The sequence below is a fragment of the Phacochoerus africanus genome, chromosome 2, assembly GCF_016906955.1.
Source record: "Phacochoerus africanus isolate WHEZ1 chromosome 2, ROS_Pafr_v1, whole genome shotgun sequence".
NCBI classification, from domain to species: domain Eukaryota; kingdom Metazoa; phylum Chordata; class Mammalia; order Artiodactyla; family Suidae; genus Phacochoerus; species Phacochoerus africanus.
The window spans coordinates 197,021,794-197,165,972 of record NC_062545.1 but is presented as its reverse complement, the minus strand read 5'-3'; the positions used below and the strand labels follow the sequence as shown (position 1 = coordinate 197,165,972).

Sequence of the window (144,179 nt, the reverse complement as noted above, 5' to 3'; positions counted from 1 at the left end):
GAATAGATTAAGAAGTTGTGGTACATGCGTACAATGAAATATTACTCAGCCATTAAAAAAACAATAAATTTGCTGAACAAATTTTCAGCAACATGGATGCAACTAGAGATTCTCATATTAAGTGAAGTCAGAAAGAGAAAGACAAATACCATATGAGATCCTTATGTGTGGAATCTGAAATATGGCACAAATGAACCTATCTACAAAACAGAAACAGACTCACAGACATAGAGAATAGACTTCTGGGGTCAAGGGAGAGGGGGAGGGAGTGGGATAGATTGGGAGTTTGAAGTTAGTAGATGCAAACTATCATATTTAGAATGGATAGACAATGGGGGCCTGCTGTTCAGCACAGGGAACTATATCCAGTCATTTGCAATAGAACATGATGAAAGATAATATGAGAAAAAGAGTGTGTGTGTGTGTGTGTGCACGTGCACGTGTGTGTGTATAAAAAACTGGGTCACTTTGCTGTACAGCAGAAATTGACAGAACAACGTAAATCAACTATAATAAATTTTTTTAAAAAGAATGTAAATGGGATAAACACTCAACCATTCCTTCCTGTATGTCCTGAACACTTTATAACCCTGCTAGAAAAAGATACCTTACATAAATCGGAGGCTACTATATCCACCTATTGGGAGACAAACTGGAGACTGGTGTCCCCTTAGACAAAAGGTATAAGATAATGTGAATGGCTGAGGACAGACCTCCCTAGACAGAGCAAGTCAACCTCCCCAGTATAAATTCTGAGGTCTGGCCAAGGAACAGGTAGGACAAGCTCTAGGAGCCTGTCCTGTGAGCATCTATCTAAAATCTAGACATATATGGCACCATAAAAAAAAAAAAATAAGCTCTCCATTAGGAGGCCTTGTTGGGCACTGCCCCTTCTGTATAGGGCTAACTCACTAGAGCCTTATTAGACCATGCCAATCAGCCTGTAAGCCCCCATTCTTCCATAAAGAAATTCAGTGGAGAATAAACAGATGGTATATGACCTCAGAGCAGTCCATGAAGCCACTGAGGATACACATCCATGAGTCCCTAATCCCTACCGCTGCTGGCCACTCCACTGTCCACCAGGACCTGGTTTTCTACATTAGATTTAAAAGATGCCTTCTTCTGTATTCCATTAGCCCTGGAGCCACAAGAAATTTTTGCTTTTGAGTGGGAGGACTTAAGTATACAACAAAAACAATACTGCTGAACAGTCCCGCCTCAAGGATTCAAAAATTTCCCTACCTTCTTTCAGGAATCTTTAGCTAAAGACCTAAAAAGCTAAAGACCTAAAAGACCTACATCTAGAGCAGAGAAATCTTCTCCAGTTTGTAAACGACATTATGATTGCCAGCCCTACTAAGGAAGCCTCAGACAAAAATACTGTAACCACTCTGAACAACCTAGCTGATAAATGATGTCAGGTATCTGAGAACAGGGCTCAAATATCAAACTAGGGTGACCTACCTAGCCTTCATTCTCACAGAAGGTCAGAGAAACCTACCCCAGGAAAGGAGAGAAGCCATTTGCAACCTCAGCCTCCTAAAACAAGACCAGCTATGGTCTGATAACTAGGCCTCTCTATGCAAAGTTGAAAGGAAAGGGTGATAATCCTTTTGAATAGACTTCAGAATTTGAAGGAGCATTTTAACAACTTACAAACCAATTACTTCAGGCCCCTGTCCTGCCCTACTAGATTTAGCTAAACCCTTTGACCTTTACTTTCATAAGAGAAGGGTTATTGCCCTTGAGGTACTAGGACCCCTTACTCAGGTGGCTGTTTATTGCTCTAAGCATTTAGATCAAACTGCAAAGGGATGGCCTCCTTGCCTACAGGCAGTAACAGCTGCTACAACCCACTACAGGAAGCTGAAAAGTTAATGTTTGGTCAGCCAATCTCTACATGGACTCCACACTAGCAGGAGTAGTAAGCTCTAAGGGGACAGAATGGTGATCCCCAGAAGATTGATTCAAGTTCAGACTGTGCTTTCAGACAAGCCAGGGGCCACCATAAAAACATGTCATACATTAAATCCTGCCACCATGCTACCCACAGAAACGGGGCCCTGGAGCATGGCTGTGTGTAAACCATAGAGATGATCTGGTCCAGTCACCTTGACCTAAGAAGTGAGCTTCCCCAAAGGCCAAAGAGGGATGGTTCACAAACAAGAGTGATTTTACCAGAGAGGGAAAGAGGCTGGAAGGCTACATAGTAAGCTCCCAGACTTGAGTCATGGAGGCAAGAAGCCTAAACCTAGGGATTTCTGCCCAAAAGGTGAAGCTGACTGCCCTTCCCTGAGCCTTACAGCTCAGGACAGGGAAGTTCTTAAATGTTGACACAGACTCCCGGTAGGTATATGCCATCCTACCTGCACAAGAAAGGAAAGAGGTGTGCTTGCTCCAGAGAATAAACAGGTGAAACATGGCTTAAGTATATTAAAGCTCTTAGCAGCAGTATAGCTTCCCAAAAAAGGTGGCAGTGATTCATGGTAGGGTCACCAAAAGGGGGATGCAGAGGTAATAAAGGGGAAACAACAAGGCAATGCAACTGCCAAAAGAGTGGCCATAGAACCAGTAATTTGGCTGTTATGCCTCACACCTCAAAGGCCAAATCCATCCAATTATTCCCAAATCTACACAGAGGAAGAATAATATAAAGCCTGCAAATGGGGCTTCAGTGGAGACCTAGGAGGCCATGTTTGGCTAGTTAATGTATATATACAATTCTTTCCCCAAATGCAGCCTGTTAAGACATCAGGGAGGCTTAACCACGAACTCACCAAGGGGGGGATGCCCTATGTTATTAGTCAGCTGAGGTCACAGTAACTCCTGGCATGAAAAATGTAACCAATTGGATAGTTGAGACCTGGCCCATCTGCACAATGAACAACCCCAACACCAGACCTCCTAAAGGTCCCTAGAAAAGGCCCATTCAGACCGGAGGGCCATATCCTGGGGAAGACTGGCAGATTGATTTCACATGCCGAGAGTACCAGGCACATTCAATTATTTCTTGGTGCTCAAAGACACATTTTCTGGGTACATAGAAGCATCGCCTGCTAAACTGAAATGGCAGCTGAAGGGGAAGGCAGTACTAAGAGAAAGAATCCCCAGGTTTGGGCTCCCAGGATCCTCACAAAGGGATAATGGTCCAGCACTTGTGTCAGTGACAAAGCTGATAACAAGTGCCCTCGGCATGATGTAGACCTTGCACTCAGCTTGAGACCCCAGTCATGGAGGGAAGCAGAGATCCAATCAGACGTTGAAATGGGCCTCAGCCAAGCTATGACAGGAAACTCAAGAAAACTGCATTAATTTGCTTCCGATTGCCCTGTTCTGCATGCAGTTAAACCTAAGGGATAAGTTAAAATGCATCTGAACTCACATGAGGTAAACCCATTCCCCACGCCCAAGAGACAGAGCACCCTGTTCTCATGGAATATGTAACTATGTACCGCCAGCACCCACTGACCTGTCCCTGCACCCCTTCCAGGCAGGAGACTGGGTGAACCTAAAAACCTGGAAAATCAGCAGCCCACAAGACCAGCTCATTCCTAAGTGAACTGGCCCCACGTGGTGAGCACCACTCTGCCCTGAAGTTCATGGGGTCACTCTGTGAAGACACCACACTCCAGTGAAGAGGCTCCAACCTCTGGAGACAACCTGGGGCAACTGATGCCCTTGAACACTCCTGTGACCTCTCTTTGACCTGAAGCTACTCTTGCAAAAAAAGAACCAAATTGTTAAACCTCAGAGTAAGACACACTTTTGCCTGCAGGCAAAAGACTTAGATATCTGCATTTTTAGGGAAAATGTTGACATATGACTGTTATTCTCTTATCAACATTTGGGCTCGGCATCTGAAACTGTCTGGTGTCTTTTGTCTCCAAGGTTAGACAAGTGGTGTGGCTTAGGGATACAGCTGTTTGGATGAAAGCCTGGGGACAATCACACACACCGAAAGGCATCCAGAAGTTTTGTTCTACCACCAGGGCTTATGACCTGTGCCCCTCAGTGCCCCTGAAAAATGAGGAGCAGGACAAAAAGCACAGGAGGAATTGGTCACCAGCAAAGCTCATTAACAACTCCTGGGGATGAGTTCCCATTGTGGTACAGCAGAAACGAATCCAATTAGGAACCATGAGGTTTTGGTTCCATCCCAGGGCTTCACTCAGTGGGTTAAGGATCCTGCATTGCTGTGAGCTGTGGTGTAGTTCCCAGATTTGGCTTGGATCCTGCGTTGTTGTGCCTGTGGCATAGACTGGCGGCTATAGCTGTGATTCAACCCCTAGCCTGGGAACCTCCATATGCCACAGGTGTGGCCCTAAAAAGCAAAAAAAGAAAAAGAAAAGTACTGAAATAGGGACCCTATAATCAAATGAACATATTTCTTCATATAAGAAAAAATAATTTTAGTATACCCTCATATATGTCACTACTTATAAAATCCATTTCATTGATGGAAATTTAACTGGAATAAAATGAATATTTGCAATTATGGTGATAAAAGGATGTTGCCTTAAAGAACATCATGAATTGTAAAGCAGTCCAAAAAGAAAATCAAAATTCTAAAAATAGTTCTTTTAAGTAAATTCCCATCACTTTTTTTTTGTTTTTATGGCCACACTGGGGGCACACGGAAGTTCCCAGGCTAGGGGTCAAATCAGAGCTGTAGCTGTGGCCTACACCACAGCCACAGCAACACCAGATCCAAGCCTCCTCTGCAACCTATGACACAGCTTGCAGCAATGCTGGGTCCTTAACCCACTGAGTGAGGCCAGGGACTGAACCCACCTCCTCCTGGATACTATGTCAGGGTCTCAACCTGCTGAGCCACAATAGGAGCTCAGCATGACTTTTTGTTAACAGAATATTTTTATTGTTTAGAGATATAAAAATATAAGTGTTTGTTTTTAACAATAAAAATCTCTCAAAAAGGAAAATTAAATAACTATTGTGTTTAAGTCTGGGCTCTGATGCCTACTGATTTGGGTGGATATTAGACAAATCAATTAATCTTCTAAAGATCAGTTTCTTCACCTGTAAATTAGAGAGTAATCATAATATGAAGTCACAAAGTTAAATATGAAGATTAAATGTGACTTGGTAAATAAAGCTGATCTCTAAACTCTAACCTGCTAGATCACCATTATAACCACTGCTAATATGATTCCTATGAGGCAAATAGCTTTCCAAAGAATGACCCAGTCACTTTATGATTTCGGTCCTTACTCCCTATATCTCTTTATTATTGGAGCTGACACTGAAAGATAAAGTTTCAAGATAGTATTATCATGACAGTGGAGAAGGAAACCTATAACAAAATGTATATGCAGATTAGTATTTGGGTATACAGTGTATTTGTGTTGGACATTTTAATGATTTTTAGAAAACAAAGCCATAGGAAACTAATGCTTCAAGTTTCACCTTTAGCCACTAAATAGTATACAACAGGGTAGATATTTTAGGCTTTGCAAGCCATAGAATCTCTGTTGCAACTATTCAACTCAGATATTGTGCAGAAATAACTATAAACAATATACAAACACATGGGTATGACTGTGTTCCAACCAAACTTTATGCACGCTAAAATTTGAATTTCATATAATTTTTGTATATCATGAAATATTATTCTTTTGATTTTTTTCAGTCATTTAACAATGTAAAAACCCTTAGCTCATGGAATATATAAAAGCAAGTGTCAGGCCAGATTGGGACAATGTGCCAATATCTAGTAAAAAAAAAAAAAAGATAACATTTCAAATTGAAGATGATACAAAGAAATGAAAAGATATTCAGTGTCCATGGATTGGAAGAATAAATGTTGTTAAAATGGTCATATTACCCAAAGCAATCTACATATGTAATGCAATCCCCATCAAAATACGCATGACATTTTTCATAGAACTAGAACAATGATCCTAAAATTTATATGGAATCACAAAAGACCACAAATTGCCAAAGCAATCTTGAGAATAAGAACAAAGCTAGAGGTATCACACTCCCTGCTTCAAACTATGCTACAAAACTACAATCATCAAAACAGTATGGTACTGGCATGAAAACAGACACATAGATCAATGGAACAGGATAGAAAGCCCAGGAATAAACCCAAGCACCTATGGTCAACTAATCAGTTAATCTACAGCAAGGGAGACAAGAATATACAATGGAAAAAAGACAATATCTTCAATAAGTTGTGCTGGGAAAACTGCACAGATATATATATTTCTTGATTGTTCCTGTGAACATCATCAGAGTAAATTTGAAAATAGCTATCCCAAGGGAGGTCACTATCTAATTTAATTCAAGTTCCACCAATATGTCCTTATGTATATCCTATACCATATCATCTGCCTTCAGGTGGCATAGCATGTAACCTGGAAAGATTTATATATACTGACTTCTCATTGTAAATTTGCATCTACAAAATCCTTGCATCCTGTTTATATATTCTATTTCCCACGCAACGTAACATGAATGTGGTTTGTAGAGCCACTCAAACCAGGTTAAATCCTAGCTTCCCATTTAATATCTGTGTGACTTGGAATCTGTCAAATCCTTTAAACTTAATTCCTCATTTGTAGAACAAGAAAAATGACAAGAATATTTTCAGAGTTAGTGGAAAGTGAAAGGAGATCACATAGGTAAAGCACCTGGGGCAAAGTATGTTTCCTTTTCCTTATTCTACTTCCGATTTCAAAAAAGGGTCAAAACACATCTGCTACTCTAAATGAAGGTACGTTCCCATCTTTGATTTCTCTTTTATCTGAATCATTATGATCATACAAGGAACCACCTACGTTTCTAAAATTTTTAACAGGCATTAGTATAAATTATCACATTTTATCTACCTTTTATTTTCTTAAAACACTTTCACAATGAAGCTGAGTGCTCATTTTATGGAAACTTTTGGATGCCTCTGTTTTTAAAGAAATTCACAAGAATATTTGGATGCCTCTGTTTTAAAAAAAATCCACAAGAACATCCAAGCATTAACCTCAAACATACGAAGTGTCAAAAAGTTTCAGAAATCACTCATATTTTCCCTTGTAAAACATTAATATCTTTAAATTTCTCAAAAAAATACAAGTCTACTTTGTTTCCTTTTTAGACATACAGATCTTTAAAATTGTCCATCTTTCCATCCTATTTTTCATCAAACAAAAAATCTCTTGAGAATTTTCATTTTCTTTTTTTAATATATGATGATTTTAATTTTTTTCCATTATAGCTGGTTTACATTGTTCTGTCAATTTTATACTGTACAGCATGGTGACCCAGTTACACATACACGTATACATTCTTTTTTCTCATATTTTCATGCTCCATCATAAGTGACATCATAGTTCCCAGTGCTACACAGCAGGATTTCATTCTCAAATTAGAAAAAGCTGAGGAAAAAAAAATTCTCTTGACATTGAAAGGCCAGCAATGTACAGATATCAGAGCCAATCACACATTCTTGCCAGTTACTCTATTGCTTGGCCCTTAGATCGCTGTTTTGGCAGACAGAGGTTCTGGAGTTGGACTGCCTACGCTCAAATCCCATCTCAGTTTTGCAACCAGCAGGCTGAATAACCCCAGGCAAGTTTAGTAACCCTATCTGTGACTCGGTTTCCTCTCTATAAAATGGAGCTAAGGCTTGTGTTAGCTCACAGGAAGGTCTATAGAGAGAATTAACTGTGTATGCCTCAATCTGGGTTCTCCCAAAGTTGAGACTGAAATAGGTTTGAGTTCAGGAAGCTCCCAGGGGGCAGGGCTGTAAGGAAAGGGAGGGAGAAATCCAAGCCCACTGAGGGTGCATTGTTGGAGTGGTGACTACTCTGAGCAACTGGAGCTCCATCATGTGGGGAGCCTTCTAAGGGGCTTAGAGGATGGCCTTCAGAGCTACACCTTTAAAGGATGGGAAACTGGGGCATTAATCCACAAGTCCCAACCTCATTTGCTGAGATTCACTTCTAAGAGCTTAATTTCCCCATCGCACCCTGGCTGGCTGGCTGGCTCACTGACTGAGCAGCCTTTCCTAGTGCCAGAGAATGCCCTGAGGCAGAACAGCAGAGGCATGACCTTGATAAGGGATAGGGCATCAAGCACAGAACTTTTCATCATAGCTGCTCTCAAAACCAGTGGAGGCAATAGGTTCAGAACTTATCTGGCACAAATGTAGGAAACACCAAGCACAGCATATGGAAAAATAGTAACTGCTTCATAAGTCATAGTTCTTAATATTAATTTTGCTGTCAGAATCAACTCTGTGCTGTAGGAAGACAAACACTATTAATCCTTTGGGTCCTAAATACGGAACAATAACAACACATACCCAGATGCCAGCAAGAGTGCAAGTACTGGAGGGGCACAAAATAAAAAGTTCAGTTAGGACTTCACAGGGTGGCTAATATGGGGAACTGTGGTGCAGATAACCAATAGACACACAGGAATTTGGTCTGGAACTTAGGAGAGAATGGGTGAAAGCTGGAGATGGAGACTTTAGAAACACTAGCACCCCCACGAGTATTCATATATCAGTATGTGGTCATAGAGGAAGACAAATCAGATGGAGAAAAGAAGAGGGCTAAGAATGCAACCTTAGGACACAGTAGCATTTAGGAAACCACAGAAGGAGGGTGACCCTGGAATGCCAACACGAAATAATCCTGCTAGGGATATAGGAAGCAAGCAGGAGAGGGCAGTGTCATGGAAACCAGAGCAGAGAGGAGAAGTTTTCAGAAGGAAGGAGTATTCAACAGTGTCAAATACTGCAGAGACTAACATGAAAACAGAAAGATGCTCATTACATATGTATTTTTTTAAATGCAAATTTTAATGGAATATAATTTTAGTTGGGAAAAGTAGAAACAAGAGCAGTTTAAAAATGGAGGCACAGGGAAGCTATCAAATTTAATTCAATACAAAAGGCTTTTACTGAGCACCTAGAGTATGCCCAGACGGTAATTGAGACTGATTATTCCAAAATCACCTGAAACTAATAATTTAAACTTCTTTGAATCTCTTCTTATCTTTTTCTGTTCTTGAAAAATGAGTTATATAATGTGACAGTTGATATTATGAAATTGTCCTCAAGCTTTAACTCCTTTGTGCACATTATCAGCAAGCATTCCTGACTGCTCTGTCTCCACTAGAATGTAAAGCATGTCAACTGAACAATGGTAGCTATGCAAGCCAACTTAATTATTAATACGCCTACTGGTTTTCCAAACATATGCTTAAATATCTTCTTCATTCTAGGATTTTATAGCCTAGTGTTGCAGAGTAAGAAACCTCATTTGTTTCACTGCCATAATAACCAATTGTCTTTTAGCTTTATGGTCAGGAGCTATTGGCCACTAGATGGAGAAAGATACCCAAGTGACCCCAGTAGGCAAAGGCATGAACTGAATTTTTCGTTCCCCAGACTCACTTAGTGACCTCTCTAGATAGTAAGTTGGATTCAGCTGTGAACAAAAGAAATCTCTGTGAATGGTGATGCCAAGTATTCCATGCACTTGGGGGTCATTATTCTTTTCCCTGGAATCTATGCATTCACTTTCCAAGAATGAGTTCCTTACCCTTCTGATCAAGATAACCCTCAGAATCTGAATTAATGAGTTATTGTTCTGCCTCTCGGCCTTTAGCCCTCCACAGAGCACTGGTAACACAGTTCTTGCTACACGGGTGACATAGTGGAGATTATGCCCCTACAAGAGCCCCTCCAGGCCCTGAGCCACACTCAGATACTACTCTTTCCCCCAAACACACAAACGACCAACCATAACCTCCAGATACATTTGAATTTTTACTGGGGACCTCAGAAGAACAAAAGGTCTTCTGAATCTAAAGAAATAAAACTCTCAAGGGTAAAATTTGAGAACCATGACTGGCACACCCATCACTTACCTTAAGATCTATCTTGAACTGGAATCATAAAAAATTTCCCATCATCTTTGAATAACTTATGCAAATAATATTTTATAGAGAAATCTGTTCCTCTAGCCAAAAGACTTCTATCCAAGTAAACTTTTAAAATGTACTCTATTAAGTGCCTTTATATTCTTTATCATTCAAACGACGTTTTAACTTTGGCCACACCCACTGCACATGGACGTTCCTGAGCCAGGGATCAAACCTGCACAGCACAGCACTTGTGACCCGCATCACAAGCTGTGGGAACATCAGATCCTTAACCTGTTGTGCTATAAGGGAACCTCCCAAACTTTTTAAATCACAGCATAATGTTTGCTCTTTTTCTTTCTAATGTTTTCCTCTGAATACACGTCTCTCCTAGTTTTAATGAATTAATCACTCTCACAACTTAAATACAGATTTTTAACTTTCTCTTCACATATTTTTTTTTGTCTTTTTAGGGCCACACCCACAGCATATGGAGGTTCCCAGGCTAGGGGTCAAATCAAAGCTGTAGCCGCCAGCCTACACCAGAGCCACAGAAATGTGGGACCCAAACCTACACCACAGCTCACAGCAACGCCAGATCCTTAACCCACTGAGCAAGGCCAGAGATCGAACTTGCATCCTCATGGATACTAGTTTGGTTCATTAACCGCTGAGCCATAATGGAAACTACTTCTTTTTAATTTTTTAAATTTTTTTTTAACTTTCACTTCAAATAAAATTTAACATTTATTTTCTTATCCCTCATCTAAACATGTCCAAACATATGAGTTATTAACTGAAAAATATTTTCCTGCTTTCTAACTAATCACTGTTTTTAGAGAGGAAAAATAAATATCATAATTGTTTAATAGTTATGATTTTCTTCTTGCCCAAGAATTCCAGCATCTGCCAATTTAAACCTTATATAAATTTTAAAATGTAAGAAATAGATCTTAATTGTTGTTATCATAAGAAAAAAAGTTTTAGGATCTATATGAGATGATGGATCTTTTTTTCTTTTTATGGCCACACCTGTGGCATATGGAAGTTCCCAGGCTAGGGGTACAATCTGAGCTGCAGCTGAGGCCTATGTCACATTCTTGGCAACACTAGGTCCGAGCTGCATCTATAACCTATGCCACAGCCTGCAGCAATGCCATAACCTTAGCCCATGGAATGAGGCCAGGGGTTGAACGTGCATCCTCATGGACACTATGTTGGGTTCTTAACCTGCTGAGCCACAATGGGAACTTCAAGATAATGGATTTTAACTTATTATGGAATAACTTCAAATATATATGTCAAGTCATTATGCTTACACCTTAAGCTTATTTAAAAAATGAAAAGATAGAAGTTCCCTTTGTGGCTCAGTGGTTAGCAAACCTGACTAGGATTTGTGAGAATGTGGCTTCAATCCCTGGCCTCGCTCAGTGGGTTAAGGATCCAGCATTGCCATGAGCTGTGGTGTAGGTCGCTGATGCAGCTCAGATCCTGCAATGTTGCTGTGGTGTAGGCTGGCAGCTACAGCTCCAATTCAAGCCCTAGCCTGGGAACTTCCATATGCCACAGGTGCAGTCCTAAAAGGAAAAAAATTTAAAAAGTAAAGAAAAGGAAGAAAAAAGTGGAATTGTAGATGGACAAAAATAGAGAAGTTAACAAAGCTAAAAAGAAAACTGAGAAAACGAATGAAGTAAGGACTGAATGGAAAAACATCCAATGGGGTCCTGAGGTTGTGTCTGAAGATTTTGATGTTGATTTTTTTATCCCAGGCTCCTCCTTTTCTAATCACGTCTTCTCAAATTTGATTCCTTATTTTACTCCTTCCATCTCCAATACTGCTTTCCTTAATGTTTTAAATCTTGTAAAGATAGCAATAGACCTAAAGATAAGCATTAACTTTGATTATTTAAGGAGAAATCCCTACAAGTAAATTAATAATTAATTAACTACCAACCCATTACCTTTTGTAATTAAAGTAGTTGGTCTGAAAATTGTGAGATCAAATCTTTTACTCTGCTGGATTATCTCAGCTTTTAGGAAAGCATGCCCCATGCACATGTGCAAACTCCCTATTCACACAGGATCGGGGAATTCAAGAATGGAGACCTGGGGAAGAACTAATCCCAACCCCATCATTCAAATGACAGGACCCTGAATCTTCCTTCTTACTCCTGTCAGTGGATTCAAACCTTAAGGCAGAGCTCCTGGGCCAGTGCTATTCCACATTATGATTTTTCCTGAAACAAAGAGGAGTTCAAACTATATCTCATGTGTTGGTTACACTGACTGGAGAACTGCAGACACTCTCTGGTTTCTACCAGTGGAAATAAACAGAATGTAGTCTGTGCAGCTCAGATTTCTCTAACTGCTGGAGCTTCCCACATGGGGGGCAAGAAGGCCACAAACCAAGCCTCAAATTCAGACTTTTCACTTTACTTCACTTTATATCCATTTAATATTAAACATTCAGTTACAGAAAGATGCAAATGGAATGGAAAGACCTTCGCCACACAACGTTAAACTTGGATTCCTTCCAGAGTACCACGTAGGGCCTGAGGATCATCTGGATAAAGAGTCATATCCCTTGATACTTTTTGTGTGTGTGCATATGTTACCAACATTTATTTGTTAAAAACAATCATATATACTAGTATTATTTGCTTTTGTATTTCACTTCTTCCTATATCAGAAGGTTCAAACATGAAAGTTACCTCTTTGGACCTCAAAGAAGATCTGCTGACAAGAATACCAGATTGTGTTGTGAGAAACTAGGGAATTCCTCCCGACAGAGGCACCAGCCACCACTCACACTCATCCTCTGCTGGATATTTCTGTCTAAAGCTTTGTGACATCATATCACGTCACAACATGATATGCCCTCTGATGTAGGTACTTTTTAGCACCCGGTTTACAGAAGAGGAAAATAAGCTTAGGTTCCTCTCTCTAGCACAGACAACTAGTCAGTGGTTGAGCCAGAACTACAGAGAACTCTTTCCTGGCTCCACCAAAGCCATGTTCCAGCCCCTCTAGACCACCACCTCTCAGGGTGGGTTATTTCCATGAAGCAACTCTAGTGATTCAGGAAACTCAGTGGAAGGTCTTTAAACCTGACTCAGTGAACTGACAATCAAGAATAAGCTCTTCCCCTCAGCTTGCACCACTCTTATTATCATGGAGGATGAGACAGTCTGTGAGAGTCTGAGCATGCATATTACATTCAAAGCTTACAGTTAGAGACGTGAGGACCCACTGCTAGTTGATTGTCCTGTAATCTTATATCCTTTCCCTGACCTGTGTTCCTAACACATTTCTGACACTAGCCATTTTTGGACCTGTTTTACATGATAATCTATTGAATGGGTGCTATTATGGCATATTCCTCAGCTTTTCTGCCATTTCCAAATAAGAACCAAATCTCATTTGTTTCTTTCTCTATTAACCCCAAAAGACAATGTTTTTGTCCAGTATGCTCTCAGTGTCCATGATATGCCCAACCACATCAAAGTCTAAGTTATATGAATATTCTCCCCGGACTGGGACATGGTAAAGGCAGAAAAATGGGGAATTTGTCCTCAGTGGACCCTCTGCTTGCTCCCTATAATCGTCTTTTGCTCACATAAAGTTGGCCCTTCCCGGAGATATTGCCATATCTCAGAGGATGGCTAGGCATGTGTCCCCTTTCCTGAGACAGGATGAAGCAGCTTAGGAAAGAAGAGACAGAGGGCCAGACCCACCCAGTGAAGAGAGCCAGGCTTCAGGGACACGTTGGGGCCAAGAAACAGAACACTATGTTCAGAGGACTCACAGCAATGGAGAAAGGAAATGGCCAGGCAGCTGTGGACTTCAGGAACATAACACAACTTGGCAGGAGCATCCACACAGGCAAGTGGAACAGCAAAGGAAGATTCTCCCTGGGTGGGTCACATTCTAAGCTCCAAGCAGGATGGAGCCCTGGGGCAGCGGCCATGCTGGGGAGTGGGAGCACCGCTTGAATCCCTGGCAAGTGGAACCACAAGACCAAAACAGGTCCCTCACTAGAAAGGGACCAAGATACCAGGCACATCACTGAGATATCTATTTGGTTCAAACATTAACACAAGACTTCATCTCTTAAGTATAAATGGGAAACCTGGGTGTCAGGGCAGTCTCCTTGATCAGAATGCAGACACAATTCAGAGCTAGACTTGGTGCTCTGGCCCCTGGATGGAGTCCTACAAGCTCTCCATTTGCAGTCAGGAAGAAGATGTGGATGCTGCTGGCCCAGCCACTGAAAGGACAGTGGTCCCAGTTTGGAGGTGAGGATCCTCAGCCACACATTTAAGCCCACATGACACTTCATGCTAATGAGAAAAAGGCATCTTGTCCGTGCAAAAGGTAAACCTGCAAACATGCAGGCACAGCTCTTCGCAAGCATCCTTGAATCCTTTATAAAGAGATGCCCCTCCCAGGTGGACACAGACCTGTGCAGGGAACAACCTGGTGTCTGGAACACAGGCTAGATTCTAGCTCCCTCCTTATTCCTCAATCAGCCACCTTTAGGCAGTAAAGAATCTGTCCAATCATACCCAGCTGACTTGGAAAGCCCAATAACTTAACAGCAGGAGAAGGTCTGTTCTGAAAAAGTCTAGAATCAAGGGCAAGGAAAGGGTTTTCCATCTCTCATCTATGGTATAACCAAGCCTCTTCCACATACCCTATGGGCATGAAAAGTGGGATCCAGAGGAATGCACATCAAGCAACTGATCAAAACTCTTTTCCTCCCAGAAAGGACATTTCAATATGAATCCAAGCTAATAAATCTGAGAAACTCCAAAGTAAGTGCTTTGGCAAAAACATGTATTTCATGATTTTATTTTCATAGACAAGTTATGTTCCTTCTTTGTTTTTATCCAGGCTTTCCTCACAGAGTTTTAATTATCTATGACCAAGTGGAAGATAAGTTGGACAGATGCACGATTCAGAAGCCAAGATCCGCACAGCAATTTTTTTTTTCTAAAAGTAACATCTGGTTCTATGGCTCTTTTTTCCTTAGAGACTGAGCGGCTATGGACGTGGATGGCTGCTTGGTTTGCTTTGCAGCTGTAGAACTATGTCCCAAGTTGTTTCTGGCATAAGCTGCAGCTGGGCAACATCTGACTTTGCCTTCCACCTCCCCCTTCTGTCCTTTTACAGAAAGCATACCCCCAAAGGAGTTAGGGCAAGGTTCTGGGTGGTGTCAGCATGCTGGCCCCAGGCCCTCCATAGCCAGTTGTCATACCCAGTTGTGTGAAGACTAGCATTCTGTTCCATGTTAAAATTTAGGAAAGAGGTTAATCCCTTCCATCAGGCAGAGGCAGGGGGGTGGGGGGGGAGGGGGAATGAGTTCCTGTTCACAGGGGAGATGAAATGAAAAATCTTTTTGGAGAGTGAGGACTTTCCTATCAGTGAAGCCTGAAGATAAAGAATAAAGAGAGAGGCCTATAAAGACACTTATGAGAGAAAGGAGGCCAACAGTACCTAAGGGCTCCAGAAATACCTCTGCATGGGAAGGAGTCCAGTCTGATAAGTCTTCAAAAACAATGTTTTCATTTTCCAAGTTATGCATATTCACTAAAGAAACTATAGAGAAAGAAAGGAAAAAATGCATACCTGTAGAGAACCATATTTCTATCATCTAAACTCAGCCCATTTGGGGCATTTCCTCCCTACCCTTTTTTTCCTGTATATAGAATGAAATACAGGGATCTCCATAGTTTCACTCATACATGATACATGCTTTTATATTCATGATATTAGAGTATATAAATTTTGTCATGTTAACATTCTTCCTAACAATTTTAATGGCTACCTAATCAAGCAGTTATGTAAATTTTCTAAGTTATTCAAACATAATTTAGGTTCAGAGGTCACTGAAGAGACATTTTCAAAGAGGAAATAGAATAAGTTTTAAAAAAAAAAGATTGGATTTAGACAATGGAAAGGAAGGAAAAAGTCGATGTAAATTGCAAGATTTAAATAGCCTGAGAAAGTAGCAGAATGGTACCAACTAGATCTTAGAGCTTGTATAATTCTTTACCACTCAAAGTGTGATCCTTGAACTACCAGCCTGACACCACCACACCTGACAGTGTGTTAGGAATGCAGACTTTCATCCTCCACCCCAGAACTACTGAACCATAACCTGCATTTTCCAAAGATCTTCGGGCAGTTCATATGTGTGTTAAAGACTGAGAATCACTGGTTTAGAATAAACACTTTCTCTAATCAGAGAAGTAAAATCTGGTCACAGTTACACAGCTATTAGCAGCAGACCTGGTTTCTGCTTCTTTCTATTAAACCAAAATGGATCTTATTCAACTAATAATAATAGATATATAATATTTATCAACAACTATGTACCAGGAATTATTCAAATTGTTTTATAGCTAACCCTCACAACAACCCTATTAGTGTTTCTATTTTGTAAATAACTGAGTTTTTTAACTTAATTTTATTGAAGTACAGTTGATTTACAATGTTACGTTAATTTCCACTGTATAGGAAAGTGACTGAGCTGTACATTTATGCATATCCATTTCCATATAGGTTATCACAGAACATTGAATAGAGCTCCCTGTGCCATACAGCAGGCCCCCGTTGATCATCCATTCCACATACAAAGTGTATACAAAAGCCTTTGCCATTCCCAAACCCCCAATCCATCCTTCTCCACCCCTACCCTTCCCCTTTACTAACTTTGATGAGTTTGAAATAACTGAGTTGTAAGTAACTTGACCAAGGTCACATAGCACTTGGCAGAGCTGAGACTGAACCCTGGCCCCATTACTTGTGCTCCTAAGCCCTGAAGTGGATGGATGGATGAGTGGGTGGATGTAATGGTGGGGAGTAAGGGGGGGAGGGACAATTTTGCCCAGCTTATCTGCCACATATCACATTTGAGTATGTCAGAGATAGACTCAAAGGACAGTATGCATAGCCATATGGATTTGAGTCAGAGAAGTCTGGTTCCAAAGCCCCCACCTGCTCTGAGTCATTCACCATGCCAGCAGAACAGCAAAGAGGACAGTACACCCTGCTGGCTGAAAATCACTACAGTCAGTGTGAGGAATTTTACATCTATAAGAAGATGGCTATATATAGGCTTCTCTCCTTATTGAATTTTCTATTATTTTTTATTTACCCACCATCGACTTATTCTCCCAATTTATTCATTCACCTTAATGCTTATCAGGCCCATATGTTCTTAAATAATTATTATGGTACTTCTCAGAAAACTATAATCTTTAAAGATCTCTGCCCTCGTAGATTTTGCAATCCAGAAAGAGCATAAATAATTACACATAAATATAAATATATTGATAATATAGAACATGTTATTTATATAAATATGTATTTAACTTCAAGTAGTGCTATGAAGGGAAATTATAAGCCCTGAGAAAAACCAGCAGGGGGTTATGGCTTCATCTTGGAGTCAACCTTATTCAGTTTGACCCACTCCCTGCAGTTTCACACATACATTACCTTCCTCCATCACTGTCTTTCCACCCAAACATCAAACTCGTTTCGCAAACATTCTGTTTCTTTCAAATCACATAACATCCTATCTCCCCCCATTAATTTCAGCACCTGCACAACTTTCCCACTGCTGCTATAATAATTACTACAAACTTAGTGGCTTAAAACAAAACAAATTTATTATCTTAAAGTTCTGGAGGTAAGAAGTCCCAAATGGATCTCCCTGATGGCTAAATAGCAAAAATCAAGGTGTTGGCAGAGCTGCATTCCTTTTAGAGGCTCTGGGGGTTTGATTTCCTTGCCTTCCCCAGTTTCCAGAGGCTGCCCAGCTTTTAGTCAGCAGTCACATAACTCTGACCTCTACCCCTGTTGTCACATCTCCCTCCCTGACTGTGATTCTTCTGCCTCCCTCTTTCACTTCTAAGGACATCTGTGCTTACATTGAGTCCACCTGGATAATCATCTCTCTAACTCAAAATTCCTAACTTAATCACTTATGCCATATGTGATAATGCAGGTTCACTCGATGGGGACCATACCCCACCTACCACAGCAGGCTCGTGCTGTCTCCCTCACCCTGTTCTGAGGCCCTGTCTGTACCTATTCTCTTCATCCTATCATCCCTATCTCCTTCTCATTATTTCCCCTCGTAATGCAACCACATAACGATTCCAGTAACACACCAACCAAACAGGAAGAAGGAAGCAGAATGGGTCAACCCCTGGAGCCACACTTTTCCACTGGAGCATAGCCTTTCTTCTGTTTTTTCAAACAAAGCTTTTGTCTTGGACTCAATTTTCTACAAATCAAAACAGCACATTTCCTGGTTCAGAATGTGCCTACAAAACAATAGAAAGACTATCATTTTTTCCAGGTAACTTTTATAAAGGAAAAAGTTACACTGCAATAGTTCATTGTATTGCAACAGACCTTAGGAAGGTCAATTAGTATATAGCAAAAAGAACTTCAATTTCAAAAATCTATCCCAAAAATAACTAGGGATGAGCACAAAGATGCACAATCATTTCTAGTGATTAAGAGGGGAAAAAAAACCCTAAATATGCAAGATTACAAAACTGAATTATTGGTTGTTTGTGAAGTGGTTCACTATGCAGCCTTTTAAATGATATTGTGGTATATAATAAATGACATGGAAATAAAGTAGTTATATTACTTTTCAGAACAGTACAACATGGTTAGTTAAGGTGCATGATTATGTTCAGAATAATATAACCACATATAGGAGATAACCACAGGGCTTTTTAAAAAAAATCATTTTTGCTTTATCTGTAGTCTTCTATCTGTTCCACTATAACTTATATTACTAAGCAACTGCAAAGCAGAGTTTTTACAAGTAGAGTTCACTGATAAAAACATACAAGTATTACTTAATAATTAAAAACAATAGCAGGAGTTCCCTCAATGCTCAGCGAGTTAATAATCCAGCATTGTCACTGCTGTGCCTCTGGTTACAGCTGTGGCATGGGTTCCATTCCTGGCTCAGGGACTTCAATTGCAAAAATCTATGCCACTTGCCACTGACAATGGCCAAATCACAATCATCATCATCATCATCATCATCACAATAAGAACCAGAAAGCATTTAGCTACTTTCAGTTTGCAAAGCATGTTCTCATGCAAATTCTATATCAATAAAATGATCTGGACACCAGTCTGGAATGTTTATATTCAAAAGAATCAATGACAATCCACATAACCATAAATAGATATAAGATCACTCTCACCATCTCTCCCTCTCCCCATTGCAAACTATGCTCTTGTCACACAGACTATTCTTTCAATGTGCCACACTTACTGTCACCAATAGGACCTGCAGAGTGGCTGTCCCTTCTGCCTGAAATACATTTCCCACAAATCTTCACACAGCTGGCTCTTTCTTATCATTTAAGACTCAGCTCAGGAGTTCTCGTCGTGACACAACAGAAACAAATCCAACTAGTAACCATGAGGATGTGGGTTCGATCCCTGGCCTCGCTCAGTGGGTTAAGGATCCAGCATTGCCACTCACTGTGGTATAGGTTGCAGACACAGCTCGGATCCCATGTTGCTGTGGCTGTGGTGTAGGCCAGCAGCTACAGGTCCAATTCAACCTCAAGCCTGGGAACTTCCACATGCTGTGGGTGCAGCCCTAAAAAAAAGCAAAAAATAAGTCAGAAAGAGAAAGACAAATACCATATGATATACTTATATCTGGAATCTAATAGGCACAAATGAACCTTTTCCACAGAAAGAAAATCATGGACTTGCAGAATAGACCTGTAGTTGCCAAGTGGGAGGGGGAGGAAGTGGGGTGGTTGGGGAGCTTCGGGTTAATAGGTACAATCTATTGCCTTTGGAATGGACTAGCAATGAGATCCTGCTGTGTAGCACTGGGAACTGTCTAGTAACCTATGATGGAGCATGATAATGTGCAAAAATAGAATGTGTACATGTATGTGTAACTGGGTCACCATGCTGTACTGCAGAAAAAAAAATTGTATTGGGGAAATAACTATTAAAATAATAATAATAATAATAATAATTTTTAAAAAAAGACCCAACTCAAACATCTCCTCCTCCTCAAAGAAGTTTTCCCTCACCACCTCATCTAATGTATCTCTCCCTTTCCTCTCTGCCCGGTCAGTTTTCTTCATGGCACATATCTGAAATTATTTTATCAAGTTGTCTGCTTATTTATAGTTTGTTCTTCCCTTCATCAGCGTCTTTTACTACCCCTAAAATGTAAAGCACTTGAAAACAAGGCTAATTTTTGCTCTGTTTACCAATTCCTAGAACATGCCTCATACACAGGAAGTATTCAATACATTTTGTTAAATACAATAAAGACCAGCCCAACAGAAGAAACTGTATGCATTGCATTAAAGAACATGTGCTACAGGAGAGTTTTCTTTTGTTTTTCTTTGCAACATTCAGTTCCTTACCATGATTCTGGGGTTTTTTTTCTTTTTTAAAAAATAGCATTAACACTTACATAGAGTAAATGCACAGATCTTAAGCATATAATTTGATGAATTTCTACAATTATAATACACTCACTTAACCCCAACAAATACATAAAGCTTTTTAATCACCCTAGAAAAGTTTACTTTGCCCCTTCTAGGCATCTCCACAGAGGCAAAAATTATTCTGATTTCTATCACTATAGATTTGTTCTCCCTGTTCTCGAAAGAAATAATAGGGTACTGTGCTCTTTTGTCTAGCTGCTTTCACTCAACATTATACCTCTAAGATTTGTCCATATTGTTGCATTTAGCAGTAAAATACTCATTTTCAATGCTATGTAGTATTCCATTGTATGGATATCCTTCTATTTCATTTTTTTATTCTTCTCTTTATGGACATGTGTCTTAGTCACAGTTTGGGGGTATTATAAATAAAGCTGGTATGAACATTTTTTGTACAAGTCTTGTGAACATACATTTTTAACTTTTCTTGGCTAAATACCCATGAATAGAATCACTAGGTTATAAAGTAGTTATATATTTAACTTTATTTTAAAAACTGTCAAACTGTTTCTCCAAAACAGTTCTGCCATTTTACATTCCCACTAGCAAAGCATGAAAGTTCCAGCTGATCCACATTCTCACCAACATTTTGTATTGTCATTCTCTTTAATCTGGACCATTCTGATAGGTGTGGCATGACACCTCGCTGTGGTTCTAAACTGCATTTGTCCTGATGACATATGGTGTTGAGTATCCATCTTCATATCTTCTTAGTAAAATACCTATTCAAATATTTTGTCCATTTTTTTTACAGCCACACCTGCGGCATGTGGAAGTTCCCAGGCTAGGGGTCACATCAGAGCTGCAGCTGCTGGCCTATGCCACAGCCACATTAATGCAGGATCCAAGTTGTGTCTGTATCATATGCTGCAGCTTGCAGCAACACCAGATCCTTAACCCAGTGAGCAAGGCCAGGGATCAAACCTGCATCCTCATGGACCCTATGTCAATTTCTTAGCCCACTGAGCCACAACAGGAATTCCTTGCCCTTTTTTTATATAGATTTGTAGGGCCTTCTTAGTTATGGCAGGACCTTGACATATTCTGGCTGAGTCCTTTGTCAGTTTCACATATTACTGATACCATCTCCCAGTCCACAACTTATCTGTTCATCTTTGTAATGATGCCTTCAGATGAACTGAGATTTTTAATTTTTCTGCAGTCCAATTTATCAAATTTTCTTCTATAGCTAATGCTTTTTGTATCCTGCTAAGAGATCTTTGTGCACCCCAGAATCACAAATATCTTCTCCTATTTAGAATCAATTTTGTGTATGGTGTATGGTAGAGATTGGTGCTCATCTTTCTCATACAGTACCTAGTTCTTCTAGCACCATTTCCTGAAAAACCATTACTTCATCTATTGAATTGCTGTAGTGACTTTGGTGAAAATCAATTGACTATTTTTTTTAAGTGGCTCTATTTCCAAACTATTCTATTCCATAGATCTATTATTTTCCTACTTTTAGGTTAATATCATGCCTATCTTGATTACCATATCTTTACAGTTAATCTTGGAATCAGGTAATGTAATTCCTCCAATTTTGTTCTTTATTTTTCTAAGGACTATTTGTAATTTCTATTTCTTGTACAAGTTTTCTAAGTTGTGTCTTTCAAGGACTTTGTTCTTTTCAGTTAAATTTCCAATGTCTCATCATAAAGTTGTTCATAATATTCTCCTATACTTTCAATATCTAAAGATCTATTTTTATGTCTAAACTTTCACTCCCACTAATAATATCCAGTATTCTTTTTTTTAACTTCATCAGTTTTGCTCGGAGTACATCAATCTTACTAATCTTCTAAGATTCGATTTGGCCTTTGTGGTTTTTCTCTATTGTTTAGCTTTTTTTCTGGTTAAAGATTTTCTGTTTGTCTTAACTGGCTTTTAGCAGTTTGACTAGGATTGTGTAGGTGTGGTTTTCTTTGGAGTTCGTTAAGGCTTGTGGATCCATGAGTTAATGATTTGCATCATATGTGGAAAATTCTTGGCTTCATCTTCTCTCTCCCCAAATCTTATGTTCCAAATACATCATTATTATGCACTGCCTAGTATTATCCTAAAGGTCACACTTCTGAAACCTTCTTTAATCTCTCCAATTCATTCAGGTAATTTTATTGGTATGGTTTTAAGTGCACTGATTTTTTTCTTCTGCAGTGTCTAATCTGATTTAAGCCCATATGCTGGTTTGTTTGTTTGTTTGTTTTTTGGTTCAGAAACTATATTTTTCAATTTGTTAATTTTCATTTTCTTTTTATTTAGAATTTCTAGTTCTCTCCTAAAACTCCCCCTCTATTCACACATTACACTCACTCTGTCCCATAAATTATTTTAAAAATTTTTAATTTTTTTGTCTTTTTAAGGCTGCACCTACAGCATATGGAAATTCCCAGTCTAGGGGTCAAATCAGACTACAGCTGCCAGCCTACACCACAGCCACAGCAACTGGGGATCCAAGCCAGTATCTGCAATCTACACCACAGCTAATGGCAACTCCAGATCCTTAACCCACTGAGCAAGACAGATATCAAACCCATATCCTCATGGATACTAGTTAGGTTTGTTACCACTGAGCCAAGACAGGAAATCCCTATAATGGTGTTTTAATGCCTTTACCTGCTAATTTTTATAGCTGGATCATCTACAGGTCTTCATCTAGTGGCTCTGTTTTCTCTTAATTGTGGATCAAATATTCCTTTTTTTCATGTCTTAGTTTTGTATTGTATTCCAGACACTGTGTATAAAATAACAGTGATGATTGAGTATAATATTTTTGGTTTGTTTAGGTTTGATTTTTTTCCCCAAAAGTAAACTCTCCTCTATCAGGTAGTTGAGTTAGAAGTTGATTTTCAAATAAGCTAGGCTACAGAATTATTTAGTTTATATTCATGATTATACTGTGTTTGGCCCCAACCCCTACTGCCTCTTTAGCCTCTGCCTTTTTGGTCATCGGTGTTGGGAAACAATTTTTCATGAGTCTGTAATTCTTCTTCACATTTTCCAAGCAGGCACACTGTCTTCCACACTGATAGTCTCTCAGACTATTTGTTCAAGGACATTTATATAGCAAACAGCCTTGAAAGATAAGGGTAGCTTCTCTACTTGGGACAAAGAACAAGTATGCTTACAGCCCAACATAAAACATTTGGGTTCCCTAAGCTCAGTGTTACTTTCCTGTAACAGAACCCATTGGATGTTCAGACATCACCCAACCATCTTTGCACCATCCTGTGGGAACTGGGGCTTGTGGAACCAATGCAAATATGTTGAATCTCTGGCTACTGCTCTAGCTACAAGTAAGAAACTATCCATTATCTGTGATCCATGAGTTTTGTGTCACTCATCATCCACAGTGACCTTTATCTCCCTCTGTTGACTGCCTTCCAGATACCTGAATTTTCCTTGGAGCAACAAGGCCACTCTACCTTGCCCATGAGAGCTTATATTCTCTGCTTCTCATCATCTGTCCCTCTGAATTGAGAAGCATCCTAACCCCACTGTCCAGATCTTTTTTATTCGAGAAATATCTCCTCCTGGTTATACCACAGAGGAATTCTCGAGTGCTCTCTAGTGAACACAGCTAGCATGTATTCACTTTCTAAGCCTCCACATTCCTTGAACACACACCAAAATGTAACACATTATACCACAGGAAGGTAATGGTAGGTATTAGCCATTCAGAACCAGATATTCCTCCTTGGTCTTTTAGTCTAACCCTGCATGCTTCCCCTAGGCCATAATGAAAATGGAAAGACCACAGAGCCCATGTAGCTCTTATGCGAATTTCAGACCTGGATCAGAGAATCTCTCAGACTATAATTTTCCTAGGTGCTCTCCAATTCTATATTTTCAGAAGTAAAATTGCCTAGTATTTGCAGTATATTGCTTAGAAAGATGGACACAATAGTATCTCCCATCCCATATACTTTTTGTAATTAGAGTTTTCCACTACTCTCATAAAGCCATGGAGCCTCCCATTAAGACTGCACTGGCTCTCTGACTTGATTTTACTAAAAGGACACAGTACAAGTGAAGATGTGTGCCTTCCTGTGCCAGGTTTCAGAAACTTTGTGGATTCTATTTCTATGCTCCTAGAATACCTCCTGCTGGAATCCTGTCTTACACTCTATCAGGAAGCCTAAGCTGGTCATGTGGAGAAGCTACAAGAGAAAGAATCAAGGTGCCCCACTTGCAGTTTCAACTGAACCCAGCCTTGAGCCAATCTGCTAGCTGAAAAGTAGCCACAAGAGTGATTCCAGGCAACAGAAAAACCACCCAGCCAACCCACAGAATCATAAAAAAATAACCACATTATGGGTTGTTATACAGCAGTTAAACAATATTTAAGGCCAGTATTTAAGGAACAAAGACAACTTGGTTTTGAATCCCACTTACTCTTTCTCTTACTAGCTTTGTGGCCCCTGACAAGTTATCCAACCTCTCTACAGAGCTAAATGTCCACCTCTTCTTTCATAGGAAGACAATTTTCACTGGATACACAACTGGCAGGCTGTACCACATTCCCAGACTCCCTGGCATTTGGGAATTATGCAGCCAAGGAACATGAGCAGAACAAATGTGTGCCACTTCTTGGTCTGGACCCTAAGACATTGGACATACACTTCTTCATACTCTTTCCTTTCTGAAAGACTGGAACACATATGTGCCCATAACCTAGCTTCAACCATCAACAACAAAGACAACATACTAAAAAAGAGCCAGAGACAAAGTGACAGGAACCTGGTTTCCTGAATGATCATATGGAGCAGAAAGACTCACCAGTCTACATGTACTAAACCATAGCACAAAAGAAATAGGCTTCTGTACTCCTTTTTTTTTATAGTTGATTTATAGTGTTGTGCCAATTTCTTCTGCACAGCATAGTGATTCAGTCATACATATATATCCTTTCTTTTTCTCGTACCATCTCTCACAATGGTCTATCCCATTAGATTGGAGATAGTTCCCTGTGTTGTATAGTTGGAACCCATTCCAAATGAAATACTCTTTAAGCCTCAGTATTACTCGGTTTCTTTTTTATAGTACTTTAGCCTTTACCCTAACAAATATACCCTCTGTATCTTAGTTGTAAATAATGCTTGAGATCAATTTGAAATTGTTCAATATTCTTTCCATGAAGGAGAAATAAGAGGAACATTATCAAATTATTAGGGTCTTTTGATATTTTTCCCACAGGAAAATTGTCTTGCAGCAATTGAACACTATAAGAGAGTCTAAAACTATGTTGTGCAAGAAAATGTCTTATAATTTATTATAAAGTACAATGTGTTCAAGGCCACAAAAAAAATTTCATAATTTTTATTTAGTTGAAAGTATTCTAAGAGCACTCAAATTACTCAACCTGCTATTGGGCTAGGATTAGTTACTCATGTCAGCAATGTGTATTTTTGAAGTGTCCAATCTCAGTACTTGACCAAAGGAGGTAAGGGTCCTGTTTCAAAATGGATATTAAACATTTTGATTTATTAATAATAAATAAGGCAATTGATTATTACCAGATGTGATACACTACTAAAGAGCATTAGATGTACTTTTCTTTCTATTTTGTGATCCCTTCCATTACTGTGGGGTCAAGCATGGAGACTATATGATTGAATGGAATACATGTCCTGTAATTATTTTTAACCCTTGAGGAGATCTCTCAAGGGTGAAGCAACCAGAAATACAGGACTAGGAAAGCCAATTTCTATGGGAGTGGATTAAGCACAAATCCTTTATTTGAATATTCATGCTTAAAGGGAATTCTCTCTGAAATCTCATTTAGAGCAGTCCTTATACAACAGGAATTTTGGTAAACTTGTAAGCTTTGAGCAGATGTGGAACAAGACAAAATGTAGCCCGATGTTATCAAAGTCTGAAAAAAAATCACAGAACTGTACTACTTTATGTGAGTCTGCCAAAATTCATACTAGATGACTCACTAGAAGTTTATAAAATAAAAATATGCATGATTCCTTACACAAGTATGTTATTTTTCATATTTATGGCTGTTACAGAATTTTTGTTAAAACTGGTGACAGTATGTCTATGAAAATAACCATTTAATTCAAGAATAAGATGAAAACAAGCTTTGTTGCACCTTTCTTCACAAATACATGAATAGATTCTTGATGTTTTAAGGCCTGTTTTGGCATTCTAGGATTGATTAGTATCGGGTGTGAGAGACAAGGATAAAAGCCAATACCCACTTCCAGGACATTAGGAATATTAAAGTCCTCATGTAGGGGGGAGTTAAGGCAATGGTAATTTATGTAAAATAATGTGGATAAATGTTGAATAAAAATCAGACAACCTTGTGGTCCAGTAGGGGTAGTACAAAGACCAGATGTCTCCTTCTGTCTCCCAGATGGGCCGGAACCACAGCAGGAATGTGATCTCTACCACCAGCCTCCAAGTTTAACCCCCGGTGTGATGGAGAAATTTCAACAAATACATATTAGAAGCTGAAAAAATTAGCACTGGTCCCATATCACGTTCAGTGAGCTTGCTTCTATCTTCCTAGTTGCACCTTCCTCCTAGAGATCTGGCGATTAACAAACCAAATTTTGAGTTGTAGATGCAGATGTTCAGGGAAAAGTTTTACTTTAAAATTTAACTCTTTCAGATTACTTAAGATAAAGGGACCAATGACAGCTTTATTCTGAAGAATCCTGGCAAATACCACTTTAACCCAGTGACTAAAGGTACCATTACCAATAATCAGGTAAATTGGCACCATCTGCCTCCTAACATGATGCACTGGAAATAATGCAACCATTATTATATAAGTTACGTTATAACTTATATAGTACTCCTACCCAAAATGCATAACCTGAATCTGATCCTTAGAAAATATCAGCTAAACCTAAAATGGGGAGCATTTTATAAAACACTGATTTATATTCTTCAAAAATTACAACTTGAAAGACAAATAAAGGCTAAAGGACTATCCACACTAAAGATTTAAAGAAACATGATGACTAAAGGAAATGCAGAATCTTAGGTTGGAACCCCTGGGGAGGGGAAGTGGAGAAGATTACTATGAAGAAACTTAAATAGAGACTGCAAATTATAAAGTAGTATAATAAATATGCTATTATTTACTGAATTTGACCACTGAACTATGGCTATATATGAAAATGAGCTAATTCTTAGGAAATATATACTTAAGTATTTAGGGGCAAAGGAATATGACATCTGCAACAGTATTCTCCAAAGGTCAAAGAAATATCGTGTGTATACAAAGGGAAAAGGCATAACAAAGTAAATGTGTCAAGATGTTAATAACTGTTGAGTCTGGATTACAAATGTATGGGAGTTCTTTGCAATATTCTTGCAACTCTTCTTTAAAGTTATTCTAAATTTTTTAAATCTCTAAATTAACTTTTAAAACGAAGCTATTCAGACTTGAAAGATAAGTTATCATTGTTTCAATGCCCACTATATTGGTTAATAACGTTGGAGAATTCTAGAACTAAAAAACAAAAACAAGACAGAAAAACAATGTCTATCTCTTAGAAAACTAAGAATGCAGATCACTAGAGCTACTTATTAAACAGACAGTTTTACGTGTTCATGTACATGTTCAAAATGGTTATTTTTCAGAGTGCTTTTCTTTCACGTATTTTCATTGGAAATACCTGGGGAGTGAGATTGTTTCAAGTGGCCATTGTTGACCACCTATCTAGAAAGATAAACTTTGAATAAACTTTGATAAACTTTGAATAGTACAGGAGTCTGTACTATATATGGCGTACTCCAAATCCAAAGATTAATGCTCTTCTACAAACTCATTCAGCATCACTGTGTCCCCATTGTGTGTCAGGTTCTGCATCGTTTGTGGGCTAACTTAAAGCATAACCACAGTTCCCAGGAGCCACAGTTCCAAGATAGCTATCTTCAAGCCCAGATCTCTTTCCTGAGCTGCACTTCCACACAGGCCACAGCCTACTGTATCTCTTCACTTAGATGTCTGACATGCCACAATGCACCCCAAATCTATGTATCCTCCAGTCTTTCTGTTTTTGATAAATATGGAAACCTTCTAGTTGATTCAGGGGAAAACATGGGAGTCACCTCTGCCTCTTCCATTTCATCAGCACCCACAGCCAATGAGTTTCAAAGTTCTCTTGGTCCTATCTTGAAATATAGCTTCATCTACTTTTTCATCTCCATCTAAGAAAGCAAATAATTCACTGATTTAGATCAAGAAGTATGGAGTAAGATTACTTGGATTGAAATCCAAGCTCCAGTCTCCTAGTTTTGTGTCCTTAGACAAGTTACTCTGCCTCATTGTGCCTTAGTTTCTTCATCTGCAAAACTGGGGCCAATAATTGCATCTATTTCATAGGATTAATACAGTAAGTACTCAATAAATGTGAAATATTGCTGTCTCCTTTGCCGCCACCCCAGTCCAAGTAACCATCATCTCTCGGCCTCTTATTGATACCCGTAATTCCACATTTGTACCTCTATAAGGACCACAAGTAGAGGATCTTTTTAAAACACTGACAAAAGCATGTCATTCCTCTGCTTAATGTGTTTCAGTGGCTTCCCGCTGCCCGTAAATACAATCCAAACGTTCTTCTAAAGGCTAAATGTCCCCTGCATGACCTACCTAGTATTCCTCCAACTTCTGACAGCTGATGACCACACAATGGGCAGTCAGTTGACAACATACTACACAATTTTGGTTTAAAAAAAAATAAAACCCATCCCAATATTAAGTAATAAAAATATAATTTAAAAATAAAAATGATAATGATTACATGCAAGTGGAAAGTAGAATATTGCTTGTAATTTTTCAACAAGGCATGCAGCTCCAACTTAGATCAGTTTCCATCCACAGATGGGTGATTTATTTTCTTATATTTTCTAATAAACTCAAAAATCCTAAATCACAATTGTAGATATCAGGAATGGCAGTTGAGGATGGATCAGTCAGAGAGCTTACAACTAAATTAAGCAGAGAATCTAAAAAGTATATGATGATTTTTCACTGAGATCACTTTCAAAGCTCTGTCAGATGCTAAATCAAGGAGCACATCACACATAAGGGCAGAAAGTTTAGCAAATGAACCAGTTCCAAATCCCCTCTGACAGCATCCAGTTCTGAGAGCATTTTTTTCAGGCTCTGCTATAACATTTAGATATGAATTTCAAATACACTCTAATAATATATAATCATTTTTTCTGGGTCCAGTGAAGAATACAATCATGGGCTGGGAAAAAAAAAAAAAATCAGACTCTCAGCAATGGAGCCCTTTTCACTGTAAGTCAATCTTCATAACAAATTCTACCATTTTACACCCAACATTAAAATCTTCCTATGCCAGCTTCAAATTACAGATCAGGCTGTTTGAAATTCTGATATCACTAAGAGACACCACTTGAAAACCTATTTCAATACAAAGTTGTCATTATCATATCATCAAGAAGAAATATTTTTATCTCTTCCCTAGTTGAAAAAATGCAACATCCTTCCCCTCCGTCCTCACCAACAATTCTCCCTCTCTTCTGTATTAATTTTCTCCATTTTATTAGGTCATTCACACTATGCTGTTATTTCTTTCTTTAAAAGGAAAAAAATCCCTCCAATTTCTCTGACTCCTCTCTTAAATCTCCTGTCAGTTTTCTGTCCCTGTCAGCTCCACCAAAACCACTCTTGTTGAGATCACCAGTGAACTTCTAACTGCAAAATCCCACAGTCATTGTCAGCCATCCACATACTTGAACACCAGCAGCCCTTGGCACTGTGCATGGCTGCCTCCTTTGGGGAACCTTCCTCCCTTAGCCTCCTGGACACCACGTCTTCTCATGTTCTTGATTGAGGCACTTTCCTAGCTCTATCCATCTCCTTTGCTCTTCTGACTTCGGGAAGTTTCTCTTCTCTCCATCTCCAGCCCCAGCTCTCCCCTGAAATCCAGGACCAGACACACCATTTCCAAAAACCTAATCTTGGTCTCCCCTACCACCCCAAGTCTCTACTCACAGTCCCAGTTAATGGAGTTTCTCCTTTTTTTTTCTTTTTTTTTCTTTTTTTTTTAGGTCTGCATGTGTGGTATATGGAAGTTCCCAGGCTAATTTTTTTTATAGGGCTGCACCTGCGGCATATGAAAGTTCTCAGGCTAGGGGTCAAATTGGAGCTGCAGCTGCTGGTCTACACAACAGCCACAGCAACACAGAATCCGAGCCACATATGCAACCTACATCACAGCTCATGGCAACACTGGATACTTAACCCACTGAGCAAAGTCTAGGATCAAACCCACATGCTCATGGATAATAGTAAAGTTTTTAACCTGCTGAGCTGCAGTAGGAACTCCTGGAGTTTCATCTTTCTAAGCCAGAATTGTTATGGTTCATCCGTGATTCATCTTATTCTCTCATAACCTACATACAATCCTTCACATCACTGGTATACCTGGAACATGACCTCTTCTCTCCACTTCCTCTCTGGACCAAGCCACCGCCACATTTCACCCAGATTCCTACAGCTCATCTCCATACTTTCATCCTCCCCTCCTGCTCCATCTGTGTTCCTCATAGATACCAGAGTGATCCTTTTAAAATATGCCCAATACGTCACCCCTCTGCTCCAAGTCTTAAGTGGCTCATCATTACATGTGGCCAAAGTTCATACCAGGACCTAAAAGGCCCATGGCCTGGCACTCTGCTTCCCCCATCACTTTGTCCCTCACTCATTCTATTCCAGGCTCAATGGAGCACAAACATTCCTGAGATACCATCAATTAAGGCCTATTCACTGGCTGTCACTCTATCTAGATTATTCTTTCTCTACCTATCAGATGACCTCCATCAAACATTCAGTCTGAGAATTGCCCAACCCCATCCACCTCCTGAATGATTATCCTCTTCTTACTATAATCTTATTTTCCCACAGCACTTTTCACTGACTAATTTATATACTTACATGTTTATTTTTTATTATTTACCTCTTCCCACTAAAATTCAAGGTAGCAATGTTTTTTATCTAATTTGTTCATTACAACATCCCCAGCACCTGGTTGCTCAATGGATACCTGTTGCAGAAGTTAATAAACACATGGTAAATTATACTTTCAGCCATTTTCCTAAACCTACATTATACATTTAAAATCAGAGAAACAATTGATTACTTTAAATGATTCTAAACAGGCTTAAATAGGAAGTAAAATATGGCCTTCAGATTCAGGCATGGGCTTAAACCCCTTCTCCAGCACTTCATCTACCAGCTCTATGACTCGGCCTGAGCCTCCATTTCCACTGAAGAACAACGGAAATCATGGCACCTGTCTTTCTGATTTGGAAAGGATTCAACACATGATAAGTGTGCAACATTTCTCAGCACAGTACCTAACATATAATTGTTGTTCATTAAATATTAGAAGATCCAGGAGTTCCCATTGTGGCTCAGAGGGTTAAGAATGCAACATTGTCTCTGTAAGGATATGGGTTCCATCCCTGGCCTTGTTCAGTGGGTTAAGGATCCAGCATGGCTGCAAGCTATAGCTCAGATCTGGTGTTGCCGTGGTTATGGTGTAGGCCGGCAAGATGCAGCTCTGATTTGACCCCTAGCACGGGAACTTCTATTTGCCGCAGGTACCACCCTAAAAAGAATGAATGAATGAATGAATGAATAAATAAATAAATAAATAAATGTTAGAAGGTGCACCTCCCTCTTCTCCTTCCTCCTTGATTACAGGAAGAATTATTTGCTCTATCTGCTGAAGGTTGAGCAGGGGTGGAAAAGTATTTCAATTTGCATGCCGTCCAGTTTGTGGCAGGTGCCTTGAGCACCGTGTTGAGGACTTGGCAGCCATATCTAGACTCTGCTGGAACCAGCACACCACGATGACACCTATCCTGGCATTTGAGGGGAGAATGGTGGCATCTGAGCAGAATTTACCACCCAGGATTTAATAGCTTACCTTACTGCCTCATAGGAGAACCCTCTGCTTCTCCAAATACTCATTTGACTTTTCTAGCATAACTGTGAGAGAAGCTATGTAATACCACAGTGTCAACTGTAGAATTATTTCAGAGGTTAAGGACAGCTTAAGGAAAGACAGTGGAAAAATCTATATTTCTACAAAGGCTTATGCAACCAATTGAGCTGTCACTTCATTTTATGGAGTCTGCTGCTTTTATTCAGTTCTGGGTCTAAAACCACAGAAGGTTAGCTAATCAGGCTTCACAAATCCCATCTCTGCAACCAGATTTTGAAAGCTCACATTTACTTTAGGAGCTTTTCCCAATAACATAAAGAGAATTTCAACATTTTTTAAAAGATCTTCAGTCCAGAATAATTTATGATTAAGCATTATATTGATTCCAGGGCTGTACAAATAACTGCATGAGACAGATGTTAACCAAAGAAAAGAACTTGAGAAGTGGATGTTGTTATTCTCCTATGATGCTGCTATTCTTCCAACTGACTGTGTGTGGTAAAGTAGCTCATGTTATCATGGCATAGAGAATGTGACAGCTTAATTTTTTTAAACATGTATTATATACAAAATACATTTTGGAGAAAGGAAGCAAGTACATAATATTGTACTTAGTTCTTTGAAAAAAAAAAAAAAAACGTGGTACCAAAGGCAGTCAACTTATCCGACAATGTGCTTTGGTATCTAAAGTAGGAGGAAATAAAAATTTCCTATTAATAATAGTGCCAAATTTACCTACCTACCAGAAAAAAAAGGAAAACAAAAATTAGGCCAAACAAAAGATTAGATGGATCCTATTCCATATCAATTCAAGAATAATGTAGCTAAAGATATAGTCATAACATCCAAGCTTACACATTCCAATCCTATTTGGATTATTCAAGAGATATCCAGGAATACAAACAAGAGAGAAGGGTATTTAATTGCAATCTGTGATTCAGGTATGGTTGGAATCAGCTGCAGAGATAAGAGACTAAGAAGTCCAGTGCTTTATCAACACCTTCAGTAAGTGGAATGCCATGTAGATAATGGCCTGAGGTACTGAGTTCAGAAACTGATGGGCTACCTCACATGGCTTCCACGATCCCTGCAAACAGACCAAATGAGGTGTGCCTTGCAGGGCATGGCACTAAATGTTGCTGCATGTTCCAAGCTCTTCAATAACAGGCCAAAGGTTATCATTGGTGGGTGGAAACTGCATGTAGGATACTCAATGTTTGTGACTCACCACGTTTCCTTAACACAGTCAAGCAAAGAGCAAAGGTTCTGCAGCCAGAAATTCTGTGAGTTGTGTGATTTCTGGCTTTGCCACTTCTAGCAGTATAAGCAGTGCTGTGTCTTAGTGACCTCCTCTGTAAGGTGATAAATTAATGGGACCTGTCTCATAGAGTTGTGGTAAGAATTAGATATGTTAATACATGTTAACACATAGCGACCTTGTTATGATCATCACTATGATTATTGGAGTGCTATTACTATCGTCATTACTATTTTTTCCACTTCCTTTCCTGACATTGATATTTGAGGTTTCCTCCCTCCATCCCATTCCCCATCTTCAGCCCTGTGATTCCACAGGCACCAAGGGTGGAGCCTGATTGGCTTAAACCCATCAGCACATCTCACCTAATCCAAGTCAGAGAGAAACCTGGCCCTTGTGAGGAAATGCCAAGGTACCCACTCTCCTCCCTACCAGGCTGGGTGGCTGAAGAAGGGGCGCTTGCCTCCATTGTGGCTGAGAGTGGCCCCAGGATGCTGAGAGCCCATTTGCTGAACCTGAAGATGGAGTCCACCTAGAAGTAGGAGGCCAAGAATGGATCCTAGTGGCTACATTCATCCCCGGATCAGCCAAACCCAGTCAGAGCAGCCCAGGTACATGATTATAAGCTAGATCATGCCTTCTAGCTTAAGCTGGTTGGGGTCCAAGTGTGTTCCTTAAACCTTTTATATATTCATAACTACATTCGAGAGATATGAATGTAGTTTACTTTTATTTAAAAGACAAAAGGTCATTACTTAATGAAGATTCTCTTATAGTTTACACAAACAGAGGCTTTAAGTGACTTGGTCTGTTCAGGCTGCTATAAAGGAACACCATAGACTGTTATAAACAGCAGAAATGGATTTCTCACCATTCTGGAGGCTGGGAAGCCCAAGATCAAGGTTCTGGCACACCTGGCACCTGGTGAGAACCCACTTCCTGGTCCATAGACTGCTATTTTCATGATGTACCCTCACATGGTAGACAGGGTGAGGGAGCCCTCTGCGATCTCTTTTACAAGGGCACTAATGAGGGCTTCATCTCACGACCTAGTCACCTCTCAAAGCCTCTACCTCGAAACCCTATCGCCCTGGGATAAGGTTTCAACATATGAATTTGGGGAGTTCCCATAGTGGCACAGTGGTAAACGAATCCGACTAGGAACCATGAGGTTGAGGGTTCGATCTCTGACCTTGCTCAGAGGGTTAAAGATCCGGCATTGCTGTGAGCTGTGGTGTAGGTCGCAGACACGGATGGGATCCCGCATTGCCATGGCTCTGGCGTAGGCCGGTGGCTACAGCTACGATTAGACCCCTAGCCTGGGAATCTCCATATGCCGTGGGAAGTGGCCGTAGAAAAGACAAAAAAAAAAAAATCAGTCTATAGTACTATGTAAAAGCAAAAGCACAAATTTGGAGAGAAAATCAACTCAAATTACATCATAATTATCTCCTGGTGAAGCGGGCACTCACCATGTATAAGTTACCTGTATCATGTGTCCACTCCTGTGTTAGAGGGTGGGGTCAGCCCCACATGAACAGCTTGGATTGAAGGTAGAAAAGAGGTAGAAGGAAAATCGGAGTGTTATTTCCAAAAAAGGAAAGAGATCTTAGATAGGAAAGAACAGCAAATGTCCACTACAGAGTCAACACCACCCTGATTATTAAAATAATAAGTAATGGAGTTCCCGTCGTGGCGCAGTGGTTAACTGAATCCGACTAGGAACCATGAGGTGGTGGGTTCGGTCCCTGCCCTTGCTCAGTGGGTTAACAATCCGGCACTGCCGTGAGCTGTGGTGTAGGTTGCAGACGCGGCTCGGATCCCGCATTGCCATGGCTCTGGCGTAGGCCGGTGGCTACAGCTCCGATTCAACCCCTAGCCTGGGAACCTCCATATGCCGCGGGAGCAGCCCAAGAAATAGCAACAACAACAACAACAACAAAAATTTAAAAAAATAAATAAATAAAATAAAATAAAATAATAAGTAAGTGTTGTTACTGTTTTATATAGTGAACGTCAGTAGTCACAGAAAGGGACACAGTCTGTGAGCCGTGTTTAAAAGGAATAAAGAAAATTCCTTTATTGTTCCTTTCAGATTCAATGAAATTGAGATTTGGAAAGATTTTGAGACATAATAAAAAAAAGTCCAATAGAAATAAATCTTTGGATACTTGGTGTTTGTTATACACTGGAATTAACTATGAATGCTTCATAGATGTGGGCATTTTTGAAGGACTGTCTTTCTTTGATGTGGAAATATTAAATAAAGGTTGGATGTAAAAAGCATATATGAAGTTTACAAAAACAAAACCATTTTAAGCAAACTTTCAGTTTTTCCATTATAAATTCAGTAAAAATGTTATTATTTTATCATATAAAATAAAGTAAAAAGAAGTTATATTGAGACCTCCAGAACAAAGGAGATACATATCTCATAAAATTGATTATAATTTTTTAGTTTTCCAAAAAACAAGCTAAAGTAAAAAAATAATTGACAGGTATTATACGACAAACAAACAATAGATGCAAACTAGAAACCATTATTTAACACTGTTGAAGTATCCACGGTGTTTTTAATAAATCAGCACAATAAAGAGTGAATAGAAAACAACAGAAAAGAAAATTGTATAAATTTGTCCAGAATTCTCACTTCATAGGAATACTCTGTCTTAACAACTCTTATTGTCAACAGGCTGCTTTTCTAGGGCACTCAACATGAAAGCCATGTGTCCTTCTCCATAACGACTCCATCCACCCTCTGCCCAGGGGTCTCTTCCTTTCTCTGTCCTGAGGATTCTCATAGCCTTGCTTGAAGGTGTTTTCATCCCCTAACTCCCACTCCACTTATCCCACTGGGAGTCAGTTTCCAGATCTTTCCTCTCGGTCCTTTCCATGCACAAACTCCGAATCTGAGAATGGAGCTGTGATCTCATTTCAGCCTTGGTAGTCTTTATGTCCCTTTCTTCTGACGCCCATGATTTCTAGATACAAATTAATTATCAAATGGGTGTTCAGGAAATATAAGCAGACATATTAAGTCTACAAAGTAGAATTGCATTTCCCTCTGCATTTGCTAAATTGTTTCACCACAAAGAGTTGGCCAGGAATGTGCAGGCTCTCAGAAGGATTCATTTTTTGTGTTCAATCCAGTCACTACAACCAAAATGCCTCCTTGTACATATCCCCTTATATTTTGTACATATCCCATATCCTGTCATTGTTGAGAGGCCCTTCAATCCTCTATGTATTAACTTTTACATGACAATAATGCATCCTAGATAGAGGTCTAATTTTTAATTTTTCAGCAGAGGTGAAGATCTACACCAATATTTTTCACTCTCCCAATAGATCCCACATGCAAACCAGACAATAGATGGGGCGTGGTCCAGAATCCACAGAAGTTCAGCTGTGGCACTGACACTGTGATGTTTGTCTGCCCAGACAATGACCAGTTCAATGACCTTAGGCTTCTTGGGCTTATATCGCTAACCAGTTGAGACAATCATCAAGGATCTTTGTTTGATTCTAAGATGGCTATTCCCACAAGCTATTTCCTGCTCCATGAGCTCGATGAGGAACAACCCAGGACCACCCCAATTTCAAATTTCTCCATCTTCCAAAACACATCTGTTCAATATGGGGAATCAGGAATCAGTGTTTCTTTCTACACTGTTATCTGTCTTCAGATTTGCTTTTTTGTTTGTTTTGTTTTGTTTTGTTTTGTTTGGGGGAGGGAGGCGCACTGTGGCAAATGGAAGTTCCCAGGCTAGGGGTGGAATTGGAGATGCAGCTGCCAGCCTACAACACAGCCACAGCAACACGAGATCAAAGCCACATCTGCAACCTACACCACAGCTCATAGAAACGCTGGATCCTTAACCCGCTGAGCGAGGCCAGGGATCAAACCTGCATCCTCCTCGATATTAGTCAGGTTCATAACCTGCTGAGCCACAATGGGAACTCAAAGACCCCTAACCTCTGGGTTTCTATTGAGAGAGATTTAAGAAAAAAAAGTCATGGAAGTTCCCATAGTGGCTCAGTGGTAATGAGCCGGACTGGTATCCATGAGGATCTGGATTTGATTCCTGCCTTGCTCAGTGGGTTAAGGATCCAGCTTTGTTGTGAGCTGTGGTGTAGGCTGCAGATACGGCTTGGATCCTGAGTTGCTGTGGTTGTTGGCAAAGGCCGGCAGCTGCAGCTCTGATTTGACCCCTAGCCTGGGAACTTCCATGTGCCACAGGTATGGCCCTAAAAAGCTGAAAAAAAAAAAATAAGATCACCCAGAGCTTTCTGGAACAAGGCTCTAAGAATTAAGGTATGCAATAGTGAAACACAGAAGAAACACACACACACACTTTGACCATTACTGGCCAAACTGGCCTAAAGAAGTTCTTTAGCTTTGCAAGTAACCTATTTCTATCAGAATTAAGAGATTTGGCAAAGAAAATTCCTTCAAGCAAGAAAAGTGAAAGTAATCTGTAGAACTATAAAAAGATCACATCTAAGAAATCATGGCTGATACATGTACGATACATGATATATGACATGGGCAACAGCCAGAGGCTGAGTGCAGGTGGCCTGACAGATTAAAAAAAAGGCAAGGAGGAGGGGTGGATTTGAAAATGTCCCCAATGGCAATGGCTCCCTGGCCTTGGGGAGGAGCAAGTCCTGCTTAGGCCAGTCCTAGGACAACCTGGTAATGTTTAGCAGTGCTCCAACAATCTTGAGGTTTAGTCTCCATGGGAGATTCAGGTCAGAACCGCTAGAACTAGGCAGCTCTCCTGCCTCACACGGTACCCTCCGCCACCAGAGGCTGGACTTCCATGTTACCCCAAAGGGTGCTTCTTCTGGAATGGGGGTGACTCGAGGTTGGGCTAGGCATCCAACATTCCTAAGGCTGAGTCAAAACAGTCTCCTACATAGAGGCTAATCCAGAAGCAGAGTAGCTGACCCAACTGCATTATTTCCCTATGTAACTTCTAGTTTCAAGCACAAAAGAAAAAAAAATAGATGGGGGAGAAAGTCTACGCTTTTTTATTAAAGTCAGATGAAAACTGGACTTAATCAGAGGAATCAGAACTTTATGTAAAAATGCTGCTGACATTTGGGAAAATTCATTTGAAACCAAAATTCAGAGGACAAGAGGGAGCCAGGGAATTAAGACCTCTTGGAAAAAGCTGGAAATATCGCCCAGCAAGATTTCAACCACGTGCTGGTAAGTTTGTGTAAACTTGGTGCTTGAGGTAAACCAAATAATGAATAGCTACAAAACCACCACTCAACCACAAAATGTCATTGACATTTGGCCCAAGATCCTAAAGTACAGGCATCTAGTAAAGAATATTTTAGCAAGTGGTCTTCATACCACTTTTAAATTCATACCTATAATTAAAGTATATTCTTAACCATTCTATCTGGACAAGTAGTTTCAATTCTATGAAATCATGGACCTATATGAACAATGCCAAATTGCTTTTATTTTTTTAAGATTCTATTATTCTGATTCAGGTCAGTTTTTTAATATTTAAAAAGATTTATTCTCACATGGACTCATGATCCATATAATCAACAGGCTAATAAAATGCTCATCTTTTTTACCACTTTCACTAGGATGTCTCAAAGATATTCCCTATAAATAATCAATTCAGTGTGTGGGGTGGCACAGGGTGCAAGGGGGAGAGTAAACAGCAATGAAACAAGTCTATCTTGAGAATATTGCCAATATTCTCAATGGCCATGATTCACTTTTGTGTATAATCCAATCTGCCAGATCATATTTTTGAGATAGAGGTAAAGGACCCACAATTGGCTGCTTCAGGTTTCAAACATCTGTTAAATTGCCCTCCACATAGCAATAGGCATGGACTTAAATATCCTGTCTGCCGGTGCAAGGTTTAGGTTAACACATGTGTAAAAATGTTCACCCATCCAATTTCTCCTTTCTTCCTAGGCCAAGTGCTCAGTGGGCTGGGGTGTTATTTAGGCACACAGGCTGGGCTACCATGTTTGAGAACTCTCATGTCATGTTTCCTGCCTGATCTTAGAAACCTCCACGATAGTCCTCAAAGTGCCTCCTCCATCTTTGGGATGGGGGTTCTTGACACTGTCAATCACTCCTTCACCTGCATGGATTTGTTTGGTGCAGCCTTTCCACTTGAACCAATTGCAATTTTATTACTACATAGTCCAGATGTTTCAGGTAGACTAAATGAAAATACAATTATCTAAATCACATGCAACCATAGGGGCCTTCAAGTGCTTCAGAAAGGCACTAAACATAAACAACTCAGCTTCCATACTTCTTGCTTAACTTCAGCTAAACCCTCTCTGGTTGTCTACACTATCTCTAAATTATTCAGGCTGTTCACCAAAATTCAGTTCCCTCCTTCCTGGCACATGGCAGAATGATACTCCTCACCCTGGTGACCCTAGCCTGAGTATGTCTTGCCTTGGTCACTGAATGTGAGCTGGAGTATAACCTCCAGAAGAAAGCTTTAAGAGCCAATGTCACTTACTATGTTAATTTCTTCCTCTGTCACAGTAATCAATATCCTCCATGTGGCTGCTCCATCAGCTGGGATTCCTGGATAAAGACGACATACACTATACAGATACAATGAGAGCAAGATATACACATTATTTATTTATTTTATTGAAGTATAGTTAATTTACAATATTAGTTTCTGATGTACAAAATAAAGATTTGGTATTTTTGCAGATTATACTCTATTATGGGATATTACAAGATAATGGCTATAATCCCTTGTGCTATATAGTATATCCTCATTGTTTATCTATTTTGTATGTAGTAGTTTGTTAATCCCTACCCCAATTTGTCCCTCTCCTACTTCCCTCTCTCCTTTGGTAACAATGAGTTTGTTTTATTTCTCTTTTTCATATACATTCGTTTTTTAGTTATATGTCAACAAATTTGACAATTTAGAAGAAATGCACAACTTTCTAGAGACTTACAGCCTGCCAAAACTGAATCAAGTAGAAGTGGATCAACTGAACAAACTTATCACTAGAAATGAAAATGAATATGTAATAAAAACACTCCCAATAACAAAATTCCAAGACCAGGTGAATTCTACCAAACATACAAAGAAGACCTTATACCCTTCCTTCTTGAACTTTTCCAAAAGGTTGAAGAAGAAGGAACACTCCCAAAGACATTCTATGAAGCCACCATCACCCTAATACCAAAACCAGACAAAGATATTACAAAAAAAGAAAATTATAGGCCAATATCTTTGACGAATGTAGACACAAAAAAATTCTCAACAAAATTTTAGCCAACTGAATCCAACATTCTTTTTTTTTTAAGATTCTACAAATAAGTATAACATACAATAATTGTCCTTCTCTATCTGGCTTATTTCACTAAGTTTAATGTTCTCTAAGTCCATTCATGTTGCTGCAAATGGCAGAATCTCATTTTTTATAGCTGAATAACATTCCATTGTTCTATGCATCACATCTTCTTAATCCAGCTGTCTGCTGATGGACACTTGGTTTGGGTCTATATTTTGGCAATTGTAAACAGTGATGCTATGGACATTTGAGTGCAAGCATCTTTTTCAGTTAGAGATTTCATTTTTTCAAGATATATACCCAGGGGTGGAATTGCTGGATAATATGATAGAACTATTTTTAGTTTTTCAAGGAAACTCCATATGTTCTCCATAATGCCTGCACTAATTTACATTCTCACTAACATTATACAAGGGTTCCCTTTTCTCCACACCCTTACCAGCATTTGTTACTTGTAGACTTTTTGATGATAGCCATTCTGACAGGTCTGAGGTGATATGTCATTGAGCATGTTATTTTAACTTGAGCATGGAGAGTTGTTACAGCAACATAGTCTTATAGTTACACAACCTGACCTAAACACCATCCCTCTATAGGATAGAAATATTGGCATACTTAACACTATGGCAAAAGTTACTATATGCCAACACAGAAGAAATGTGAGGCCGTTATCTATTACACAGTGGCATATGGATATGGATATATATCAATAGCTGCTTATTAATACAGACTTATGCCCCCCCCAAAAAAAACACCCTCCTCACATCGACTGGATAATTTGAATTCATATAACTCCATGCTCAAAATTTCAAAGAAACACACAGATCCCCCATCAAAAAAGTACTTGACCCATTTGTCAAAATCACTTGCAGAGTGCCACTTCTTTTCTAAAACCAAGTACATTAATCAAACACAGAGCTTCAAGAGGGCTTCGTTTTGAGTGACCCAATAGACAAATAAATGAGCTGCCATGGCTCCTTTGTAACTGAAGAGGGCCAGGCTGACCAAGTGGAGAGAGAGAAGACTAAATCAAAAATAGGACTGTTCAAACAAAAGCAGCGTTTGGGGGCCAGAATCAAACCAATAGAGCCATCCCACATACTCTCATCTCCAAGAATGAATATGAGCCAAGTGCATGTGTGTTTATTCACTAATAAGAAGATGCAAACATCCTACATCTGGTTGATTTCTTATGTGCTACAGCCATAAAAATGTCTGTGTCTGGAATACACATTTGAGCACTGTGCTCCAATGTGGCAGCTTATAAACCTGATTGCACAGCTTATACCTATGATCTACAAGAATGTTTCCCTTGGAAACAATGAAACTCTGGAAGGTTTTCCTCTTCATTGCCAGGACAAACTGCCTAAAGTTTCTCATTTAAGTGTGTGAAGAACTGTCCATTTTTAATTTGCAGGCTTCTAACAGGTCGTGACTCAGTGAGGGATGACGTCAGATGTTATCCTACCAGGGTTGGTGTGGTGTTCTCCACTCATTTAAACCATCCCCTCTGTTTCTAAGGCAGACAGTTCTCTCCAGTTTCCATCCTCTCGTCAGCTTCTTCCCAGCCAGCTACAGGCAAACAGCCTCCCCGGCCAGAGATGAAACAGGAAGTCTGACAGCTTGAGTCGGCAGTGGGACCCCTAGTGTTTTCCCACTCCAGGTCCTGGCAGCCTGCCCCACAAGTACAAACACACACACACACACACACACACACACACACACACACACACAGAGCTCCCATTGTTGCAGCCTTCTCCAGCCCACTGATCCTAATATGGAATGCAGCAGGAAACCCATGATTTCCTGACACTCGGCAAGCTGGAGGAAGCAAGGGAAAACTCCATTAAAAAGCCCGGCTTTCCTCCATGTTAGATGTGAAGTGGGAAATGGGGAAGATTTAGCAAAATTCCACTGTGTCTTCAGCCAGGCTTGGAGAACAGGAGACCAGAGTGGAAACCCTCAGGCGGTTGAAATTTCTAGACGGCCAGGAAGCCACTAGAATTCGGTGAAAATGAGGGTTTCTTAGTTCTAACTGATGGGGAAAGCAGACAGATGCTTTTAATCATTCTCCCCCGTGTGTGTTACCTTTCTTGACCAGTATGGTGAGGGAGAGGGCATGTGCCAGACGCCTGGGACACGACCCCAGGTACCCAAAGTAAGACAGAGTGATCCTCAGCCTGCCGCTGGCTTCAAGGGCTTGAGGGGAAGCAGGAGAAGCCCCGGCAGCAGCAGCCTCGGCAGCTGGAGCGGCGAGAATGAACTGCCAGGAGGGAAAGGATAGGAGCTGCGGCTGCGGCCACGAGGAGAAGAAGATGCTCAAGTGTGTGGTGGTGGGGGATGGCGCCGTGGGGAAGACCTGTCTGCTGATGAGCTACGCCAATGACGCCTTCCCGGAGGAGTACGTGCCCACCGTGTTTGACCACTACGCAGGTAAGACAGTGGAAAACCTACCCCTGCCTGTGGGGTACATGCTGCGGGAGGCGACACCCCAGCTTCAGAGGGGCCTGGCTTAGCTCTTGTGTCAGGACTGGGTGCGGGCCTGGCAGGAGCCAGGTAATGGGCATACGCTCCCACCACTGTCCTTGCTGGAAGTGTAAGAACAATGTGTGTATCAACTTGATTGTAACACACTGCTCCCCCTTAACCAAATGAATAAGCTTGGGAAACTCCCTGAACTGCCCTGTAGGTTTTGGGGCCAGAGATTTTATTCAATTTTTGCCTGAAAATTCATCAACTTTTTTTCATGTGGACATTTTTAAATGTAGTGTAATTGTATCACAATTCTTTAAAAAAAAAAAAAAAAATCACCCCCTAACCACACAACTGGTTAAAAAAAAAAAAAAAGTGTTCTTGTCACTTCTCATATACACACTGTATGCTGTTGATACATGAAATGCTGATATTAATAACATTACAACATTCATTTTTCTATAACAATTGGTGCTGTCCTACTGTACTTTCATTTTCCTGTGGAGGTAGGTTGTAGGAAAAGTATTCAAAGATTTTAAATACCTATTAGGTAATCTGTTTCTTAAGGTAAAAGAGACATTTTTAATTAATTTATTTTAAAAGTAAAAATAAACAGAAAAATAAGATTTTTGGTCATTTCAAAGTATGTCCCCAAAGGATGAAACATGCCATAAAATACTTTAAGATCTGATAGTTAAGATACTGTGATCACAATTTAATTCCTTCAGGTATATATACATATATATATATATATATATGTATATATATATATATACGTATATATATATATACATATATATTGAGTTTTCTAAAGTTTATAGTGTGATAGCTTATTTAAATGTTTCCATTTTGACTTTCTTTTTCTCTTAGTCTCCGAAACAAATCTCACTAAATTTCTTAAAAGCAAATTCATAAAATGGTTCAAGTTTACAATAGCCTAGATCGTATAACTTTTTGGAATATGGTGATCCACTTGATCACTGTGAGATCAGCTTGAGTTACAGATTTGAGATTTTGCCAGAGGAAAAGGTCTCTTCCTCCCTTTGGCTTTGGGTCCAGAGCAGCAGAGGGGAAATGGCCCACAGGAAACCTGTGTGAGTGTTGACTTTGCTGTAGGCCATTTGAGATCCTTTCTGTAGGAAGGAGCTTCTTTTCCAGAGTTAAACAATCACCTTTGTCTCCTCTTACGACAACATGTACATGACTGATGGCCCTATTACACAGCAGACAGGGGGAGAACCACACTGAAAATAGTATCTACTTCACAGCAAGTTTTTCTATAGTTGGAGAAATTAAGAGCAAACTTGAACGCTGGCTTCCTTAAGTTTTTCTGAAAATATAAGACTGTGCCCAGAGAAGAATATTTCAATGAGAACAGAATAAGGAGAAGTACAAATAGACTTTCACTTGGAGAAGGAAAAAAAAAAACTAATCATAAAATCAGGTTTGCAACTTCAGAAAGTTATTAGGATACTTGACTTGTAAACATCTTTGCAAAAGTTATTTATTTTACAACTTCTTTTTTGCCAAAAATAGGGAAATGGCTCATCTAATTTCAAAAACATTTAGATCAAAAATGGAACCCAAGGAGTTCCCTCCATGGCACAGTGGGTTAAGAATCTGACTGCAGTGGCTTGGGTCACTGCTGAGGTGTGGATACAATCCCCAGCCTGGCCACAGTGGGTTAAAGGATTTGGCATTGTTGCGGCTGTAGCTGGGATTCAATCCCTGGCCCAGGAACTTCCATATGCCACAGTTGCAAGCACTAAAGAAAAAAAATAGAACCTGAAATCTACTAAAGGGAGAGGTTTCAAGTGCTTTTAAAAATTATGGGAGTTCCCTTCATCGCTCAGGGGTTAATGAACCTGACTAGGATCCATGAGGAGTCAAGTTCTATCCCTGGCCTTGATCAATAGGTTAAGAATCCGGTTTTGTTGTGAGCTTTGGTATAGGTCCCAGATGTGGCTCAGATCCCATGTTGCTGTGGCTGCAACTGTGGCGTAGGCCAGCAGCTGTAGCTCCAATTTGACCCCTAGCCTGGGAACTTCCATATGCCACAGGTGCAGCCCTGAAAAGCAAAAAAAAAAAAAAAAAAAAAAAAAAAAAAAAAAAAAAAAAGGAAAGAAAAAAAAAGAAAAAAAAATTGTATATCCTATCCTCATCTATTGGGTGAACCAATTACAGTCCAGGGTCAAGAAAAAAGAAGGTAAAACCATCTTTAGAGATAAAGTCATCCAATTAAAACAAAAAAAAATGTTAGAGGTCAAACAAAGGCTGAACTACCAGTAGATTCCACTAGGATCAAATTACTTTCTATTTCAGTCGTGTACATGCTTACTGTTATTTGAGCATCAAAGTATCTTAGATTTTGGCTACTCCATATTTTAGTGCTCAAGAAATCAGTCACTGTACCCAAAGCAATACTTTGCACGTAGGAAGCATTCCCACACGCTGTTATTTTGATTTACACTTTGTACTTTTTTAAGTACACAATTATCTCATGCTCTTTCATCTAGGTTATAAGAGAAATAAAGATATGAGCCAAATACACCTAGGAGTCCAAGGAAGTGAGTGTTTCCATAGGAGAGGGATCTTCTCATCACAAAGATGCTAACTCTCCTGCCACCACCCTCCTCATATAGGAACTGATTGAACATAAACTCTTACACTGTCACATAAGAATCTACAAGGCACTCCATAACTTGTCCCTGTTTCTTCTCCAACCTCATCTCCTTACTCTCTGCTCATCAGTATTTCTGCTCTAGCCACCCCATCTATCTTGACATTCCTCAAACACACCAAACTCTTTCCTTCCTTGAAGATGTTGTACTTGCTCTTCCCCCAGCTTGACCTTATTCCCTCTACCCAATCTTCCTCAGCTTCAGTTGATCACATTGCTTAATGCATTCATACAAAATAACACAAACACAGGCATGCAGAGTTACTCTTTAACTTTTTATACTGCTTGATCTTTCTTCATAAGATGTTAACACTATTTGACATTATATTTATTTGCTTTCCATTTCTATCCCACACTGGAATGTAAACTCCATGAGGGCAGACTTTGTGTTCACTGCTCTATTCCCATCTTCTAAAACATAACTCAATGTAAAGCAGATGCTCAGTGGATAGTTACTAAATTAATGAATTAGTCTTAATCATTTGAGTCCCACTACTCCTTAGATAATTCCTGGTCCGTCAAAACTTTGATGCATAAATGAACAAATTGCTAGCTCAAGAGATGTATCTTTGCAAATGAAAATATAAAATATTTATGTATTATAAAAAATGTATCATATTTTTGAAATTTTTGTTCACATTTCAAATAATCATTTTATCTCTACTCCAATTGTAATACAGCATTGAATTTTATCGACCCAAGGGTCGATGTCACATTTATGGAATAATGTATTTCTACAATGTCTAAGTTTCATTTGGAAATAGATGGGATGTACTTAAATTCCTCCATTTGCATTATATTCAAAAGCTTACCTAAATTTTGAGTAGCCCATTCAAACATTTATAGTTCTTAATAAAAGAGCATGTTCCCAAGAAACCCTGGGTCTAATAAGGAGGCAGTAGAAGGAAGGTAGACAGGGCCACTCATGATTTTTACAATTGTGCCTTATAAGAAACATCTCTGGGCACTACTACCTACTCCCTTCCAGGATGTCTCAAGATAGCCTAACAAGCTTTAGAGATTTCATGCTTGCTTGCTGTAGAAAAACCACATTTCTTCTTCCATCCTGTTTTCATCTTATCTTTAGCTTTGAGCTTTGTGGCAGACCACTCACTGATAAAGTATAATTGATGTTTTATATGACACAAGGATAACACTTCCGTTTCTAGTTTAGATTATATGTTGAGTTAGATTATACTCATGGTTTGTATGTTTATGTGCATGACTGTGTAAATTAATCCCATTCAAATTGAAGCCTTGCGTGACATACCTCATTCACCATTTCCATCATCCTCTATGTGAGAAGTAGTCTTATCTATTGCTCTTTCTTCTATTATCCATCCCTCTAAGAAAACCACCTGTGTTCCAAAGCTTAAATCGCTATTTGCAAACCCAGGCTGCCTGTGCAGGAAATTAACACAATTTGTGGAAAGGGGGAAAAAATCTAGTTTGTTCTATCAGCTCAGTGAGATGTAAAAGGAATCTGTCTTCACAAAGAGCTGAAAGTCAATTCTAAACTTTTTCCACCTAATTAATTGGTGGTTGGTCCCAGGTAGACTCAATCATAACCTTAATGCCCAGAGCAGGGAGGGTGGGAAACTATGTCAAATCCACAAGGAAAAAAAAAAAATAACAAAGATTGACAAAAAACAAAGCCTGAGGCCTATAAAGTTATGACATAGTTCTGCCCATTTGGGAATATTTACTCAGGAGTTTCTCTTTTGTTCTTTTTGAAGACCTCTGAAGGTCCCTAGAGAATGGATGAGATTCATCTTTTGTAAGCCAAAAGGAAACCTAAAATACCGCTCATGGGACTATGAAATAAATCACAAAGTTTTTAACCTTAGGCAAAAATACAAAGGAAATATGTGAAAAAGACAAGACAGGGCCAGTTGAATTACTCGCTCTGTTTATTCTAAATTCCATGATGCTCAAAAATCCAAAGTCTTATTGCATTTAGAATGGATAAGCAATGAGGTCCTACTGTATAGCATAGGGAACTATATCTGGTCACTTGTGATAGAACATGATAGAATATGAGAAAAAGAATGTACATATACGTATGAATGGGTCATTTTGCTGTACAACAGAAATGGACAGAACACTGTAAATCAACTATACATTAATAAAAAAATTTTCAAATAAAAACAAAGTCTTGTAAGCATTCAACCCAATATCTCTTCCTGAGGCAGTATGATGTGTATCTGATGTTTTTTCTGGCCTCTTGGATGCCACCTCAAAGGTACAGTGACAGGAACTATACAGACAGTTCCTTCCACAGTCTGCACTGGATGCCTATGAGAGCAAGTGCATTCAGGGTCTCCTGGCGTGGAAATTACACTCAGAAAGCCAAAGCATACTGCAGGGGTAAACTGTGGGCTTCATCTCTTAGAAGTAAGAAAGAGTGGAAGAGGTAAAAAGAAAATTAAGTATTTGTGACCAGAGTGACTCAAGAAAAGTCATGCTCCTGGGATTAGAAACTGCATCTGCAGTTCACAGCCCTCTTGCATTCCAGCTTTAGCTGGCAACAAACCAAAGCCTGCGACCAATTCAGGCTTCAGTGGTCAGGCTCCCTGTAACCAAGACTTTTAGTCCCACATGGCCTGGATCCTTTCACTGTCCGAGCCAGGAAATCCTTCATAAATTTTACTAACTGTCCAATGAGGTTGGGCTTCAGGTAAACAGTACATTATTTGCAGGATAGGGTTTTCAGAATCTGGCATCACTCCCTCTTCTCATGGGGCCAAGAACAAACGTGGCTCAGAGATAGCTTAGTACATTGGCTATCTATGTTTTTGGATATAGTTGTCCTGTTCTACAAAGCCAGCATGAGTTTATGCTCTGGCACAGCAGATTAAGAATCAGACATTGTCTCTGCAGCAGCTCAGGTCAGTGCTGAAGCACAGGTTCAATCCCTGGCCCCATACAATGGGTTAAGGCTCTGGCATTGCCATAGCTGTGGAGCAGGGTGCAGCTGTAGCTCAGATTTGATCCCTGGCCTGGGAGCTTCCATATGCTGCAGGTGTGGCCAAAAAAAAATAAAATAAAAATTAAAAGACAGCATGACATTGGGCAACATGAGGCTTGGGAGAAAAGGACAGGTAAGAAAACTCATCAGAAACTATCTCCCTCACCAATCCTGACCACAAGATCACAAGATCACAAGATCACAAAGGCCCTACCCTCTGTATTAGGATACACATTCTAATAAGGCTGAAAAGTTACTTTCCAACAAACAAAAATCCATGCCACCCTTTGGGTTAGTTGTCGGAATTCGAACAGTTAATTTTCCGGGTATGATGCACTCAGGATAAATTCCACCATGAATTCAGTATGACCCACTGTGAATCACAAAGTGACTTGGCATTGCTCCTGAATAATCTGAAGTCTACCAACTTTTTGGATGTGCCTAATTTTTACAAGACAAAAGGACCTGATTCATGTGTATTCATTCAGTGTTTTGTCTTGGTTCACAATACAATTTTATTTATGATGTTATCCATTTGCAATATCACTGTGAATTTCATTATGGCCATGTGTGATTCAACAAGCAGTGTGGTAGTATTTAGCTATGAAATTCAAATGCCACTAGTTGTTGTACTAACAACAACAATAAGAGCTACACACTTTCATAGTCCTTGCTATGAGTTAGCATATGTGAGATACTTTCATACATCAGATCATTGCCTCATCACAATGATCCTATTAGGTGTTATTATTCTCCCAATTTTTACTGATGTGGAAACCAAAATGCACAGTTTCTTTTTTTTTTTAACTGAAGTATAGTTGATTTACAATGTCATGTTAGTTTCAGGTATACCACACAGTGATTCTGTTATATGTGTAAACATATATTCTTTTTCGTTTTTTTTTTTCTTAGAGATTATTAAAAACATTGAGTATAGTTCCCTGTGCCCCTTTGTTGATTATCTACTTTATATACAGTAGTGTGTATATGTTAATCCCAACTTCCTAATTTATCCTCCCCCACCTTCCCCTTTAGTAACCATAAGTTTGTTTTCTGTGTTCTTGGGTTTATTTCCGTTGTGTAAATAAGTTCATTTGTATGTTATTTTAGATTCCACGTATAAGTGACATATGGTATTTGTCTTTGTCTGGCTTACTTCACTTAGTATGATAATCTCTAGGTCCATCTATGTTGCTGCAGATGGTGTTATTTCATTCTTTTTTGCAGTTACTATGTATATATACCACATCTTCTTTATCCAGTCATCTGTCAATGGACAGTTGGTTTCCATATCTTGGCTATTGTGAATACTGTTGCTGTGAACATTGGCATGCATGCATCTTTTCAAATTATAGTTTTCTACAGATATATGCCAAGAGTGGGATTGCAGGAAGCTCTATTTTTAGTTTAAGACACTGTCATACTATTCTCCATAGTGGCTGTACCAATTCACATTCCCATGAATAGTGTGGGAGTGTTCCTTTTTCTCCATACCCTCTCCAGCATTATTATTTGTAGACTTTTTGATAATGGCCATACTGACTAGAGTAAAGTGATATTTCATTGTAATTTTGATTTGCATTTCTTTAATAATTAGCAATGTTGAACATTTTTCATGTGCCTATTGGCCATCTGTATGTCGTCTTTGGAGAAATGTCTTTTTAGATCTTCTGCTCATTTTTTAATTGTGTTGTTTGGAGTTTTTTGTCATTGGCTTATATCAGCTTTTTATATATTTTGGAAATTAAGTCATGTCAGTTACATTATTTGCAAATATTTTCTCCCAATCTGTAAGTTGTCTTTTCATTTTGGTTATAGTTTCCTTTGATTTGCAAAGCTTTTAAGTTTAATTAGGCATCATTTATTTATATTTGCTTTTATTTGCCATAGTCTAGGAGAAAGATCTAAAAAGATATTGCTATGTTTTATGTCAAAGAGGATTCTGCTTATGTCTTCTTCTGAAAGTTTTATAGTATCCAGTCTTACACTTAGGTCTTTAATACATTTTGAGTTTTTTGTTTGTTCTTTGTCTTTTTAGGGCCACACCCATAGCATATGGAAGTTACCAGGCTAGTGGTCGATTTGAAGCTGTAGCTGCTGGCCTACACCACTGCTGCAGCAGTGCCAGATCTGAGCCACAGTTTATGGCAACATGAGATCCTTAACCCACTGAGTGAGGCCGCAGATTGAACCCACATCCTCATGGATGCTATTTGGGCTTTTTACTGCTGAGCCATGACAGGAACTCCTGTTTTGAGTTTATTTTTGTATATGGTGTTAGAGAATGCCCCCAATTTCATTCTTTTACATGTATCTGTCCAGTTTTCCTAGCACACTTATTAAAGATACTGTCTTTTCTCCATTGCATATTCTTGCCTTCTTTGTCATAGATTAACTGACCATATGTATGTGGGTATTTTTCTGAGTTCTCTTTTCTTTTCCAGTGATCTATGTGTCTATTATTGTGCCAGTACCATACTGTTTTTATTACTGTAGCTTTGTAGGATAGTCTGAAGTTAGGACGTCTGATTACTCCAGCTTTATTCCTTTTTTTTTTTTTTTTTGCCACACCTGCAGCATGTGGAATTTCCCAGGCCAGGGATCATATCCAAACCATGACTGGGTTCCTAACCCACTGTGCCACAGAAGGAATTCCATTCATCTTTGTTGTCTCAGGATTGCTTTAGCTATTTGGGGTCTTTTGTGTTTCCATATAAATTTTTAAATATTTGTTCTAGTTCTATGAAAAATGCCATTGGTAATTTGATAGAGATTGCACTGAATCTATGGACTGTATTCAGTAATATAGTCATTTTGACAATATTGATTCTTCACATCCAAGAACATAGTATATCTTTCTATCTGTTTGTGTCATCTTTAATTTCTTTCATCAGTGTCTTATATTTTTGGAACAAAGATCTTTTGCCTCCTTAGGTAGGCTTATTCCTAGGTACTTTATTTCTTTTCATCCAAGTCATAAAGTTATTAACCAATTCACCCGATGTTAAATAACTTAAAGTAGAGGCCATGAAATAGTAAATAAATAATATAAGCAGTGTGTAGGTTCATAGGTAATAACGTTAATCAAAAAAAACACTCTTAGTTAGGGTATGATAACCTGCTATATAACAGGTAAACAGGTAAAGGATTAACACCATGGCCAGGATGTTCATTGTTAATTTATAGTCCTGAACAGGTACTCAACTCAGTGAGGCTATTTTCCTCCATTTAGTCATTTAGTGACCCAGATTCTTTGCATCTTGTGACTCTCCCATCCCTTAAGATCGCATAGTTATCTGCATCCAGCCAGCCTAAAGAAAAAGAGATGGAGAAACCTGAATAGAAAGTTTTATGGGCCAGGCCTGGATGTGATGGACATCATTTCCAGTCAAACCCCAGAGAAGGTAACTTAGTCATAAGGCCACACCTGGGTCTAAGGGAAGCTGGGTAATAAAACCCACCTACATGTCCAGAGAGAGAAGAATGGATTTTTGTTTTGTTTTGTTTTTTATAATTATTTTTATTTTTCCCATTATAGTTGGTTTACAGTGTTCTGTCACTTTTCTACTGTACAGCAAAGTGACCTAGTCACACACACACACACACACACACACACACACACAGATACATTATTTTTCTCACATTATCCTCCATCATGCTCCATCACAATTGACTAGATACAGTTCCCAGTGCTACACAGCAGGATCTCATTGCTTATCTGTTCCAAGTGAAATAGTTTGCATCTACCCCAGATTCCCAGTCCATTCCATTCCCTCTCCCTCCCCCTCCCCCTCAGCAACCACAAGTCTGTTCTCCAAGTCCATGAGTTTCTTTTCTGTGGAAAGGTTCATTTGTGCCATATATTAGATTCCAGATATAAGTTATATCATATGGTATTTGTTTTTCTCTTTCTGACTTATTTCACTTAGTATGAGAGTCTCTAGTTCCATCCATAAGGAAGAATGGATTTTGATGAAAACTTAAAAACATCTCTCTTTGTGTCAGACCCTCCAGCCACAAAATATCCTTGCCCACCTTTTCTCACATGTAAAACAAACTCACCATTTTCCCAAGAGGGACCACCCAGAGCCCCTAGTCTTTTACTAAAACAAGTTAAAGTCCAGCATCTGTAGGTGATGTCTAGTATTTGCAAACATGGATCTTGGGGTCCAATAAAAGACACATTATGGAAAGTACTGTACTTGGGTACTTGGCTTCTTGGGGTTCAGTCGCCTCTTAGGCAATGACAGAACAGGGATGAAATAACCACAATATTCAAACCCCCTTTCAGAAAGGAAAGAATAGGGGAGACATAGCAATAACAGAATCCTGATGGCAAACATTGGGAAGATTCCTGCCCTGGCAGTGAGGGAAGTTTCTTGAATTTACCCTCATGCTATTCTCTGGGAGTAACTTCTTCATCAATTATTCTCAACTTTCCCAGGCTTGGGTTTCTAGAAAGTTTTCCCTATCTATTATTCGCCATAACACACGTCTGAATTGGGCCTTGGGGATTCTGAACAACTTTCACGGTTGTGCAATTTCAGGGCTCAGGTGTTATTTTATAGTCATAGGACTATTTAGGCCAAGTTTGGAGTTTCTTTGGAAATACAATTCTCTCAAAAACTTATTAGGCTTCTGGTAAATTCCCTGTACCAATCATCACATTCAAGACCAAAGTATGTCCTTACTAGACATACTTCTTGAACATACTTTGTCTGCTTCTTCTAGCCAATGCCTTTTGCTCTCAAAATAATAATAGCTACATAGAGGCCATATAAAGCAGAATGCTTAGCTGGGAAGACAACATCCTAGATCTTTGACAAAGAATTTTTTCCCTATTTAAACAGAGAAATGGATGTTTTTTGCTTAAATCCTTTTTAAATTATATCTACTACTTGTGGAACCCCAAAATAATCAATTTTCCAACTCTATAAGACCATTAATGTTTGTGTTCTATCAATCTCTGCTTTAAAAAACAACAATTCAACTCTTTTCTTTCTTGTAACACCTTGATAAACATAGTAATAATTAATATACTCCAATATTCTGGCTTTTCCCAATCTTTACTTTGAGTGCTATAGACCCAGTAAGAACTAGGTTTACCTTCCAGACAATAGTTTTTCAAAATGTCTTGACATGGTGTAACACAGATCTTCATCTTTCTAGTCTGTTCTGTTTTTTTTGTTGTTGTTGTTTTTTAAACCATCTGCTACTTAAGAATTAAGCTAACACCTTTTTTTTTTTTTTTTGGTTTTGTAATGATGGCACCACACTAGATAAGCTAGGATACTGAAGCAAATAGACTCAAATATATAATGATTCAAACTATTATAATTCTGTTTTTTGTTCAAACAGCAGGTGTGGACAGAGTCGTGAGATGGTTCTGCTCCATTTGGTCATTCAAGGATCTACTTTTTTCCATCTTGTGGCTCTCCTTCTGGGTAGGACTTTGTGGTGCACTATATCTAGACAGTAGAAGATGGAAGAATACAGTGGAGTGAGGGCAAGGAGGGGTGGTATTAGCCAGGTCCAAAGGCAGCAGGCATGGCTTATATTCACATTTCATTGGAAAGAAGTTAAACTGTAGGCCACACACCACTGTACGGGAGGTTAGCTATATCCCCAAAGAAACGGTGAACAGATTTTAATGAACGCTTAGTAATTATCACCACATCAACATACTCAGTTTAACTTCCTTACTTTAGGTACAATAGACCCATAAACAATATAAATTGCCCTACATGCCATATTTAATTGGATGTTTATTCCACTATGAATGACATGTTGTACTTCCCACATTTGCCTGGTCATCATAAAAACCTGCTTGTTAAAAATGCAGATACCACGGTTCCCATCATGGTGTAGCAGAAACAAATCCAACTAGGAACCATGAGGTTGCGGGTTCAATCCCTGGCCTCTCTCAGTGGGTAAAGGATCTGGCGTTGCCATGAGCTGTGGTGTAGGTCGCAGACACAACTCAGATCCTGCATTACTGTGGCTGTGGCGTAGGCCAGCAGCTGTAGGTCTGACTGGACCCCTAGCCTGGGAGCCTCCATATGCTGTGGGTGCGGCCCTAAAAAGCAAAAAAAAAAATGCAGATACCATAAATTGGTGCAGCCACTATGGAAAACAATATGGAGTTTTCTTAAAAAAACCGACAAAGAGCTACCACATTATCCAGCAATCCCATTTGGATCATTGATTGCTGGATCAACCCCATTTACAGGCATATATCTGGAAAAGACAAAAACTCTAATTTGAAAAGATACATGCACCCCAATTTTCACAGCAGCACTATTCACAATAGCCAAGACATGGAAACAATCCAAATATCTATCAGACAACTGGTTTAAGAAGATATGCTATCACACACACATACACACACACACACACACACACACACACACAAAATGGAATATTACTCAGCCATAAAAAAAGAATGAAATAATGGATTTGTAGCAACATGGATGGACCTAGAGAATACCTTAAGTGAAGTAAGTCAGACAAAGACAAATATTATATGATATCACTTATATATGGAATTGAGAAAAAATATAAATGAATCTATATACAAAACAGAAACAGGAGTTCCCGTCGTGGCGCAGTGGTTAACCAATCCGACTAGGAACCATGAGGTTGCGGGTTCGGTCCCTGCCCTTGCTCAGTGGGTTAATGATCCGGCGTTGCCGTGAGCTGTGGTGTAGGTTGCAGACGCAGCTCGGATCCCGTGTTGCTGTGGCTCTGGCGTAGGCCGGTGGCTACAGCTCCGATTCGACCCCTAGCCTGGGAACCTCCATATGCCGCGGGAGCGGCCCAAGAAATAGCAACAACAACAACAAAAGACAAAAAAAAAAAAAAACAGAAACAGACTCACAGACATATAAGACAAGCTTATAGTTACCAAAGGAAAAAAGGAGGTGGGAAGGATAAATTAGGAGTATTAAATTAACAAATACAAACTACTGTGCATAAAATAGGTAAGCTAAGCAATAAAGATTTACCATGTAACACAGGGAACAATAGTCAATGTCTCATAAAAACCTATAATGGAAAATAATCTGAAAAAAATATATTTACATGTATATATTTATACATAACTGAACCACTTTGCTTTACACCTGAAACTAACACAACTGTATACTTCAACTATACTTCAATTTTCAAAAAGGAAAAAAAAATGCAGATTTTTTTTTTGTCCATACCAGGGCTATTATTCCAGACCCACTGAGAAAAAGAGCTGTAAATATAAATTTCAACAAGCAACCTATGAAATGACCATTTTTTGTTAGTTCAAAATAATTTAAGTATCATAAGTACATATAGTTCAGTCTATTGTAATTTCGAAAGTTTAAAAAACCCTTTATGCTATAAATATGCCTTCAAATCAAGTAAAGAGGAACAATTCTATAATCAACTATTAATCAGTAAAAAGCAGTTTAAAATAGATATACATATATATATATATAATTTCTTGACTTGTTAGTTTCTAATAGGAGAAATAAAACAGAAGAGGCCTTTAAAGCCTATCAGAAACAGGTGGCAAATTCTTAAATGAGGATCCAGAGTGTGTTTTAAAAAGTTCTGGGCATAAAAGAGACCCTGGAAGAAATAGAATCTACAAGGCTGAAAATAAAAAAGTGTTGGTTGCATCCATGTTGCTACAATAGCATTATTGCCTTCATTATTGTGGCTGAGCAGTATTCCATAGTAGGTGTACCCCATCTTCTTAATCCATTCATCTGTCAATGGACATTTAGGTTGTTTCCATGTCTTGGCTATTGTGAATAGTGCTACAATGAAATAGGGGTGCATGTATCTTTTTGAATTATGGTTTTGTCCAGATATATACCCAGGAAGTCAGAAAGAGAAAGACAAATACCATATGATATCACTTATATGTGGAATCTAAATTATGGCGCAAATGACCCTAAATACAGAACAGAAACAGACACAGACATGAAGAGCCGACTTGTGATTGATAAGGTGGAGGCGGGAGGGAGTGGGATAGACGGGGAGTTTGGCATTGTCGATGCAAACTATTACATTCAGAATGGATAATCAGGAGTTCCCATTGTGACTCAGTGGGTTAAGAAACAGACTAGTATCTGTGAGGATGTGGGTTCAATCCCTGGCCTCACTCAGTGGGTTAAGGATCCAGCGTTGCTGCAAGCTGTGGTATACGTCACAGATGTGGCTTGGATCCCATGTTTCTGTGGCTGTGGCACAGGCCAGCAGCTGCAGCTCCAATTAGACCCCTAGCCTCAGAACTTCCATATGCTGCAGGTGCAGAACTGAGAAGAAAAAAAAGAGGATAAGCATCTCTTGGGATAGAACATGATGGAAGTTTATATGAGAAAAAGAATGTATATACATGTATAACTGGGTCACTTTGCTGTACAGCAGAAATTGGCATAACACTGTAAATCAGCTATACTTTAATAAAAATAAATGAATAAAAGCACTAGCAACAACCCGAAAAAGGAAAGAAAGAGAGAGTGAGACAGGCAGACAGGCAGAAAGAAAGAGAAAAAAAGCAAGAAAGAGAGAGAAAGAGTACTGGGAGAGGGCTGGTGTGAGGTGGGGAAAGCTAGGAGAGTCAGAACAGGGAGTCGTGGAAATTATAAAGCAGAGCAGAAAGAAGACTAACTAGGCAAACTCGGGTGCACCAATCACCAGCTGCTGGGAGCACAGCCTCAGGCATAATTGGCAGAGCTGTCTAAATGTGAATCACTGAGCCTGCTGTCTGCAAAACAATAATCAGCATGACTGTGAGGCCTTCAGAGCCATCACAGAGGAAAACATAGAGAACACTACTGCATGGGAAGAAGCAAAGTAGTATTAACAAAACAGGAAAGAGCCTAAGATCCTTGGGGTGGATTTGGTGCAGTTCTGTCCTGGATGCTGTTCTTACTGCTCCTTTTCCACCCAGCCCTACGATTGTGAAATAAGCATAAACATCTGTTTCCCCTCTTCAGATCCTTCTATCCCTCATGCTTTGACCTAACATTTGGAGAAAAAGAGGAAAACAACAAAAATGGAAAGATGCCTAAAATTCAGTTTCTCAGGGTCCAAAAACCTTCTACTTAGGCTAGAGTCTGCCTCCTGAAAGAGAGAACATGTAAATCCTGGAAAAGGCAGAAATTTTTAGCTGGGACTCAGGCACCCTTATTTGAACAACCAGCTCACCAGCATTCCTGCTAGTGTAGACCAAGCTTTCCTTTCAGGGTCTCTCCAGCTGTTTTAATACAAATCAGTCAATCAGGCCCCCAGGATGGGATTCTCCTTGCCAATAGAGAGAAACAGTGCTCCTTGAGGCCAGAGTGGAATGTACCATCATGAAAAAATTGCTTCTTGGTCCTTTTGGAGTAATATTTAGTTTATTAGTAAAACAGTAATTACCCATTATTAATTAGCTAAGTATTTAATATGTGCTACCCTGTGTTACTTTGCTATCTTCTTTGGGCCTCATATTAGCTCTAGTAGTATTTTCATTTCATAGATAAGAAAATTGAATTCAGAGAAGTTTCAATATCACAGAACCAGGGAGAATTGAGATTAAAATCTGTCAGCTCAAATGTTACCTCTCTAGGAGGCCAAATCAAACTACCCTGATTAAACTAACCACTCTTTCAGAACCTGTTTATTTTCTCTATAGTTATTATTTGTTTATTTACTTGTCCATTGCTTGTCTCACCCTATAATGTACACTTCCTAAAGGCAAGCTTCTTTCTGTCTTGTTTATTCTTATGTCCCAAATGCCTGGGATTAGCCTACAATGCAGTAGTCAGCCAGAATGTCTACTGAATGATTGAATGACTAAGTGACACCCAAGAGTCTCATAGTTTTAACCACTGCACTACACTGAAGTCAGCACCCCATGTGAACAGTGAGGATAATTTTGTTTTTTTAATTTTTATTAAAGTATAGTTGATTTACAATGTTCCTTCAGTTTCTGCTGTACAGTAAATGGACGCAGCCACCCACACACATCCATTTTTTTTCATTTTCCATCATGTTCTAACCCAAGAGACCAGATACAGTTCCTGTCTATACAGCAGGACCCCATCACCCATCCATTCTAAATGTAACAGTCTGCATCTACTTACCACAAACTCCCCATCAGTCCCCTTCCCTCCACCCTCCTCCCTGGCAAACACAAGTCTGTCCTCCATGTCCATGATCTGTTTCTGTTCTGTAGATAGATCATTTGTGCCCATATTTTAGATTTAGTGATATCACATGGTATTTGTCCTTCTCTTCCTGACTTACTTTACTTAGTATGAGAGTCTCTATTTCCATCTATGTTACTGCAAATGGCATCATTATGTCCTTTTTATGGCTGAATAGTGTTCCATTGTATATATGTACCACATCTTTTTAATCCATTCATCTGTAGATGAGGATAATTTTCTATGTTGAAATTTGATCCTCTCATATCCTAAAAGGATATATATCCTAAACATTATGAACATACATTCAAAAATAGTGTATTGGCTTTGTTTAAAACTTGTAGAACAATTTTATTTTTCTGGGAAAAAAGTTCCAAATGCTCTTGCTTTCCAGTCAAATTTCAAACTTGTGAGTTGAGTGGTTTTACTAGACAAAAACTGTTTCCCTAATTATATTAAAGATTTCTGCTTTATCTCTTTTTTTTTGGACACTGTATACTACAGGCAAAAAGAAAAATTTATTTCTCTAAAGTATGTACTATATAACTTTTTCAAATAATTAAGAGAAAAACAGTGAAATCAATATTCTCCTTAATGTATACCAAGTATAAACTTCCTAAAAATTACGAATGATGTTTGTAAAATGCAACCATTGATTTTCTAGAAAGTAAACTAATTTTCAGCCTCTATGTCTGTAAGAAATGTAATGAACATATGTACCAATAATGGGGCACTTTATCCCTGTTACAATAGGATTTATTAGGATAAAAATGTCTCTACTCTCTCTTCTCAAGCCTCCTCTCTGCTCACATTGGATAAGCCTGCACTATGAACCCTAAATGCTTCTTTCCTCCACTAAAATGAATTTCATATGATATTTACAATAGGTCAAGCTGGTAAATAAGAGCATCAAGAATTTTCAATAGTCCACATGTTTTTAACCAAACTTTTCACAAGAGACAGAAAGTGAATGTTAAATCTTAAGTGTCAATATTAGGCATAAACTTTGCTGTAAAGGTTATACTCTGTTCATTTCATTCACTGACCCTCCTGATAACTCTCCCCACCAAGACCTCCCCTTTAAACTGAATCTTTCAGGCTACAGATCAAAGTAATTTCCTCTCAAGTCAGCAAAGATGGAGAAATCCTTACTATCATGCTCAGAATAATGGCTTTGAATGTATGTGAAGACCAAGGAAATTTTCATCGCTATCTTCATCAGATAATATACCCACATCCTCTTATTCAATTTACATTTCAAATCTATAGCCAGCATACAGTCAGTAGCTTTTGTATTTTTGTGCTTGTTGTTGTTGGGTAGGAATGAGTGTCTTATCAATATGGTTAGGTACAATCCTAACAGGATGTAGAAATGTAGACTAAATAATCCTTTAGATCAGCCCTATCTTTTTTTTTCCTTGATAATGGGGAAATAATGTGTCTGTAGGTTGATACATTCTTTGGTTTTATAGGAGACATTTTGGTCCCTATGGTTACCATAGGTTACTGTATTTTTTTAATACTGTATTTTTCTAGCATTGTAACAGATGTGCCAGTCTTACCAGGCCTTACTATATCATAGATTGCAAATCATCCTGAGGGATTTTTAGGCTTCATTCACTTCCTACCAGTGAATACATTAAAAACATTTTAAGGATAGTGTACATCAGAAAAACATCCTACTTACCATCAATTACCACAGACTGAATTCCACCTTCACAAAAGATATTCTTTTCCAGCATAATCTATATTTTGCTGGACACAGGAAGAAATCTTCAGCTCTGGACTATAAATAAACCCTGAGGTACCTACAAAAGAGCCAGGCTACACCAATGATTAACCTTCAGCAGAGTAATTTATACAGTAAAAGAAGTTACCTTACATTGTGTCTATTTATATATGTGGCTCCTTGGATGATTTCCAAAATTTCAACTGGTATCAAAGTGTGGGAGCTTATGGTGATGGGGAAGGAGTGAGAAGGGGTTGGGGATGTAGATGAATAAATGCCTAGCTCTCAAAGCATACACATGACATTTGGAAAAACACATTTTATTTGTGCCCAGTGTCCCAAGGATCCAGTAAACCCATCATCATTTCCTTATCTAATATTACTGCTTCAACTTATCTATCTTTTACCATGTCACAAACAGTAGAGAAGCCTGTTCCCTGTGAAATGAGGAAGGCAATTTCTATTCCATTGACAAAAACACTTACTTAGCTCTACTTTTACAGCCAACATCTGGTTACTCCCACAAACCCCAAAATCACACAAAGCCCCAAGATAAAGAGCACCAAGTAAAGCATTTGGAGGATGAGAAGGATCAGCCCACAGAACAATCCATTTTTCCATTAAAAATTGTTAGCATTATTCTAGGAGTTCCCATTGTGGCTCAGCAGGTTAAGGACCTGACTTTGTCTCTATGAGGATGCGGGTTCTATCCCTGACCTCACTCAGTGGGTTAAAGATCCAGCGCTACCACAAGCTGCAATGTTGGTCACAGACGCAGCTTGGATCTGGCATTGCTGTGGCTGTGGCATAGGCCAGCAGCTGCAGCTCAGATTCAACCCCTAGCCTGGGAACTTCCATATGCCACAGGTGAGGCCCTAAAAAAAAAAAACTGTTATCACTACTATTTTTTTTCTTCCTTTTTAGGGTCATATCTGTGGCAAACTGAAGGTCCTGGGCTAGGGGTTAAAGCAGAGCTGCAGCTATCACCTACATCACAGCCAGAGTATTGCCACATCCTTAACCCACTGAGCAAGGCCAGGTAGAACCCACATCCTCCTCATAGATACTTGTAGGGTACTTAACCCACTGAGCCACAACAGGGACTCTTTGTTAGCACTATTTTATTTCTTTGTAAATGACACCAACAACCATTGAACAAAGTAACTAAAAAGGTGACTTCAGAGGATTTAGTACACATTTTTTTCTTGTCATGGTTCTTAAAATTAATAATCAGCCATTGAAAGATACGTTATATAAGGGCTTCATAGGAGTTCCCTGGTGGCACAAAAGGATAAGGATCCAGCATAGTCACTGCTGTAGCTCTGGTTGCAGTGTGGCACAGGTTCAGTCCCTGGCCCTGGAACTTCCACATGCCATTGGCACAGCCAAAAAAAAAAAAAAAAAAAAAAGGATGGGAGCAGGGAATGCTTTATTTAAAAAGAATTATGGCAAAGAAACCTCTGGTAATTACTAATGTGTGCCTTTCCATCAGAACTGGGTTTCTCAGACTGTGCTTGAGTGACAAGGCGCAGAAAGAAAAGGGGAGCTGCATCCTGCAATATCAACTCCCAACAAAACAACCCAATAACACTTCATTTTTCACATTTGAACAAAGAAGGATATATTATGAATGCCAAATTCATAAGGATATTAAAGATGAAACATGGAACTTCAAAGAAATTTTCCACTTGTGGGTGCATTAAAAAAAAAGAGTTTTCCTCCTGCTGTGAAGTACCTCTATGCACTGAGTTCTCCAGGAAAGGGGATGCATATTTTCTAAGAAAAAGGCTGGGGTATATTAACCTGACACACAGCTCCTTAAGTGCCATTTCATGCTTATAGTATTTAAATTGTATCCTTTATTAAGGAAAAAATTCTTAAGAAATACTTAAATGGTATACATGAAAATCATAGAAATTCAGCTGTGGAAATTACACCGTGATACAAGGGGCATGAGGAAGAATTGCATATTTCTTCCTTGGTGACTTAATTAGTGATTCAGAAGAAATAATGCAAATCTACTCCTGAGTGATGTCTATGAAATCTGTGGAAAGAGAAACTCAAGTACCATTTTTCTTCTTGATTCTTTAAGAACAAGGTTTCTTTCAGCTCAAGGTCTTTGGTAATTTTTCCACTGGGATCCATGAGTATCCTTTCTTTAGTACATAGGAATATCTTTCTCTTTTACTCTCCGAATTTCTTCTTTTTCTCGTTTTAACATCAAGTCTTACAGATATCATATGAGATCACTAATATGTGGAAGCTAATAAAAGATTATACAAAGGAAACTGTTCCCAAAACAGAAATAGACACAGGGATTTCAAGACAAGACTTACAGTTACCAAAGGGGAAACATTAGGGGGAGGGATGGATTGGGAGGTTGGGATTGACATATACATACTACTATACATGGAAAGGATAATAATGGGGACTTATTGTATAGCACAGGGAAATCTACTCAATACTCTGAAGTGACCTATATGGGAAAAAAAAAAAACTGAAAAGGGATGGATATATGTATGTGTATGGCTGATTCACTTTGCTGTGCAACTGAAACTAACACATTTTAAGTCAAATATACTTAAATAAAATTTGAAAAACAATCAAGTCTCAGAAATAAGAACATTCTTGTATTATAGGAATGAAGACTAGCACTGGAAATTCCTAGGGAATTCTGGAATCCCTGACTGGGTAAACCCATCTCACTGCTCAAGAGGAATGCTTTTTGAAAATAGGACCTTCCTGGAGCCCTGTTCCATTAGACTAGAGCATGCACATAACCTGAAAGAGCTAGATATTTCTAGCAAAGATCAAAGTATTCTTGAGTTATAAAAGAGTTGTGGTTTTAACTTCAATTCCCAAATTCCTTTCTTCTTCATACATGCTATCACTCAATGGCCAAAACTGGAGAAATTCAAAGAGCAGAACGAGAAATTTTTACTAAATCTGTCATTATACCCTATCTTTAAATATCTATATTGTTGTTCTTGGTCTCTTGAGACAATAAAATTCCCAAAACTTTATTACTCCTCCTTCTCTGTTGTCTCTCAGCTATGTAAATACTTCCATTAAAATACCTACTTTTTATTACTCACAATAGCCAAGACATGGAAACAACCTAAATGTCCAACAATAGATGAATGGACAAAGAAGATGTGGTACATATATACAATGGAATATTACTCAGCCATAAAAAAGAAAAAAATAATGCCATCTGCAGCAACGTGGATGGACCTAGGAATTATCATACTAAGTCAGACAGTGAAAGACAAACATCATATGATATCACTTATATGTGGCGTCTAAAAAAAGGATACAAATAAACTTACGAAACAGAAACAGGCTCACAGACTTAGAAAACAAACTTACGGTTAACAAAGGGGAAAGGGGTGGGGGAGAAATAAATTAGGAGTTTTGGATTAACATATAAATACTACTATATATAAAATAGATAACCAACAAGGACCCATTGTATATCACAGGCAACTATATTCAGTATCTTGTAATAATCTATGAGAAAAAAAAATCTTAAAAGAATATATATATGTATGTATATATATGAATATTAATTTGCTGTATACCTCAAACTAACACAACATTGTAAATCATCTATACGTCAATAAAATCTTTTATTTAATTTTTAAAAAGGTGCTTTCTCCCCCCTCTGCCAGTCTGCTCCTCCTAGGGAAACCAAGCTCTATCCCCTATCACACCTGGGCTTATAGTAGATACCAGGTCACACATGCTGATTATATTTCTAGTACCAGAGAATGGTGATAAAGGATGTAGTACCTTTTCCAGTGTCTGGAACAGAAATGGATACCCCAGGGATGAAAATTTCATGTACACCTCCCTGGACACACCTAAAGAAATCATATTAAACTACAAGATGGGAGATTTCGACTAGACAGGTTCAAATATGACCATGCTGTACAGCTTCCAAAGTAATTTTGGTATCTTCCCCTTCAAAGAATATGAGATAATTTCAGTGTGAATAAACCCACTTCATGATGGGAGCAGGCTGATGTTTTAGTGGATCTGAAGGTCAAGAGAACAGAGGCAAAGAAATGTGTCTTCTTTAAAAGTGTTTTTTTGGCTACCTCTTGCTCTCCTAGGCTCTGTGTATGCAGAGAACACAAAGGAGGTAAGGTGAGGTGAAGGAAGGACATAGCATAGCTCCTCCTGCTCTGAGCTCACCTCTCATGGTTGAATGACAAGTGATGAGAATAAAGAAGAACAGAACAGAGGGCTTGTGTGTAGATGAGTGGGCCTTAGGTTTGATTCTCAGGGAATCCACAGCTAAAAGCCATGTGTGAAGATGTTCCATCATGGAGGCACTTCCTCCAAGTCTTAGCCACACTGCTGGGTTTATTGAAAAGCCATCTGGACATCTGCCAGAGTAGAACCTATTAGTGTGAGGAAGAGATCCTTTGGTCCTGCTGTCTCTAGAGCCACTGCATCTTCTCTGCACAGAACCCCCAGCATTGATAGATGCTCTTCCCCAAGGTAACAGATCATCTCTATCCAAGTTCTGCATTGACGCAGGACATTTGTAACAACTGTCCTACTCAGCCATCATCCCAGGTGATTCATAGAGGTGCACAGAAAGGGGAGGGGAAGGCGGAGCATATTCAGTGAGTTGCTTATATTGCCAAAAAGCCTCATTCTGTCCTCCCAGGATCAGTGTTTTCCTTACAAGGAGATTGCTGTCTGCAGAGTTTCGTGAGAAAGTCGTGAAATATTCATAGAAAGTAATTTCCATACCTATTTTATCAGCTCAGTGCCAGCAGCAGTGTTTTCAATACGAGCATTCCAATCTTTAACTTCATGGACACCTCCAGGAGACTAAAATAAGAGCAATCCAACTCATTGTTGATCTTGACTGTGCATGTGAAAGAGATAGACAGAGACAGAAATCCCAACTCTCTTGATAGAAAAAAGAAGGAAGTATATATCGATATACTTCTCAGGTATTGCCCTTACAGAACTCTGCTTTTTCAGATTTGTGTTCAATCTCATCCTTACAATATGACTTCAACATGTTTTATTTGTTTTTAAGAAAAGATAGTCTTATCTGTAAAAAACTCTTTAAAAGTTTCCGTAGTTACATTTCATACTCCAATTTTACTCTATCCTGGGAGTCTCTAAAAACACTTGTTAAGCAAATTTAGTACCACTATAACTAACTCTAACATGTAATTTTACACTGAAACCAGGTATGTAGGAAGTAAACTGTCTTCTTGATAACAGTGTTATAGAGGCCCCCAAGCAGCTAATCTGTGTTAGCCAAACATCCTCAAGAAATTATAAATTATAAAATGTACATTAAAGTACTTTGTGTGCTAGAAAACATTATCAAATGTTGTTTCTTATTAGTAATAAACTGCATTATTAAATGCTCCACGAGCACAGAATGACATAAAGTGTAACTAGACACAAAGCAGAAAACCAACACATCCTCTTTCCCAGGACTGCATCTTTAAGAAAGCAGTTAATCCTTATTTGTTCCCTCCCACATGCAGAAGCAAGACAGATGCATGAGTGCCAGAAATAGGACCGGGAACCAGAGGTCTCTGCTCCATGTACTGTAACTTGTGCACACCGCCTGCTTGTTCCTTTTATGGGTGGAAATGCCTCAGAACTGTTGGCATTATCTCAGCAGCAGGTGTGTGAAGGGGGCAGGCTCCACAGCCCAGATCACCCAGCTGCAGTTCCAGAAGAATCATTTCTACTCGAGCATGTAAATCCATTTTATGACCTTAAAAAGACTCACCATAAGAACATTTGGATATTAAAACGTTCTATTCCAAAGACATAGTTGTAATTGTACTGTTTACTGTTGACAATATACCTCAAACAATTTATTGCCTGGTGAAAAATCAGAGCCTACTTCATACCAAATTCACAGAGCAGTTAATAATTAGTTGTGACTAGGATAGATCCGGAAGCTTGTTGTTTGGAATATTTTGTTTGTATTTTTCCTGATTTTCCTAGTATTCTCTCACTTCTTAAGTTAATGTTCAGACTTACCCTGTACCCCCCCACCCTAGGGACCTCTCGTTAATACCCAGCCTTGTTCCCCAGCTCCTCAACCCCATCACAATTTTTGAAGTGATTGAGGTCAATCCTCAAGGAAAAGTATTTTCTTAATTGCAGCCAAGTATGACTCAACCTCTATCACTTATACAGCTATCATTTATACATTAAATTTTTAAGCTATAGTTTGAGGTTGATGGAGGAGAAAAATTTTCCCATAGAGCAATATAAATTACCTCTAGCTTTCCAGGAGAGGGCTGTATTTGCTACCAGGGGAAAGGTGGGGAGTTCCCATTGTGGCCCAGCAGGTTAAGGACCTGATGTTGTCTCTGTGAGGATGCAGGTTCCATCCCTGGCCTCACTTTGTGGGTTAAGGATCCTGCATTGCCCCAATCTGTGGTATAGGTTGCAGATGCAGAAAGAAAGAAAGGGAGGGAGGAACAGAGGAAGGGAAGGAAAGGGGAGGGGAGGGAAGGGAGGAAGGGAGGAAGGGAGGAAGGGAGGAAGGGAGGAAGGAAGGGAGGGAGGGAGGGAGGGAGGAAGGAAGATAATTAAGGTGTAATAATCACACAACAGCCCCTGTAAACATTGAAATCTTTTACTTCTCAAGCAATTTCAGCTCTAAAATGTCTATCAAAGGTCTGTGAAAATCAACTCAATATTTTTCTATTTATCTCTATTAAAATAATAGTATTTCATTGTACTTCTGATGTGACCATTATTGCATAAATCCAGTTTTCTCCTCTTCCTGAAAACCATCCAAAAGAAAAATGGAAAACAAAAATACAAACTACATTTTCAGTAAAACTAGGATATAGATTCCAAAATATTTTGAAAAAGATGCCAAAAACAGCAGAATTTACAGAAGAAACAAAGGAAGGAAATAGAAGCTGAGGAGACAGAGCCCACTCATGACAGGTCTCAAAAACTGCCAACAAAATATAATTTTCAAAGGTGAGGGACACATCTGGAAGGGAAAATAACTATATCCCATTTATATAAAACAGTGAAACAAAGAGAATAATCTGAAGACTTTAGAAGACTCCATATATCTGATTGAGATAGTAGAAGCTAAGGACCTCATAAAGAGTCACACAGATACAGCCATGTTCAGGAGAGGTTTATCCCAAATGCTTAAGAATATAGCTCAAGATTAGGAAATTTATTAGTAAAATGTACCATATTAATAGGCCTAAGGAGAAAAATAGTATGCTCACCTTCATGGAGATTGAAAATGCGTTATACAATTTAATCATTAAAATTTGATTTAATGAGTCACAACAATAAAATAGGGAATAGATGATATGATAGCCTCCAAAAGAGGACAACTGTCAATTCCTCCCTTCCTCTATAAATCTGTCACTCCACCATCCAAGGTGAAGTTTATTCCTCAGCCCTTGAATCTGAACTGGTTCTGTGAATGTCTTGACCAAGAAAGTGAAGAGAAATTGGTTTTCTGGTACATCAAAGTCCAGGATTTACTTCCTCAAAGAACCCACCTGTTGATACTATGAAGCCCAAGTAGTATAGAAAGACCAAAGTGAGAAGATCTAAGGGACTCTGGTCCACAGCCCCATCTGCCCTCCCAGACAAATGAGTACGAACTGTCCCACACACGAGTGAGCCATCTCAGAAGCCCAACCTAGTCCAGGCCCCAGACAACTGCAGCCCAAGATGATTTAGTATAAAGTCTATCCAAGCCCAGTCAACCCAGAGAAACATGAGATAATGAAATAATTATCGTTTTAAGTCATCAAATTTTGATACAGCTGCTTATGCAGCAATAGACAACTTAAAACACATGGTTATGTTGTCTATATGTTTATCTCAGGCCAAAAGCCAGGTTAATACTTAATGGGAAAAGGCTAGACACATTTCCAACAAAGTTGGGAATAAGGCAAGGGTTCTCATACTAACATTATTATTTAACATTTATAGAAAGAACAAGATGATTGGAGTTCCCGTCATGGCACAAAGGAAACGAATCAGACTAGGAACCACGAGGCTGCGGGTTCAATCCCTGGCCTCAGTGGGTTAAAGGATCCGGCATTGCTATGAGCTGTGGGGTAGGTTGCAGGCATGGCTCAGATCTGGCATTGCTGTGGCTCTGGCATAGGCTGGCAGCAACAGCTCCAATTAGACCCCTAGCCTGGGAACCTCTATATGCTGCAGGTGCAACCCTAAAATGTCAAAAGACAAAAAAAAAAAAAACAAGATAATAAGTTTGGATAAAAGAAAAGCGTTAGAGTTTTTTAAAAGCTTCCTTTCTCTCCTCGATTCATTCTAGTGTCTTTGCTATTCCTTGAAAAAAAAGTTTCCCCTTTAGAGATTTTGGTCTTGCTGTTCCCATTGCTTGGAACTAATGCCAATTATGCTTCCAAAAGCCATATGATTAGCTTGCTCATTTCCTTCAGGGATCTACTCAAATGTCACTCTATCAGCAAGGTCTTCCCCAGTCACACTACACAGTAATGAACTACTCTCCACTCATCCTGCTTTATTTTTCTGCAGAATGTATCACCATGTAATATATTGCATGCATACGTACATGCTTTGTCATCTATCTACATTTCTTTATCATCTATCTACTAAGGTGACAGGCCATATCCCTGGCATTTAGAAGAATGCTTGGCACTCACTAAATACCTTCTGAATAAACAAATATAAGTTTATAACGGTACCGTACCTTCACTTTCTAGTTGTTCTTTTTTAAATATATGTTGGCGCTTCCTTAATTCCAACAATTATTTGTATCCATCTCTACATTTTCCCCCAGATTTTATAAGTCCTTTGTAGAGGATGTTAGGCTACACTTCTGAATAAGCACAGAAAAGTTGACCTGTTCCAAAATTCAGTGAACCCAACTCTCTTGCTTGGTAATATTAACAGCTAGTCCAATAAATCAAAATTATTTCGTATAACATGCTGTGCTTGAAATTATTATTTTTCCTGGTAATGTGGGCAAAGAACTTGTCATGCTTTTGCAAATTTTCATCTTATAATTACACTGCATAACCATGCTAGGAAAGGATACACACACATACAGAGCAATCAAGATGTACTGTGCAGTCATTCAATACTTTGTGAGAGGCTATATGGGGAAAGGATCTGAAAAAGAATAGATATATGTATATGTATGGCTGATTGACCTTGCTGTACACCTGAAACTCACACAGCATTGTAAGTCAGCTATACTGCAATAAAATTTATTTTAAAAAAATAAAAAGAGGTGCTGTGGATCAAGCATCCCTAAATTAGACACTCAGCTGTGTCATTTAGTAGTAGTTTGATCTTGACCAAGTCACTTAAATTCTCTAAGCCAGTTTCTTCGTAAAAAGAGACTATAATAAGATTTATCTCATATAGGACATATGAGGATTAAATGTGCCAATGCATCACAAGATGTATCAGTGTTGAATAAATTTCAGTGGCTTTCTTTTTTTTATGGGTGCACCTGCAGCATATGGAAGTTCCCAGGCTAGGGGCTGAATCAGAGCTGCAGCTGCCAACCTACATCACAACCACAGCAACACTGGATCTGAGCCACATCTGTGGCCTACGCTGTAGCTTGTGTCAACACTGGATCCTTAACCAGTGAGTGAGGCCAGGAAGTAAACCTGCATCCTCAGGGAGACTTTGTCAGGTCCCTAACCTGCTGAGCCACAATGGAAACTACATGTCAGTGGCTTTTCTATTGTATTTTTGGTTCATGTGGGAGAAATACTTGAGTCAACTTCTTTGTCTTATGTACATCCGGCTTCAGAGATGTATTTCCCTTGACAATTGTCAGTTTCCAATATCCAGGGAAGAGCAAACAACGCAAAAGCCTATAGACTAATCCAACATAGATTAATCTTAGTTGTTTTGGTTCCTAAGACACTGAAATGAGCAAAGGAGTTATGGGGCGTACATATATGAAGATCTCTTCAGGAGTTCCCATCGTGGCTCAGCGGAAATGAATCCAACTAGGAACCGTGAGGTTGTGGGTTTGATCCCTGGCCTCTCTCAGTGGGTTAAGGTCCGGCATTCCTGCGAGCCTTGGTGTGGGTCACAGACATGGCTCAGATCTGGCGCTGCTGTGGCTCTGGTATAGGCCAGCAGCTATAGCTCCAATTAGACCCCTAGCCTGGGAACCTCCATCTGCCACAGGTATGGCCCTAAAAAGACAAAAAAAAAATCTTCATACAGACAATAGTCATAGTACCTGTGTGGTTGGGACACTAACATGCCTGAGACAGTGATGAAATGATATCCTGAAGTCCCTTCTAGATCTCAATTTATTTTTCTTTGTAAAGCCTCCCCACCCTGTGGGTTTCATCAAAGCATTTTCAATTAGAGTATTATCATAGCCTTCCTCAAGTGCATTCTTACATTCTTGAGTATTCAGGCATACTTTCTTCCTTTCGTGTATTTGAAAAGATTAATTTTCACAAGTGCTTATTGAATTTAAATTCAGGATAGAAAGGACATCTTCCTTCCCCAAAACTATACTGTGTTTATACAACAGTCCCAAGGAAGATTTGTTGATACAGCAGCACAAAGGAAAAAGATATGTTAGGGTGCCTGCGAAGTAGGCAGTAGGAAAGCAAACAATATATTTCTTTGAGCCATGTCACTTAAGGAAGTTTGCCAGAATATAGAGACCACAGCTGATGCAGAGTTGGCCCCTGCAGAAAGCTCTTTACTGCACAGTCTACATTCAAAAGCAAGAAGCCATAGTTAGATTAACATTAGGTCAGATTATTGTTTCTCATACAACGTTGAGAGGAAATAACAAATAAAACATGTTTCTTTTATAAATATAACAATGATATAAATGCCTATATTTTTTGATCAGTGAGCTTTATGCTTTTGGTTAAGTGGTTTAAACAGCTATCATCTTGACCCATTTTCATAATGGAGTTTACTCATAACCTCAGCTGAAGGATGGAGGGACAACGAAATTCTTGGACCTACCATCTCTTAAGAAAGACGTTTTTCTGAGTTTTCTTAGTTCTTCAAAAGGTAAGGTCAGTAGCCAAAATAAAGGTGATCCATTCAAAGTTGAGAAAAATGTGAAGATCATGAAAAGTGGTATACAAAAAAAAAAAGAAATGGAAACAGTAATAAGGAATAAAAAAATAGAGAGCTTTGTATTCTCAAACAGTAATAGAGTATGGCTTTTTAGTTCATACAAAGTGAAATATGAAATAAGAAACTTCTTGCCTAATCCTTAATTTCCTTATTTGTAAAAGAGTTAAATACCTACTTCATGGATGTGTTTTAAGGAATAAATAAACTAAAATTCATAAAGCATCTAACAAGTATTCAATTTGTGAAAATATTATTACATATTGTTGGGATAAGTAAAAGTAGCATCATTACTGAAAAAGTATCTGTATCGGACCTCTCATGCAGCTCTAAGCACTTTTACCTTCTCTAAAACTTTACAGACAGGGGGAGAAGAAACCCTCAAAGGATTTCTTTTTCTTGCCTCATTGTTCTGGCCAGGACTTCTAATACTATATTGAATAAGAGTGGTGAGAGTGGGCATCCTTGTCTTGTTCCTGATCTTGGAGGAAAATCTTTCAGCCCTTTACCATTGAGTATGATGTTAGCCACGAGCTTGTCATATCTGGCCTTTATTATATTGATGCACTTTTCCTTTATCCACACTTTGTTGAGAGCTTTTATCACAGATAGATGTTGAGTTTTGTCAAGTGGTTTTTCTGCATTGATTGAGATGATCATGATTTTAAACTTCACTTTGTTAATGTGGTGTCTCACATTGATTTGTGGGCACGGAACCATCATTGCACCCTAGGACAAATCCCACCTGATCATGCTGTATGATGCCTTTCATGTATTATTAGATTCTGTTTATTAGCATTTCAGTGAGGATTTTTTGATCTATCTCCTTCAGGGATATTGGTCTGCAGTTTTCTTTTCTTGTGCTGTCCTTGTCTGGTTTTGGTATCAGGCTAATGTTTCCAAATCAAATGAAATGTTCCCTCTTCCTTTATTTTTTGGAAGAAATAGCTCTTTTTCTTTAGCCACACTTTCTCTTATAAGTCCCAAACCAGCATTCCCCACCATTTGCTAAACATATCCACAGAAGAATGATGACCTGTTAAAGAAATCAGTTCCCTTTCTTTTGATTTTAAAATATCTGAAAACCAGTGAACTTAGAACACTGTGCTCCCAAAATACTATTATGTTTCCTGCCAAATTCATTCTGTCCACTTTAAATCTCCTGGGATTTCTATATCAATATGAAAGCATTCACCACTTGGGTGACTCTCTCTTTAATAATCCAAGTTCTTAGGCCACTTATTTTGTGATTATAAATTATCAAAAGGCATATCAAAACTATTACTAGTTCCACAATGTAATGTATTCCACAAGAAAACTGGCCTAGACTTTTTGAAAAAATTAGTAACATAGCAAGGGGAGAAAAAAGATGAACAGACCACTCTAGATTAAATGTAAGGCTTTAATCTGATAGAATCCTCATTTGGGAGGGGAAAAAACTACTGAAAATATTTTGTGGGCAATTAAGGAAATTTTAATATGGAATAATTTAGATTATATTAGGAAATTAATGTTAATATTCTTGGGTATAATAACAGTACTTTGGTTTTGTAGGAGAATGCCCTTTTTTAAGGAAATACTACTAAAGTAGACAATGATAAAATGTCACTATGTTTGCAATTCACTCTCAGATTGTTCAGAAGAAAACAACTAACTTGCACATACAGAGATAAAGCATGTGGCAAAACGTTCACATTGTTAAATCTAGGTTGGGGGTGGAGAGTGTTCACGTCATTCTTTCAACTTTTTAGTGTGTTTTACATTTTTTGAAATAAAAAATTGGGATGAAAATCTTTGTTAAAGGAAGATTTTTTTTTTTTTTAATGATAGTTGTGCCCTGTGCTACAATACACACTTTTTCTTCTTTTTTTTTTTTTGTCTTTTTGCCATTTCTTGGGCTGCTCCTGCGGCATATGGAGGTTCCCGGGCTAGGGGTCGAATCGGAGCTGTAGCTGCCAGCCTACACCAGAGCCACAGCAACGCGGGATCCGAGCCGCGTCTGCGACCTACACCACAGCTCACGGCAACGCCAGAACCTTGACCCACCGAGCAAGGGCAGGGATCGAACCCGCAACCTCATGGTTTCTAGTTGGATTCGTTAACCACTGCGCCACGACGGGAACTCTGATACACACTTTTTCAAACTGAGATGATCATTTGGTATTAGAGATAAGGAGGTCTTTTCTTGGAATCGATGTTATGGCGATGGTCTTGCTTGTTACTGATTGTTAACTTTGGAACTTTGTTTAAATCAGAAGATTAAATCCTCTAATCCTAGTTTAGAACCTACCAAAAGGCTAGAGATTACAATTTTTTCTCCCAGAGAAGAAATATTAAAATGCAAGTGTATGACTTTTTTTAATACTTTTTTTCTCTTGGATAGATATTTCCCCAAGAGAAAATTGTGCATATGGGACACGTGGAAGAAATTCTCCTTCATAAATACATTTCATTTTTTGCCATGTTCCAAAAGCTAGACACAGCACTCACAAAGAGTTCAAATTGTTTATGCATTTTTCTACATGGATTGAATCTTCACTTCTACATCCTTTCTTTTCACTCTGACTCCGAAAGCAATGTGCATGCATGCACACATGCACACACACACACACACACACACACACACAGTCTATTTTAACAAACTTTGAGTAGACAAAAGGGGGTATTTCATGAGATATACTTTGCCCATGGAAATGAGAGAAAATATGAGCAAAAGGAAAAAAATCAACATTTCTCTCTTGTTAAACAGCTTGGCGCTAGCAGGAAACAAGATGACATAACCTAGAAAGTATGATCTGAAAAAAACACTGACCAGCTCAGTTTAATCACAAGAGGGAAAAAAATGTTAAAACCTAAAAAGAATAATTTTCTTTTGTTTCCCAAGTACTCGATATAACACTGGAAGCAGTTTAAATGTCAGATCAATATTGGCCCCTAGAAAAATTTAATTTTTAGCATTAAAATGCATCTTCTCTTGTGAGTCATCATTATTTCTTAAAGCCTCTTCATTTCCCTCTTAGGACAATAGCAGAAGAGCAGTGTGTGACATGGCATTCTGTTAGCTATATGTCAAAAACTCCAATTACACACTTAAGTTTCAGTTTAATTATGGCTCCAAGGGGTAATTTCCTGTTCTGTTTTCCAAAGTGTATCTAAATATGGTAGAAACAGGACATTATCACTGAGAAACACTGATGAAATCTAGGTATACATTTTGCAAGTTCAATTTTAGTGCAAATTTCTGCTGTCTTTGAAGGTGGGGCTGAATGTATCGATGTGTATCATCAGACCATCTCCATCACACCTGTTGTTGCTATCACAGCACAGTGAGATCAAGGGATGCTTCACATGCTTCTCATTCTTTAGCAAGTACAACCTAGGTGCAAAAGGAATTTTCATCTCCACTTAAGCCTGGCTGTTCTCCCACCTTGCACTGTCCTGCTGGTCCTGCAGCTGCCAAGCATTGGCAAGCTTCAGACCATATCTAATTCTCTTAAGATTTACTCTAATGCTTTCACCTCTTGGCCTTGGTTTCTACCAGCAGTAGCTCATGGCCTACCATGGCAATTCTTTCATGTAGGGAAAAAATTCTCCTTGATAACTCGTAAGTGTGAGATGAGGAGGGAAAAATTGTAGAGTTCAGGCGTATTTAGAAAGCTAAGTCAGATTTATCTTAGACGTATTATTAAAGGTAACTCCAATATGTTGCTTGCTTGCTTGTTTGTTTCCCTCAGGCATAGGAAACAAATATAGTTCAGACCAGACCACTTTTAGGAAGCCGTGGAAATTGTTAAAGCAATAGTCATCATCAGCATAATAGACAATTAACTTTTCAAAAACAGGGTCATGGGAAGTCTTGAGTGTGTACCTTTAGTTATGCTTAGGATAAGAATACAATACAATCGGCATAGAGTTTATGGAGAACTTCTTGTGTTTCAGAAAAGGTCATGAGTTGTATGTCAATTACACCATAAATTAATTAATTAATATTTTAAAAAATAAAAATCAATGGAGTCCCTTTTTTAAAAAAGGGAAAAGAGTATGTGAATGTACTTTCATTTTGAAGTAGTCTAAGTGTAGTTGTTTTTAAAATAAAGAAGCTAAAGGTCCCCTTCTTTTCTAAGGTATTGTCATCAAAACCATTATATGTTTTTGGCATGAAATATTACTACATTAGTGCTTATTTGGAGCAATTTGGACATCAATCTTCCCCTTTCCTTTAGGAATTATAGCTTCATTTATGCAAAGCCTGTTACAGCAACAATATAAAAAATAATCTCTGGTGGATCTCAGAAAAAAATTAATACGGATGAAGATGTGGAGGACTCCAGGCAGCAGAAGAGAAGTAGTCAGTAAATAAAAAGATACTGGAGTATTTGCACTGAGTACATGGCAGAAGCAGTAAGGAAGTGAGCAGGTGATCAAAGCCCAGCACAAGCTGTCAAGAAAAATGATCAAGCCCACAATCTACAGGACCACCATATAATCATCTTGTTATTAAGCCTCACAGGGCACACGCCATGCTCTATAGAACATGTAAAACATAATGAAATCAAGTTATGTTAGGATTTTCAGCCTTGTAATCGATTATTCCAGGAAAATTATTCAACTCATTTAATATAGCCTAGACATGTATAACAAGAATCCACTGTTTTCATTTTCTCATTTGCAATAATGGTTCCCTGAGATGAAAATTATATTTTGTTAAAAATATGTAGGGAGTTCCCCTTGTGGCTCAGCAGTAACGAACCTGACTAGTATCCATGAGGACAGGGGTTCTATTCCTGGCCTTGATCAGTGGGTTGAGGATCCAGCATTGCTGTGAGCTGTGGTGTAGGTCGCAGACTTGGCTCAGATCCCACATTGTTGTGGCTGTGGTGTAGGCTGGCAGCTACAGCTCCAATTTGACCCCCAGCCTAGGAACTTCCATATACTGCAGGTATGGCCCTAAAAAAAGAAAAAACAAAAAGTGTGTGGACTAAATATCTCACACTTTGGATTTCAATTTCAAAACTGTGGCTGGCCTTCTCCCAATATTTCACTTGCTTTCTTCCCAGAGTATTTGTGAGAAATAAGGACTAATATAACATAAATTCCAGATATCAAAGATATTACCCAGGAAAGTTCCCTTGAAGTGATTATCAGTTGTAGAGTATCTTGAAAAACTCAACTCAGGACAAGTTGACCACAGCAGGGCTGGGGTGGGAGTGGGCGCTGGGGGATACACACACACCATACATGTGTTTGTTCCATGGTCACTGGAGATCTGTTTTTTTTGTTGTTGTTTTTTGTTTGTTTGTTTGTTTTTTGTTTTTGTTTGTTTGTTTGTTTTTTGTCTTTCTGCTATTTCTTGGGCCGCTCCCACGGCATATGGAGGTTCCCAGGCTAGGGGTCGAATCGGAGCTGTAGCCACCGGCCTATGCCAGAGCCACAGCAACGCAGGATCCGAGCCGCATCTGCAACCTACACCACAGCTCACGGCAACGCCGGATCGTTAACCCACTGAGCAAGGGCAGGGACCGAACCTGCAACCTCATGGTTCCTAGTCGGATTCGTTAACCACTGCGCCACGACGAGAACTCCGAGATCTGTGTTTTTTTAAGTGTGGATTTTAAATAATGAGTCAGAATGCAATGCCACCCTAATAGTATTGATCATCTATCCTCTAAGGTTTCTGAGAAAGCAAGGACCAAAAATTTTGCATCCTCCCAAGTATTGGATACAGCCATAAATAGACAAAGACAGACATTTCTAATCCCATCAGTGACTCGCCAATTTTTTTTTTCTTTATTTTTTCCCTTGCCTTTTCCTCTCCCTGTGCATGGGTGACATCTGCCTGTTTTCTTTGCATGTCTCATAATACTGGTAGAACATTGGACATTTTAGCAACTCTAAGTACCAATTCCGCTTCTCTACTCTGGTCTTGTTATTTCTGCTGTTTGCTTGCTTGGTTGTTTTAAGACTGTTCTGTGGGCAGCCTCCACTGTTACTCCTCCGAGGGCACAGCTTTGGCATGTGTATGATCATCCTTGGGTGAGATTGATTTCTGCAGGGCTTTTTCCCTGATTTCTCTACTAGCTGCCTATTTCTGTTGATGGCACAGGTTGCTCCTTGCCTCCACTCATGATGGCTGAGTGTGTTATTGTTGTTGACAGTAGCTTGGGACCTATATTGCTCCACAATCTGATACAGTAAAGGTGGTCCTCTCTGCAGGGGTTGTCTCTGAGGAGCCTTTCGGAGGTTGGTTTCAACTCTCCAGTTCACCTCTCAATTGTCTCCGTCTCTGGTTCTCCCTGTTTAACCTCTAGGTCAGCTACATTATGGCTGGTTTTCCTCAAGAAGCCACCAGCCTCCTCTAAATGGCTCACCACCAAAATCTCAGTTGTTTCCCACAACACCCTTAGGCATATACTTCCCCACACTCTGTTCAAAACAAAGTTAATTATCTTACGCAGAGTTGTGCTCTTTGTTCTTTTAATATTCCCCTCTCCCTAAACAAAATTTCTGTGCCTCTGCCCTGGAACTGCAGCCAACCATGTGGCCCACTTTCCCGGAGTGATACCCTGGTCTATGAGTAGAGCTCTGAGTGGAAACAGTAGATCTGCATTTGTTCTTCCTGGCGTGGAATCTTTGCGATCTGAGCTTGGTGAGAGCATTTATTGCCAGCCTACTGATCCTGGATTAGAACTTCTCTTCTGAGTGGGATATGTGTCAGAAAGGAGACGGTTCTTGTGGCTATGTATTTCGAGAACAGTGCTTCTGCAATTCAGAACTGGGAGCTGGGGGCGAGGCTGCTGGGGGCCTGCCCCTTCCAGAGTGAAACCACATCCCTAGATGGGGAACAGGGTAGAAAGAGCCTTGCCTGCTTGGCTGCACATGCCTAGGTAGTTTTATGTTTTAAACAAATGCCTGTCCCTCTGTCTCTGGGCACACATTCAGAAGAATGACTTGCCAGTTGTTTTTGGTGACTTCAAGGGAGGATTTAGGATTTATTGACATAAAAGAAAGCAAGTACAAGCCAAAGACACTCATATTAACTACCTTTATGTGCTTTCTGCAGCTTTGCAGATGACAGGGACATCAATATCCAGTTAACTTTGCAGAGCAGTAAGTCATGTTGTTGAGAGTTTAAGAGGAAAACACGAGCTGGAAACACTGTGGGTGGGGGAGGGGCGTGTAGGGGAATATACCTAACAATGGCAAGTGGAAAATTTCTTTGAAGTTCTGTTTTATCTTTAATATCCTTATGAATTTAGCATTCATAATATATTTTTCTTTGTTTGAATGTGAAAATGAAGTGTTATTTGGTTGTTTTGTTGGGAGCTGACGGTGCAGGAAGCAGCTCCCCTTTTCTCTCTGTGCCTTGTCACTCAAACCCAGCCTGAGGAGCCTGGTCCTTTTGGAAAGGCACACATTAGCAATCACCAGAGGTTTCTTTGCCGTAATTCTTTTTAAATAAGCCATTCACCAGTTTGGGGGAATTTTTTTTTTTTTGGCCATGCCTGCAGCATGGGAAAGTTCCTGGGCCAAGGATCAAACCCAAGCCTCAGCAGTGATCCAAGCCACAGCAGTGTCAATGCCAGATGCCAGATCCTTAACCACTGAGCCATAAGGGAGCTCCTGCCCACTCCCATTTTGCGAGAAAAAGCTTTACTTAAGCTCTTGTCCAAACTAAGCACAACTATCAACAGACCTATATAAGCAGTTATATCATATAGTTATACAAAGGAGATAACTTTGAGATGTAAGATTAAATGACCACAATTATTTGCTACGTGCAGTATTTTCATATAAATGGAAAACTCTGATAAACGATGCAAAAACAAAGGTTCATGTTCTATTGCGTTTTTCAGCTCAAATTGATAGAGGGTATGTGAGATGTCAAACCCATCACCAAATGCAAGGAACCCACCATATTCTGGGATGCATGAGAATGTATAATGTGGGCACTGACATGTTCAGAAGGATTGATGGCCAAATGGAGAACCATAGTACTTGAACCTTGTACTTTTTTTTATTTATTTAAGGAAAAAAACAAATGGAAGAAAAACTACCAGAAGAAAAAAAGTGATCAAATACTCTTTCAGGCTCTCTCAACTCCCAAAATGAGCAAGCCCTTTGAAAAGCCAAGGAAAGAAATCTGTTTCTCCCCTGTCTGCCTCAGGGTAATCCAGATGACTTTAGCTGGTCTCTCAGCTGGGCTGACCCACCCAGGAGCACCAAGGCTAGCTCTTCCCTACCCCCATCCCCCACCCTGCACAATGACATACAGCATGAAACTCAGTACTTCTGAAGGATCTGACTCAATGACGCACCTCCTATTTTGCCTGAAAGTTTAAGGATAGCCTGAGAAGTATTGCCATGAAACAGCTCCCAGCAATTAAGGAAGGCTTCACTTATGGCTCCTTTAAACATGATGTGGGAAACACAACAGTAACTACTCCGGAGAGCTGGTCTTTTGAGTTAGGCTGTGAGAGCCATAAAGTCTTTCCCAAGACAAATCACAGTCGTTTCCACAGTTGCGCAAAGGGCACATGTACAACATTCATTTCCGAAACAGATGTTTCCATTAATTTCTCATCCTCAATCTCATCGTCTCCAAGACGGGGATGGTAGAGCTCTGACTTCATAGGGTTGGGGAGGAACACGTGAGATAGAATGTGGGTTTTTGTGTGTACACAACAGCAACACAGCTTACTGGAAACAGCATGAGCCTTGGAGTCTAATAGCCATGAATGTAAATAGTGTTCAGGCTTTCCTGGCTGTGTGACCTGTGCACATCAGTGTCTTTCCTTAGCTGTAAAATGGATGTGTCGGCTTCATGAACATTGTCTCTCATCCTTCAACCCTCTTCACATTGGCTGCAGAAATCGCAGGACCAAATTTGATCCCACAGACCAATATACAGGAGCATACACAGTGCATTTTACGTAATAACATATTCTTTGCCTTCATTTTTTTCTTCATTAATTTTTTTTTTCTCCCTGATTCCTTCACTTTACAAAAATCTTGTACTGGGTTGGCAATTCCTTTTAAACTCTTTCTGGAAAAGCATAATATTGAACACAAAAAGAACATAACTGAATAGCTTATCAATTATTGCTAAATATTTTTACCAAAGTGTTTCCATCTAGTTTTACAGAACTCTGTATGCATCCAGGTACTAAACCAAATTAGACTCTCAGTGCTGTTGCTTCTGAACATGACTTTTACATCCGAGTCATCACAGCCTAAACCCAGCCATGGAAAAATGATCCAGACTGTTTTGCTTCACTGAAAAGAAGGTCAGAAGACCCCTTTGGTTACCTTAATACACCAGATATATTATTTAGTAAACCATGTATTTTTTAAACTATACAAGTATGACCTCAGTCTAGACCAATGTATAAATCTAGGACTATGATCTTTTCAGGGGCAAATGCTTATAAATGGAAGGGTCTGAAAAACTTCTAAAGTCCATGACTACCAGTGGCAGGGTCCTCACAGAGGACATTCAGTCAGACACAGTAAGTAGCTCAGACCATCAGAAACAAAAAGGAAGGGAGCAGTTAGAACCTTGGTTTAGAATTCTAAGAGACTGGATTCTAACCCTGGCTTTGTCACCTATTATCTGTGTACCTCCTTTTACTGTGATTTATGGCCTTTTTATCAGCTCAAAGAAAACCTCATAGTGCAGGGATTCCTGACGTTTCAAAGACTCATTTCAGGAGTGTCTCACTCTTCCCTCCCCCACCCCTCACTCTTTCCTGGCAAAGACCGAGGGAACTGGGCGTGAATCCAGGGAAGGGCCAGTCTGTTTCCCATCACCTTCCCCTCCCTCTCCTCCTCCTCTTCTTACTTCCCACCACTCAACTTGTCTCCACCTTTCACCTCTATCTTCAAAATATTTCTCTTTTAGTCTCTCCTCTATTTCATGTGTAAGCTAAAAGTACAACATGTAATAAAAAAAAAAATCAAAAGGGTCTTGAGTGTTTAGGAAAACTGAACTTAATAATAAGCCAGTGACATCAAGCTCTTGGTAAGTTGCCAGAAGCTGTCTTCAGAAATTCTGCAAAACCACATAGTGGGTAAAGGCTGGGCTTTGAGAGCAAACAAACCCACATTCTACTCCCAGCTCTGAGTCTTAACTACTAGTGTGTTCTTGGAAAAATCAGATAACCAGAGACGCCTTTTTCCTTAACTGTTAAAGAGAAATTAAGTGAGATAATTAAGTGCTTTCACCTAAAGCACTTAACAGTGTCTACATGGCAAGTAGGCAGGGAAAGTTAGCTCTTATTAATCCTATCACCCTCCACCTATTAGCTTTTCTTTGACAACCAGGATTCAAGATAAATTGTGTGTGTGTGTGTGTACGCGTGTGCTTTTTAGGGCCACACCTGCTACATATGGAAGTTCCCAGGCTAGGAGTCTAATCAGAGCCACAGCTGCTGGCCTACACCACAGCAACACGGGATCTGAGCCACATCTGCAACATACACCACAGCTCGCGGCAACACCAGATCTTTAATCCACTGAGTAAGGCCGGGGATCGAACCTGAATCCTCATAGATATCAGTCAGATATGTTTCCAGTGTACCACAATGGGAACTCCCAGATTCAAGATAAATTTTTAACAATTTTTTCCTGGAACAGTATATAGAGAAAATTTTCTACTGTTTTTAATACATGTTTATAAGAATTCAACTTTATTATATGGTATCGTGGGCAAGCCTAGAAATCTAAACATTGTTGGAAGGTGGGGAGTGAGGCTGGATTCTGAGCTGTTCCTTCAGCTTAACAAACTTCTGATCTACAATCTGCTTGCAGATTTATAAGAGAAGATGTTAGGGCAGCCCTTAGAGGAAAGGGACTCATTAATTCCTTTCAAATGTTCCCTGGGTTCCAGCTCCATGTCACAGGTCTGCAGACAGAATTAGAAGTGGGTGTAGAACACATCTGGTATCATGAAGAAAAGAAGCTCATCAGGGAGGCTCTTAAGAGGCATAAGGATCTTGGCCCTAATTGTTAGATGAAGTGAAGAATGGAGTAGCCAGATCACAGCCTGAGCAGAAGTGTGTGTAGCTGTGTTGCGGGAGTACACCGAAGCTTTCTCAGAGTACACATGCCTTATTCACCGGCTCCACAGACCTTCAACAAGTTTCTTGAACAGTTAGCTTGGCAGGTACATCCAATAGCCAGTATGTAGTTCCAGAGGAGCATCTCAAATGGTAGTTCAATACCTGCTCATCAAATGTATCTGAATTGCCCAAAGCATGAAATTTGATATCAAAACCTTTCCTTCACGCTGACTCTTCCCTCTTTCCATTATTCTTCTGTTACTACTTCCCTCTAGACTGTAGTCCTAGAACCTAGTGTATTCTAGTAAGTAGGTGAAAAAAAGAGGAAAAAAAATCAATAAGAGAAGGAGTTCCATAGTGGCCTAGTGGTTAAGGATTTGTTATTGTCACTGCTGTGGCATGGGTTCAATCACAGGCCCGGGAACTTCCACATGCTGTGGGCACAGCAAAAAGAAAAAAAAAAATCAGTAAGGGAAGAACGGATGACAATTTTCACTGCTTTTTGCCTGGGAAGAAACCACTTATGAAAGTGAATTGTCTGCTTCTCATGCTTGCATATGTCCTTGGGTAAAATCATCACAGAGGTTAATGGTCAATCTTTGCCTACTGATTACCTATGTGTTATGTCTGAAATGAGGCAGATTCCCTATATAAAGTATGCTTGTAGCCGCCGGGAAAGTAGCACATAAGAAATTTTGATGTAGATCATTGACTAGGTACATTTATCTTTTGACTAGTACATAAAAACATGTGAACATATTTTCTTTTATGATATAATGATTCTACAAATTCATATTTGGGCAAAATTTTAATAACATATCAAGGTAAATGTGATTAAATTAAGTAGAACTTTTGTAAAGCTAAAGAAAAAATAAAATACTTCAGTTTGGGAACTCATTGACTTAATACTTTAAATCTGAGTCAGATTTCCCCAGATACTAGTGTTATGGGAAACAGACTTTCTCCCCCGCACCCGTCCCAGTGTGTTATTTATTATTGCTTTTTCCACTTAAGCTCCCTTTATCATCGTAAGGTAATCAGAAGGAAATTCTATATTTTGCTATTTCGAGTAGATGTCAGAATCAGAAAAATGATGGGAGTTTGGCCTATTAGTAATGGTCTTTTCTTCTGTAATTACCTAAACTCAATATTGATTTCTATTTCCTAACATTGCTCTCTTTCCTATATTTACCATTCATTCATTCAACAAATGTTTATTGTCATCTGGAGCCAAAGTGAACAAGGCAGACATAGTCTTTATATCATTGTGAGTTACAGGGGTAGTCCTGGCTTCGGATGAAGCTTTATACATGACTTACACAACATCTTTCAGCCCTGCTTTCTCTGGATTAGCTCCACTCTCAAAGCAATTTCTTTTCACTGTTCCAAAATGGTGACTAGCGACTACCTCCTTACATTTTCACTTCCAGTCAGAAAGAGAGTCCATTCCCCTCCACCACAAATAAAGAACCTGGAATTGAGTCTTATTGGTCCCAAATGGTCTGACGTGGGTCATGTGCCAACCCCTGAACAATCAATGTGATCAGGGATATAGGATATCTGATAGGTTTAAGGGAACCACAGCTCACGCTTGGAACAGTCAGAGCCCATATTGCATAATGCTGAGAATCTCAGAGCACTTTTAGGAAACAGATAAGGTATGAAATTGATGCTGGAAGAAACAAACTACATCCACGGTACTCCCAAACTTATAGAGCTAATAGGCTCTGCAGAATGGGCAGGATGAAGGGAACTCACCAATTCAGTGTATGTGTGAATCACTTCTGATACACGAGGGCTGATGAGTGTGTAGCCCTGAGAATCTTCCCATAGCAACAGGATGCAGGCCAATTGTTCTGTTAAAAAACACCACTCAGCAGCCACCATATGCTCAAAATTGTTGGCCTCTGGCAAGATTTAGAGGTGAAACCTTTCATGTTCAATTAGCCTTAACTTTGATTCATGCAGTGCCTATGAATTTACCTTTATTTAGAAAATCCAAGGTTTCAGATAAATTTGACAAAAGCTGCTGTAAATTAAAGCATCTACAAAGATGTTCGTTTCCTCAGTTAATCATGCATTAATTTATTTTCCACATGTAGAGCAGATTAGGGAAAACTGCAAATGGCTGGCTCCATTCTAATCTCACACTAGTAAAAATAATCTTTCTTCACCTTATTTACAATCTTGAGTATTGGGTTTAATTCTAATCTCACGTTATACCTCATCATTAACCTAATTCTCTATGTCAGTGGTTCTTAAGTTTAGCTGCACAATGGAAGCATTTGGGGAGATTTAGAACATGTCCATGCCTAAGTCTCAGCCCCAGAAATTCTGTTATCATTGGTCAAGGGTGTGGCCAAGGTTAAGAACCATGGCTCTGAGTAGAAACTTGTTTCTTGTTAAAGATGATGATGTGTCTCCTGGGAAACTTCTCCAATGTGCACAAGCATCTAATTTAAATCCTAGAGCCAATCAGTTAAGAAACATTTGAAGTTGACAGGATTAAGTCAAATTCAGAAATAGGGAGAAATGTTCCCTATCAACAGCAAAATACCCATCTGTGCCTGCTTTTGCCCCAACTGCCATAGATACATCTCCACACCTCTCCTGCCATCCCCTGTCTAAGCCACCATCACCTCCCTGGGCCGCTGCAACAGGCTCCCAATTCTCTCTTGCCTGCCATCACACAGCGGCCAGAGTGAGTTTCTTGAAATATAAATAAGGACATGTCACTTTCTTCCTCAAAAACCTTCAAAAGATTCCCTATGCTTATGTTAAAAAATATACCAGCTCTCCAGACCACTGTCTGCTCACCCCCTCATTCATTACACAATGGCCACATTAACCTTTCGATTCTGCCACATACTTTCAATCTTAATGCATGTTTTTCCTTCTGCCTAGAATGCTCTACACACACATCCACACCCACTACACACACATTCTTTGCCTTATTCACTTAAAGTCTCAGCTTACATGTCACATCCTCAAAGAGGTTGTCCCTGACCCCTAATCTAAAGTGAATCCCCTGCTTTATACTCTTAGTGCCCAATTTTATATCTTTCTGTTGGCAGGGGTAGGGGTGTTACTTGTGTAGTATCTGGCTCCCCCTCTAGACAATATGCTCCCTGCAGACCGGTATGGCTCTGTTTTCTCACCTATGTAAGTCCCAGTACTAAGCCCTTGCCCCAACCCATAGAAGAAGCTCAACAAATATTCCATGTAAATGAAGTAAGTATGATTTATTATATCATCTACTTACAATGGGGGATATTGGAAAAATAGCTTAGAAAGGTGAGTATAACCACATTTACTCAAGATGATGTTTAGCATCCTGTTCACATTATATAAGTGTTCTCTTTACAAAGAGCCACAGGAGAAAGTTTTTCAGTTTCAGTTCTAGGAATAGTTCTGCTTCTCTTGAGTAACCATTTGGTGTTTTGCTACCAGATTCCATAAATCATTCTATTTTGATTCTGTATGATTCTATTAATCATTAACCAATTAGGCTTCCCTCTTGGCTTTGACTGATAAGAAGCTCAGAGCCAAATGTGTAACCCTCCCCAACCCCACCCCCTGCCAGCACGAGAACAGCCTCTCCTGAGGTGTATTTGCTTTTGAATCTTGCCAAGTTTAATCTAATCAGTCCTTCCTTCATTTTTGCCTCAGCTTCTCATTTTTAATTATACTGCATTTGTAAACCATCTTAAATACCCTCTGGAACTAAGCAAGATATAGCAATCAAATTAAATAATAAAAAATAACTTTTTCAGTGAAAGAAAAAATGTCTATGCAATGAGTTGTGTTTCAGATATTTGAGTAAATGACACCTTTTTTCCCTGCTTGAGAGAAAAAAAAGGAGGCAAACAGAAAAAGAGCAGAACGAGTTTAAGCATAAAACACATTGCAAACAGTATTGGAAAACAAAGGTTTATGGAGGGAGGGAGAGAGAGAAAGAGATCTTTTACATCTGTGGCTGACAGATCTCAAAGGGAGAAGTGAAGAGCTGAGTAGAGCATGCTTGGTAACTGTTCTCAGGTTTACCAGTGAGGCTGCTTCCCTGGGGGCACTCAGGTCAAGAGTGTTAACACTAAGTGATGCCTTTACATGGAAACATTAAGCCAAGGGAAACAAACATTATTGACTTTGTAACATTTATTTCAGCTCTTAGATATTTTATAACATAAGTTACTATATTAGTTTCCTATGTCTGCTGTAACAAACTACCAAAAGTTCATTTTCTTATGATCTTATTTCTGACTTCCAGAAATGTATCTCATTGAGCTACAACACAGGTGTCAGCAGAGCTGTGTTCCTGCAGGCCCCAGGGCAGAATCCACTTCTGGTCTTTTCCAGCCTCTAGAGGTGCTCTTGTTTCTGGGCTCAGGGTCCCCTTCGCATCATTCCAGTCTCTGCTTCTGTTCTCACATCTCTTACTGACTCCCCTGCCTCTCTCTGTCCCTTATAAGGACCTTTGTGTTTGAGTCCACCAAGTAATCCAGGATAATCTTCCCAATTCAAAATCTGGAATTTACTCACATTTATAAAGTTCTTTGGCTATATAAGGTAACATATTCACAAGTTTGGGGATCAGGCATCTTTAGAGGACCATTATTCTGCCTACAATTATTACATTAAAGAGTTAGGTGTCTTTAAATATCCCAAGGTATGACTTTGGGATATGCTTAAAACCATATCAAAGAACTGTCTCCAGTATCTGGTACCATCCATTCAAACCAATTCATGTATTCCAACAGTTCAGTCCAAAGACAAGATATGAAATGTTTTTTCACCCTGAAAAATAGTTCAAGGACATTCCTAAGCTGCTTTTCAGCATAAGAAAAACCTTACTCCTTTCCAGTTAAGAGGTCTCTACATAGAGCTGCGATGAAAGGAACTACTTAGTTATTCCTCCTGCCTAGAATTCACCATTCTCTCTATGGTCCCCAAGCTCTCTCCACCCTCTCCACCCCCCACTCCTAGCACTTCCTAACCTCCCTTCACTCCTCCACTCCCACTCCCTGAAATGCTAAAGTGTCATGAAGATGAGATAAGGAGTATCTCTTAAGAATAGAAACATGAAAATGAGATAATATTTAACTGAGAAATTAGGAAATTCTCCATAATTGTTCAGGAAGGAATTTATGCTTATTCCTCTTGCCTTTCCTTACCATCTTACACTTATACTTACTTATAAACCCCAAAAGGTCAATGCCTCTATAGATCTCAAGGTGAAAGCCCTTTAGAACCCAGGGTAGTGTCACGTAAAGGGACATTCATTCAACAGAGGCATGTTGTTAACAGATGCATGGTGTCCAAGAGCTGTATCATCTGCCTGAGTGTCAATTCCTAATTCCTCCATATGCCAAAAGTACACTCACTCGAATACTTCAGAAGAGTATAGGTGTCAATCTTTTGAACAATTTGTTCAATATTTTCTTTCACTGGTTTGGAGCACTGCCCCCATCTTGCCTATCTCTGCTTTTCTCTAGGCATTTCGAGCTTTAAGGAGCTCAGCATTTATTAACTTGTAAGAGTCTTCCCTTCTCACTCATCTTGAGACTATATGCGAAAACAGCTAGTTACAAATGCCATGCCTCACCCAAAGCCAAAAGACCTGATCCTCAGACCAAAATCTAAAAGAGAAACTTTTTTGTTAACAGTTGAAGGGTCAATGTGATGATTTTAAAAACACTGTTTGAATTTGTCTCAGGAGGTACCATTAGTGCTCATTTACTCCCATTAATTGCCTATTTTTAGTAAAATCTGTAACATAATGAGTACGTGTGCTTTGCTATTTTTCTCTCCGCTTCTTCACTGGGAGCCAGACTGGGAACAGAACTTACAGCTCTAGAACCCACATCCCCGCCTCCATACACAGTGCTCCTGGTAACATGGTGGTTGGAGGGATGGTACAGCCGGGATGGTACAGCCAGTCCCTGGCAGAGATTAGGGTCAAAGGTTTGGGCTGCCCCCACCCAAACAATGAAATTGACAAACTTAAAGGCTGCTTTATGTCACACAAGCCTGTGTCCAGGGTTGTCTCAACTGTCAGTGCTGGCAATTAGCCAAACACTCCATCCCTATCCATCTTGGAGTGTGTCCAAGCCAGGGGCTCAACAGCTTTCCTTGTTTTCTAAAACTGATCAGCTTCAATTCAACAATGGTGTTTCTATCATGAAAAGTGTCACCAGGGCCTCCTGCTGTGATTTCCTGGGTGCTAGGAAAGCTACCAGTCTCACAGAAGCTCTGCCCGGGCATCCACATGCTCCTGAAGTCCCCATCGGCTTCACACCATTGTCTCTACAAGTGGAGACCCTCTTGGGAGGGGCTAGATTTTAAGCTATCCATTTATTCCACAAACACCCATTTACTGAACACCCATTATTTTCAAGACACTGTGCTGGGCCCTAGAAGTTTGTCTTTGCCTGTAAGGAGTTCACGGTCTAGTCAGTTATGAATCATTTGTAGAACCTCAGTATGTTGGAGGGGGGAAAAAAGAGGATAGATTTTGATAAAAAAGAAAAGGGAAGAAGGATACCAATTACTAGGCCAGGGAAGAGGAAACAGGGAGAGGGAGGCTCACCAGAGAAAGATAAATTTGTCTGACTTCACCAGCTGCCCCTAAAGCCATGTCCACACAAACAATTATAGCGGACAGATGGACAGCAATATCAGTTATTTCCACAGATTATAGAGCACACTTGGGAAATTCAGTCACAAAACTTACAAAAGACACCCAGAAAATGCCACATAGAAGAAAGCGCATTGGTTTTTATTATACTCCAAAGTGTTGAATACAATCTACCAAAATACTGAAATAAACAGCTGAGATAATCAGCCCTTTTCATGGGCTCATTTGCCCAAATCACTTGCCTCCCTCCTTTGACCCACACTCTCATATTTTAAGGTCAATGTCCCCTCAGTAATGACCTGGGGAATGAGACAAAATTTTCCAAGCATCTAGATTATTTATAATTTCATCTTTGCACAGTCCTCTTTTTTGGCAGCAGTCCCTTGTGTACCTCAAATCCCCACCAAGGAAACTGGCAGCCCTGTTAAGAGGCTCCCCCCATGGTAGATGCTTTGGGCTCTTTGCAGGAGAGCTGAGGCGACTGTGCCCCACACTCTTAATTTCTGGAGCCCCGGGAGGAGCAGGTGAGAGTAAGTACTCCAGTGGCTATCCTTTCCACATTTCTTTGGTGGGTATCCTTCCAATCTGTCAACCACCCAAGAGTGCTCAAAAGAAGCCATGTTTCAAGAAAGGATAAGAGCCCTGTCCCTGAAAGAGTGGCCTTCAGACCAGTATCTGGGGCACCACCTAGAAGCTTATTAGAAATGTAAATTCTCAAGTCCCACACAGACTAACTGAATCAGAATGCTCATGTTACCAAGAACCATCAGCTCCACCCACCCCACCTCCCCATCCTTCCCCTCCATCCTCATGATTCAGGTGCACCTCTTGAAGACAGCAGGGGATAAAAACCGCTCCCACTCTGCTCTCTCCCCATCTCACACTCAGATGAAGGGCCACCTGCCTGTGTGCTTTCTCTCCTGTATCCATTTTGGAGCCACATTTCTTGGAACCTGAGAAGTAGTTGCTGCCTTGGCTTTACTGAAGATGCCTCCTACACCATTCTTGGAGGAATGCTCTAGGTCTCTGGTGACCAAGTCTATCACCAGCACCTTTATCTATCAACTTCACACTGTATCCCTCATGACCTGTATCCCTCTTACCACATGATACACTTGTATCAATTCTCACCTAACACACTCTGTCACAACAAATACCCATTTCTTTACTACCCATTTGTTGAATGGCTATGGTAGGCCAAACACTATGCTAGACATTTGTCCTCTAGCTGAAAGTTTGTAGGTCAGACTATGCAGTCCTACCATCTGGCCCTGTATTAGGGTTCTCCAGAGAAAGAGAACCAATAGGAGGGGAATGTATAGAGAAAGAGGTTAATTACAAGGAATTGGCTCAGGTGACTACAGAGACAGAGTTCCATATCTGCAGCGTGAGCCAGCAGGCTTAAGAACCAGGAGAGCATATGGTACAGATGGAGCCCAAAGGCAGCCTATTGAAGAATTCTCTGACTTTTTCATTCTATTCAGGCCTTCGAGTGATGAGATGAGGCCCACCCTCACCCTCACTGTGGAGGACAATCTGCTTTACTGATTAAAAGGTTAATCTTATCAAAAAACACCCCCACAGAACTACCCAGGATAGTTCTGACCAAATATATAGGCATTCCATGGTCAAGTTGACACATAAAATTCATCATCACAGCCCTTACTAGAAATTCATACTGGGAGGAGAGGGAGAGGCACAGGCATGGCAAGGTAGGGGCAGCAGAGCTGCAGCAAAGGAAACAGACCTATGTTGGTGTGGCCTTCATTCAGGTCTTCTGCAATGTCCCTGGTCTACTTTTGTCCCTTTATCAGTGTTCTCATGGAAGACAGGACCTGGTGGTGTATGACTCCATCCAAAATAGAACAGGCCAGACTGAAGTGACAAGAGTTTCTTTATCAACCCTGGTGCCACCCAGTCCTAGGCACCCCTAGGAGTTCCCATTGTGGCTCAGTGGAAATGAATCTGTCTAGTATCCATGAGGATACGGTTTCGATCCCTGGCTTTGCTCAGGGGGTTAAGTATCTGGTGAGCTGTGGTGTAGGTCACAGAGGTGGCTTGGATCTCTCATTGCTGTGGTGTAAGCCAGCAGCTACAGCTCTGATTCAACCCTTAGCCTGGGAACCTCCATATGCTGTGGGTGAGGCCCTTAAATAAAAATAAAAAGCACCAAGCCCAGGCCACACACCCTTCCTGACACAGCCAGCTCACATCAGGAGCTTAATAATCCTTGAGAATAGGTTTGGATTTTCCCAGTTGGAGAGTCATAGGTCAAGACTGAGGGAAGGACAGAAAAGCCATAAGTCATAGAGCCGTCTGGGTGATGGCATCAGTTTAGGGTGACCCTGGAGAAATCCCAGAGAGGCCCAAACAGCCTCAGTACCCAGCCTGAAACTGCCCTGGACTGGAGCATACAGTGGCTTTCAAAGACTGATGCTGATTAGAGAGTAACACGCTCTTCCCAGGTCCATTTTCCTTCTGCTCCATCTTATTTCCCATTTTCACCTCCAGTTTTTGTCCCCAGCAAATTTGATTTCTTTTTTCCCCTCTTGATATTGACATCTCTCTGTAGTTACTGGCGAAGCCTCCCCAGATTCACTGCCATACAGGGTCCTAACTTCACATTGTCCCAACCACAGTGCTAGTGGTCTGTGGTTTTCACAGCCTTCACACACACAGTCCTATCCCACATCCACGTGGCTTCCTTGTGCTTCTGACCAATAAATGATGACCCAACAGGACCCTCACCTTACCTCTAATTACCCCTTCTACCCTTGAGCCTTTAACCTTCTGGTCTAGCAGACTTTGCAGTTCTATCTGCCCCTGGTGTCCTTGATGATGTGGTTTTAAACTGCTGAGTATCTATGGGTTCCAAGAGAAAGACATGGTGCAAGAGTTTTGCAAATGACCCTTTGACTTATAAAGTAAATACATTTATGTTAAATGTGTCAGGGACACAAGAACAGGTATTAAATTATAAATATTTATTATCCTTCCCTCCCCCCCGACCCCTACCCTCACACACTCCACCTTCTGCTGAGGACAGAAAGTGCCTTTAATCACTCAGTTATCCTCTCCTCCAAAGGCTGAAGAAAAGCACCAATCAAGCCTTGGCTGTCTTATGTTGGCAGAAAGGAGACAAAAATATTTAAGGAGAGAGTACTGGTGGTGAATGGTGGGGAGAGGCAAAACTTTAAGGCTGTGGTAGGCCAGGAAAATACTAAGAAGATGTTGACTTTAAGAAGTAGTGTTGTGGTTTATAGTTTGAACTCCCCTTCAGTATCTTTTCTTTTCACTTGGGGTCAGAATGGTTTACAAGGACTTTGAGTTTTTAGTGTTGTGTGTTCTTGAATGTGAAACCACAAGACCATACTACATGGTCATGTTTATTTGTTATAATTTTAAATATTTGAAAATGCACAGAAACTCTACTAAATTAATTGTACCTTGCCTAAAATCTGACAGAAAAGCATCAGCAAAGAATAATTCAAAGCCTCAGATTGCTAATATACTGGCCCAGTTGACCTCAGATGGCAGGCATTTCATAAAGCTTCTTTCCAGGTTAGGGTGATGATGTGTACCATGGGTTCTGATGCTACCTGGCATTCAAGGCATCTCTTTACTGGCTATGAAACTCTTCTTAATAGGACCAGATTGCCATGAACAATGCCTTGCTGATAAGCATCCCCAAATTTATACTCTTATTTTTTGATGGTTCAAGGAAAGACAACTGGGGGGAAAAATATGTGAACAAGGACAAAAAAAGTGGTAGATGTTATCTTATGCAAACTCTGAGAAAATACTTAATAAAGTTATCAAGATGGCCTCTTAGATATTCATTGCAGAAAAGATCCAAGAACTGTTTTACCTCAAATTGTCACACATTCTTCCTCCTTTGGTCATAATTAATCAGCAATTATTAATATTTCTTGACAGTTCTTAAAAACTAGAAAATAAAGTTGTTATCTGAAAAGAACCCCATTTGACTAAGATAAATGAAGTAAAAGAAGAGAATACAAATACATAAAATTCTAAGATCCTGAATAATGAAGAAGCAATTGAGTAAATATAACCTAAGACAACAACCATGAACAAATGTAGAAAACAGAGAAAAATTGATTAATGTTCTCCAAATTATCTTGTAATACTATGGAAACAGAAGTACACACTCTAAATATTTGCTTGGCTAGGTTATTTCACTATGCCTAGACATTGTCAATAAAGGGCTATATTTAGAACCAAATTACTACTGTCGTCTTTATAGCTCATATACTTCTTTCAGGTTACAACTAATATATTTGGCAGATTCTAACCTCATCAAATGCACAATATTTTCTTGGCACCTCTGAAACACAAATATAGGTAGAGCATTATTGGTTCATCATAATTCTCTGAAAAAGATGAGTTCTCCGCAAAATGCAGTTCATAAACCACTGCAGTAGACCTATGCATCACATGTTTTTCCTCATAAAAATATAAGCCTAAAATAAACCTGGATAAGCTGAAGATGAAATTAGGGAATGAACTAAGAAGGAGTGCTAAAACAAGTGATATGAGACAACTTAGATGCCACAGAATCCAATCTACATATAACAGTAGTAATAACAAAATAACCACTATTGTTATGCACGCAGATACCTTTTTTTCCTGATTTACATGTTCATGGTAACCAAGTATTGAAAAAAACAAAAAGTATTTTCTAGAAATATTTTTACATATTCAGTGTAGAATTGAATCTCCTATCTAGACATGATATCCTAAATATTTTACCTCAATGTTCTTTAAAAGTTTCCATTGTAAGGTTTTTCCATAACTGATGAAGGCCAATCTCCAATTATTAGACATACAGATTGTTTCCAACTGTTACTATTATAAACTCTTTGGTGATGTATACATGTGCGTATGTACCATATATACTTACACGTGTCTGCTGTTGTGCACTTGTATGATTATCCCTGGGGATACATTGCAGAAATAGGATTGCTGAGTCAGAGATAGACCCATGGTTAGGCTTCTGATCTATATTGCCAAATGACTTGCCAGAAAATTTGAACCAATTTCCATTTCCTCCAGCAGTGTATAAGTGCTGTATTTTCACATACTCAGCAGCCCTGGGTATCATTCTCTACTTCTTTGCTAATTTGACAGACTAAAGATTGCACCTTATTTGATTTTTTTTACACCAATATTCATTGGCCCTTTGTTTATTTGTAAATTGCCTCTATTCTCTTTTGGAGTAATTACTATCCTTATTAAGCAGAAAACACCCTTATGCATCAAAGATAATAACCTTTTTTTTATAATAACCTTCTTGACCCTCATACACAGTGAGCATTTTTCACAATATAGGTGAAAATATGTGGTTTTTTCAAAGTCAATATACCAATCATTTTCCTTCTGGTTTTCTTCAATTGCTTTTATATTTTCAGAGTCCTTCCATTTCCAAATAGTAACCAACTATCTAAATACTATACATTGACTACTCCATCTTTCCCTATTGCCACTTACCATATACTAAATCCTTCCAATATAGCATAGGTTCAGTGGCTGAGATCCCTATTCTTGTCTATTGATCCTTGTGATGATGCTATACTGCTTTAATAAGTTTATAATACATGTTAACATATTAGCACAGTTATCCTGTCATTCTTTTTTAATTATTAGCTATTCTAACTAAATTTTGAATATAACTGCTATCATCACTCTATCATGTTCCCAATTAAAACATCCTATTGGAATTACTTTAAATATATTAAACGGGGACGATCTAACATCTTCACCAAAAAGAGCTTCCCATCCAAGACCATAGGCTCTTTCTCCATTCATCTTCTTTTCTGCATTCATCAAAGTGCTTTTTTATGCTTTTTTTTTCATAAAGGTCCTTCCCATTACTAGACACTTTATCGTTTTTGTTGTTATTGTGAAAAAGATACTTTCCATCATCTTTCCTACCTAGTTATAGCTAGTACCTGATAGAATTTTTATGAGCCTAATAATTCTTTGAAAATTCTTCACAAGAACACACTATTCCACTTTTATCATCACCCAAGTGTTTAAATTTCCTTAGTGACTAGTTCTAAACAAGGCAGGGAAAGTGCTGTTCCACACAGACCACCTTGTTCCTATATGTGTCAGATAGGATAGAAAAGATAATATATATGGGTAGCACTTCATAAACTAACTTTTTCCCTTGTGTTACCTCATCTAGTATTCACAAAACTGTCTAAAAGTGGATGAGATATTCTAGAGAAATTGAGTTGTTGTTATTCTCATTTTAAAGATGAAAAAAACTGAGGTTCAGATCTGAATCACACACTTGGAGGATGTGATCAAAATACAGATTTCTGGGCCCCCCTCCAGACCTATTTCCCTTGAATCCTAGGGTTAGGGTGTGAAACCAGGGAGTCTGTGGTTTTAAACTAACTTCCCCTGGTGGTTGCCCTGAAACATTTATTTTACTGAGTCCAGGTCAAGGCCGAAGTAGAAAGTTTCCACCTCTAAGTTAGGTATTTATTCCACTAGACCTCCATGGCACCTTGATTATTACAAGTTTAGTGACATACTATTGTGACTAAAGGAGCTGGCGTGTGTTTTTTTCAGTGTCTCTTTATACAAGGGATCCTGCAAAAAGCACAGCCTGGTTTGTAGACCACACACCTCTGCCTGCAGGCTTCACTTATAATTCAGACACTTCTCCCCAAAGTCTAAATCAGAAAATAGCTTCCTGGTGCTCTGTGGTTCACGCCAGGGGGGCTGGCGACCTCAGCTCACAGAGCCACAGTGAACCCCAGGATGCATTGGCAATGGTCCTGCCCCACTGGTGGAGTCCAGCAGTCCCATGGCTGATGAAAGTGGCCTGGAAAAGTGGCAAAGTGCCCCAAGTACTGATCCCACCCAGTGGTGCCACCTTTCCATGGCATCCTCTCAAAACAGGTATGCCAGCTCTAGTGTAGGACATCATTCCCAGTGATCCCATCCTGTCACTTAGTGTCCAGAAAAGCTCCTGGTAACCCTTTGGGAAAGATCAAAGACTCATCTAGAGAAAGGATATGCGTCAGAGAAAACTTCCACTTTGGGTGGAGTTTACTGCACTTTTCAGTCACTCAACAAGTACGTACGGAGTTACTTGCCAGGCCCCAGTTTGGTGTTGGTGCGAGAGAATAAGTAACACAGCACTTTAAGGCTCAAAGGACGAGGAAGTATGGAAAGAGGCTTAAAGCACGTGGGAGACAACAAGGAGGAGTTATGAAGCCAGTGTTCCAGCTTATGGAAGTTTGCTAGGCTGACAGGTGTGGGGGAAACATTCCAGAATTTCTTTTCCATATTTCCAGAGGGAACAGCTTAAGCAAAAGCATTGTGAATATAACAGATTGCAAGAAGTTTGGATTGCAAGAGGGGAAAAAATAAAAGATCTGGAAAGGTAAACCAGAGAGCAGATTACAAGGAGGCTATACACTCTTGAAAAGGATATGAGTTTTATGTGGGGAATGACTGGGAGCCACAGCTGTGGGACCACTGGTGGCAGTGAGGAAAAAGCAGCATGGGAGATGGACCCTGGAGAAAGCAGTTTGGATATTAGGGGACCATGTAATTGACAAGGTTGGGGGTGAGGGGCTGCATGGGGACAGCTGCGTGGATGGTAAAGAGGAGTCTGATTCTAAAGAAACTGAACAGGTAGAACTGGCAGGATATGGAGATGGAATGAATGCTGAGGAAGGAAGGGTGAGGCCCCAAGAGACTCTAAAATCCCAGGATGTGAGTGTTGGGCAATCATGGCCTCATCCCCAGTCAGTTCCAAGAATCCTGGAACTGCACAAGCTCCTCCTCTTCCTGCTGACTCTCATCCTCCCCCTCCCCCCTCCCATCATCAAACAAGTACTGACAAGGACAGACCTTTCCTGAACACCCACCCCACACCCAACTTTGTTCCAGCAAGCTCTGTCCCCAAAAGTATTTGCTCAGTCATGGCACCTTACAACTATCTTAGCTTTCTTGTACAGAATTTTTATATTTATGATCTCCTTTTCTCCTCAAACTTCCATTAAGAAAATCAAGACTAAGGGAAGCTGAGACTTGCTCAAGATCCCAGAGTTCATTCACAGTGAGCCCAGGCCTCCAACCTGTTTTTCTGCCTTAAAATCCGGGGTGTATATCATATCACTTCTATGTGGAATCTAAAATAGGGCACAGATGAACCTATCTACAGAACAGAAATAGACTCACAGGCATAGAGAAAAGACTTGTGGTTTCCAAGGTGGGTGGGTGGGGAGTGGGATGGGAGTTTGGGGTTAGTAGATGTAAACTATTACATTTAGAATGGATAAGCAATGAGGGCCTGCTGTACAGCACAGGGAACTATATCCAATCACTTGTGATAGACCATGATGGAAGATATATAAGAAAAAAAATATATATATATATATATAAATTCAGATGTTTTGCTGTACAGCATAAATTGGCACAATATTACAAATCAACTCTAATTAAAAAAAAAAAAATCCAAGTGGTTGCAACTCCAAACAGGTACAAACCAAGCCCCGTGTGGACACACCTGAAAAAGAAAGGAGACAGAAGATGCTCGGCAGATGTACAACACCCTGTTCAACTGGGACCCTTGTTACTGTAGGACAAACATACAGAACTAACAAAAAAAGAAGAAAACCCTCTGCTCAGAGGCCTGTTTGTTTTTGCCTCAGTCTTTGTTCTATGGAAACAGGACCTCCTGCTGACACATCAGAGGCTTGCCTGAGCAACTTTTATTTCACACGCTCACACACACACAGTCAGGAAACATAAGGCAGTCTTTGCAAAGAAGGGAAACAAGCTGGCTGTGGCGGGCCCATGTAGATGGATGAGAAGGTTTTGAAGCCACATTAAGAGGAACACCAAAGTTGGAAGGATGAACCCCAGAAGGATGGAATTCATCACCATTCATATTTATGAAAGTGTATTGTCTATTTCCATTGTCATTCTGTTTCCTAACTTATTTTGAGGGTAATCTCCTTCCGAGGCTCGGAGTTGCTTCCTTATCAAATGTACATTCTCATTTGTGGGACTGAAACCAGGTCACAAACACAAGAAGCTCCTAAAAGTAGACCCTGGTGCTAAGTCAGCTGGGATCTTCCAGAAAGAAGATCAGGGGATGAGGGTCAGTTCAGAGATGGAAATGGACTCTGCTAATGATATCCAGTGAGAAAGCCTGATGAGGGTCAGAACTGAGAGTGTTCATGTAAACACCCCTTTCTTGCAGCACCTTAGAGATAGAAAAACTTCAGGGATGATTACCCCTCACTGTGGAACAGCTTACAGAGTTTTTTTGCCCTTATAGGGTAAACACAATTTGTTCATTTTCCAGGTGAGGGATAAAGATACTGACATGCCCAAAATCTCCCCAAATGAGTAATCCAGTTTTCTTACTTTGTTTCTTATTTATTTATTTATTTATTTATTCATTCATTCATTCATTCATTTATTTATTTATGGCTGTGCCCGAGGCATGCGGAAGATCCCAGGCCAGGGACTGAAACCATGCCACAGTGGTAACAGAGCCGCTGCAGTGACTATGGTGGATCCTTAACCCACTGAGCCACAAGAAAATTCCCCCAATCAGTAGATAACCAACTATGGACTTGAATTCGGACATGAAGAAAAATTATCTGAAACTTGTATTTAAGGCCAATAGCATGCCAGCTGTCCTTTCAACATCATTCCGGAGCTATATTTAACACCCTCGCCTGGAGGATTAATAATTTAGGGGAATATACCTTTGTCTGACTCTGCTATTAACTAAAAGTTTAGATTTTCTGAAGTTACAAGTTAACTTATAAATCTTGTTGCGTCAAGTTGCCAGTAATTCCCATTTGGGAGAAAGGAGAACAACAAAGGTTGTCTTTTCCATAGGACAATACCCAGTTTTCTACTGAATTTAGCCATCTTATTCTAACATTTTGCTTTTTAAGTACCTATAAACGCCCAGTTCCTGAAAATGCTCTTTGAATGAGATTCATCAGCTTACTGATTCTCTGTCTTGGCATATCCTCATTCTATATTTGCAAGAGAGCCAGGGTTTTCACGTTCTTAAAATTCTATTTCTTGCTATGTCTATAATCTAGTATCTCTTCCACCAAAATAGTTCCTTTATGGAATTATATCCACACACCAAGTCAGGTCTGCCTCAGAGTGATACAGACACATGGCTGCCTATGTTCTGGGAACAGAGAGGCACAGGGAGGCTTCTTTGTAACTAACTTGGCATTTCCACCAGCCAATTCTCTGAATTCATCACATATTCATCACACTGACTTCAGAAGACTGCTCTTGGCCAGGGAGAGGGCCAGCCCACCACCTAACAGTGAAAGGGCTGTGAACTAGGTCCCTATAGCGCTGCTTCTGGGCTGTACTGACAGTCTGAGCTGGCTTCCAGGGAGTCCCCAACACTCCCTCATCCAGGTTTGCAAATGACATACAGTTTTATGAGGTGATTGATGTGTTCAGGTCCTGCCTGGACACTTTCTCTCAGGGTGAAACCAACTGACCCTCAGGAGAGCAAACCCGTGATTTCCATTTCATTAGCACCTTGCTCCAACTCCTAAAATGAACCATCCGGTCTGCACCAACAACAAGCACAAGGCAGCAAAGCGCTTAATGGATCTGGGAAGGAAGGCCTTCATTTTACATACTTAACAGGTCACTGACAACTTTTCACACTTTCTTGAGAGAACCATCTGAGCCATTAGCAGGTCATTTGACCCACTCTCTTTAAAACCTCTCTAAGCCAAAAAAGAAAAAAACCTCTAATAGCTCCAAGAATAGAAGGTGACCTGGGATTTTCACCTGACCACTGTCTGCCAGGCGGGTTTGCTGGCTGCAGGCACTTCCCAGCAGTTAGTGTCTATCTGGGCATCTCTGAGCTGCAGCTCTGCACATTCTGAGGGACCTTCTGCATGAGCTGTCCTAAGCTTCCTTTCTGTTCTGTGTATCATCATCTACTGTGCATGCCAGGAACTGTGCTGGGTACAGTGGGGTGTCGGGTATGGAGTGTCTGTCCTCAAGCATCTTCCTGTCCAGTGAGAGACACAAGACATTGATCTAAGTAGCTGTCATTGAGGGAAGAAAGTGACCAGTAATTCACAAATATGATGCATTTGTTGTGCCATTTCCTGTGCAGGGAGTGTGCAGGGGAGAACAAGACAGACTGGCCCTACCCTTGGAAGAGGTTTGATAAGCATTGGTTGAAGGAGGGAGAGAAATAGTTGTTCAGCCCCTACTATGAGTCAAGCTGTGTGCCAGGCATTTTCTCATTTAACCTCCTCCTCACAAGTATTGTCTTTGGTGGGTGATATTATCCCCCCTCCTTTTTTTTGGCAGTACCTTTGGCATATGGAAATTCCCAGGCTGGGGATTGAACCCACGCCTCTGCAGTAACCCAAGCGACTGCAATCGGATTCTTAACTCACTGCCCCATGTCAGGAACTCCTGTTATCCCCACCTTTTTTTTTTGTCTTGTTATTGCCACACCCATGGCATATGGAGGTTCCCAGACTAGGGGTTAAATCAGATCTATAGCTGCCAGCCTACGCCACAGCCATAGCAATGCCAGATCCCAGCCACGTCTGTGACCTACACCACAGCTCCAGGCAATGCAATACCCACTGAGAGAGGCCAGGGATAGAACCTGCATCCTCATGGATGCTAGTCAGATTGATTTCCACTGAGCCACAACAGGAACTCTGGTTACCCCCATTTTTAACAAATAGGGAAAGAAAAGCTCAGAGATGTTAGGTGACTTTCCCAAGGTCACTCAGAGTGACCAGCAAAGATGGGATTTGAATGCAGAACCATCTGACTTAAAGGATCCTGCTCTCTCAACTCACTACATTTACCATGAGCATCTGAGGGCAGACCTTCCTTCTGTGCTGATCTAATTCATTTCCAAACTGAGAAGTCTCACAGGAGGGGTGGGGTTGGCTAGCAATGATGCATCCATAGCTGGTCAAGAGAAGGACTCACAAAGCCATTTGTATATCCCATGAGGCATGAGGAAGGCTTGGGTCTGTCTCTGGCACCAATGTGTGATCCACTTATCTTCCTTCTGATAAAATGGGAGGATCAAAGGAGAGCAAAGAGAGAATCAAAGTGATTTCCAGAGAGAGGGGCACAGGCATTTCCCATTCCCTTAGGAACTGTCCAGTAGGGCTGGCTGAACAGTGAGCACCGACTCCACAGCAAAGCTGAAAGCCAACCTGGCTTCCATCCCAAAATGTCATCCTGATTCCTCCTAGGATTTTGCTATAAACCAAGAAAATTAATTTCTTCTCTTTCACTTTCTTTGGGAAAACAATTCAGGACTTTCAATAGCTTAACAAAGCCTTCAGAATAAAGCCTACATTAGCAGGTCAGACCTGCATTCATCACCCTGCATGTTCACCTGTTTGGTCCATCTCCTCCAGTGCACCCCAGGTAGCTCATGAACCATATCTATCCAACCCCAATGCATCTCGGGCAATTCTTAGCCATCCCTGGGGCTCGGCTCAGACATATCCTCCAGAAAGCTTTCTCGGACCACACTCCTGCAGAGTGTGTGTAAACAGGCAGTAGCGCCCCACTGTGTGTTTCCACACCCCACGAGTACATACCATACCCACAAACACACACATATGTGCACACACCCAGTAATATCCCTACTGTGTGCTCCCATCCCCATCCCCAAGTGTTTAGTGCATTGCACTATGCCCTTCTCTCCACCCTCCACCGCAGGAGGAGCTGCATCTGGTCTTTATGCTCCAACACTGAGGGCAGTCCCAGGACCCCATAAACCTGTGAGGATAGAGGGAATGGAGGCTGGACTCAGGCTCTCAGCACAAAGCCCAGCCCTCTGAGTGGGCACTCGCCTCAGGCCTGGTGCAGTTCCCTGCCTCAGAGCTGCCAAAGGAGAAAAGAGTGAGGCCTGAGGAAAAGCAAGCCGGCAGGCATGTTCACTCTCAGAAAATTCAAGCTCAAGCTTCAGGGCTCTGGTGCCAAAGGTCAGAGCTGTGGCTCCAGAATATCACCCAGTGGGGACATGAGCATGAGGCAGCATCTGGGGCTCACTGCACAGATGGCCCCAGGCCTGGGGGTCCGGGGACCATCCAAGGGGATCTCCAGAGCTGCTGCCCCCATCCTGCTTGCTAACAAGAGGCAAGAAATTCCATGCTGTAATGGCTGGATTTCTCCCCTTCATTCCTGACCCATGACTAGGTGGTGAATTGGCCATTAAAGAAATCATCTAGATTTCAGGGACACCTGTCTGGGCTCCAAATGTGTGGGAAGAGGAAGATACAACAGGACAAAGAGCTTGGGGTGTTCACCATCTCACCTTCATCTCCATTGTGAGCCTGGCTTTTGAAAGGAAGTAAAAACATGTAAATGCCCCCTCTTCTGTCAGTGTTTTCACCAGCATTTGATGGAACTGGGTTCACTACTTAAAAATACACATTTAAAAGCCCATCTGAGTGGCTGCTGCCATGTTACCAAGCTGAACACATGTTGATCTGAGCAGATTAGAAAAAAGCGTTCCCAGGGTCTGGGGAGGCCTTACTTTTAAAGTCCTGTTCTTCAAAGAATGAGCCATTAAGAAGCAATCTTCATACCTGTAGCCCATGAACCTGAAAACAAATAAAAGTAAAATCAGTACCAAATCAGCAACTCTGAGCAAAGGACCAGAGAATTTAGCTGGAGTTATGGTTATAAAAGGTTGCTATTCCATTTATCATTCATTTCCTGCACAGCTAATGGTAAGAGGAATCGAAAATCACTTTTACACTGGATTTGCACATTTTATTAAAATACAGTTGATTTACAATATTCCTTGAGTTTGAGGTGTACAGAGAAGTGATTCAGTTGGGTTTTTTCTGATTATACTCTGTTATTGGTTATTACAAGATATTGAATATAAATCCCTACATTTGGACCTATTTGGGTCAACTAAGAAAAAATCATATTCTCCTTCATATTTTACTTTCTTTTTCAAAAAGAGATTAAATTTTTGTGGAAATTTAGATTTGCTCTTTCCATTTACCAGGAGAATTATATTAAGCCTCACATTCGATCTGTTCCATCTCAGTTTAGTTCCAGGTTGAGACTTTATTTCATGTCCAGCCATGAAAAGAGTGGCTGGTATCCCTCTATTACCTCTCACTTTCAGACACAATTTCCTGGCGAGGCAGTAAGCCCAGTGGGTAAACCAGACCCTCTACTTTTCACTCAGGTCCGGGAGTCTAAACCCATATAACACCTTCTTTGGCAACCAAGGTTCCAATGGTAATGAATCAGCTAGGCTAAAGCACAGAGCTATTTAATTAAAAAAAAAAAAAAAAACAAACAAACAAACAAAAAACCACTTAATGAAATAAATGTTAAGATCTTCTCATTTCATTATGAGCTTTACCTTGGAGACTGTAAAATAGGCAGGTGGGTTACTATCTTGGCTTATTAGGTTTTTTTTTTTTTTTTTTTTAACATTTCAACCACAAATAAATGCCAAGAGATTCCTAACAGAGAAGTTGCTTACGTGAGTCTATATTCTGAAAAGCTGGCTCAAACCCAATCAAAGAAGAAAATAACATGGCCCAGAAAGAGTCCAGCATCCTTTTCCTTCAGGAGCTGGATCTGGTAGGGCCCTCACAGGTTTGGTGACCAGGCTGCAGAGTGTCCTGGTGACACTGGAGTGCATACCTCTCCTCAGACATTAGGACTTGGCTCAGCCCAGCTGCTTTCACTGCGGCCCATGCTTGCCTTTCATTCAGAAACCACGCTGTCAGCTTGGTTTAGAACGTACATGGACAAGGCATAGGCTTGTCCTAGCTGCCCAGGGAGATGCTGGTGGGGAGAAATGCGAAGGCTCCTGATTGAAGCTTTTGCACTTACAGACTCTCCCTTCTCTTCTTCCCTAGTTACCGTGACAGTGGGAGGCAAGCAGCACTTGCTCGGCCTGTACGACACTGCAGGACAGGTATGTTTTTATTCTTTGGTTCACTAAGGGCTTAGGAGGCTGGGGAGACTGATCCATTTGGTTAGGCATCTGGGGACGAATGGTACACATATTACCTCCTGTGATCACCTGGGGCAAATTTACAGTCTAACCAAATGACAACCAAAATATTCTTACTATCTTAAAATATTCATCATTACAAAAAAATCATTATAAGACTCAAGGTGTTGACAGGCAGATAACAATTCATTTACTGACTGATGATGGTCATGAACCAAACAGCATATTTGGCCAAGAGTTCCCATTTCTTCCTACCAATTCCAGACCCAGGATTGCTGAGTCAATTTAATAAGTTTTAGTTTCAGCCATTATTTCATTTATGTTATATCCTTTTTTTTCTTGGCTATGCCTGCAGCATGTGAAAATTCCTGGGCCAGGGATTGAACTTGCACCACAGCAGCAACCAGAGGTGCTGCACCACAGGGGAATTCCATCATATTATATTCTTTGTCTGCTCTTTATTTGAATTGCCTAACAGGCTGCGGAGAAGTACAAAAAAAAAAAAAAAGATAGGAGATAGGAATCTGGGAGTAGGAAAAAAATGGATTAAGTGTTAGAAAGAAGAAAAGCCAGGATCCTAGATGTTTTCCCAAAGTGAGGAATAACTGAGGTTGACTCTAAACTCTCTAAGATTCTTGAAATAGTCTCTTTCTGTCAGAAATAGTTCTTCAAGTTGGAGCACCTGGCCAACCAGTAATATAAGGCCATGGGATGGCACTCTTAATGTTTTATCAGTTAGCAATTGCTCTACTGGGTAAAAATGCCACCTTATCTTTATTTCCTCATGCCCCACATACTCCACTAGGAAAAGTTTCAAATGGTACAAGTTCATGGGCTAGAGGGGAAGTGGTTAAGCAATTGATGGCTGTGGCCCAATTTCTCTGACAGAGCTTTTGTAATCGTACATCCTGGGTCATTTATTTAGGTCAAAATCAGCGGGTTGCTCAGTCTGTCCAAATTCATACATCTTAAGTCCTTTGGAGTGAACGTTTGACCATGCTTATTCCCACTGTGAGCTTCCTGATAATAGTCATTTGCAGTTACACATTTTTTTTTCACAATTATCTGGAGATACGTCTTTTTGCTCAACTTGAAACCTCTCTACTAGAAAAAAAAAAACCATAATAAATAAATTCTCTTTGGGGTTTCTGTGTACATTTGCAAGGACCACTGCAGAAATGTCTTGGGATGTCAGAGGCTATGGAGAACTTGGCAAATCTAGCACCACCCTGAAGTTTCCTTCAAACTCCCTGGGAGATGGCTGGTTTAGCCAGCTCCTCTAGGCTCTGGAGAGTGGAGGAGACCTCTTACAACAATAGCAAGACACAGGACTAGGAAAGGCTGCCCCTAGCTACCCAGGGTGGAAAACTGATGTGGCCCCTCTGAGCAAAGGCTCACAGCACAGCTCCTGCCTGACCACACTCCACTGGAAAGCATTGCAGCAGCAGAGGAAGTCCTTTGGGCTGGAGTTGCCTACTCTCCATCAATCACATGGTCACTGAGGTGTCCACATTCATCAGGACTTCACAGCCTGGAAAAGAGTCAACACCCTTCTCCCCCATCATCATATTGTCTTACTATCATCCACTTTGAAAAGTACAATACAGGAAGGACTGCCATATGACTCAAACTCCTCTGCTTCCCCCACTTGCTACAATAGCCCTCTGTGCCCCATGCGCCCACCCAGCTCTCCCCAATTCCATAGCAACCCTCTGCAACTCTTAGCTTCTGTGCATCAAGTGTTCCCCAAACAACCTTCCCTCACCTCTATTTAATTCCAAATCCAATAAAACCACATAAAAGCAGTTTAATTATTCTTTTCTACTGCTCAGTCCTTTTTAGGAAATTTTAAAAAGAATACTAGCATAAGAGTCAAGCCTCTAAGGCAGTAGAAAAAAATATCTTTAAACTCCAAATGGACACAAACCTCTGACACCAGAGAAAGTGATGTGTGCAGACAGACTATAACAACAAGTGGGTTGTAAATATTGCTTTTTCAACTTAACTTCCCCTTTAATGTTTTCCACCAACAATTTTGAAAGCCCAGAGGTGGACAAGGTTGATAGGGGAGCACAAAGCATGGGGAAAAGAAATCAGAACACATCTTAAGGTTCCTTCTAGGACTAAAATTCTATAATTGGAAACTTTAAAAATGACCTCAAGAATGCCTAAAAGAACTGGAATAATTAAGCAAAACAATTTGAAGCTAGACTCAAGGGAGAACTTTCAGCAGTAAAGAAGGGTGAAATATTGAATTGCCTCCCTCAGAAGGATGACAGGTTATCCTTTTGTGGAACAGTGGTTCTCACATGTGAGCAGGGATCAGAAATCACCTGTAGGGCTTGTCAAAACCCAGCCACTGGGTGCCACCACAGAGTTTCTGATTCTACAGGTCTGGGATGGTGCCCGAGTATTTACCTTTCTGACAGGTTTCCTCATGATGCTGCTGCTGGTCTGCATACCACACTTGGAGACCCACTCTTCTAAGTCTGGTCCAGGGACCAGCATCATCGGCATCACCAGCGGCCTTATTAGAGATGCAGAATTTCAGGCCCCATCTCCAGCCTATGGAACACATTGAAAATGCTTTGTAAGAAGATCTCTAGGTGATTCGTCTGCACATTAAAATGTAAAAATCTCTATCCTGGACGTCTTTGGTGGTTGAAACATTGTTCCCAACATTAGGAGGATGCAGTGGAAAATAACCATTACCCATGGTTCTATAACTCTTCCAATAAGGCTTTGTAACAAATTTAATTTTGAAGCTTTGTCCCAAAATTTCCATTCCCAGCCTCAGAGAGAATAACCTAGCCTCTTCAGGTCTATTGTAGCAACTGCTGTTGAGGTCACAAAGCTAAGGGAAATCTATGACTAATTCAAAACTACTCACTTGGTCAGAGTTAAGAACAAGAAAGAGAGGTGGGTCTCAAAACCAATTGATTAATCCCTGAGCCACTAAAAAGAAATAAGTCTCTGAACCCAGCTATAGGGTTCCATCTTGCTGGAATGTTCTAATTAGATGTTCTTATATGAGCAAACCAAGAAGCAGTGCCCTTGTCTTTGTCTCGTACTAACTGTGGCTCAGAGTTAACATAAACAACCTCAAGAAGCATCCTTGTTCAGAAAACTAAAGGGATAGGAACTCATTCCGTCTACCCTCAGAGTCCTCCCTGGACAAAATCATTTGACCTGGTTCCCCTCACTCTGCACACCTGGTTGCCTCAGACACCACAGCAGCCCCACCAGCCCCGCCAGACACATGCTTCAAGCACTTCCCAAGCCAGACAAGCATTTGCTAAAGAGAGTTGATAACGAAATCATGTGTTCACACTGCGAGCACAGGGCAGTGCTGTCAGACCAGAGCTCTCTCCCCCAACCCCTGAAACAAACTGACATCTGGATTTGGAGTAGAATCCTCTGAAGACAGACAGAATTAAGAGCTTGGGTTCTTCTGTTAGGTAGCATTTTCAGACACTCTGTGAGGCAAGGACATGCAGGGTTTTCCGCAGGGTGATTCTGTGTGTTAGCCCTCAGCTTGTCCTGGGGAGGCAACAGGGCCAGCTCTGTGAGCACCTTGACCTGTGCAGCTCAGGCCCCTGAAGTGTGTTGGCGAGAGGGTCCCTGTGACAGGGATTCCTGAGCTCAGATCTTTGGCTTCACTGCAGAATCTGAGAGCTGACTTCTACACAATGTACTTGCAGGCCAGTTTGTTTAGACTGTGTGAAATAGACCAGAGGAGAGCAGGGAGCTGGGGCAGGGGTGTCACCGCAAGCCTGGGCATCTACCAGCATGCGGGAAGGGTCTCTCCTAGGTCAAGACTAGGGTCAGGCAGCCTCCCACTCCCAGCTGGCCATCTGAAGTGGAACCAGCCCTGGTACCAAGACACCTTACCCCGTTCTCTCATGGGCGCTGACCTAAACAGGCAACATGGGTAAAACCCTGCTCAGGCTGCAGCCTCTCAGGCCAAACTCCATGATGGACATGTCTTAAAGACAATATGTGCAAAAGGTGGCCATTAGCAGCAATGCCAGGGAGGAATGGGACCCTCCTGGGGTCAGGACCCTGGCTACTCAGCGGCAGCATAACCTCTGCGTCTTCTGCACACAAGCCCCACTGGGTCAGGCACTGTCTGCTTTCAGGCAAGCACACAATGATACCTGTCATGAGAAACCACAGCAGATCAGCTGTCCCAGAGACCATGAGCGTGTGGGAGCAGGAAGGCCATCAGCTGCACCCCCTCACTGAGCCAGGGCTGCATGATACATGTCATTACCCACCCTGAACTCTAAAGCCTGTTTCTCTCCCCTTTCTCCCCAGGCAGGGAGGCAAGGATATTGGGGTGGGGGTGTCATTAATAACAACTCAGGGTCCACTTGGAAGGACTTGCTATTGGCTAACCCAATGGGGCCATCTGGAGCAGAGAGTCTGACATCAACCCTCTATGGGAAGTTTGCCTAAAACCTCAGGACAAATGTTCTTCCTCAAAGAGCAGCTCAAATGTCCTTGCTCACATGCCTCTTAACATGGCTTCAAAAGTGCTTAAATTGGGGGGGATGAAGAAGTCAGTCCATGTGACAAGTGAGTAAAAGTAACCTCAGGACACAATCTTACTTCTCTCCAAATGATGATAAATGGAGCCGTAGGGACATTGATTCAGAGGTACACTCAGAGAGTGTGAACATTTGGGTCTCATAACTATTCCATGTAGGAAAAGTTTATCTCAGTTTCAGCCCCAGTGTCCACGAAGGGTAGGAACACTGTACCAAGACCTGCAGCTGTTGGTGACACAGATGGAGGATGGACTCTACCATGAAAGAACTCGCTCTGCTCAAGACACTCTCCTGGAGTTCCTGTCGTGGCTCAGAGGTTAACGAATCCGACTAGGAACGATGAGGTTGCGGGTTCGATCTCTGTCCTTGCTCAGTGGGTTAAGGATCCAGCACTACTGTGAGCTGTGGTGTAGTTTGCAGATGCGGCTAGGATCCCACTTTGCTGTGGCTCTGGCGTAGGCTGGTGGCTACAGCTCCAATTGGACCCCTACCCTGGGAACCTCCATATACTGCAGGAGCAGCCCCAGAAAAGGCAAAAAGACCAAAAAAAAAAAAAGACACTGTCCTAAGTGGTCTGCAAATATTATCACATTTCATTCTCATAGCAATCCTCTGAGGCCAGCTCTATTACCAACCTGTTTTACAGATAAGAAAACTGAGGCAGAGGGAACTTACCCAAGATTCCCACCAAAGTCCCAGGCAGGGCTGGGATTGAACCCAGAGAGTATCTTCTTCACCCATGCTCTTAAACACTGTGCTGCACTCCTGCCCTCTGTGAGGTGCCCACATTTTCCAAACCAAGCCTGACAGATATGAGTATATTTATGGGAGAATATTAAAGTGAGGCTGTGCTGATAATCTGGAATAAACATCACTGAACCCAAGAGGACTTGGAAGCAGAATTCAATTTCCAGTTTAATGAGGGTAGGGGGCTGGGAAAGGCAGCACTCCTTGCCACTCTAAGCATGGCCCCTGGTCCAGCAGCATCAGTGCCACCTGCAAACTTGTTAGAAATGCAGATTCTCAGACTTCATCCCAGATCTGCTGCTGAACAAGAATCTGCACTTTAACATGATCCCAGGGGATTCAAATATGCCTAAAGTCTGAGAAGGGGTGGTCTAATGGTGCCACCTGTGCCATCATGAGGCAGCTGTGACGGACATATTTTGAGCCCAGGTATTTGGCCCATCTGAGCTTGAGGCTAGCCCTGAGCTTTTATTTTTTAACCATTACCCAGAGTTACCCCAGAAAACCAGGTTTGCCTTCAAACCACTCTTCTGCCTTCAGAGTGAAGTTGGGTGGAAAGCACTCAAAAGCCTACCCTACACATATCCCTCCCTACACCACCCCCACCCCCCACCCCACCTCTCTGTCCATTTTAGCCCCTGAAATCCCCATTTGAGATACTCTTCTAGTCTTATATTCTCAATATCAACACTGGGGTCTCATATAGACCATTAACCCACTCCTGGGACCCCCTTTATATCATCTCAACACGTGGGCATCCAACAAAGAAAACATGCCCCATTGAAAAAAAAAATCACACAAGTTAGCAAGTGGCACAGATTCAAGTCCCTCAATGTCCTAGCACCCAGTCCTCAGTCCTGAGGGGACATTTACTCTGATTCATTCTGAACCCACTGCCACGTCTCAAAGCTGCAGCCAGTGGTGATCCAGGGATGAAAGGAATCAGGCCAGCCCAGGTGTGAGCCTTCTTTACAGGTACATTTGCTATTTAGTCCTGATTAAATCATTCAACGTCTAGACTCTAGTTTCCTAAACTATAAAATCTGCCCAGGGCAAAGGGAAGCCCAGTAACCTGTGGTTCTGAGACTTGAGCTACAATGGAGTCACCTTATGGACAACTGAGGGCTTGTTAAGACACAGATGAAGTAGCCCTTCCCCCAGAGCCACAGCATCAGGAAGGCAGGGCGACACCTGGGAATGTGCATTACAACAAGCTCCCAGATGATGCCAATCCCACAGGTCAGCACCCATACTTTGGGAGTCATGGCACTAGCTGATCTCGAAAACCTCCAGCCTTAAAACTGTATTTCCTCAATTCAGCCAAATAACTATTCTACATTATTCTGTTATCAGACCACTAAAAGCAAGAGAAACTTCACCTCTCTCACTTTCACACAAATCAAACTGTTTCCTATTTTTTTTTTCTTTCCCCCACTAGATTGCCAATTCTCAGTCACTTTACATGGCTCATAGAGCATCCTTAATGCTCCATGCTAGATGTTTGGTAGGCAATTAAGAAATCTTTTTAGGCAGAATCAAACAACAGGAGCAAGGTTTCCACAGAAGAGAGAGCCAGAATACAGAGCAGGATAAATCCCCATGAAGGGCACAGTCAGAAGTCACTCAGCTGGAGGGCCCTACCTAGCACAGGGGAGATGATGGAAAAACCAAACCCCTCTCAGCTTCCCACTTGACATCAGTCCAGCAAAAGTCTTCCTAACTTTTCTATCATGTGAGCAAGCAGAATTCCTTTGATAGCTTATGGGTAAAGACTCAAATAAACATGATCTTTTCAGACTACCAGTTATTCGCTTATCTAGCTGTGACCCAGGCTTACCTAGTTTTGACATTTCTCCCAGCTGTTTTGTTTCTTTGCTTTGAGGTTTTGAACATACAGTGTCTGCTGCCATCTGGTGGTGATTTCTAGCTGATGCAGGCCTGGCGATAGGACTTTTATAGACATATAGAAATTAGATACTATACCCTAGAGTCTAACATTTCTTTGCTTAGATCCTTGGGTAAAACATGAATCCATTTTAAGATTTCTGGATAACTGAATTTTCAAGAAAATTCTTAATCTTTCACTTAAAATCCTGAACTGAAACAAATTTCATAGTCGCAATTAAGAAACAGAGCCAGATTCAGGCTAAACACCCCAGCCTGGCATTTAATAGCCCTGTTACTGAATTTCGCTAAACCTTAACTTCCTCCTTTCTATGAAATTTATATGTTGATGGTACCACCTTTATAGTGCTAGTGGGAACATTCAACGAGATAATGCATGAAAGAGCTTGAAACAGTGCCTGGCCCTCAGTAACAAGCCCTTGATACATCCTCAACTCCCTGTCAACTTCAGACCAATGAAATCAGCAAGCTTAGGTGCCCAGGCCCACTCTGCAGAGATTCTGATTCACTGGCTCCAGAGGAGGGAGGTAGAGGCAGGTAGGTGGCTAGCAGGGTGTTAGGATGCTTTTAAAGCTCCCCAGGGGCTTCTAATGAAAAATATTGCAGTGAATGATCCACAGAAAAACCGTATGTTCATTTGCAGGTCACTATAGACCCAGTGTCATCCAGTCTGTCAAAGCTTTTATGAAATATTTGCCACAGGCATCAGTGGGGCATGAGAAAAAACCTAACACAGACTCCGTCCATTTATAACAATCCAGAGGAGAGGCTGGAGTGGCAGAGCCAGGTGGTAGCAGGAAGAGTTGTAGCTCATGGGCTGGGAAGGCAAGGTCTCAGCTTGTGGACCTCACAGTTACTATCAGAGAGAAAGCCCCCAAGAGAAAGGAGAGAGATCCTGAGGGATGGTTGGTTTTCAGGGTGAGTTGTGTAAAGAAGAGGAGGTACTGACAAGAGATAAGCTCTCCCGTCTCCCACCCTAGCCATGTAGACACAAACACACATACACATGCACTCAGGCACAGGCACAACTCAATTGAGATTCAGTCAGTGAGCCTGGCCCAATCACTGTTTTAGCAAAGTTCTCAACTCTCAATTTATTTGCCTTAATATAAATGAGATAAATGAGTCACAGTAACTGATTTTCTGGGTGTTCTTTCAGTTCACTTTGTAGGATTTTAGGATTTTTCAGCATCCTTGCCAGCTCTCATTGCCTTTTGCTTAGTTCTTGATAGTACCAGAAGCAATAATAGTGCCAGCCATGCACACTGAGCCTTTGTGTTCTGGGCACTTTTGAGCAGTGAAATGACAGACAGTTGCATACCCACCACGCTTGACATTCCAGGGGCTTCCCCCCAGGCACACATGTACATGGCGCTGTGCACCCCTTTTGTAAAGATGTTATTAGCATCAACAGAAAGATAGTGAGGTTGATATTGTAAAGCATTCATTGCATTAAGCCTAAAATAACAAGTGTCAAAATAATGAGCTATGCAATCAATTTTTTTTTTCTTTTGTCTTTTTAGGGCTGCGCCCACGGCATATGGAGGTTCCCAGGCTAGGGGTCTAATCGGAGCTGTTGCTGCTGGCCTATGCCAGAGCCATAGCAATGCCAGATCTGAGCTGCATCTGTGACCTACACACAGCTCATGGCAATGCCGGATCCTTAACCCACTGAGCGAGGCCAAGGATTGAGCCCAAAACCTCATGGTTCCTAGTCAGATTCATATCTGCTGTGCCAAGATGGGAACTCCTTATTTTTAAATAGACATGTGAATGTTATATATGTAAACAAACACTAAAAATTTTGGAAGGCTACTGTTATGTAGGCGCTCCCTCTGGGAAGAAAGGAAAAACTATTAAAGTTCAAGTGGGGGATGGAAACAAAATTTTACTCCTAACTCGATGTCCTCGGGGAATGTTTGAATTTTTGCAATGAGTTTATATAAGTTTTATAACTTTTTAAACGTTTGGAAGAGTAGTAAGGTCAGATGTAATAAATGAATTGAGATATTACCCATGTCTATGTACACAAGTATAAGTGTGAACATACAGACATAGTTGCATCTATGTATGTATGCCTGGACATAGTGTGTATATGTATATGAGTTATATGCAGTGTGTATGTAAACACAATATATACATATAAAATACACACACATACATAAGGTTCCTCTGGGCTTATGTGTTACTAAATTCTATAAAAATACATAAAACCCTCTGATAAATAGCTGATTTTACCTGAGAACCTCCTGAAACACTTCACATACAATAAAAGGTAGTTGCTGACATTTCCCCAAAGTTGAGGTAACGCAATGTTTTACCTTGTCTCTGTCACCTCTTGCTGAAACAGCACATATGTAAACATCCTATGCAACCAGGAACTCTTCAACCAGAACACATTCCTGTCTGAAAGGTCTTTGGGAAGAAAATAATTAATCTGCATTTGATTTCTTAGGCCGCACTGTGGCTTTTCAGTAGACTTAGAAACAAATCCCCAATTCTTAGCTCTAAACCCTCACACAGTACATTTCTTCAAAAATGGTGATGTCTGATTTGGCCACAACTCTTTGGTCTTCTTTTTAGTTGTCTTGTTCTAAATGAAATCTGAATGCAATTTTTTAAAATTATATAAGGAAAGAATTTCTGCACCTTGGCCCACAGCCCACTCCTTTAAATACATATTCAATACAACACAATTCCTATGTGACAAGAGAATTGCAATAATTCTGATTGAGTCATACACATTAAATGGGTGAACTTTATGAGTAAGTTATCTCACCAAAACTGTTAAAAATATTTTAAGATTTTTTTTTTTTAGTTCATCTTCAAAGGGAGGCAATTCATAATCTCTGTGCATAACAAACAGGTGTTTTCCTGACTGATGGTTCCTCTGCTTCTAGTAATTTAGGGAAACCCCAGATTCTGGGGTGGGGGAAGGTATGGGATCAGGGGCGCTATGGTGGCACCACTTGAGCCCCACCTCCCAGCCACTGCACAAACGCATACACCCTGTGCTCTCCCGCAGGAGGACTATAACCAGCTGAGGCCGCTCTCCTACCCCAACACGGATGTGTTTTTGATCTGCTTCTCGGTGGTAAATCCTGCCTCTTACCACAACGTCCAGGAGGAGTGGGTCCCGGAGCTGAGGGACTGCATGCCTCACGTGCCTTACGTCCTCATAGGGACCCAGGTGAGAAGGTGGGCAGGCGGGCAGGGTTGCCAAAAAGGAAAGGCCCTTTAGGCCTCTCCTAAACATCCTCTTCTACCAAAGCCTGCTTAAGAGTGTCTCTGGTCCATCAAGCCTATCAACAGCCATTTTTAAGAACTGAGTGGTTATTTAGCCCCTGATTGAAAAGACAATAGGGCTATTTAATATGAAAGAGGGCGTTCCCATCGTGGCTCAGTGGTTAACAAACCCGACTAGCATCCATGAGGACGCAGGTTCCATCCCTGGCCTCGCCCAGTGGGTTAAGGATCTGGCGTTGCTGTGGCTGTGGTGTAGGCTGGCGGCTATAGCTCCAATTAGACCCCTAGCCTGGGAACCTCCATATGCCGCTGCTGATTAGGCCCTAAAAAAACAAAAAAACAAATAATATGAAGCAGGAAGTTTTGATAGGGCCTTTAAAAATTAATCTCTCCACTTTTTGTCTTTAGATAACAAAGTCGTTTTTTAAAGAGACACCCTTCTCCAGGCCAGAGCCAGAGGAATGAGGTGCAAGCGTCATTTACACTCATTATCTAATATTTTTTATATCTAAAATCCATGATTGTTTGAAAGTCACAAAATTGGTGTGAATGTCAAAGTAACCCCAGTGATCAGAATAGACTCATTATAACAGAAACTCCTTAACAACATGCCTTGAGCAATGATACAGAAGTCACTGTTCCCTATTCTCTTCAAGGCTCCTGGTTTCTCAGATCTTAGAAAAGAAGTTAAAATGGATATATACCAGATAAAACTGTGATTGTAAACGCCTTTAGAGTGTTTTGAAAGTTAATAAAATTTCACAGTTTGAATTTTCAGCCATAAGCCAGTTGCACAAATGCATTAAATATCATTGCAACTTTTCATAGTTTTAAATAGATTTTGTTCTTTGCTATTTGGGTTTTAACCCAAATTATTGTCTCAAAAATATGGAAATGTAATAATACCAAAGAGCGTTATTGTTAGCTGTCTCATATGCTGCTTTCTATTTCTCATTTTACATTCTGCTGGACAAGAGAAAGATTTTTTTTTAAATATAAAAGAAAAATACTTCCTAGGGTGTATATGACAGATAATTAACACAGTCATAAATCAGAATACAGTAATGCTTTTGCTCTAAAGATCATCATTTGTTTGCTTAAATGAAGTCTTTTGCCTTAGGTCCAGATGATAATGTTTGACCACGTTGATGGGAAAATCAGTGATGGAACATGCAAACATCCTTGTATGATCTTAACTCATTTTGTAACAGGTGGGCACAAAGTTGAAAAATTGAGGCAAAAAACCCACCAACTAGTCAAACTGAGCAATGTACTTACAAGTAGGACCCTAATGTATGAATTTTTTTTCTTTAAAACACAAACCTGTATGTGCCCACATTTACACCCATGCATATAGGCATGGGTCCACATACACAGTATGATTTTAAAGCAACTACAATATTTAATTAAATTATTACCCCTAATCCAAACATAGATGCTATTTTCAAAGTAGTTCTACCTTTGAAAAGATTAATGCTTATCCTTGAGCAGGCTCTTTGGAAGCTCCTTTTTAGGACTTGACTTCAGAGCCTGGAGCATATTTGTTAGGCTATCCTCATAGGTGGCAAACCTTCATCCCTTTGAGGGTGAAGATTGGGTTTGGAAAAGCTCTCCCCTACAAAAAAATCTTTTATATATAAATATATTAGGATTTTATATATATGTGTGTATATATACTACATATATTATTATACATTGTAATATATTATTATATATTATATATTACATATTTTAATATAATAGATATTTTATATATTAATAATATATAACATTTTATTATTATATATATATAATATATGAGTTCCCTGGTGGCTCAGCAGGTTAAGGATCCAGTATAGTCACTGCTGTGGCTCTGGTAACTGCTGTGGTACAGGTTCAATCCCTGGTTAGGAACTTCCACATGCTACATGTGGCCACATGGCCAAAATTTATACACACACACACACACATATATAAATAAATATATATATGTGTGTGTGTGTGTATATATATGTATATGTGTGTATATATATATATATATATATATATATATATATATTCAGAGCCAGGAAATAAACTATTAAACAATGATTTTTTTGTTTTGTTTTTATTCTTTTAGGGCTGCACCCACAGCATATGGAGGTTCCCAGGCTAGGGGTCTAATCGGAGCTACAGCTGCCGGCCTACGCCAGAGCCACAGCAATGCCAGATCTGAGCCATGTCTGTGGACCTATACCACAGCTCACGGCAACGCCAGATCACTGAGCAAGGCCAGGGATCCAACCCGCAACCTCATAGTTCCTAGTCAGATTTGTTTCCGCTGCACCATGACAGGAACTCCTCAAAAAATGATTAATATAATTAGGGAGCAAATGAGGCATTACTGTTCAGTAATAAAACTGATTATTTTGGGAGTTCCCGTCGTGGCGCAGTGGTTAACGAATCCGACGAGGAACCATGAGGTTGCAGGTTCGGTCCCTGCCCTTGCTCAGTGGGTTAACGATCCGGCGTTGCCATGAGCTGTGGTGTAGGTTGCAGACGCGGCTCGGATCCTGCGTTGCTGTGGCTCTGGCGTAGGCTGGTGGCTACAGCTCCGATTGGACCCCTAGCCTGGGAACCTCCATATGCCGCAGGAGCGGCCCCAGAAATAGCAAAAAAAAAAAAAAAAAAAAAAAAAGACAAAAAAAACTGATTATTTTGTATATCCTATAAATCAGGTCTAGAAATAAAAGGAAATTTCAAAAACATTTGAGACAACTATGGAGTCGTTGGAATAAGTATACATTTATAAAGAACTCACTTTAATTTTTAGACATAATATGGGCATGTGTTTGCGCTTCCTTAAAGAAAATTCAACAACTTCATAGGTGTCAAGGAGAAAAATATCTCTCTTATGTTACAGTTTACAATATCTGGTAAGGCCTGAAAATAGAAATGAGTGTATCACATGTGTGTCTTTTGCCAGATTGATCTCCGAGATGACCCCAAAACCTTGGCCCGTTTGCTGTACATGAAAGAGAAACCTCTCACTTACGAGCATGGTGTGAAGCTGGCAAAAGCGGTACAGATCTGAATTTCATTTTGAATAGTTGCTGAGAGAAGAGTGTGCTGTATGCTTTGGAATGGAAAAGCTATGTAGGCTTTTGCTTTCAAGTGTAATGTGCTCAGAATCATCACTCTGCTTTATACACCTTCCCCTCTGCCCCCACCGCCCCTGTTCTAGTCAGGCTGGAAGGGACCATTCAGTTAGCATTCTTGTCAGCCAGCACTCTTTTTTCATTAAGAAAGAAACTTGGTGAATTTAAACAGCTGGGGCACTTATCATTTGATTTAGCAATCTCTAGAATATCCATTTTCCATATTTAGTGTGAATAAAGGGAGTCATTAGATATATATATTTGTAAATCTCTCTGCTTATTATCGGTATAACTCATTTAAATGACTCCATAAAAGGCATTCTGCGATTTTCCTGGGAGAAACTTAGATTCGCATCTGGCAGGGTTATATTTGTTTAGTATTTCTCACTCTGTAATGAATAGCCACTTAGAGAAGCTGGATTATGTCACAAACAGCATCCAGAAAAGTAACATAGATTGAAAAGTTACTCGGTAGAGAAACTAAGCGGCTATTGCACAGATAATAGCAACTTGCTCACAGATGGAACTGTTTCCACAGACCATTCTTCCATTCCCAGAGCTTAACAGTGATTCTGCTGGAAAATGATCTAGACCAAATCTTATACCTCCCATTTCCCCCCAAGATGTATACAAAAGCAGACACTCAATGAACATGAGATGAGGTACTGTGTGTGAGGTTTCTAAGTCGTATTTCTGCAACCTGAGTCCACCTCCTCATTGATTTAGTCACAAACCCATGAACCCAGGCCAGAGGTTTCAGAATCTTCCCTTTCACTTTCTAAAGTAACTAACCCTGCAGAATGCATGACCTAGGCAGAGTTAGGGTCCCCCTTTGCAATCGGTCAAGAACAACAATAACTACCAATTCTTCATGAATAAAAAATGCATGCATTTCTCTTAGTAACGCTTTCATATAGGTAACAAAATTAAGTGATACACTTGAATAAAAGTGAATTCAAAGAAATTATGTTTTTATGGACGCAATCCATGAGAACATCTCACAAACATTTGAGAGACGGTATGCTTCCTAGTTCTGTGAATAGCAGTGTTAGAACCGGGGAGGGTGAGCCATCCATCACATTCTTACAGGCTCTGTCTCATTTCAGCCCCTTGCTAGCCTTTTTCAGCAGATAGCTCTTGTCTCCTCTTACAGGTGAGCAAACAGTGTCTTAGGGACATGAGCATGTTTGAGTCACACAGCTGATAACAACACAGATAAAAACACTAAGCCAGCTCTGTGGACATCACCCCCAAGCACCTGACCATCATGTAAACTGTCTCCTCCACTATTTCCTTTTCCTCCTATGAAATGGGCACAGGTCATAGCTACCTTTTCCTCAAACATCCAGCTTCCATTCTCTCCCTAAGGTACATAAATATATAGCTCCATTCATGATCATATGGGATTCTTAGCTCACATTTTTCACAACACGAAGGCCCCAAAGACTCAGCACCAGCTTTTGCAGGAACTTGTTTTCTGGGTCTGTAGCTTCTGGACTCTCTCTCAGCACCATCCTGTCAGTGTCCTAGACTGACTTCTCATTTGGGAAGTTGTTTCTTCCCTCTGAAAAGAAGTCTTTCCAAAGCCTCCATCTCATTTCATACTTATTTTGGGAACAATAGCTGTGTTCACCACTCCATTGCCGTTTGCCAGTTTCTCCTAGCAACTGCTCTTAGATACAGAGAGAATCATGTTTAGCTTACAAAATCCAATTTAGAAGAAAACCAAGCAAGAGTTTAACTTGTTTCATCACAATTCATGTAATTATAGAGATGCTTTAAGTTTCTCTGCTCCCTGACTTTCCTGTCAAGTAGTTTATAATAACAGCTAGCGTTCATGGAGTGTTTGCTGTTAACTGGGCTTCCTACCAAGCGTTTTACATGCCTCATCTTAATTAATCCTCACAGCAACCCCCTGAGGTGTGTATATTGTTGCCTCCACTTGCCTAGAGGAAACTGAGGCTCAGAGAGGCTAAGGTTACACCACCTGAAAGTGGCCGAGGCAGGATGTGAAACCGTGCTTTAACCTCCACATTCTGCTTCCTTCCTGTCATCTGAAAAGAAGCCCTTAGGTTTGGGGCTTGTTTACAGACTGAAGCCCTGTATTTTAATGTGTATATTCTCCCCCGTAGCCTAACAGCTTTGCCAGTTCAGATTTTTTTATATCCTTTTATTCAATACTTTTTCAATTCCAAAAGATTTTTCATCTAACATCTCTTTTTGTCTCAAAGGGCATTTTATTTATAAAGGACAGTTTCATATTACACATATTTCCAATTCTTTACACTCCAAAGTCAACTACATTTACGTAACTGTTTTGTATCAATTTAGAATAAATATCCCTTGTTATCCCTTTATCTTCTCTCTTTTCATTATTGTATTTTTTAATCTTAAGCCTTCCTTCCCCATGATTTTCTCACTTGCATATGTCCATGCTGCAGCTGGACTTATTTGCAATAATTGATACCTAATTTATGCCATGTTCTGTGCTATACTTTAGCTCTAAGGTGATACGTCTTCGTGCATGCTCTCTTTCCCAACTCCAACACATACACACTAAACATGATTTCCTAAGCTCAGACCCGCTTAGATAGTTCTTGATATCAACACGTGACCACATTTCCTTTTTCAATCTTTGGCCTCTTTCTGATCTCTCCTGCCATCTTCTTCACCCTGTGCCATTTTTCTTGCTGTTCTCACTCCTTGTCTTAGCACCTGTTCCCCCCAGGTTTTTAACTTGCACCAGTGGGGTTTAAAGCAGAAAAACGTAGCAAAAATCCTGTCATCGGCATTCATGGAGTCTTTAATACCCTCCTTCTGTCATTGTCACCTTCCTTGCTTTGTGTGCCAGCCGTTCCCTCTTTCTCCTGTGGTGACTGGAAATTGGTCACTTCACTGCTAGGGCTGGACAACAAAAAGAGAGACAATCCCTGCCCTTCAGAAACCCATGGGCCAGAAGACCAGGGAGACAGGCCAACAAAAGTATGCCAAGCTAAACATATACAGCAGACACATATACAAAGGATTGAGGCAGCAGAAAGGAGAGTGATGAACAGATTCAGGGACCAGGGGCTTGGAGACAATTTCTTGCAGCAGTTGACAACTGAGCCAGGTTTAAAGGACAAGGACATGTTTGTCAGGTGGACAAAGTTAGGGGACTATGGAGACAAAATTCCAAATAGATGGATCAATACATGCAAGTAAGAGGCCAAATTTCACCCACAAATATTTTGTTCAGCCCACACAAGTATTTTAATGTGGTTTATGGCCAGCATCAAACAATATGGAGTATTTATGTAAATATACAGATTTCTGGCTTCTAAAGAAATATCAGTACACCTGGCAGCACTCTCCGGCATTTCCTCATCAATTGCAACTTTGACTCAGTCTTTTGGACAAAGTCTCTCCCCTTCATATCTACATTCAAGCAATGCACTTACATTGTCCACCCCTGACTTGGCAATTTCTGCCAACTCTTGAAAAAAATCAGCAGCAAACACATCCAACCTAGAAATCCAGTTCCTCTTTCAGCAATTTGGACATAATGCTGGCTTGCTGAGATAGAATTTCTCTCATTTGTTTCTTTCCTTTGCTTGGTTCTCAAGCCACCCTCTCACTATGTGCGCCTTTCCTAATTCTTAAATAAGAAATAAAAACTTCTCTGCTTTTAGCCATTTTGTTAGATACCAGCTTCCTCTGTTTATTCCACTAACCTCTTCTCTCCATTTATAGGAACTGCCTTACTTTTCCTTCCCTTCTTCTCTCATTACCCTCACTCAGTCTCCATTTGTTCATTGGTTTTGTTCTTCCAGACACATTTCTTTACATTTGCTACAGAGAGCTCAACAGAATGGTTAAGACTCTGGCTCAGGAGACAGATAAATTCAAATTTATGCTGTTTTCTTCAATGTGTGGCCTTAAGGAGGCCACCTAACCTCTTTGAACACCAGTTTTCTGAGGTGCAAGGGAGATGGTGATAGACTTAACGCCATAAAGTTCTTATGATGATTCAATGAGCCAAGGTACCAAGAAGTCCAGCTCAGCAAGCTAGTTGTTGCTGAAACTTCACCCTTTTAGACACATTTGAAACTGGAAAGACCTCTTTGCCTGTATTCCTTCCAGTTATACCTTAGGTTTTGGTTGTTTTTTTTGGGGGGGGGTGTTTGTTTCTTTGTTTTTTGGCTGCACCTGTGGCATGTAGACGCTCTGGCCCAGGGAATGAACTCATACCATAGCAGCAATAATGCTGCTAGACCACCAGGGAGCTCCCCAATTGTACCTTATTTTAATCTAGAACATGCCCCACCCCCACAAGGATGACCTAGAAGAAGTACTAGGTTTTCTTCCACTTGATTGACCATTGCGAGTTTGTTTTCTGGCTTTTTAATTTCTTCTTGTCAGACTCTTTTCTGTTATATACACCTCCGATACATTTCCCAGCTTTTGAGGCAATTTTTTGACAATGTTTTATGTATTATAGAGTTGTAAGGAAAATGTTCTCTCAGTTTACATTCCTCAATCTCTATTTCGTTCTTAAAAACAAATCATTTTGCTAAAGCATGTCCCAGATTACTAACATGTGTATCTAAACAAAGATTTGCAAGTCCTGAGCGCTTACACATTGGTTCTAAATATTTAACTGTGTGGATCACTTTGCTCCAAGAGGCAGATGAAGTTACTGCTCTAAGAGAGGTTATATTTCCTTGAGGCAGTTTTCCGTTTCTCATTTTTGAGGGCACATTTTTTTTAAGCAATCTCTAGAACATGGCTGTGCCTCTTCCCTGAACCAGGATGATTTCTGCTCTCTGGTCCTCAGAGTACTTGATACGTGGTTAACAAAATTCACCTCATAACTGGGTTCTGTTTCACCCATATATTTCCCAAATCATACCCAAAATCAGTTTGCTACTTTCCTGGAAATATCAGTACAAAATAATATGATATTATCCCAGTTACGCAATAACAATCTACTATTTTATGATCTTCAGAAATGTCTGAATTGGGAAAATTTGGGCACCTCCTGCACCATCAAAAGGCAAACTCTGACATGCTGTCAGCAGCACATGGAATAGGGGTGGGGGGCAAGGGCAGGACCAGACAGCCAGAAGGCCATATGTCACACCCCCTTCTCCCCCCTCACCCCTGCTCAGCCCAGCTCTCCAGCCATTTACAGAACCAACTGAGGCTTGTGACCATTGGAGGGAGGTATTCTGGATAGAACAGCCCCACAGCACTTTTTGGATATTTTTTCAGGATAATTGACAAGAGCCAGCACATTACAAGCACTCGTTCGATTGTTCATTAGATTAGTGTGCTTTCCATGTGTGTTCATTTCAAGTACTGAACACACCCCAAAATGCAACAGATGACTTTTCAGGACATTATTAGGAACATTTCTTTCTCCTGTACCTCTCTCTTAAATTAAACTGCTTTTAATTATATATAAAAAGCCACTTTCTAATCCAAAGGCCAAACCATGGTCAAAATGAAACCATAAAATAAAATTTCAATATCTAGCATCTTTTCTTTGGATATTTGTCTTTGGCTCATATAGGAACCATTATTGACAAGGAAGAAAGTACACAATGTCTGGACCCCACCAGAACACTTTTACCTCCACCTTGTTTTCTCACCTGTGCACTTTGAAGTGAGTAAGCAGCTCCATTTCATTCATTCTCAACTTGACCAGCTTCTTGCAGAGTTAGTTGAGTGCTGAGAGTTACAGTTTCCATCATGGAACTAGGAAAAAACACACATCAAGTGACCCAGATTGTACATCTAGATCATTCACTTTCTAGTTGGATGTCCTTAAACTACACATTTTACCTTCCTGGGCTCCTCCCCCTCTAATCTATGCTAAACCACCAGTCCCTCTAATCCACACATGGCAACCTGGTAGGTTGCTGCCAAAGACACCCCATGTCAGTGTCTTGCTTAGCCCACAAAGTGTTTTCAATGGGTAAATATTAACTAAAATCCAAATGACCAAGTCGTCTTGAAAAACACAAGATGAGCAACAATGAACCAACATTCCTGCATGGCAATGATTGTCTAAAATCCAGTAGACTGCCCATCACAGAGGGGTGCCCACCTCAGAGGCCACCACAATCTCCCAGCTCCCTGTTGTCTGCACCAGCCCTGCTTTATTCAGTTACATAAGTTACTAACCCTAATTGGCATGTGATTTTGCTACCCTGCTGTCGTCATGTATCTGCTGTTGATTTTGAGGAGCTCACCATCCAGCCATCCTCTTCTGAATATGCTTTAATTTCTCAGAGTTATTCTTATAATGGGAAGCATGCAATAGAAGCATTTCTCCACATGTCCTTAGTATTAAAAGGCCCACATCAAACTGTTAGCTCATATTGAGCTTGGGAGCAATTAAAACCCCAGGTCTCCCTCACATGAATTAGCTCATGAAGTTGCCTGCCAAACATGGTGTGTTCTACCCTGCAATTTTTTTTTTAATGTGAATATATAGCCCTGGCCTGAATTTTTATCTCTCTCATAGGGATTTGTGATTATCAATTATACCATAATATGAAATCATCAAAAGCTTTGAAATAAAGCCCAAAAAGCACAAAATATTTTATCATTTTAATATACTTAGACTATATAATGACAAGGAGGGTATCTGTGTCAGTAAACACATTTTAATGATTTTTATTTTTACATGTTTTGGGGCTTTTTAACTGCTTTAATTTATACCTTTTAAAATATCTTAAAACCAAAACAGTAATACCAATCAGATATTACTTTGCTGAAAGACACCTTGTAAGAAATGCACTTTAATCAGGAATGACCTGGAGTTCCCATTGTGGCATAGCAGGTTAAGAACTGGCATTGTCTCTGTGGTGGCTCAGGTTTGATCCCTGGCCCAGTGCAGTGTGGGTTAAAGGATCACCGGCCCAGGAACTTCCATATGCTACAGGTACAGCCATTTAAAAAAAAAAAAAAAAAAAAAAGACCTGTAAAACCCTATCATCTACTCTCTTTCTATGTGCTTTATTGACCAAGTTAACACCGTGCCTTACCATATTCAAAAGGGAATACATTTTTCACTTATACCAGATTTTTTTTTTTTACTGAAGTGTAACACTTGTACCATATTTACATGTTCTGCATACAAATGAGAAGTTACTAAAAATATCACGTGCCCTGTGGTTTACAAAATAGACTTAAACCATGTCACTAGTTTTGAATCCTCAATTTTTATTTTTTTTTATATTCTTATATTTAGGAATAAATGGTTAGGGATCACTTAACAGAATTTGTTGCCTATCAAAAGCAATCCACAACCATTTGTGGTCAATGTCAAAAAGGAAAAAATTTTAAAAAAAAGCAGAAATCAGGATCACAGATACAAACTGAAATGCTAAAGAAAAAGACATAATATTAATACACACAAACACAAACACACACACACACACACACACACACACAGAGGCTGTTGGTGGGACAAGCTGCAGTAGCACTTGGCTGGGCAGAGGGCAGACACCACTGTGCTTTTCTCTCCTTTCTCCCTCTCAGCCTTTCTCTCTTTTGTGTTTAAGATCGGAGCCCAGTGCTACTTGGAATGCTCGGCCCTGACACAGAAAGGTCTCAAGGCAGTTTTTGATGAAGCGATCCTCACCATTTTCCACCCCAAGAAAAAGAAGAAACGCTGTTCTGAGTGTCACAGCTGCTGTTCCATTATCTGAGGCGGCTTGAGACCCACCTCCAGCCCATCTCAGGGTAAGAAAGGCAGCCAACCTCTGCACCAAAAGCAAAAGAGGGCATGACCAGAGAGGAAGCCGCGGACACAGGGGACTGTCCTCCACCCTGAGAGCCCTCCCAAGCACAGCACACGACCAGCCACCTGCCACGTCCTCCCCACCAGCCAAAAGAATCCACGGTGCACACCTACAAGAATGCCAAACCCAAACTCAGCTGCTGAATAGGTTGGAAACAAAGGCCACCTTGCATTTTGCATCTCCCCCTCCCAGAACATGAAGCTGATAGGAAATCATCACAGGAAAAATGAAAGAAAAAAAAAGAAAAAAGAAAAAGAACTTGGTTCCTCCTCTACTGGTGGCCTTACTAGATGTCTTTTTACAAAACATGGGAATACAATGATAACTTTTTTTTTTCTTCTGAATCTGCTGTTCTACTATGTGTCTTACATTCATTTGTATTATTTTAAGAATGTCACTAATTTACCACTTTACTCGGGCCTTGCAAACCCATACCAAATTAGCCTAAGACAAAGGGTTTTATATTCATTCCTATTTTCAGCATGTTTTCTACCAAAGCTAATAGGACCAACATGAACTTCTGAATGCCTGACTATAAGATAGAAGAAAACATTAAACACTTTTGGAAATATACAGAGCCATGATTTTTGAACCTGATTGAAATTAAACACCATCTGAATTGTAGGTCCGTATTTTTGCCAAAGATTTACCCCAGAAATGCATACATTGATAGTAGCTTTATTTTTTTTCCACATTGTATTGTCATGGAAAAATTACAAATGAACTGTATATAAGAAAGTAGTATTTCTGCTTTTCAACCAAATTGACTAGAGGGAGAAGATGGCAGACCTACCTTTTAAAATATTCTTTATTCAGCAAAGTGAACTTTGCTGCTCCCTCCTTTCCCCATTACAAGCCTCTTTCCTCTCTTGATTTCACACACCCTGTGCCTAGTGATAAGCTGATTCCAAAGAAGGATCTAGACAGGGGGCACGAACAAGTTAAGGGTTTAAAAGTCCCCAGGAATTCCCACTGTACCTCAGTGGGTTAAGAACCTGACTAGTATCCATGAGAATGTGGGTTCAAACCCTGGCCTCGCTCAGTGGGTAAAGGATCTGGCATTGCCGAAAGCTGTGGTGTAGGTCTCAGACACGGCTCAGATCCCAAGTTGCTGTGGCTGTGGTGTAGGCCAGCAGGTAGAGCTCTGATTCCACCTCTAGCCTGGGAACCTCCATATGCCTCGGGTGCACCTGTAAAAATAAGGGGGAAAAAAGTCTCCAAAAGTTAAGCTAAGTGCCTCAATTTTCCCTCTCACTTCAACTGAAAGTGTTTTTCAGTTTGTCCTATGGAAGCTCCCATTCTGTTTAAATGATATTCTCCAAGTACAACTGGTACTAAAATATTTCCTCTTCCTACTTCCTGAACTCATCACTTCAAATGTGTATTTGGGGGCTAGATCTGAGGGGAACCAGCTCTGATCTCTCTCTGCCCAGCTTCCAAAACAATATGCTCCAGGGAATAGGGACTTCAGCCTTGGGAAGGTGACCCTTCTGAATGTCCAGGGATTCTTGTATCTCAGAGTTATTTCCTGGCTTTTAATTAGAGAGTCTGAAGACTTCTAATTAGTCTTATCTGCTTCCAATTTCCCTGTAAATAGCCAGGTAGGCACTTGGTTTTTTTATTTCAATGGCATAAGCAAAATGACTCTTTGCAACATGGAATTACACCAATTTTAGTTTAAGAATTTCCAGATTTACACTCTTGTTGGAAAAAATATGTTAGTTTCTTCTGCTGCTGGAAGAATTGCACGAAAAAAAAAAGTATGTGGTGTGGGTCTTTTCTATTAAGACCTTTCATGATACTCCCTCAGTTTGGGGGTGGGGGGAGGTAGTTTGTTTGTTTGCTTTTAATTTCTGAAATATGTTTTCCCTTCTACATTTCAAATTTTATTTTCTCTCTACCCCATCTAGTTGCTAAACATTTTCTTAAACACACACACACACACACACACATCCCTAAAAACGGGAGTTTTGTAAGTCAAAGCTTGACATTAAGAGAAAACAAGGACTTTCTCTCTTTGTAAGTGGAAATAAACCATGTATAAACTAACTCTGCACAGGTTATGAATTCACCCTTTACAAACAATAATGAGCTTTTAGCCCAGTAATAAATGAAATGCCGTTAGCTGGTTTTGTTACATTACTGTGTGGTTATGTCTTACTAAAGAGCCACTCCTCACTTCTCATTGGTGTGGGTGACAAATTGAGAGCAGTCTGTTTGCTCTGCCGAGGAGAATTCCCCAGAGTGTGCACTCCATGGGCCGATGGCTCCTCAGGCCTTCACCTCCCTAATGGGCTATAGGGATTAACTTGTTCACGGTGGGAAGATCACTCTCTCGCCCAGAACCAGAACCTGGAGAGAGATGCTTGGGGTTGGGGTAGAACACAGGCTCTTAGCTGCCTTAGGCGCTAATTGTTGAATAAAATAATGAAGAGCAAAGCAACTTAAATGAGTTAATGTTATTCCACCAAAGCAATCATGGATTCCCTATTTCGTGGCAAGTGGTAGTACATTTCACTTAAAAAAAAAAATTTCTGTCAAAAGATTGAATAAAACTATGTTCTGAAACCAAAGGTAAAAAGACAGAAACCCCAGAAAGGATGCTTTAAAGGTTAACACTTCCAAAATGAAGGGGCAGCTGATCTCCATTGGATGGGGGAGACTTTACTTCCCAGAGACAGAGGAAGAAATAGTCTGATCCCCTCATTGTATAGACAAGAGAACTCAAGCCCAGTGAGTTATAAGAGATGTGTTGCAATTAATCTGGAACAGATCTCAGCTTTTCTTCTTCCCATCCAGTGTCCTTCAGCTCCATACTACATTCATTACCAACATAGTAACTGGGATTTGGTAGATGTATTATGCAAGCTTCCTCAGTTTATCCTATAGAGCCTAGTCACACTTCAAACACATGACATGGGCCACTGTAAATAAGATAATCCATCAAACTAGTTATAACCTAGAGACAAGAAGAATTTGAGTGCATAATAGTATGCCCAGAATCCAGAGTTCCTGTTGTGGCTCAGTGGAAACGAATCTGACTAGCATCTATGAGGAATCAGGTTCAATCCCTGGCCTCACTCAGTGGGTTAAGGATACGGCATTGCCGAGCTGTAGCATAGGTAGCAGACCCGGTTCAGATCCTGCCTTGCTATGGCTGTGGTGTTGGCCAGCAGCTATAGCTCTGACTTGACCACTAGCCTGGGAACCTCCAAATGCCGTGGGTGCAGCCCTAAAAAGACAAAATAAATATGTGTATATATATATATATATATATATATATGCGTGTGTGTATATATGTGTGTGTGTGTATGCCTGGAATCCACAATATGCAATGTAATATCATCTCAATCTAATGGCTTAAACAAGTAGCTAGTCTCACAGATACTCTTTTCAATCAGCTGGGTGGTTGTTTGGTAGAATTAATAGACTCCTTTGGAAACACAAAAGCACCAAGACACAAGTCAGAGCTGTGTTAACAATACAACTCTGGGTTGCTTTCTGCCAAGAAAATTTATACTCAAAGAGAAATTACTGAAAGCAGTAACTAGAGCAATCCTCAATCAGGAAGCCCTAAACTGGGGAATTGAAAACTAAATCATACACATATGAAAGAGAGGGTGAACCCTGAGACTTCAATAATAAAATATCAGAACATGATATGCAAAGAAACATTTTGGAGATTTCCAGTCTATAAGAGGAGTGGATGTAACCAGAAGAAGTGGATGTAACCATACACAATTTTGCAGAACGCCAACAAGGAAATAATATTCAAATGGTGGTAAAGCAATCACAACTATGCTCCCAACTTTAGGAAAAAGTTTTTAAAAGTTAAAACCCATATTTGAAGCCAACAAAATGTCACCAGTCAGAGTGTTAGGTTCTATGAGCAATAACCTTGCAAAGTAGAGAGTATTTAAGAAGTATTTGACTTGCAGCCAGCCTTTAAAGAGGCAGTATTGCATTTGTAAAGGCAAACAGTTTGATCCATAAGATCAAACTGATAGAAGATTAGAAATTGAAGTTTAGCTTGAAAGCAACGTTTGATACCACACCAGAGATGATTAACCATTTATGTCTTCATTTTAAATCTATCCCTACGTTTAGATGCCAGAAAGGAAAACGTGCATTCTCCTCAAGAGAGAGGACCACAGGTCACCAGATATTCTCCTAAGAGTCACTGAATAGGCAATCCAAGGACAAATAAGAAAACTTAAGAAAATATTTTCACTTCAAGGACCATTAGAAGCAGAAAGAAGGTCAGGGAAACTAAGTTTCTTGCAAAGGAATTTAGGTGGTTTTAAAAAGGAAACATTTAGTGAATGGAGAGAAAACTCAAACCAAACAAGGCAAAAACACATAGCTGACAGTTCTTCCAGGGAACTGCCAACTTCTGCCCAGTCTCTAAGGCATAAGGAAAGAAAGTGGCACCATACACATGAAAAGCATTTTATATTTCTAAAGAGTTAAGCAGGGTCAGCCTACAGAGTTAATCGTGTGATAACCCTAGATAATTCTACTTCATGATTCATTAAAAATGGATGAGATGCTGGACAGTGTTCTTTGGGTCCTTAATAGCAGTGCAAGTCATTACCCTTGCACCGTCACAGCTAACACAGACCAGGCAGCCAAGGGAAACTTACCGAGAAATACAAGTGAGTAAATTATTTTGGGTTTCCTTGAGAATGAACATAACTTAAAACCTGAAAAGGATAATGTTAGGATATCTGGAGTGACAGTTTCTTATATGAAGGATATTTATTCATCTTGGTGAAGTATCTCTAATTTAAAATGCATAACAGCAATAACAGAATACAAAAAGTATGAGATAAAGCAATAATTCATGGTGCTTCCATGATCAACAAAAACCAGAAAGGAAATTAAAGCACCAAGGTCTACACAGGGGTACATCAAGCATCAAAAGCTCAGCTCTGCTCTTTGGACATCTCTTTGGGTTCACACAGGAATAAGTCAAGGAGGGTTTGGTTCATCTGTGAATATGTAGGCTGCAAATCCAATAACAGCTCTTGGTTTTCAACTTGCACAACAGGAAATTAGAGGAAAAGCTGCATGATTAATCTTAATCATAATCTCTCTCTTCTCGTTAGGGAATATTATGTTAAAATCCAGAGTCAAGTTGTGTGTGTGTGCCTGTGTGTGGGTTTGTTTTTTTTGTTGTTGTTGTTGTGTGTTTTTGTTTTTGGTTTTGGTTTTTTTGGTCTTTTTAGGGCTGAACCCCTGGCATATGGAGGTTCCCAGGCTAGGGGTCTAATTGGAGCTGCTGCCGTCAGCCTAAACCACAGCCACAGCAATGCCAGATCCTTAACCCACTGAGCGAGGCCAAGGATCAAATCTATGTCCTCATGGATGCTAGTTGGGTTTATTAACCACTAAGCCATGATAAGAACTCCTGTGTGTGTGTTTTAAACATGTTCTACCCCATAATTTCATTCTGTTCTGAGTTCTGCAGTGACTCAGAAACGTCATGATGCTATAGCTGGAGTGATTTTTGTGGTGTTTTCAGCAATATCCCCCAGCACACGCAGTTATTTTTGATGAACCAGATCTGATTGGTGTTTTAGGGGATGTGACATCTGGGGTAATCTGCGGACAGGGTCCCTAAAGCCCAGAGCTGAGTCTCGCCTCCCTGGGATCCTGAACAGGTCAGTCTTTGAGTTTATGTTAATTTTTTGGAGAAAAAATAGAAACTCTTTCATGGCAGGGTGGTATGTTTGTATAACTTTGTATACACACCTAAAAGCACCATCACCTGCCTTTTTTGTTTGTTGTTTGTTTTTGTCTTTTTATAGGGCCGCACCCGCAGCATGTGGAAGTTCCCAAGCTAGGGGTTTAATCCAAGCTGTTGCTGCCACCTACACCACGGCTCATGGCAACGCCAGATCCTTAAGCCACTGAGTAAGTCCAGGGTTCGAACCTGCAATCTCATGGTTCCTAGTCGGATGTGTTTCCTCTGTGCCATGACAGGAACTCCACCTGCCATTTTTTAAGCAATGGGATTTTTTTTTTCTCCTAGAGGATCTGTGTGTGAGAAGGTTAAAGAATTCTACATTCTTCTCATCTCTTGGCTTAAATTAAGGGTTTTTTTGCTCTGAGTAAACAGTAATTGCTGTTTAAGTACATCTTGGCAGAATTTTACCCCAATGGAAACAGTCCATGTTCCTCCCCTCGTAATCTCCACAGGCGAAATGATAGACGAGGTAAGCATAGCTGACTTGCTCACGGGTTGGCTTTCTTACAGTTTCTTTCTTTCTTCTGATGTAATGGCTGTTCTGTGTACACTTTTCACAATTAATGGAATATTATTTCATGTACCCTAACCTTGCAGTTTATTTTGGGCCATGTTCTGACTTCTAAATCATTAAGCAGTCATTTTTCCCTGCTCTCATTTCTGGGTTATCTTAGGGGGTCTCCATCAACTACTCAAGAAAACTGCCTTCCCCAGGCCTCTGTTAGAATGGGAAATGTTCTCCTCAAATTGTGGTCTGGCACCACCTGCGAGCTAGTTAGGACCGTAGGATTTCAGGCCCAGGTCAGACCTACTGAATCTGAAGGTACGTTTTAAAAAGACATACATACATATATACACACACACACCAATGATTTATGTGTACATTAGAATTTGAGGACATTGGTCTTTGAGACAACCAAGTTTATCATCTGTCTTTACACCCAAACAACCAGCTGCCAGATGGTAAAACCATCAGCTTCATCTATCTTTCTGATACTAACTTTTGGGTACTCCTTAGGCTAATATTCACATTGTTCATATTTACTGGAAGAACAAAAATGCTTTCAGAAGCCCTTTCTTTTGCTTGTCATGTGCTTCCCAGCTGCAATAAAAGAAAAAGCATATTTTGGAATCAAAAGCAGAAAAGCAGCATCTGGTTTTAAAGATCTGATAAATCTCAAGTATTTCTTTTCTGAAAGTCTTTCTGGTATTTATAAAGGAGATAAAAAAATGCCCTCAAACATTATTTTCCATGAATAAATAGAAAAGATTTATATGATGGAAAATTATGAACTTATAAAATGAAAATAAAACAAATTTCAGGGACATAAAACTTTTGGTGAAGCTTCATTCTTCAGTTCTTAAGACAATACCTAGTGCTCCAGAGGCCAGAATAAGGATTGACTGCAAACAACTTGTCCTCTAAAAAGGGCATCCCACAGATTCATATCTTTATTGCCCTAAGCACAGACCTGAGCTGATATTGCTTATTCAATGTTTTCACTAAAAGTCACAGGGGACTATGTTTTGCCCTCCCCACCCACATTTCTCCTTGCATACAACAGCCCTTAAAAAATTTAAAATTGTACACAAAACACATACACCTATTGTTTTATTAAAATTCCACTGTTGCCAAAGAAGTTCCGAAGGCAAATCGTACTTTCAAAGCAAGAAAGGGCATGGGGAGTTCCCATCGTGGCTCAGCAGAAACAAATCTGACAAGCATCCATGAGGATATAGTTTCGATCCCTGGCCTCCATCAGTGGGTTAAGGATCCGGCGTGGCCGTGAGTTGTGGTGTAGATCTCAGACACCGCTTGGATCTGGCATTGCTGTGGTTGTGGCATAGGCCAGCAGCTACAGCTCTGATTAGACCCCTGACCTGGGAACCTTCATATGCCACAAATTTGGCCCTAAAAAGACGACAAAAAAAAAAAAAAAAAAAACCAGCACGGGATTACCACTTCTTTTATGGCTACAAAATGGCCCACTAATTTTCTGGCTAGGATATCAGTGACTCCACCCCAGAATAAGAACCTGATGTCATTGTACCAGTACCATCATTAAGGGACCATTTCCTTTGAGAAGGACCATCCTCTGCCCCTGTACCTGGCTCCCCCTCACTCTGCTGACAGAGCTCTGAATCTGGTCCTGTCAGTCAGCTGTTCCTTCAGGCTCAGCTTCAGGAACACACCTGTATCCCAAGATACCTTAAAACTGGGGCAGCTTTTAAACTGGGAGCTGCTTGGCCACCCCAAATGGCTAAAATTCTTGGAAGAGTTTAGTCAAATCACAAACCATGGTCTTATCAAAGACAATTTTTATTACTGCAAATGTATCCCTGACTTCTCGCTCATAATAACTCATGTGAGCTGCTGAAACGTTCTTCTTGCACCAGGGATTGCATATCTTCCAACAGTCCTGCACCCTGAGACAGCCGCTTCCTTCCCCAGGCCTCAGTATAAAGTCTATTTTATCTCCCTCATAGGAAACATGATAGAAGATAATATGAGAAAAAGAAAATATACATATGTTGGACTGAGTCACTTCACTGTATAGAAGAAATTGGTATAACATTGTAAGTCAACTATTCTTTAATAAAAAAAAAGAAAAAGAAAAAAAACTACAAGGGCAAGAAAACTGGCATCAACCATCCATCAACCATCCATCTCTTTTTAAGAATCCATTTATTTGTAATTTTTAAATATTTGATTCCCAGTCCCTTTACTACAACAGTAAAACCCAATCCCAGTGCATGAAATCTGAAAGCCCTCTACTGAATAAAGCACATTGAAACAATCAAGTGCTGAAAAAGAGAAGCCCCCTGGTCAGAGCCCACTTGCTTCTGCTCCTCTGCTCCTCTGTAGCTTATAGTGTAGAGACAGGCATGAGTGAACTTCCAGTACATTAGTTTCTTTCAGTTTGTCCTGAAAGGACTCAGATTTTGTTAAGGCTGAAACTTACTGGTGATTTCAATTGGTCCTCATTAACGAGTGTTTATTTTTTGTACAGTGTTAGCTTCCTGAGCTTGTTTAAACTTGAGCCAAAAGCTGAGAAAAATCTTCCTCTTAGAGACATTTCCAACATATTTTTAATGCTAGAGGTCTTAATTCCACCCAGTAAAATTAAGTTCCCCCCAAATATTTTAATTTTGATATGCAGATGCCAAGAAGATAATGGAAGATGGAGGTTCAGAACAGCCTAGAAACTTAAATCACCTTCCTTTGAAGGTGCACCTCTCCAAGCTGCAGATGTCTTGATAATCTCTTCATGAGCAAGAATGAGGCCAAGAAAGTGTGGTCTGTTCACACACTTCCTGCAGAAAGAACTTGCAAACTCAAAGGATTAAATTTCTATTTTAAATGCATAATTCTGCATGTGTATTTGGTAAATAATGATTATTAATAATTCATCAGTATCCTTTATTTTGTATTTACAGAGTTTAAGTGAATAAATACTCTTCCAAGTGATTTTAAATGGTATGATATTATTTATGACTCAGGATATTTACATTTATTCCTAGTTTGTAATCTCTTCCAACATTAGCAAAAGAAAATTAGCATTCTCATCTTGGAAATATTGATATTCTTTGTTAAAGTCAAGTGTTTTTTTACCTTTGGGGGAAGGTTGCTTATGTGTTGGTTTGTTTCTTTGTTTAGAAAAGTTTGTATATGGGGTTTGAGTGACTTTCCAGAAGTCATTTCCAATGACCCACAGTCAAAGTCAAAGCCTATACCTGATCCTTGTATCAGAAAGCATTTTTGTTTTGTTTTGTTTTGTTCTGTTTTGTTTTTTTAACTGAATTAGTGTGCTAAAGAAATTGTCAGCCAGAGAAACTTAAAGTCAAAAATAAAGCAAAAGAGCTTAGGAAATATTTACTTTTCTCCTGATAATGAGGAGCTGGAACAGAGAGTGGAATAATCCCTCTAAATTCCATAACATTGGGACATATCTCTGCCTTACACACTCTGCTTTACTACTAGTTACAGGGCTGTGCACCTACTCCTCTCTTTCACATCCTTTCCCTGTTTCTTCTTCACCACCTCAGAGGTCTTTAGTGCCCCCTTCAAATATTCCAGGATCACCACAACCAGCACAGTGCCTTTTATATCTCTCTGTATACAGTTCCAAACAACCCTGGTCATTGAAACAAAGGGAGATCATGGTAAAAGAAACCCCAAAAGGTTAATCTTGCCAATAAGGACTAAAACTCCTCTAATCCAGAAACTATTTCTCTAGTAGAAATTTTCAACCAAAAATAATATTGGCCAGATTGGTAAAAGGATCATTTTAAAGTTACTTACTGGGAGGGTGGGAATAACCTATACACACTACCATATAAAAACAGATGATTAATGAGAACCTACTGTATAACACAGGAAAATCTACTCAATAGTCTGTAACAACCTATATGGGGAAAAAAGAATAGATATATTTATCTTTATGACTGGTTCTCTTTGCTGTACACCTAAACTTAATACATCATTATAAATCAACTATACTACAATAAAGTTAAATTTTAAAAAAGTTACTTCTCAAAAATTTGCTTTCATATTTTGAAGAAAACCAAAAAGCATAAAGTACATGTTTTTTTTAAGAAAATATTTCCTGAATGAAAAAGACAATGGGAAACGGGATTAATATGATAGAATAGAAGGACTGAAGCTCACCTTCTCTCATAAAAACAAAATTACAACCAAATGCTGAACAAACTTCAACCAAATGGACTGGAAACTTTCAAAAAAGATATCTTACTCCAGAAGACAAAGAGGAGGCCACTTCAAGACAGTAGGAAGGGAAATTAATGTGATATAACAACCCCATACCCACAAGGTAGGAAGCCCACAGACTGGAAAGTAACTATACCACAGAGACCCACCTATAGGACTGAGAGTTCTGAGCCCCACATCAGGTCCCCATGCCTGGGAATCTGGCCTTGGGAGAAAGAGCCCACAGAGCATCTGGCATTGAAGGCCAGTGGGGCTTGTGCACAGGAGCTCCATGGGCCTGGGGGAAACAGAGATCCCATTCTTGAAAGGAACACACAGGATTTCATGTGCACTGGGTCCCAAGGCAAAGCAGAGACTCCACGGGAATTTGGCTCAGACTTGACTGCAGTTCTTGGAGGATCTCCTGGGCAAACAGGGGTTGAATGTGGCTTATTGTGGGGAAAGGGCATTGAAGGCAAAAGTCTCGGGAATATTCATCAGTGTGTGTTTCTCTACAAGTGGCCATTTGGGGAAAATCTGGCCCCACCCATCAGTGCTGAGAAGACCTAGGCCCAACAACAATCCAGGTGGGATTATAGCCCCACCCATCAGTAAACAGTCTGCTTCAAGACCCCCCAGGCACACATGGCCTCTAATATCACCAAGAGACAAAGCCCCACCCACCAGTTCCCCCCATCAGGAAGCCTACAGCAAGCCCCCATACCAACTTTAGCCACAAGGGGGGCAGACATCAGAAGGAAGAGAGGCTACAACTCTTACCTGAAAAATGGACACCACACCAAAAACCTAAAAAGTGAAAAGACAGAATTATAACTCAGATAAAGAAGAAAGAAAAAACCCCAGAAAAACAGCTAAGTGATCTGGAGATTATCAGCCTCCAGGAAAAAGACTTTAGACTGTTGATGCTGAAGATGATGCAAGACACTGGAAATAAACTGGAGGAAAAGACTGATAATTTACAGGAAACATCCACACATAAATATGCTACCAAAATCATAAATCATGAGAAAAGGAGGGTACAAATGCAGGACACTGGAGATGCACTTGCAGTTGAGACCAACAACTTTAAACAATCTCGTATATATAGACTCCTGCATCAAAACTTCAGGGTAACTGCAAATCAAAAACCTACAATTGATATACACAAAATAAGAAAAAATCAACTCAAATACAATACTAAAGATAGTCACCAAACCACATGAGGAGAGAATAAGAGAAGAAGGGGAGAAAAAGAGGGAACAAAAACAAATCCAAAACAATTAATAAAATGGCAATAAGAACATATATACCAATATACCTTAAATGTAAATGGACTAAATGCCCAGCCAAAAGACATAGACTTGCTGAATGGATACAAAAACAAGACCCATATATATGCAGTCTTCAAGAGACCTGCTTCACTTCTAGGGACACATACAAATTGAAAGTGAGAGGATGGAAGAAAATATTCCATGCAAACAGGAATCAAAAGAAAGCTGGAGTAGCAATACTCATATCAGACAAAAAAGATCTTAAAGAATATTGTAAGAGACAAAGAAGGACATTAAATAATGACCAAAGGATCAATCCAAGAAGAATATATAACAATTTTAAATATATACACACCCAAAATAGGATCACCTCAATATATAAGGCAACTGCTAACAACTTTAAAAGGAGATATTGATAATAACACAATAATAGTGGGAGACTTTAACACCCCACTTACAGCAATGGACAGATTATCCAGACAGAAAATCAATAAGGAAACAAAGGCCCTAAATTAAGCATTAGTTCAGATGGACGTAATAGATATTTATAGGACATTACATCCAAAAGCAGCAGAATACACATTCTTCTCAAGTGCACATGGAATATTCTCTAGGATTGATCACATTCTGTGCCACAAATCAAGTCTTGGTAACTTTAAGAAAACTGAAATAATATCAAGCATCTTTTCTGACCACCATGCTATACAACTGGAAATCAACAACAAGAAAAAAAACTGCCAAAAACACAAACATGTGGAGACTAAACAACATGCTACTAAACATCCAATGGATCATGGAAGAAATCAAAGAGAAAAATAAAAAATACCTAGAAGCAAATGACAACAAACATACAATGCTCTAAAACCTATGGGCTGCAGCAAAAGCAGTTCGAAGAGGGAAGTTTATAGTAATATGAGCCTACATCAGAAAATAAGAAAAAGCTCAAAATAAAAAACGTAGCTCAAATAAACCAACATAATTTTACATATAAAGCATCTAGAGAGAGAATAACAGACAAGACCTAAAGTTAGTAGAAGGGAAGAAATCAAAAGATCAGAGCTGAAATCAATGAAATAGAAATGAAGAAAACCATAGAAAAGATCAATGAAACAAAAAGCTGGTTCTCTGAAAAGATTAAAAAAAATGATAAACCCTTAGCCAGACTTATCAAGAAAAAAAGAGAGAGGACTCAAATCAATAAAATTAGAAATGAAAAAGGAGAAGTTAAACAATGGACATCACAGAAATATAAAGGATCATAAGAGACTACTACATGCAACTATATGCCAATAAAATGAAAACCTAGAAGAAATTCTTAGAAAGTACAATCTTCCAACTCTAAACCAAGATGAAATAGAAAAGATGAATGGACTGATCACAAGTACTGAAATTGAAACTGTGATTTAAAAACTTCCAACAAACAAAAGTCCAGGACCAGAAGGCTTCACAGGCGAATTCTATCAAACATTTAGAGAAGAATTAACAACTATCATTCTGAAACTATTCCAAAAAATTGCAGAAGGAACACTCCTAAACTCATTCTATGATGCCACCATCACCCTGATGCTAAAACCAAAGACACCACAAATAAAGAAAATTACAGGCCAATTTCACTGATGAACATAGATGCAAAAATCCTCAACAAACCATATCCAACAATACAGTAAAAGGATTGTACATCATGATCAAGTGGGATTTATCCCAGGGATGCAAGAATTCTTCAATATCCATAAATCAATCAGTGTGATACAGCACATTAACAAACTGAAGAAAAAAAAATATGATTCTCTCAATAGATGCAGAAAAAGCCTTTGACAAAATCCAACACCCATTTCTGATAAAAACCCTTCAGAAATTGGGCATAGAGGGAACCTGCCTCAACATAATAAAGGCCATATATGACAAACCCACAGCTAACATAATCCTCAATGGTGAAAAGCTGAAAGAATTTAAGAGAACAGGATCAAGACAAGGGTTTCCACACTTGCCACACTATTCAACATAGTTTTGGAAGTCCTAGCCATGGCAATCAATGAATAAAAAGAAATAAAAGGAATCCAAATTGCAAAGGAAGAAGTAAAATTATCAGTATTTGCAGATGACATGATACTATACCAAGAAAAACCAGAAAACTGTTAAGAACTCGTCAATGAATTTGGCAAATTCACAGGATACAAAATTAATACACAGAAATCAATGGCATTTCTGTATACTAACAATGAAAGATCAGAAAGAGAAATTAGAGAAACAAGTTCATTTACCATTGCCTCAAAAATAAAATACTTATGAATAAACCTACCTAAAGAGACAAAATACCTGTACTCTGAAAACTATAAGATGCTGATGAGAGAAATCAAAGACGACACAAACACAGATGGAAAGACATACCAGGCTCTTGGATTGAAAGAATCAATATTATCAAAATGACTATACTACCCAAGGCCATCTACGGATTCAATGCAATCCATCTCAAATTACCAAGGAAATTTTTTAACAGAACTTGAACAAAATGTTTTAAAGTTTGTTTGGAAGTACAAAACAGCCAAGACCATGCAGAGAAAGAAAAAAAATGGAGCTGGAGGAATCTGGCTCCCTGACTTAAGACTATACTACAAAGTTACACTCATCAAAACCATATGGTACTGGCACAAAGACAGAAATATAGATCAGTGGAACAGAATAGAAATCCCAGAACTATACCCACACACCTACAGTCAACTAATCTATGACAAAGGAGTCAAGAAATACAAGGGAGAAAAGACAGCCCCCCTTCAATAAGTGGTGCTGGAAAAACTGGACAGGCACATGTAAAAGAATGAAATTAGAACACTTCATAACACCATACATAAAAATAAATTCAAAATGGATTAAGCACCTAGATATAAGACCAGATATGATAAAACTCTTAGAGGAGAATATAGGCCAAACACTTTCTGGCATAAGCCATAGCAATATCTTCTCAGATCCACCTCCTAGAGTAATGACAATGAAAATAAAAATAAACAAACGGGGCCTAATCAAACTTAAAAGTTTCTGCACAGCAAAGGAAACCACAAACAAAACAAAAAGACAACTCACAGAATGGGAGAAAATATTGACAAATGAAGCAAGTGACAAGGGATTAATGTCCAAAATTTATGACTATCTCCTGCAGCTCAATAGCAAAAAAAAAACAAACAACCCCATCAAAAAGTGCACAGAAGATCTAAACAGACAATTCTCCAAAGAAGACATCCAGATGGCCAAAAAACAAATGAAAAGATGTTCAACATCACTAATGATTAGAGATTCAAATCAAAACTGCTATGAGGTACCACGTTACACCAGCCAGAATGGCTGTCATCAAAAAGTCTACAAACAATAAATGCTGGAGAGGGTGTAGAGAAAAGGGAACCCTATTACACTGTTGATGGGAATGTAATTTGGCACAGCCACTATGGAAAACAGTATGAATATTCCTCATAAAACTAAAAATAGAATTACCATTTGATCCAGCAATCCCACTCCTAGGCATCTATCCAGAGAAAACCATGACTCAAAAAGATACATGTACTCCAGTGTTCATTGCAGCACCATATACAATAGCCAAGACATGGAAGCAACCTAAATGTCCATTGACAGAGGAGTGGATAAAGAAGGTGTGGTACGTATACACGATGGAATATTACTCAGCCATTAAAAGGAAAGAAATAACGGTATTTGCAGCAACATGGATAGACCTAGAAATTATCATGCTAAGTGAAGTTAGTCAGACAGTGAGACACCAACATCATATGCTATCACTTACATGTGGAGTCTAAAAAAGGGACACAATGAACTTCTTTGCAGAACAGATACCAACTCACAGACTGAAAAACTTATGGTTTCCAAATGGGACAGTTTGGGGGTTGGGGGTGGTGCTGGAGGTTTGTGATGGAAATGTCATAAAATTGGGTTGTGATGATCATTGTACAACTTTAAATGTAATAAAATTCATTGAGTAATAAAAAAAGATAATCAGTCCTCTTAGAAAACTTTGTGATTTGTTTTTATCAATGCCATATTATTTTCAATGAGATATCCAGATTATCACAGAAATGCTTTTCATTACATTAAAAGCTTAATTCAGAGTTCCTGCTGTGACGCAGCAGAAACAAATCCGACTGGGAACCATGAGGTTGTGGGTTCAATCCCTGGCCTCACTCAGTGGGTTAAGGATCCAGCATTGCCATGAGCTGTGGTGTAGCCTGCAGATGCAGCTCCGATCTGGCATGGCTGTGGCTATGGCCTACACCACCAGCTGTAGCTCCCATTAGACCCCTAGCCTGAGAACTTCCATATGCCACAGGTGTGGCCCTAAAAAGCAAAATAATTAATTAAAATAAACAATTAATTTGAAAAGTTAAGTGGGTCACTGCAGCAGAATTTGCTTCTTCTCTGTAGCTCATTCATTGCCTAATCAGTGGAAGAAGGAAAGCATGAATTCAATTAGTGGAGCTACCAGAAGTAGAATGTGCTGTGAGCATTTATATTCTTCGTTGGAAAATACTGTCATGGAAAAAAAATTCAGGAAATTCCCCTTCTCCTTACCTTTTGTTATTTGCAAAGTAAGCCTATTTCCAAGAATAAGGAGCTGCTTAAAGTCAGCTTTATCTAGAGCTCCTCTGAAAGGCACTGGACCCCCATTGCTCCGCACCCAGTGATCATCTTGCCTGGGAGATGAGAGCATACAACCTTCATTTTCGCAGCAGTTTCTTTGAATTTCCCTTTGATGCTCTTTACTTCTCCTCAGTCTCTCCTGCCATAAGCTTTGTTTTGAATTGTAGCAAAGCTTGCACATAAAAAATTACAATCTCCCTAAAACAACCAAGCTTGTACTGAGTCACCTCCAGGTGAGACCTCGCACATACTCAACAGAGGTCAAAGACAGTCTGACATCAATAAACTCGAAGACTTCTCCAAGCAGGAAAGACTTGGAAGGAACCCTCCAAAAAGCCATCCTTCTCCAGTGGAAAGCATTTGGTTCTGGGTCAGAGAAACCTGGCACGTGCTGCCAGTCAGCTGTCTGGTCTTAGGCAAGTTATCTGACTTCTCTGAGCTTCGGTCTCACCATTTGTAAAACAATGATGATGAAAGGGCAATAAAGGTGACTGCTTATAGTAAGAAATCCATACATGGAAACAATGCTTATATCCCCACTTCCCAAAGACAGTCCCTTGCATGAAGTTAGAGTTAATAAGTATTCGTGGAAGGGAGGGAGGGAGGAAAAGAGAATGGCAGAGAGGGAGACAGGAAGAGGGATGAGAGAGACTTGAAAAAGATTCAAGTTTAGCAATGAGACATTTTTCCTCCTTTTCATTAATAACTTTTCTGATTATAATAAACCTACTATAGAAGTTGTTTGAATACCAGAAACAGTGTTGTAGGCTTAATAGCCAGCACCAGAGATCCTGTGGATTAGAGACTTTGCAGCTTTTCTGCCTCTTAGAGCAACTATGTTCCCCTTGCCTCTGACAGCGCCCTGTCACACCAGATCTCGACTACTTCAGACCCCCTCACCGCTGCTAACAGGCAGCCTGGCCAGAGGCAGTTTCTCCTGCTATCGAGCCCAGACTACGGATAACAGCCACTGTCAAGCTTTTCTGTGATGCAAAAGCCCCTCACTGGTATATTCCTCATTGCTTTAGTGAAGGGAGTGTCCACTGAACCCTGCAGGTGAACAGAGCAGCAGCCCCACTCTGAGCCTGTTGTCCTCAAATACTTTGCCAGGACAGTCTAGCATCTTCTCCTCATTAATGTAAGCCACCGTTTCCCCCAAGCTTTAGGGAGCCATCCCAACAGCACACGAGCAAGGTCCAGGGGCTTTTGTGGGGACCTAAATCCCAGGTCATGGGAGAATGTCCCCATTAAACTCTCCTTATCCGGCCTTATATTCTGCCACCCTCCCCCCTCATCCCAGGATGGCACTCTCGGGATCCATTCCCAAGAGCATCCCCCTCCTCCTCTCCGTTAGTCAAGTCATGGTGCTCCTTGGTGGAAAATCTCACTTATCCCACCACAGGGAAATTCCTTCCCAGCCAGGTCATCCTGATACTCGACCCTACTTGTCCATGTACAATAAATGAGGGATTACTTGAGGAGGCCAGGCATCATCATGTAAATCCGCCTCCTCTGATGAGGCCTTAGCCTGGTCTCCAAGCATTGGGAGACTGATTCCTCCAGGAAGGAGGAACCAGCCTCTCTGTTGAGGGTCTCTCAAGGTCATCCAGGTGTTGTCCCCATTTCAGGTCTCTGTAACCCATTGCCATCTCATGAGAACCTTGACTTACATGCAGGAG

At 40.1% G+C, this 144,179-nt stretch overlaps 1 protein-coding gene across 1 annotated transcript; it reads left to right on the top strand.

The window, feature by feature from the left end:
• Nucleotides 1-42,664: 42,664 nt before the first annotated feature.
• Nucleotides 42,665-126,707, top strand: RHOJ (ras homolog family member J). Its single transcript, XM_047767534.1, has 5 exons — nucleotides 42,665-43,364; nucleotides 104,680-104,738; nucleotides 115,005-115,169; nucleotides 118,170-118,265; nucleotides 125,895-126,707. The coding sequence occupies exons 1-5, from the start codon at nucleotides 43,190-43,192 to the stop codon at nucleotides 126,039-126,041; spliced, it is 642 nt and encodes a 213-aa protein (XP_047623490.1). The 5' UTR covers nucleotides 42,665-43,189; the 3' UTR covers nucleotides 126,042-126,707.
• The last annotated feature ends 17,472 nt before the right edge of the window (nucleotides 126,708-144,179 follow it).

Coding starts and splice junctions, on each gene's coding strand:
- RHOJ (XM_047767534.1), top strand. CDS start 43,190: ATGAACTGCCAGGAGGGAAAGGATAGGAGCTGCGGCTGCGGCCACGAG. Junction 43,365..104,679: donor CGTGTTTGACCACTACGCAG/GTAAGACAGTGG, acceptor CTTCTTCCCTAG/TTACCGTGACAGTGGGAGGC. Junction 115,170..118,169: donor ACGTCCTCATAGGGACCCAG/GTGAGAAGGTGG, acceptor GTCTTTTGCCAG/ATTGATCTCCGAGATGACCC.